The sequence below is a fragment of the Microtus pennsylvanicus genome, chromosome 7 (genome assembly GCF_037038515.1).
Source record: "Microtus pennsylvanicus isolate mMicPen1 chromosome 7, mMicPen1.hap1, whole genome shotgun sequence".
Taxonomy (NCBI): Eukaryota; Metazoa; Chordata; class Mammalia; order Rodentia; family Cricetidae; genus Microtus; species Microtus pennsylvanicus.
Window position 1 is genome coordinate 6098761 of NC_134585.1, and position 141572 is coordinate 6240332.

A 141572-nucleotide genomic window follows, 5' to 3' on the forward strand; every position below is an offset into this window, starting at 1 on the left:
ACACACAAACAGAAGGAAACTCCTACACCAAACCAGGACCTCCTGCTAAGAAGCAGGTAAGAGAATGAACCAGGACTTCCAGCTAAGAAGCACATGTCATAAGGAGGTGAGAGAATGAACTGGGACTTCCTGTTGGAGAAGGTGTTGGGAGTACCAGGTTGAGTTTGCATGAGTGCTTTTTTTTTCTTCTTTTTTTATCCCTGACTGTCCTGGAACTGACTTTGTAGACCAGGCTGGTCTCGAACTTGCAGAGACCTATCTGTCTCTGCCTCTGTAGTGCTGGGATTAAAGGTGTGCTCCATTGTTTACAGCCATACTCTTTTTCTTTCCTTCCCTCCGTCCCCCTTCCCCTGCCTCAATTTCCTCTCTTCTTTTCTTTTCTCTATCCCCCCACCTCAGTACTTGAAGGTGTAAGTCATAAACAATGCCACACCAGTTTGGAATTATGATTAATAGGGTGGTATTTATTTAAAGGGGAAAAAACTTACAGATCACCGTCAGCCCTCTGAGCAACCAGGAAGGGAATCTAGTCGCCAGCGGAGCAGGAAGTGAAGAGAGAGAGAGAGAGAGAGAAGAGGGAAGTGGCCGCTTTTTTAAAGAGAGAGAGACCACGCCCCAATGGGCTGGTATCTCAGCAGCTATAGGCTGGAGGAACAGGAGGACCTCCCGCAACAAGTACTGGGGATCAAACCCAAGATTTTGTACGTGCTTCATAAACACCCTACCAAGTGGTTTCTGTAGTCCCCAGACAGCCCACTCAGGGTGATCTAGCACAGTTATAAAGCTTCCCAGGCCTACTTTTGACATTGGTAACTCTATCACTTGCAAAGTCAACAACCAGGAACTCACACTGAAGAAGAGGAAAACAAGAAGGTATTCCTGATTTGGGATTCCCACAGCCCCCATTCCTTAATAAAATCAGATGTGCAATAAATACTTGAGCTTGAAGCTGATCCTCGGCACGCTGACGGATGTGTCAGCAGGCTCCAGAAGGAAAAGGAATGGGGTCATCTACTGAGCTGATTCTGAGCACTTCCAAAATACCCACCTTAGTCGGATACCTCCAGAATGGAGGATACTTGATGACTCATTCTAAACACTTAAACTTGATTAAAGGAGTCAGAAACATCATACAGCTCTGTTTACATAAAACAGCATTTAGTACACACGTTCGAAGTAGAAGCACACACCCCCACCTACAATCTATCTCTGGTTTCCTAAGACATCTTCCTCTCGGGACTCAGTTGGTAGACGAATGCCTACCCACCATGTGCAAAGTCCTGGGTGTTGAGCCCCAGCCCTGTATAAACTAGATGTGGTGCGCACCTGTAATCCTAGCACCCAGGAAGGAGGAGGCTGGAGGGTCAGAAGTTCAAGGTTCACTGTGGTGGAGATTGTGGAGTTCGAGGCTATCCTTAGCTAAGATTGGAGGCAAGCTTGAGTTACAAGAGACTCCAATCTCAATCTTAAGTAAGTAATAAATAAATAAAACAGTGTCCTCTTGAAACCAAGGCGTCCTTTCTGTAGGACCCAGCTCCCACAAGCTCAATAGAGGCCCCAAGTCTCAGCAGTTTACCCTAAGGCAATATACCTGGTTCCAAGAAAGACCACAAACTGAGACTACCCAGGCACCACCCAGGAACAGACCATCCTAAGGAAATTCCTACCGTTCCAATCATTGAAGATAGGATCACCTGCCAGCACACACCCTTTGCTTTTAACCAGGATACCCCTAGACAAATGAGAAATCCCTCACCCCAACCTCCACTATTATAAAAACCCCATCCCAACTGAGTCCGGGGCTATCCAATTATGCCAATACCTTGGGCACATGGAGAGTCCCAGTTTGCGAACCTGTGTAAGAATAAAGGCTCTTTGCTTTTTACATACAGGACTTGGTCTGCTAGTTGGTTTTGTGGGACACACACACACACACACACACACACACACACACACACAACACTCCGTAATCTGGGCATAAGGCTTTCCTGATTCCTTTTCTCTGGGAAGCTCTGATCCTCACTTCATAGGAAGAGTACCAAGACTGAGTGTTGACAGCGCAAGGCAGTGTAGTTCGTGACTTTGCAGGGTGTCCCTCGCTCCCTCTCCTCATACCTGAGGAGTCAGGAGGGACAAGACAGTCTTTTGTGTGTCTAGGTCCTAGCTTGGCTTTTGTCACAGTTGTCTTTGTCTCAGTGGTATTGTGAGTGGGTTCATTCTCATGTTTTGCCTCCTGTTCATTTTCAAACTTATTGGAAGCGTGACCTTGTAGGCAGGTTTGGCTGTTAGTAGTTTTCCATGCTACGTGTACTATGATCCTGTAGCGCCTGGCCTGTACTGTGGTACTACTACGTCTGTAGCGTACCCTGCCTACACTACCGGACAGACGGTTCCACAAGCCAGGCAAGGGGCTGGAGATTGAAACACACACACACAGACACAGACACAGGTCATCCTTGAAACAAGAATGCCATGACCAATGGCCATGCCCTAACTCTCAGCTGCAAGCCCACCAGAAACCATTCCCCTGTCTCATGCTCAGAGCAGCTGCAAGCATAGGAAAACAAGTTGTTTACAGGAAATTCAGGGTCTGAGAGTACAGTCCCCAACATTCCACTCCATAATTCTGCTTCCAGTTTTGGTGGAATGGCAGGGAGGAGGGGGGATTCTGGCTCATCAGAGTTTAGGTAGAGGAATAGCCAGACCAGCAGGCATTCACTGGGGTCTAGAGTTTTCTATTTGATTGTAGCTGTTTGGGGGCATGTTTGAAAGGAGCCATCGGGTAGTATTTCTTACATTTCAGCTTGAACCTTTACGTTTGGGGGTGGGGTGCAGAAGAGTGGAGGAATAAAGAGTTGGATAAAAAGTAGAAGCCCCACAGACTGTAGAGTCCTCAGTCCTAGCCCCTGCTCCCTCCCACCAGACACTCATGGGCTGCCTCACCCTGGGGGCCTGTGGAGGACCTCACCGGAGTTGCCCTGCAGCCTCCACAAACCTTTCGCTCTAGGATAGGTAAATGCAGGCTTGCCTTTTAAAGCCTGCCTGTGAGAGATGAGAGAACCGGGAGGACGTCGGTGACACGCTACATCAAAACACCTTCCTGCCTGGCTCAGTCTTTCAAGACTAAAAATGCCAATGCCTCACCTCCCCTGAACCTTACGCAGGGAAACCACAGTTCACATCATTAGCGGAGCTACAGCCCAACATGGATCCGCTCCTGCCCACAAAGGGAGATGTTTGCTTTAGGGTTTTCTTTCTTTTTTTTTTTTTTCGAGACAGGGTTTCTCTATGGTTTGGAGCCTGTCCTGGAACTAGCTCTTGTAGACCAGGCTGGTGCTTTAGGGTTTTCTTTTCTTTTTTTTTTTTTTCAAAAGATTTATTTATTATGTATACAACATTCTGCCTCCATGTATGCCCACACGCCAGAAGAGGGCGCCAAATCTCATTACACCATATGGTTGCTGGGAATTGAACTCAGGACCTTTTGGAAGAGCAGCCAGTGCTCTTAACCGCTGAGCCATCTCTCCAGCCCTGCTTTAGGGTTTTCAAAGCCGTGTCTTTTTTGGACATCTAAAGCTGAAGGAATCGCTCCTTTATAGCAGTACCAACTTAGAGGAAAACACCTTATTTTATATCTCTTGGATAGCGCAGGGTAGAAATAGCATAGGTGAGGGTTTGGGCTGTGGCTCAGTGGTCAAGACTTGTCTAGACAACAATAATAATATAGAATAAATAAAATAAAAGTGAAGATACAGCACAGGGGTTAGGAGGTGGCCACTGCAGAAGCTGGGACTCCAGTCTCCCTCAACAGTAGCCAGCAATGATCAGGTATTTACCAAGGACCGGGAACATCTCTCTGATAAGAATTAGTCTTTCAAAGAGCTCCATAAGCGAGTGCTCTTGTTAGTAGAGACATGTAGGTCCTCTTTGTTGTCTAGCTTCTCTGGGGTTGTGGATTGTAGGCTGGTTTTCCTTTGCTTTATGTCTAAAAGCCACTTATGAGTGAGAACATATTATATTTGTCTTTCTGGGTCTGGATTACCTTACTCCATATGTTTTTTTCTAGATTCATCCATTTTCAAGCAAGCATGTCTTTTCCATCCTCCCCAGGTTTACATTCTGGCTACAGAGGAGTCCACTGAGCTGTGCAAAGGGTACAAGCAGGACGTAGTTGGGGTTTGGGGGATGGCGCAAGGTACAATTGTCTGAAAAGAACAGTATCGGATCAGGGCACGGAAGGCCAAGTTCTCAGCACAAATTAGATTTATTTGTCCCTGAGGGACAGAGGGCAGGGAATAAGAGACAAACACAAGAGACAGAGGATGAGGGAGAAAGGGAAGGAACAAGGGTAGGGGGCAGGAGAATTTGTCCTGAAGGGACAAGGGATGCCTCTGGATAGAGGGGAGATAGACATGGCCCATGGGAGAATGGCAGCTTATAAAAGGACCAGAGGGAAACCCTGTGATAGGATGAGGTGTTTAATTTGAATTGGACATGGCAATACTTTGGTAGCTGGACTTTGGTAGTCAACCTCAGGAAGAGGAGGAGGAAGTGGCCATATAAGGGAACAGATCTTGGTGGCTTCTAGCAAGGCTGAAGGAAGAGGGAGAAGGCAAGGCCTGCCAAGCCATATGCTCGACTTCCCACCTTTTTTGTTTATTGTTGGGTCACTGGGTGTTGGGTCTGCCTGCTTTCTGCAGATTTGGGGGCATTGTTGTTAGGGGACCCAAGGAGGCTGAGTTGTTGGTCAAGGCTGGGAAAAACAGGCTGTGTCAGCCAGTGTCCAGGTTCTGAGGGAACATCTGAGGCTAGGGAAGCCTTGTCTGTGAGCTGGACCAAGATGTAGATCCCAAGGGGACAGCTGAGGCTGGCGCCCGAGTTGCTGGAGAAGTCTGTAGTTGATTTGTAATTCCTTCAGACAGATCAGACAGATGTGCAGTAAAGCAGTTAAAAAAAATATTTTATCTTGGATGACATCTGATACTGTTAGGTTTGGAACATTTAGGCCAGCTGTATCAGGTTAACTGGGGAAAAACTGGTTGTGTGGGGAGAATATAATTTGAGAAGCTTCCATTATATCAGAATAGGTTTCCTGGGGTGTTTAGGTGGGTTCTGAAATTGAGATATTTTAGGAACATGGATGATTGGGGAAGCTCTTGGCAAGCAGTGAGGGGTTGTTCTGTTGTTTCAGGTTTTGGGGGTTGCTGTGGAAAGGCTGAGGAAATTTAACTATGGTTACCAAAGGGGCACTTGAATGGTTAAAGGGACAAGCAGTCATGGGTGCCGCAGCCAGTGCAGCCTGGATGCCTAGACTGGCGTGTGTGTGTATGTGTGGTGTGTGTGCCGGGATTGAGACACTGAGGCTTCTTTTCAGGTGGAAGAAGAACACCTTTAGTTTGCCCAGCAACCTTTTATATCTCTACTCCTTCTGTGGAGACCCACCAGCCAGAAAGAACACAAACATCCTTGTCAATTACAGACCACAAGGAAGTTCTGCTGTCAGTCACACAACAATGGGGAGATGGGGTAAGGCAACTCGGGTATCAGCAGCTAGACACAGACTGCAGTGGTGATGCACCCCTTTTGAACCCAGCACTTGGGAGACAGGGGCAGGCAGATTTCTGTGAGTTTGAGGCCAGCCTGGTCTACAGAGCGACTTCCAGGACAGCCAGGGCTGTTACACAGAGAAACCCTATTTCAAAACAAAACAAAACAAAAAGCAAAAAACCCACACACATATACATATAATTTAAATGATATCTTTAAAATCTCATTGATTTTTTTAAAAGAATTTATTTATTATGTATACAATATTCTGCCTGCATATGCCTGCAGACCAGAAGAGGACATCAGATCTCATTTTATATGGTTGTGAGCCACCATGTGGTTGCTGGGAATTGAACTCAGGACCTCTGGAAGAGCAGCCAGTGCTCTTAACCTCTGGGCCATCTCTCCAACCCCTCATTGATTTTTTTTAAAGCAGTGATTAATGTCAGTGTATGTCTCATGGTCTTCAGGGGCATGTGGTCGTGGGGCAGGGACTGTGAACCATTTGACTAGTTGTGATCTTGGTATCTGTGAAGGCTGGCTCCGGATGTCCTCTGACAGATACCCAGCTCCGCGTGTGCGGAAGGGTCCTAGGTGAAGCTTCAGGACTGGTGCTGGGGATCCAGCTCAGTGGGTAAGGCGTGTGCCACAGAAGCGTGAGGTCCTGAGTTTGACTCCCCAGACCCATGTGAAAGCCTTGTTCCTGTGGCAAGATGAGAGGTGGAGGAGAGGCCCTGGCAGCCTGAAGGGGGCAACGACAGCGAAAAGTCTCAAGGTGGACAGGTGAGGTGTGACACCTGAGGTTGTCCTCAGATACACACATACACACAAATAAATTTAACAGCAGAGTCAGGAAGGGTGGCTGTAATACCAGTATTTGGGAAGCGGAGGCAGCTTGGGTTGCAAAGCAATTCTTTCTCAAATAAATAAATTAGAAATCAATGAAACCTATCAGATGGCTCAGCAGGTGGAGGTGCTTGCCACAGCCTGATGACCTAAGTTTCACCCCCCAGGACCCACAAAAGGGAGAACTATAAACTGTCCTCTGGCAGTCACACTCAAGACCCTATGTCTATACATAACAGATAAATAAATGTAAAGTGTTTAATGAATAAAATGAAATGTATATTTATATACACTGCACCTTATGCATATTCTCATATACACCAATTGCATGTATTTATTACTTCTTTGTGTGTAGGGACCCATGTGGGCTCCAGAGGACAGCTGACAGTTCTCCCTTCGCAGCAGGTGTGTTCCAGGGGCTGAACCCTCATCTGCGCTAGACCAGTGGCTCTCAACCTTCCTAATGCTGCAGCCCTTTAATACAGTTCCTCATGTTGTGGTGACCAAGACCATAAAATTATTTTCATTGCTACTTTATAACCGTATTTTGCTACTGCTATGGTTCTCATGCAGACATCTGTATTTTCAGTGGCCGTGGGCAGCCCCTGTAAAAAGGTTGAGAGCTGCTCTAAATCATCACCTCATACAACATATATGCTGTGTGAGCAGTGGTTTAATAACAAAGTTGAGGGAAAAATGACTAGAAAAAAGTGTACATATTCAGCCGGGCAGTGGTGGCGCACGCCTTTAATCCCAGCAACAGGAGGCAGAGGCAGGCGGATCTCTGTGAGTTCGAGCCCAGCCTGGTCTACAAGAGCTAGTTCCAGGACAGGCTCCAAAGCCACAGAGAAACCCTGTCTCAAAAGAAAAAAAGAAAGAAAGCAAAGCCCTTTAGAAGTCTTTCTTTATTAGGACCATCAGGTGTTTTAGACAGGCACAGTAACACAGCTTCACAGAGTTAAACAAACCCTTGTCATTCTCTTGACCCTGGGTTCAATCTTCAGCACCTCCCACCCCAAACCCAAAGCAGGCCATAGTTTTAAATAACAAAGCATTTTTTTGTGTTTGTTTTGTAGATAGGGTCTCCTATCCCAGGCTGGCATTGAACTCACTGAGTAGCCCAGGACGGCCTGGGATTTTTCATCTTTCTGTTTCTACTTCCATCACATCCTGACAAAGAAAAAAGGGGCGAGATGGAAATAAGAGGTTCCAGTTGGTAGCTGCTAGACCTGGGCTGGTAACTTTGGAGGGGAAGGTATTGGCTGTGGGAGATATTCACGTTAGACTCACGAACCCGAAGAAAGCGGTAGTGTTTCTTATTTTTATATTTATTATAGTTTTTTATTTAAGTATTTGTGTGTACACATAAACCCGCCATGGGCCGCAAGTGGAGGTTAGAGGCCAATCTGAAGGGTCGGATTTCTTCAGCCACCACGCAGGGGAAGCTTGAGGATGGAACTCTGGTCGCCAGGCTTGGCAGCAGGCGACTTTACTTGCTGAGCCATCCTCCAAGCCCTATTGTTTATTTTGTAAGGCTTTAGATTTTGGAGACAAAGTCTCCCGGGGTAGCCAAGCCCGGCCTGTAACTTTCCATCACCGACCTCCCTCCGCAAAGGTGCGTTAGGCCCACCCTCCCGGTTAGCACCTCCTCCCTTCCCGCCCGCGCCCGTCCCTCCTTCCGCGGCGCAAGCGCACTGCTCGCCTTCCCAGCCCAGAGGCGGGCTCGCGTTCCCATCGATTCGTCTCCCTGGGCGATTGCTTCTGTCTGTTGTTTAGTTATGGTGCGGGCCAGGACTCGGGAAGGCGGCTGGAGTTTGGCTGGTTGCTGAGCGCTGCCCCAGTCCAGTGCCGAGCGGGCTATGGGCGAGCCCGACACTTTGGGCTCGGGGCAGCTCGCGGCCGGCCGGAGCTGGTGCTTGCGGCGACTGGGGATGGACCGCGAGTGGTTGCAGCTGGAGGCTGCTAGTGAGGTGAGGGCGAGAGGCCCGGCTGGGGGGGGGCGCCCGCTGAGGGAGCGGGGAGGCTGAGGAGCGGCGCCCCGCCGCGGAGATCCGGTTTGCGAGGAGGCACCGAGGTGGCAGCTGGGATCGAGCCGCCATAGGGACTGGCGGGACCGCGCCGCGAGGCCAGGCGAGGCCGTGGCTTGAGAGGCCCGGGCTGGTGGATGGCTGTGCGGGAGCGAGCCCGTGCCGTAACGGACACGGGACCCTCCAGTGAGCCGAAAGAGCCTTGCCGTGACTCAACTCAGGGAAACTGAGGCTGAGGCGTCCCCACTGACCCCGACAATGGCGAACCTGCCCGGATGGTTGCGGAGGGCGTGTACTCTCTAGAGTTGATTTTGAGTGTGCTCGCGAGTTTTTAAGGGTGACTTGCCTAAAATCCTCCAACATGAATCTAAAAATAAAGTCTTCTTTTACCTCCGAGGAGAATTAGCGCGTTGGGGTGGACCACGGTTGCACCCTCGAAGTGGGTCAGGGACAGTCAGCAATTCTCTCTAGAAACAGCTTACAGTGTTGGATAATGCAGGCTTGTAGGGCTGGTGCTGGGGATCGAACCTCATACTTGGAAGGCAAGCTCTCTGCCAGCTGAACAGTGTCTTTAGCTCCATTGATGCAAAACTAAAACACAAAAAGGGGAGGCACAGTTATGAACGGAAGGGAGGTACGAGATTTGGTACCCGAAAAACTAAGCGTGGGCCGCATCCTTGTGGTCAGCTCTGGAAGGAGAACTGGGTCAGGTCAGGTCCGAGCTTGTCATTCAGAGCCCTTTGGGCTTTGGAAAGTGTGCAGTACTGAGTGTCGGTCGTCCTGTGTGCTGGCTGAGGTCTTATGTCAACTTGACACACACACTGGAGTTATGTGAAGAAGGGAGTCTTAATTGAGAAAATGCCTCCATAAGGACCGGCTGGTCTTTTAGTGATTGGAGGGGAGGCCCCAGCCCACTGTGGGTGGTGCCGTCCCTGGGCTGGTGGTCTTGGTTCTATAAGAAAGCAGGCTGAGCAAGCCTCGAGGAGCAAGCCAGTAATCAGCTCCCCTCCATGGTCTCTGCATCAGCTCCTGCCTCCAGGTGCCTGTCCTGTTTGAGTTCTTGTCCTGACCTCCTTCCTTTCCTCCCCAAGTTGCTTTCTGTTTGTCATGTGTCATCGCAGCAATAGTAATCCCAGCTGAGACATCCATGTAAGCTAAACTCATTGTCTTGGCAGTTTTAGTTTTTTGTTGTTGTTTTTGAGAGGCTGTATGTTCTCAAATGTAGTTTCTGCCCTTGGAGTTTATGGTTTGAACCAGAAAAAGAGGATTTATACAGTGAAGGAGTCCCGTGAACATCTGTGTTGGTCAAGGTGTGGCTTGTTTAACATTATTCTAGAGCAGGCCCGGCTTTAAATTAGCAGGCATTAGAGAGCCACTTATTTTTAATTTAAGGTCCTTTTTGTCTACAGAGCTCTCCTCGAGATGTTCGGTACCGTTCCGTAGATTTGTGTGGAATCACCTAGAAGGGAAGAGGGACCCTAACAAACCAAGAGATTGCTGAAGGCGGTGTCAGGAGTGACCCCTGTGGGGATGGTCACTATGTGTAAGAGAAGCCCGCCTGGTGATGTCCAAGTCAGGTTGTCAGCAGCATTTGGAGCGTGGCCTGCCGAGTGTAGGGTTTGCACAGAGGTCAGGTTGAGTCAGAGGTCGGGTTGAGACCTTGCGGGTATGCGCAAGGTCTCAGGAGGTGTGCTGGCGGCCAAGAGCTGAGGTGGGTTACTTCCCTCAGTTTCAGTTTTCTCAGATAAAATTATAAAACACGGCGGGCTCCTCATATTGTATCGAAGGAGTCCTTTGGTAGGTTATCTGTCTGAATGGGTGTCTTTAAACTTTGTGAACTAGTCTAGAGATGTGTGTAAGCACAGACCAGCAGAGGTTTATTGCAGGCGAGCTACTTCAGTCCTGCAAAGAAAAGCTGTGTCTTTTGCTTGCTTGTGTTCTTCTCTTGTATTTGGTTTTCATGAATCTGTGGGTTGGAAAACGGGAAGGAATGGTTAGAGTACTTACTGGTTATTTCAGAAACAGCTGTTGTCTGAGGTTTCTGTCCCACCTAGTCCTGCGGTTGTTCAGGTCCAAAGAAACACACAGAGGTCTACATTATTATAAACTGATTGGCCAACAGACAAGTATTATGGGTTAAAATAAGTTATGAGTTAATAAGAAGACCAGCCAGTGCTCTTAACCTCTGAGCCATCCCTCCAGACCCTATTTTATTTTCTTATGTCTTGGCCGAAGGTACAGCATCAACTGCCATATCAGGTTTGTGGAAACTAATGCTAGAGGAACATGGTGTATGTCTATCTGATGGCAGATCAAAGAGTTACGTCTTAGAAGGCAGCGTGCTAGGCTGAACTAATAGATGAAGATGAACGGCAGCAGTGTCAGGTCCTGCCATTGAATCCGCAGTTGCCAGCTAGTCAGGTAGAGAAAGACAGCATGGTAGTCTTGCAGGAGGGGAGGATGGAGAATGGAGTCATTTCTCAGGCCTAGGATGCCTTGGCAGTGTGCTGGAGCGCTGTGAAGGCCGGTGCTGCCCATCAGCAGCCATGCCTAGAACTGGGGAAACCATACATGACTTGACTTTATAGAAGAACTTAAATTTCTTTTTCTTTCTTTTTTTTTTTTTGGTTTTTCGAGACAGGGTTTCTCTGTGGCTTTGGAGCCTGTCCTGGAACTAGCTAAATTTCTTTTTCTTAAATAACATCTGTAACACTAAACCAGGGGTTCTTTCATAGATGGGTTGAGATGTCAAACTCAGGCTGTGGGAGTTCAGGACAATGTCTGGGACTAGAGGGCCAGGAACCGTGACTCGGGTACTTCACTGTGTAAAGAAGGAGATGGGAGATTCTCTGATGAACCCAGGGCAGAACCAGGGCCAGCTGGAAGAATTGCAGAGAAAAGGATGCCAAGTTAGACATTTAAAAGTCCTTATGTATTTTAACGGCTGTGCTGAAGATGAATTGATGGGGATGTGAGAGAAGAAACTGTAGGCAGCAGCTTGCCGTTCAGTCCCAAAGAAACACACAGAGGCTTTTACTAACTATAAACTGTTTGGCCTGTTAGCTCACGATTATTATTAGGTAGCTCTGACAAATTAACTCATAATTCTTGTCTGTGTTTAGCCATGTGGCTCGGTACCTTTTTTCAGTGAGGCATTCTCATCTTGCTTCCTCAGCGTCTGGCTGGTGACTGCCTCATTGCCTTCCCTCTTCCCAGAATTCTCCTACTTTGGTTGCCCTGCCTATACTTCCTGCTTGGCTACTGGCGGCCAATCAGTGTTTTATTAAACCATTATAAGAGACAAATCTTTACAGTGTACAAGAGCGTTGTCCCACGTCAAGAAATCCTTGTCTTACTGGTTCAGGGTTGTGCTAGCCTGAGAGTTCATGGTAACTCTTCTTTATTTTTTACTATGGTATGATTGTTTTGACTACATGTATGTCTGTGCAGCACATACATTTCTGGTGCCTGGTTACGGGGCAGGTGCTAATATACCGGAAGAGGGCATCAGATCTCCTGCAACTGGGGTTATGGATGGTTTTGAGCCTCCATGCCGCTGTTGGGAACACAAGTCTGGGTCTTTCGGAAGAGCAGCCAGTGCTCTCAGCTATTCTCTTAGCACAGTTTCTTGCCTTTTCCTCTGTGGTGGCTCCCTTTGGCAGCTGAGGAGGGGGCACAGCAGCAGATGAACCGGTCAGGACCCGCGTGTGCTGCTGGTCGGTAAGATTGCAAAGAACCTCCCTTCTAGCGGAGTGACCGACTGTGTCTTACATTACCCCTGTCTTTCAGGTGACGATAGGACGAGGATTTGGCGTTACCTACCAGCTGATATCCAAGATCTGCCCCCTGATGATCTCTCGGAACCACTGTGTTTTGAAACAGAATCCCGAGGGACAGTGGACAATTATGGACAATGAGGTACAGGAGCTCACGTGAGCCTAATGATTCATATTGAGTTTTATGGATTTTGTTTGATTGGTTTTTCGAGACAGGGTTTCTCTGTGTAGCCGTGAGTGTCCCGGAACTCACTCTGTAGACCAGGCTGACCTCAAACTCACAGAGATCACCTGCCTCTACCTCCCTAGTGCTGGGGTTAAAGGTGTGTGTCACCACTGCCTGGCTGAGTTTTACTCCCATGTGCTTTGTGTGCGTGCATGCGTGTGTGTGTTTGAACGTGAGTGCAGGAGCCAGCAGAGGCTAGCCAGGTCCCCGTGGCCCTGGAGTTACAGGCTGCTAGGAGCCACTCAGTGTGGGTGCTGGGAACTGAACCGGGTATGTGATGCTCTTGACCCCGAGCCTTCTCTCCAGCCCTCTGAGCTATTTCAGTTTTTCCTTTTCTTTCCTTATTTTGGATTTTCGAGACAGGGGTTTCTCTTTATGGCTCTGAATGTTCTAGAACTTGCTCTGTAGACCAAGCTGGCCTTGAATTCATGGAGATCCGCCTGCCTCTGCATCCCCAGTGCTGGGTTTAAACATGGCACATATCTGTAATCCCAGATTTCCTTTTCTTAACCCCTGATAGTTGTCCTCGTAAAATATTAAAAACTAGCCATGCCCACCTGTTCTCTTTCGAAGGCGCAGCACTTTTGTGTGCTGCAGGAAGTTAGGCTGCGCAAGGTGATGGATGCCCTGAATGAGCACTACCTCAAAGGGAGTACAGCTGTGGCTCCTCTTCCAGATGGTAGACCATAGTTCTGCGGAAACAGGCCCCTTGAAAGGGACCCAGGTTCAATTCCCAGTACTCACATGGCAGCTCATAACTATTTGTAACTCAAGTTCCAGGGGATCTGACATCCTCACACAGGCTCATAAAAATAAATCAAGAAAAAAACCCTTGCTTAAAGCCTGTTGGTATTCTCAGAAACATTTGACTTTGATTAATGTATTTTCCTGCTTTAAATATTATTTCTTTAGATTTATTTTATTATTGTATTACTTACATGTATGTGCGTCTGTGTGTATTGTATGCACATTTGTGCACAGGTGCTTGAGGCCAGAAGAGAGGTTTGGGTTCTCCAGAGCTGGAGTTGCAGGCAATGGTGAGGTGCCCCATGTGGGTGCTGGGAATTGCGTTAGGGTTCTCTGGAAAAGGCGCAAGCGCTCTGAACCGCTGAGCTGTCCCTTCAACTAACTCCCTTTAAACAAACTGTAAATTGATCAGCCTAGCAGGAAGTGTACAGAGTCCAGCAACTAGGAAGCAATTGATCAGTCTAGCAGGAAGTAGAGCCCAGCAGTTAGGAAGCACCTCAAGTGCAAACATGCAAACTCCTGGAACATGGAAACAGACCATGAATAGGGGACTTCCTTTTTAAGGTGGGGGTGTTGTTATGTAATGCAGGCTAGCCTTAAGCACATCTGCTCCTTGGTGATTTCTCGTTTGTGCCGTAGACTCTGGCATCTCAAGTCCTAGGAACATGCTTTTTGTGGTGGAGTCTCACTACTTGGAGTAATTCCCCTTCAGGCCTGCTAGGATCACAACAACCAGAGTGGCCCTGGCTTCTGTTTGCCACTCTAGCCCTCATCTGGCACACTTGGGATTTGGTCTCTGTGTACAGGTACTGTGTCCTTGTGTGCCTGGGCAAAGCCAGAGGGAATCAGATTCTCTGGAACTTGAGCTATGGGCAGTTGTGAACCTCCTTATAGGTGCTGGGAATTGAACCTGGGTCCTCAGCCAGAACAGCCAGTGCTCTTAACCCCTGAGCCATCTCTCCAGCTCTGGCATACTTTTTAAGAATTCTGCCAGGTGGTGGTGGCATACACCTTTAATCCCAGCACTGGGGAGGCAGAAGCAGAGGCAGGTGGATCTCTGAGTTTGAGGCCAGCCTGGTCTACAGAGCTCTAATTCCAGAATTGCTAGGCTGTTACACAAAGAAACTATCTTGAAAAGCCAGAAGGGAAAAGGAGAAAAAAAAAATTGTGATGTAGGTAAAGCACTTGCCACACAAGCAGGTAGACTTGAACTTGGCTCCCCAGGACCTGTGTAAAGCCATAGGAACTATCCAGTGTCTATGATCCCTGTGTTCTTACAGCATGTTGGCAGGCAGAGACGGGGATCTCAGAACAGTAGCAATGAAACCCTTCTCACATCAGAGGGGTGGGGGGCTAAAAGTATTTGATGCACGTGTTTAATCCCAGCACTTGGGAGGCAGAAGCAAGTGGATCTCTGTGGGTTTGAGGCCAGTCTGATCTACAAGAGCTAGTTCCAGGACAGGCTCGATAGCTACAGTAAAATCCTTTCTCTAAAAACAAAACAAGGGGGCTGGAGAGGTGGCTCAGAGGTTAAGAGCATTGCTTGCTCTTCCAAAGGTTCTGAGTTCAATTCCCAGCAACCACATGGTGGTTCACAACCATCTGTAAGGAGGTCTGGTGCCCTCTTCTGGCCTGCAGACATACACACAGACAGAACATTGTATACATAATAAATAAATTAATTAATTAAAAAAAAACAAAAGACACAACAACGACAACAAAAAAATTAATGGTAGTATAATAAAGTTAAGGGTTTCTATTCTTCAAATTATATCGTTAAAGAAAAGATAAGCCCTGAGTGGCAGTGTTTGCTGTGCACGTCATGTGAAGTGTGCTCATGTATGTACAGAGCTGCTAGTCAGCTTTTCAAAAGACAGGTGCATCCTAGAAAGAGTGGAACACAAGAAGTTGTTGGAACTCAAGTGATTAGGGAAATGCAAATCAAAACCACAAGGGAATACTCTGGCAAAGATAAGGAACAAGTACAGCTGTCTTTTCTTTTAGAGGGAAGGTGGCTTGACACAAGGACTTTGAAAATACATAACTCATTCAATTGAACATCTGATCTGTGCAGCTCAGGGCACAATTGCTGTCTCTAGGTGACATTTGTAATGTCCACCCACAGTAGAATGTACGAAGGATGAGTTCCACAGTGAACACTGCTGTATTGAACATGGGGACGTCTTACTGAGTGAGAAGGCGCCACGGCAAGTTGCTGGACATGCCGATATAGGCCTGTAGTCCCGGAACTAGGAGGGTAGAGCAGATCCCACGCTGACCTGGGCTATGTAGCCAGACTGTCCCAAAGAAACGAAGCAGGGACTAGGGAGATTGCCAGGCAGACGTGAGGACCCGACTTCAAATCCCCATGTGAAAAGCTGTGTATGGCGGTGGGTGTCTGTAACCACAGGGCTGGGGAGGTGGGGAGAAGTGGAGTTCCTCAAGCTCACTGCCCGGGCAGCCTGATTGCTGAGTTCCAAGAAGTAAGAGACCTTGGTCTTGGAGGGAACCTGAGATCAGTTCCCAGCACCCACCTCAGCTCTTCACAGCCACCTGTAAGTACAGCCGTAGGGGTCCTCTGGCCTCTCTGGGCACTTGCCACTCAAATGCACACACATAATTTAAAACAATAAATCTGTTTTTAAAAAATGAGGAGGCCAGGTGTGGTGGTGCGTACTTTTAATTCTATCATTGAAGAGGCAGAAACAGGCAGATTTCTGAATTGCAGCCCAGCCTGGTCTACAAAGCAAGTTTCAGGCCAGCCAGAACTACACAGTGAGACCATAAACAAAATAACAATAAGGTCTGTTTGCTACACTGTAACACGCATAGACAGCTGCTGCTGGTGTTACTCGGCCAGGTCCCACCTAGAGTTTGACTCCCCCAGTACAAAGTATTGGTTTTGTATACTGGGAAGTGCTGTGCTTGCTCAGTGTGTGGAGGGCCCACGTGCAGAACATGGGTGACTCCTGCCTTGTGGTTTGCATTTTTTTTTTTTTTTTTTGGTTTTTCGAGACAGGGTTTCTCTGTGGCTTTGGAGCCTGTCCTGGAACTAGCTCTTGTAGACCAGGCTGGTCTCGAACTCACAGAGATCCGCCTACCTCTGCCTCCCGAGTGCTGGGATTAAAGGCGTGCGCCACCATCACCTGGCTTGTGGTTTGCATTCTTTCCGCTCTTGAATCATTGCCTGGAGTTTAGGTCAATAGGAGTGATTGAGTTTCAGTGTTCTTTAGTGCCTTGCGTGTTTTGAGTAAGGTGATTCTTGCCCCTTACACAAGCGGTTCTCTGCGGAGGCATGAATGTGAAATATAGGCAGGAAGCCAAAGCACTGCGTGCACAGGGCTCTTTCCAGGGATGGTGGTTTATGAACCTTTCGCTTCCATTTGTTCTCCAGGGTTTTCCTTGTGAAAAGGCAGAAGGTTTCGTAGCAGCAAGAGAGAAATTCCATTAAGAGGAGGAAAAGCATGAGCTTATTTTGTTTTGTTTTCATTTCCCCTAGAGTCTGAATGGAGTTTGGCTGAACAGGGAGCGGCTGGCGCCATTACAGGTTTATTGCATCCAAAAGGGAGACCACATCCAGCTTGGAGTGCCGCTGGACAGTAAGGGGAGCGCAGAGTATGAATACGAAGTCATTGAAGAAGACTGGGGGACGCTGTCTCCCTGCCTCGCCCCGAAGAATGCCCGGACAGGGGGAAAAAATGAAGACTTGAGAACTAAAAGGAAATTCAGTTTGGATGGATTAGAGAGTCCTGCGGCTGAAGGCCCCTCAGCTCTCAAATGCGAAGTACCTGCAGTCTCTTGTAAAACTGTTGAGCCAGTGACCGCAGGCGGAAAAGGTGAAGCGGCAAGTCAGCCCTTGGGATATTTGTGTCCTAAGTTGCCTTCTCTTGGGGCAAGTGACAAGACCACTGGGACTCACGCATGCTCTACTCTCTCAAAGGTCATCGAACTTTATCCGAAGAAGCAGAAGGCCTCCAGCCCGTCAGCATCTCAGAGCAGCTTAGAGCTGTTTAAGGTGACCATGTCCAGGATTCTGAGGCTGAAAACACAGGTGCACGAGAAACAGACAGCCGTCTTGAATGTGAAGAGGCAGACCCGAAAGGGGAGCTCCAAGAAGCTTGTAAGGATGGAGAAGGAACTGCAAGACTTACAGTCTCAGCTGTATGCAGAGCAGGCTCAGCAGCAAGCAAGAGTGGAGCAGCTGGAGAAGACTTTCCAGGAAGAGGAGCATCACCTCCAGGTACCACAGAGCTAGCAAGCTGTAGCATGAATAATAGAAACCCAGAGACAGAAATTGGGGCTCAACTCAAAAACCAGAAAAGCAAAGCAGCCAAGCCACTAGGAAGTCTTAACCTCTACCAAGGCTGGGCGACCACAGGCTAAGCAACCAGAGCCTCTCCTCCCATTTTGTATTCCCTCTAGTGCTGGGATTAAAGGCGTGTGACTCCCTAAGACTGGGATTAAAGGTGTGAGCCACCACCACCTGGATCTCTTTCTACATTGATCTTGTGTAGCTCAGGGTGGCTTTGAACTCACAGAAATCCATCTGACTCTGTCTCCCAAACCCTGGGATTTAAGGTGTGTGTCACCATTGTCTGACCTTAGTGGCTTTAGCTTTGCCTCTGGTCTTCAAGCCAGACTTATTTATTAAAATACAAATAATATACCACTATAGCAGGCAGAGGTACCTTCAGCTGGGCAGGCATTTTGTGAACTTCTGGCTAGAGTTGTCTTTGAAGCAGACATCAGATGCTAAGCCTTGGAGACAGAATGGGAGCAGAAAACCAAGATGAAGTTTTGGAAAGGGGGCTGGAGAGATGGCTCAGTGGTTAAGAGCACTGGCTGCTCTTCCACCTGAGTTCAATTCCCAGCAACCACATGGTGGCTCACAATCATCTGTAATGAGGTCTGGTGCCCTCTTCTGGCGTGTGGGCATATATGGAGGCAGAATGTTGTATACATAATAAATAAATAAATCTTTTTAAAAAAAGTTTTGGAAAGATTAAGATTTCAGCACACTGATGAGATCAGGAGCCAGTTAGGGTACCAAGATGAGCAAGGTAACACAAAAAACAGCTGGGATATAACTGATTTCTGATCGAAAACTGAGGGGTTTCAGGTCCAAAATAAATTTAGAGAGAAGCTGGGTAGAGATGAGGGCACCACAGAACTGTGATTTCCCTAGGACTCCTTTCTTTGCTCTCTGTGTAGACAAAACCAAGTCGGAGCCCAGAGCAAGTGCAGATCAGCTCCTGTACTGTCCTGTATGTGACAGCTTGTTGGCTGTGAGGTCAGCTCTAGCCACCGTGGGTGGGCGGTTTTGTTTCTCCATGGACAGGCACACAACTGGCTGGATGATAAGCCACCATCCTTTACTAGAAGATAAAAGTGTCTGAGTGGTACGGGGGTCTCATCTCCAAACGGTTTACTTAGATGACAGGCTTGCGCAAAAAGCTGGCTGGAGCTGATCCTGTTCCTGCTTAAAATGTCAGTTCCCATATGGCAGGGCCCTTGTTGTTCCCACCCCCGCTGTCCAGGTGATGGTGAATGTCAAGAATTCCCTGTGGTTGGCTTGGAACCAAGAAGGGCCGTCACAGCTGCAGTGAAAGGTGTTTTTATCTTGCTTGAGCCTCACAGGGCAAGGAACAGCCTGTAGTAGTGTTGGCTCGTTTCTGAAGAATTTATAGCTTTCTTTCTGATCTCTGCTCTCCTTGAGCTGGTAGGATTAGCAAAAGCTGCGGATTATGCGGGTGCCTTCAGGACATGCGTGGTGGGTGGGCATACCTTCTTTCCCTGTCCAGCCCAGACAGCTGTCAGTTCCAGAGGGTGGGAGTCTGAAGCTCAGCATGTCGCACCTTCGCTGAGTGGAGTTCTCTAGGGGATAGCGCCTTCAGAAGCCATTGCGCCTGGGACTAGCATTCGTGGCCGTGCTGTGCCCCAAAGGTGCAGCTAAAAGTCTTTTCTCTGGGGCAGAAGGTTAAAGACAGAAGAGGCTAGGTTAGCAATTTTTTGAGGTCATGTTAGCATGACTTCGAGAAGCACATCTAGTTCTTTGGGTTAGCCGCGTCTCCCTCTGCCCTTGGTGTAGTCTGGCCTGCCCCCGCTCCAGAAGCTGTTGCCCCTGCTCCGTGCTCGGTGTTTGGAGCACCTCATTGCCTGACACTGTCTTTGGGATTCTGCGTGGCATTAAAATGGCAAATGTTGTTTGTAATCACTGAGTTCTTGTTTTGACGAGATATGCTGCCCGTAAACATTTTGGAAAAATAATTTTCAGGGTGATGCATTACGTCATGAATGATTCAAAATGCCCACCCTATAGGTAATTCCTAAGGCAGCAAGCTCTCAGAGACTGCGGGAGAAACCGCCACAGATGAGGGGGCAGTTTGAATGGCTGGCATAGGAAAGGCGACAGAGGCTCAGGCAAGGGCAGAAAGTGGCTTGTAGAGGGTGGTCACTGTGGAGGGACAAATCGTGGAAATGCTGTGGGTGCTGACCTGGGTGGGGGTTGTATTTGTGGCTCATTTCTCAGTTTCAGCCATTTGGGTATCATGGCATTAGATAATAGAAGAAGCTCAGTCTGTCACCCTGTTGTTTGCAGAGCCACTCAGCTGGTGGCTTGCCACTGACAGTCCGAAGTATGCAATGGTTGAGCAAGTAAGACTGTTCAAATCCTTTGCTGACAACAACTTGCCATAAAATGGGGGTTTTCCGCCTGCTCCCTGCCCCGTGCTGTTCCTCGTCACACCTGCTTGTTGCGGGATTTTGTTCCCTTTCCTGCTTGACTGCAGTGAGACCTTCCATTTTGTTTGTCTTTTCAGGGTTTGGAGAAGGAGCCAGGAGAAGAGCACCTGAAGCAGCAGCTGGTCCAGGCTCTGCAGGAGGTAACCTACTCTCCCGCTTCCAGAGGCTGTGGTGGTTGGTGAGTGGGGAACAGCCAGGCATCACATGGCCACTAGCTGCCTCTGCCTCTTAGCTCACTGCTCTGTGGTCTCCAGTCTGCAAACAGAGCAGGTGGCAGATGCTCACACCATCAGGCTGGAGATTTGCAGCCTCAGATACACACCAGATCTCAGCATGGAAACGTAGGTCTTCGTCTAGCAGAAGCTGCCCTGGTGACGATGGAACCAACAGCCTGTAGAAATTTGGAAGCTCTCTGGAATAGTGAGGGCAACCGAGGTGGAAGACATTAGCTAAGGCTTGGGCCTTAGGGCCTCTGCGGGCCTTTGTACCTCACCATCCCTGCACTGCGGCATCCAGAAACTATTCAAGAATGTTGCAGTCATTTTAGGTCAGTTTGAGGATATACAGTCAGACGTAAAAACATCCTCTTAACAAAATAGGCACACTTACAGCATCAGGTCGCCTAAGACTGCTTCTAACTTATGTCGTTGGACCCTGTGATTGCCTCTTATGTGCTTTTTTTTTTTTTTTTGGTTTTTCGAGACAGGGTTTTTCTGTGGCTTTGGAGCCTGTCCTGGAACTAGCTCTTGTAGACCAGGCTGGTCTCGAACTCACAGAGATCCGCCTGCCTCTGCCTCCCAAGTGCTGGGATTAAAGGCGTGCGCCACCACCGCCCGGCTTCTTATGTGCTCTTGTATGTCTTTAAAGCTTGCTTCAGCTGGACATAGTGGTACACACTAATCCCAGCACTTGGGATGCAGAGGCAGGTAAATCTCTGCGAGTTCAAGGCCAGCCTGGTCTACATAGCAAGACTCTATTTCAAAAACAAACAACTAAAACCCTTGCTTTGTCTTTGAGCGTTGATTATGGTCAGTAGTTTGGTACAAGTTTAGTTAAAAGGTTAATAAGTTGGTTCGCCCTCCTCGGGCACAGCAGCAGCTTTGCATACGAACTTGCTCAGGGGTCATCTTATCTGCTCTTGCGGACCTGTGCCTCAGCCTTGTGCTGCTAGCAGTCAGTGAGAAGAGGCTGCCTTGGTTTCCTTGTAGGGAGGGGCACAAATAGCTTTGGAAATAGTTAGGCAAAAATTATATCTTTGGAATTTTATTTTTTGAGCTTATCTATTGTATAGGGTGAAGGGGCAGGCATCGTTCCCACTTGAGTATTTGTGTTTTTTGCTTAGTGTGTGAGGGTTTAAGCACTCACCTGTGGCGCTGGAAACGTGACCTGAGTTTGGTCACCAGCACGCACATTAGAAATCTCTCAACCCCTTGTAACTCTAGCTCCAGAGACTGGAGGTCTCTTTTGGCCTCCTACGGTACCCTACATATGTGACTTAAACTCATACAAACACACTAAATAAAATTAAAAACAGATCTTTAGAAATAAATCAGCACATTTTAAAAAATGTGTCTGTGTACACTCGTGCCAGTGTGTGTGAAGGACGGCTTTCGGGAGTTGGTTCCTCCTCCTTGTGAGTTCCAGGAATCACACTCGTCTTCAGGTCTTCAGGCTTGCACTGAGCCGTCTCCCCGGCCCCCTGGAGAGGTTTTAAACTAGCGCTTAGAGGTCTGAAACCAGCTAGAGTCAGGTTTTGCTCCGCAGAAGGTCTGTGTCAGTCACAGAGCTCCCTGTGGCCCCAGCACCTCCTGCTCTAACACTGGAGAACACGTGTGTCATGGCCAGTCTGACAGGTGCTTGAGGGCCATGCTACGCTCAGCTGGCGTGTTCTATCCTGTGAAGGTGCTCTCTTTTCCAGACTCACAGGCTTTAAACCCTTTTCCGAATGTTTTTCAGGTTTGTTATTTTCTTGCCAACTCTGGCGGTAGGGTCACTTGTTTTCCCATTTTATAGATGAGACAGTTCTGGAACATAGACGTATTAGTGGCTAAGATGAAGACCATGGCTTTTAGGGAACCACACACTGACACGTTTGTTTCTTTCTTCAACTTCTTAAAAAAGACTTGTTTTGATTTTTTTATATGCATTTGTATGTGGAGGTATGGCATGTGAGTTCAGTGCCCTTGGAGACCATGGGCATCTATTCCCCTGAAGCTAGAGCTACGGGAGATTGTGAGCTGCCCGACATGGGGGCTGGGGACCAAACTTGGGCCCACATATTTAGCAGCATGCTGCTTTTAAGTAAATGCTAGCTGCCTCTTCAGCCCTGAGATTGTTTCTTGAAATTATCTGCAGAGAGACACCTCTATTCTACCTCCTTTTAAAGAGTATTCAAGGTGAGAGTCTTAAGTCTGTGCTGTACTTATGCATGAAGGGACTTAGCTTTCTCTTCTCCCCTCTCCTTCCTTCCTCGTATCTTCCTGTGTCCTCTCCCTTGCTCGCTCGGTGTCAAGCCTCGGCCTTCACGCACACGAGTATGTGCTCTATGACTGGGTCACATCCCAACCCGTAAATTACATTCATAGCTGCAGAACCTGCTGATATTTGGTATAAGGAGTTAGTCACAGGTGTCAGCTGTTGGCACTGGGCATGCCAGACCTTAGCCAGGTTAGTTCCAGAGGACTAGCTGTCCTCTCCGCCCCATCCTGATTCATCTGTCCTGAAGGAAAGCAAGCTGTTTTTGAAGTTGTCATCACTGGTCCCCAAAGCAAAGTCACTGACAGAGGGAGGATGCACAGGTGTGTGGCTAACAAGAGGGTGTTACCCCGCTCGTCCTGACGGCTTGCCTGCTGTTTCTGCAGCATCGGGCTCTAATGGAAGAGCTAAACCGCAGCAAGAAGGACTTTGAGAAGATCATTCAAGCCAAGAACAAAGAATTGGAGCAGACCAAGGTACTGGACAGAGGAGGGCAGCTTAGCATTGGCACATGCAGCTGGGCATCCTGAGGGCACAGTTGCCGTGGAGAATAAATTCCTTACCTGGGGAGAGGACCTGTGAAGTTCTCAGTCCATACTGCAGCACCTGCTTCCTTCCATGTTCAGAAGCCACGTGCCGGGAGGAGGCCTGCACCCTGTATCCTGCCCTCTGTGGGGCTCCCTTTCAGGATGTGTCTTCCCCCATCAAATCCATCGAACTCTTTGTTTTTTTTTTTTTTTTTTTTTTTTTTTTTTAAGACTGTTGCCTTCATGACGCTCTGGTTGTCCCAAAACTCGCTCTGTAGACCAGGCTGGCTTTGAACTCAGATCCTCCTGCCTCTGCCTCCTAAACGCGAGGATTAAAGGCATGCACCACCACTGCCCAGCAGAACTTTTAAATTATAAATTACAAGCAAATGCCTACCAGGGCCAGACCATAATAAGAGTTAGTGAAGAGGCCTGAGGGTGAGAACTGGAGGAGCTGTGAGGCCATGCTGCTTCCGGACCCCTCCCAGAAAACAGTGCTTTTCCACCCAGTCAGTCACAGCGAGAAACCCAAGCCCGGGCTTGTCAGAGCTCACTTCTGCATAGTAAGCAGAAATCCAGATGTTTAAGTGATGAAATACCCAATTTTCAAATATTGTCAAGTTTTTTTAAGCTTGTGTAATCCTAAAATACGTATTTATGAGTAGTCATTTGATGTTTCAATCTCTGTACAAATTCAGATTTTGTGTGTGTTTTTAAATGACATAAAGGCCAAGCTGAGCAGACCTGTGGGCGGCCAGTCCACACATTAGTTTCTAGTCAGAAATGAGCATATGAGGCAAACTGTATCCTCCCCTACTCCAGGTTCAGAACCGAAGCTGAGGAAAAGAAGGAAGAGACTCTCTACCTAACAGATTTGGTGTCCCTGTCTTTTGTTCAGATCAGAACCTTTTTTTTGGTGGTGGCGGTGGGTGCTAGGGATGGACCAGGTGCTAGGCTTTCTGGGCGGCTCTGTCCTGGGCTGCAGCCTCTTTAAGTCCATTGAGTGTGTTTTCTGAGACAGGACTTTCCTGTGTATCCCAGGCTGGCCAGTAATCTACCTAGCAGGATTGTTGTCGCGCACCACCCCACTTGCCTCTCACGCCTGTTTATTTATTTTTGGAGGCTGGCCTCATAGTGCAGGCTGTCCTCAAACTAAAACTTACTGTGTAGCCAAAAATGACCTTGAACTTATTTTAAACTATTTTTTTTATTATTTTATATATACAAGTAATTTGCCTGCATGTCTTTGCATCACATGTGTGTGCACCTGAAGAGGCCAGAAGAGGGTGCTTGATTACCTGGAACTGGAGTTATAGACAGTTGTAAACTTACTTGTGGGTACTAAGAATCGAACCCGGGTCCTCTGGAAGAGCCGCCAGTGCTGTTCACCATTGAGCCCTCTCTCCAGCCCCACCTCCGCGCAATCTCTTGATCCTCCCGTTTCCAATCCCACTTGCTGTCACTTTGCTTTACCACATATTTTAAAACCCGGGGCTTAAAAGTCCTCCGAGCTGGCTGACGAGGTGCTCAGTGGTTAAGGACACTTGTTGCTTTCTGGAGGACTCAGGTTCCGATCCTAGTAAGGAGGTGCTGGCCGGAGTTGGTTCACAGATGGTACCGGCTTGCAATGTCTTCACATGGGACAGGAACAGGGCCAGCTCCTGTAGGCTTTGTCCAAGGCCACTGTCCTGTCCTCCAGTCCCCCTAGCCACCTAAGGGCTTCCCCCTTCCTGATGTCGTCATGCTGCAGGCTAGTTTTCAACGGGACTGGGGAGAGGAAGGCGGAGCTAGCATTCTGTTGTAATAGACAGCTCTTGGTGACCCAGTATCATTTTTGCCTGCTCGCCCGTCCCCCCCCTCCCCCCCAGGCAGTCCCATTGGATCCTGCTCTGCTAGACTAACCTTGCTCCTGTCCTGTCCTGCATTCTGGTTTCCCTAGGTGACTGGGTAGCGTTGTGTCTTTGCAGGAAGAAAAGGAGAAGGTGCAAGCCCAGAAGGAGGAGGTTCTGAGCCACGTGAATGACGTGCTGGAGAATGAGCTCCAGTGCATCATCTGCTCCGAGTACTTCATCGAGGTGAGTGTGAGCAGTGTTCTTCCTCCGTGCCCCCCCCCCCCCCCCGCCCCGCCCCGCCCAGCCCACCCCGTGCGGGGTGCACTGGCCTTCCGGGCTGCTTCTGCTGCCCCTCCTCCTCCGTCCCTGCCCCGCCCGCCCCAGGCTGCTTCTGCTGGGGCGGGGGGTGGGGGGGGACCTCTCAGAGAGAACTTGGTTCAGAAACCTGGAGCTGTTTGATTTCCCGGTGATGTCTGAAGGTAGCCACTTGTCATTACATCATGCAGTCTTCACCATGCTTTTGTTCCTCTTGGATCACCATTTTAATTGCAATGCAAGCCTGTATTGGAGTAAAACTGCCCACTGATGCTGTCCTTTCTTAACTCTGGACGGGCGCAGTGCTGTGTGGGCTTGTAGCGTGCCTTTTTGATGAGGAAGTGGATGTCATTATGTGTGGTTGCTATGGGTATTCAGGGGCCAGAGTGAGCATGTTTCAGGGTTTTGAGGGTCCTTTTGAAAGTGGAACCCTCCCCCTCCAAGTTGCCACTTGCTGCTTTGTCACCAGCTCTTAGTTTTCATTCATTTCTAGCATTTGGGTTTTTTAAACTACTTTTTAAATTTGATCTTTATTAGGCTAGGTGGTGTGGTGCACGCTTTAATCATTAGAGGTAGAGGCAGGCGGATCTCAGTGAGTTCGAGGCCCCAGCCTGGTCTACAAAGCAAGTTCCAGAACAGCTAGAGCTGTTACACAGAGAAACTCTGTCTTGAAAAACCAAAAAATAAAAGTTTAATCTTTATTATTATTTTATATGCATTGGTGTTTTTGCCTGCATGTATGTCGATATGAGGGTGTCAGAGCCTCTGGAACTGGAGTTACAGGCAGTTGTGAGCTGCTGTGTGGGTGCTGGGAAGTGAACTCAGGACCTCAAGGAGAGCATCCAGTGCTATTGACTTCTGAGCCACCTCTCCAGTCCCAGTTTCTAGCATTTGTAACCAGTTCATTTTATCCTAAAAGTGTTAAGGCGATGATGTCAAACAGCAGGCTTTTAGACTTTGGAAAGGAAAGTACGTGTCCAGAGGGATTCCTGTTTGAGGCAAGCTCCAGGAGGTTGCGTGTGTTAGCCTTCTGAGGAATGTCTCAGGAGGATCAGTGTCTGACTACAGGCCATTGGTTTCTGCAGTTTCTAGTCTGATGGTTCCTTGCTGTGGAAATTCTCAGCATTGCTCAGGACTGTGGAAGCTAGCAGAAAACAGGTCAGAGTAGAAATGGGTAGGGAGTGAACATCTTTTTGTTTTTTGAGACAGGGTTTCTCTGTGTAACAGTCCTGGCTGTCCTGGAACTTGCTTTGTAGACCAGGCTGGCATTGAACTCGTAGAGATCCGCCTGCCTCTGCCTCCCAAGTGCTGGGATTAAAGGCCTGCGCCACCACCACCCGGCACCCCAGAGCATCTTTGTAAGGTGGGACTGGTGGGCTTTCTTTTTGGAGATTTGTTCCTGGTCCAGCTGTGAGAAAGTAAGAGTGGCAAGTGTCATTCGTGTGTTCCCTTTCACGTTGTAGGCTGTCACCCTGAACTGTGCCCACAGTTTCTGCTCCTTCTGTATCAGTGAATGGATGAAGCGGAAAGCAGAGTGTCCCATTTGTCGAAAAGACATTGAGTCCCAAACCCACTCCCTGGTTCTGGACAATTGCATTAATAAGATGGTGGATAATCTGGGCTCAGAAGTGAAAGAGCGGCGAAGTCTCCTCCTCAGGGAACGGAAAGGTGAGTGAGTTTTGAGAACTGCTCCTCAACAGGAGACTTCGTTACTTGTGAACTGCATCCGGTGTTTTAGGGGAGAACTTGGGGAATAGAAATGGAAGCGTTAAGGGAGTTCAGAGCACCACAGCGGGAAGGGCTCAGTTAGGAATGCCGCTGGAGTTTGAGCATCCCAGAGTCCTGCGTCTACCTGGTCCTTGGAGGGCAGTAAAGAAAGCTGTGACGGAAAACGTCAGATGGTTTGCCATGCGGACACCAGATGGTGCTGTTGCTGAAGACAGCTTGGTTCTGCCACTTGAGTTGACACGTTGTAAATAAGATGTGTGTAAGTCTGATTCAGGACTCGGAGAGTACCTGAGGAAGCATACACAAGCCCTGCTTGTAAGAGCCGTGGCGTACGGCTGGGGGCGGCTCAGCCGTCCTTTCCTGGTGTGTGCAAGGCCCTGTTCTCCATGTTCTATTCTGTCTCCTAGTCAGAGGACTTTGGATTGGGGAAGGGATGTTCATTTACATCACTGGTTCTCAGCCTTCTTGTTGCTGTGACCCTGTAATACAGTTCCTCCTGTTGTGGTGACCCCCAATGATAAAATTATTCTCAGTGCTACTTCGTAACTGCAATTTTGCTGCTGTTATGAATCATAATGTAAATACCTGTATTTTCTAATAGTCTTTTGGGGTCGTGACCCACATGTTAAGAACCACTGATTTAAGTGGCCTTGTCAAACTTGGGGCTCATGTTAAAGCCTGCAGAGAGCCACTTCTCTTGGTGGTGGTGCTGCAGAAGACTCAGAACCAACAAGGAGGCTACTGGGTAGGGTGTATTGATTATTGAGTAGAGATCCATTTTGCAGAGTGAATATGCCTGTCATATTCCGTCACTACCTTCTGGGAATTGAAAATTAACCAGGAGCTGTTGTCTATAACCACCACCTGGCCATAGTGCGTGTGACTTGGTTGTACTCCTAAGTCCAGAGATGCTGGACAGCCTAAAAGGGCAAACACTATTAACAAGAATTGGGTGTTCTGCTTGTAGTTTAGTTCTCTCCTAGTCCTACTGTAGGTATCAACTATTTCAGGTAGGGGCAGGAATCTGTGGCTGATTCATAGGCGGCTGTGGTGTGAGACTGGGCAGGCAGTGTGGATGTTGGGCAGGAAGCATGGCCTAGCCAGTTGCTGTCCAGGAATGTTCTGAAGCTTGGAGGGAAGGGTTTCTTTGTTGCTGCCCTGATACCTGCTTGAGTACTTGGTGCCCAATGTAGAGTCCCCACACATTTTACCTCTGTCCTTGACGCTGGCAGAACCCCATTGCTTTTCATTTCCCCTTGTTCCATAGGAGCGCTCCATGGGCGCTGGGGTGGAGAGCTGTAGCCATCTCCTGTCTGCTGGAGGGACGGAAAGGCGAGGGCGCTGGCGGCTTCACACAAAGAACTGCGTAGAGGATCCTGTAAGGGAAGTGATGTTTGGGCCAAGCTTCAGGGCTTCCTGGATGCTCGTTTTCCAACCAGAAGACATGGCCCACAACAGCAAGACTTGCGGGGTCTGCTGGTGGCGAAAAGCTTGTGTCACCTTGCTTCCCTGTCTGAGAGGAGCAATGGCCTGGAGCCAGATGACCAGGATCAGGACCTTTGAGCTGGCGTATGTCCTCTGTCAGGGTGGGGACCCATGAGAGTTTAGTTGCCCAGTGCACACCCGCGTTCTTATCAGGCCACTCCCAGCTGATGTTAGAAGGGCCCAAGTCCCAAGTTCTCTTCTACTGTGAGGTGCTTGTGTAGAGTGAACACCCCAGTTGCTCTTCCCATTCTCTGCAGAGGCTGACTGGACTGGACTGGGCCTCTCTGGCCGCTGTAGTAACTGCACAGGAAACAGCTCCATGATGCACACACCGTGGACAGTGCTACTGGCAGCCAGTTCCACTATCTGCAGTGTCCACAGCAAGTGCAGCTCTGGGGTTTTCTCTAGACAGACCGAAGAATCCACGTCTTGAGTTAGGGAAAGATGTGCTGGAGCTACCAGCAGCTCTGCTGGGCTGCCGTGTGGGGCTTAGAGAGAACTCTAAATTAAAACGCCGGCTCCCTTAGAATAATTGGTGCCATTTAAAAGCTCGTTTAATCCTTAGTGCTTGGGGATTTTTTAAAAAATTTAGGATCTGGGTCTGGAGAGACGGTTGTCACAGGATAGCAAGGCTTTGGGTCTGGAGAGACGGTTGTCACAGGATGGCAAGGCTTTGGGTCTGGAGAGACGGTTGTCACAGGATAGCAAGGCTCTGGGTCTGGAGAGACGGTTGTCACAGGATAGCAAGGCTCTGGGTCTGGAGAGACGGTTGTCACAGGATAGCAAGGCTCTGGGTCTGGAGAGACGGTTGTCACAGGATAGCAAGGCTCTGCGTCTGGAGAGACGGTTGTCATAGGATGGCAAGGCTCTGGGTCTGGAGAGACGGTTGTCACAGGATGGCAATGAGTGGTCATTACTGGAAGCAATATTATCATCACTGCTCGCCCTGTTTTCCTTCTCTCTTTTGTTTTTTTTCCTCGTCATTAAAAGAGTTTCCTGTTTCCCTTTTCAGCCTGAATTGATCAGAGTGCAGTTTGAGGTGGTGAGACAGGCGGGAGGTGGCTGTTTGGTAAAGTGCTTGCGAGCGTGGGGTCTACCTGAGTTTGATTCCTGAACTACTTAGAAAGCTGGGTCTGCTGGGCAGTGGTGGGTGGCGCACGCCTTTAATCCCAGAACTCAGGAGGCAGAGGCAGGCGGATCTCTGGGAGTTCGAGGCCAGCCTGGTCTACAAGAGCTAGTTCCAGGACAGGCTCCAAAGCTATACAGAGAAACCTTGCCTTGAAAAAAATAAAAAGCTGGGTCTGGTGACATCTAAAATCCCAGTGTTGGTAGTGGGGACAGGTGTGTTCTTGGGACTGGCTGGGAGCTTCCTTGGTAGGCCTCAGGGCATAATAAGAGACTGTCTCAGAGAACCAGGTGAACAGCTGAGGAAGGGCCCTGAGGTTGGCTGGCTCACAAGCACAGTGGAGCTCCCCTGCGTGCGTCCATACAGAGAAGTGACAGTGGCATCACAGGAACTGTTGGAGAGAGGTGGCCAGCTCTGGGGTTAATTGGACTGACTTGTTACTGAGTCTATGGATTGCAGAAGCTGCCTTGCTGGGAGGTTTAAAGGTGCTCTCCAACTGTTGATGTCACTCTGTAGTGCGCTGTCTTTGCCTTGTCACCAGAAACCATGCAGTCTGTAACACCCAGGCTGAGAACAGCTTTCCCAAGCACTGTCTGTCACACCCAGGTGCACAGCTAGTTGTGTTTGAGTGAACCAGGCTGTGTTCAGGTAGAGGTCCTGGGCTGACCCCGAGTGCCTGTGCACCTCACATTTAGATATATATCTTGTGTGTCTAGCGCTGGAGAGGAGTCTGAAGACTCGCTTGCTGTCCCGAGTGGAGTCCTCTTGCTGCTGGCCATCAGCCCACAGCGCAGCTCCCCCCAGGACCAAGCTTCCAGCCTGGCTTACTTTCTCCCTTTATTCTGGTGGTTGCGGAGACAAAGCGAGGGTAGCAAAGGTGGAAGGGGATGTGGGAGGCGAAACACAGGCTCCTAATTCATGGCTCTGTCTTTCTCTCCAAAGCAAAGAGTCTGTCATGAAGGTCATGCTCCAAGGACATGTGAGAGACTGTAGGGGGCTGGCATCTTGAAGTGGTCTAGAGGATTCCCTTAGGCTGCTCTGGACCCCATCTGGGCTGCAGAGACTGAGTTAAGAAGCCTCTATTGCTGGCCTTCCGCTGTGCTGGCCCTCCTCACGCCGTGCCGTCTAGACTCCGCACTGAGTGCCTGCCTCACTACATGTTAAAGGAATTGAGTTCTGTTGTTTTTTTTTTAATGTTTGTTTTGATACCTCATGCCACCCTGCTGACATCATCTCGGACAGTTGGGTGTAATGGGTGGCTGCCCTGAACGTGGCTTGCATCTTGAGTCTGGTTTACCTTTGCGAAAACAAGATATCATTTCTCAGAAATAAATTATAAAACCCGCCAGTTGTCAGCTGGGCTTCAGTGTGTTTGTCTTCCTTTGCTTCCGGCTCCCAGACAGTCTCCCAGGTAAACACTGGCAGATCATAGACTGCAGTGGACCTGGTGAGCTGTTGATACTCTGTTTCCATTCAGAGGGCGTCCCTGCTTTCCTTGTTTGGGATTTCTTTCACTCAGCTGCTGTTCAGAGGGGTTTCCGGCTCTCTCCCTGGGTGTGGCGAACAAGCATTAATTCAGGAGAACTGGACGCACCCCTCATTTAAGAGCTGTGGGGCTAAGCCGGTGGTGGTGGCACACGCCGTTAATCCCAGCACTGGGGAGGCAGAGGCAGGCCTGGTCTACAAGGGCTAGTTCCAGGACAGACTCCAAAACTACAGAGAAACCCTGTCTCGAAAAACAAAAAGCAACAACCAAAAAAACCAAAACAACAAAAAAGCAAAAACTGTGGGTTTTTTGTGTTTCTGCCTGCCATCTTTTCCCACACATTTAAAAACCCCTTGAGGCAGTTTCATGTAGCCCAGGCTGGCCTGAACCTGTGTGTGGCCGAGGGAGACCTGGCCCTTTGTCGTCTCCTACCTCTGCCTCCTGATGCTGGGGTCACAGAAGTGTGCCAGGTGATGTGTCGCCGGTGCCACCGGAGATGAGAGCAAGGAGAGCCCTGTTCCTGGAGTTGTAGAGACTTGATCCCCTTCTGCCCAGAGAACCGTTCTTTTCAAATTTACAGAGTGCACATGTGTTGAGTGTATTCCAGAGGTCAGCCTAAGTTGTCCTTGGTTTTTGTTTTTTTTAATTTGTTTTGAGACAAAGTCTCTACATAACCTGGAACTCACTATGTAGACCATGCTGGCCGTGAACTCTTAGAGATCCCCCTGCCCCTGCCTCCCAGGTACTGGGATTAAAGGTGTTTACCACAGCACCTGGCCTCCACATTGTTTTTTGAGACAGGATCTTTTTTTAGCCTGGAGCTTGCCAAGCAGGCTTGGCTAGCCAATGAGGTACTCCTGGTGCCAGGATTATAGGTATGACCACCATACCTGGATTTGAATATGATTTCTGGGAGTCAGCCTTGGATCCTAATGCTTGCATGGCACCTGTTTTACAGACTGAGTTCTCAATCCATCTCTTTAGTTTTGTATGCCCTGTTGATAGTTGGGAAGTATGGACAGCTTTTTAGGAGAACAGCACCAGTGGACCTGCCTCTGAACCCCCCTACCCCCCAAGTGCTGGGATTGAAGGCGTGTACCACTACACTCAGCAAAATGTTCTATCTTTAAAAGACACTAAGATTAACCTGAACTTCTGCTTTTTCCCTCTGAGCCTCTGAATGTTCTTTCCCTGGGGAGATGGCTGATCCTAGACACCGCCTGCATCCTGCTGGCTCAGAAGACACGCCAGCTCTTGTGCCCTGTAGCACTAGCACGGCCTGGTAGAGTCAGCCGCTGTTCAGTCCTCTAGTTAGACAACTCGAGCAGGGTGCAGGCAACGCAGCCACCCGCAGGGAGCGAGCCGCAGGTGTCCTCTACCGTCTGGCTATGTTAGCTTAGAAAATGCTCACCCTACCCTTAGGCTTGCCTTGTGCCAGCACACAGACGGTCAAGGCAGGAGTCTTTGCCCTTTGTGGGCGGGACAGCTGGACGTCTTTCGGCTGCTTTTCTGATTGGAAGCCACTGTAGTTATTAAAGAAAGAGAACCCTCAAATTCCCTCATCATTGGAGCCTCCCTCCTCACACTTTTCTCCTCTGTGAGTGACCATCAGTCACAACTCTAGGCACCATGACCCAGGAGTCCCCAGAACTACAGGCGAGCTTAGACCAGGCAGCTGTCTCCAATTCAACTGCTTGTTCGCTTTTCATAGCCTTAATCTGCAACTAGACTGTCCACTCTCTCCCGAGGATAAGCCACAAGTGCGGGGCGCCCCAGGGCTGCTTAGATGGCCCCTGATGAATGCCGGGATTTCAAGGGGATCTCTAGCTTCTATCGTGGTCTCTCCTACGAGGAACCTAAGATGAGGACCTGGGAATCTCTCGTCTAGAGCTACAGTCTTATTAGGAGGCATGGGGCCTGAGCTGCATGGCACGCCTCCTCGGACAACAGCAGGCCAAGGCCTTGTTCTGAATACACTTAAGCTTCACTCAGAGAATAAAAACTGACTTTGGCTAGATTTTATCTTTATTTCTTTTGCCAATGGGTGGCCTCACTGACGGAGATACGGCCTCGCGGGTGAAAACTAATGAAGCTCTCCCTTTCTGTCGGTTCTCGAGTTCAGGAAAGCCTGCTGATTGTAGTGACAGTCTGGGCTCTGATAGATGCTCGGTGGACATTAGTTGCTGTAATTGGACTGTAGTGACAGTCTGGGCTCTGATAGATGCTCGGAGGACATTAGATGCTGGAGCTGGACCGTCGACAGCGCCCACAGGCCGTCCCTCCACGATGAGCTCAGGTAGCCTCTACCGAGCATCCCCTGCTTGCTGCTGCTCTAGAGCCTTAACCTCAGGCCCAGTGTTCAGCCAGTATCTCTGCTGCTCTGGACACTGTGAATGCCTGAAATTGGCCTGTTTTTTTTTTTTTCTTGTGTTCAATAGTGGTCTTCTAATTACTGTAATTCAATCATACTTTCTGAATTCTTATTTTAAATTGTATATATGTGTATGCACACGACCTTGTAAATTTTGTGTTTTTTTTTTAAAATTTTGTTTGTGTCTGTGTGTGTGTGTTTGAGACTGGGTTTCTCTGTGGGACGGTCTGGTTGTCCTGGAACTCACTCTGTAGACCAGGCTGGCCTCGAACTCACTGAGATCCGCCTGACTCTACCTCCCAAGTGCTGGGATTAAAGATGTGTGTCACCATCACCTGGCATGACCTTGTAAGTTTATGTGTACCACCTGCTTACAAGAGTCTAAGAAGGCCAGAAGAGGGAGTCAGAGCCCCTGGAATTCAAGTTACAGGCAGTTGCTAACTGCCGTGTGGATGCTGGAAACTGAACCTGGGTCCTCTGTAAAAGCAATAAGCCATTCCTCCATAGTTACTGAATTCTTTCGTTTGTTTGGTTTTTCGAGGAAGGATTTCTCTGTGTAATAACCCTGGCTGTTGTGAAACTCGCTTTGTAGACCAGGCTGGCCTCGAACTCACATAGATTCACCTGCCTCTGCCTCCCAAGTGCTGGGTACTGAAGGCATCTGTCACCACGCACAGCTTAATTACTGCAGTCCTTTTTTTTAAAATTATTTATTTATTTTTGTTTTATGTGCATTGGTGTTTTGCCTGCCTGCATGTTTGTGTGGGCATGTTGGATCCCCTAGAACTGGAACTACAGACAACTGTGAACTGCCATGTGGGTGCTGGGAATTGAACCCAGGTCCTCTGGAAGAGCAGCCAGTACTCTTAACCAGTGAGTCATCTCTTCAGCCCCCTTGCTGCTGAATTCTTAAACCACGAGTGCACACGGTCATGGTAAATTGACAGGCTGACGTCCGAGCACGGGTCCGGAGGTCAGCAGCAAATCACTGGGGCTTGCTCTCCCTCAGGCTTTTTGTGGCGTTAACTTACAATGTAGAATGTTTGGTTCACATTTCTCAGGATTTGGGCAAATGAGGCCTGCAGGCCATCCTGCACCCACCTCACAACCAGAGCTAGCATCTGGCTATCACTACCCAGCAAAGGCAGGCAGATGTCTGAGTTCGAGGCCAGCCTGGTCTGCAAAGCGTGTTCCAGGACAGTCAGAGCGATACAGAGAAACCCTGTCCTAAAAAACCGAAAGACAGTTGGGAAGCCAGTAGTGTTTATGTGTGTGTGTTTGTATGTATATGTAAATTAATTTAATTAAAGTTTTGATACCAGCAAAGCTGAAAGCTTGAAAGGGTATCTCAGTAAGCTGTCGTCCTGACAGACATCTCTTCACGCATCAGCTCTCTCCTTTCTTGTGTGCACACTGAAGCCATCAAAGGATCCCTATTTTGTGCATCCTTTTGTAAACTACAAAGGCTTTGAACAGTTTGGAAATAGTAAAAAGAATTTTTATTTCCTGCCAAATAAATTTTGGAAAGAAACCCTTGCCACCCTGCACAGAAGGGACCGCTGCCGTGCCTGGCAATGTGTCTAGCTGGGCTATTTTAATGAGGAGAGCCACTTTCACATCATAATATATATAAATATATATATAACATACACTATATATAATATTTTTTCACAGATGTACACCAACAACAAAGGTTTTTCTAACAAGCCCATAAAAGAAGTTCTGTCAACAGCCTTAAATGCCATCAGCGGAGCAGGTCTCCGAGTCAAGCAAACACATTTAAACAGATTTTGAAGAGATGCTGGAAGAAAACATGAATTGCTTTTGTACCGTGCAGAAGTCTGCAGCCCGCCATGAAAATATGTCTAGAAGCACTTTTTTGAGTTAAAGGCAGAAATCTTTAACTGAAATAAAAAAGAATGAAAGAAAAAGAAAATTCACTCCACGGACGTTATTAGAAAAGGAATTTTATTGCTGTGTTGGCTTCTCTGGAAGAAGAGAAGCCACAAGACTGAGTCTAACCTTTCAATTCAATGCTGTGAAGTCAAGATTATGGATGCTACTGAAAAATATTAAAACATTTCTGGCCAAGTGGTCGATAAGGAAGGAGCTGAAGGATATGCCTTTTTAATGTACAATTCTGGCATTTTCTTTGAAAAGTCTGGAACACCTCAGAAGTCTTTCAAAGCTGTGTCCACCCCATGGCTTCTAAGTTAAAAATCATAGTTATGCAATCCGCTTTTTCTTACATAAAGGGATTCAAAGCCCTTAAAGATATTGACTTAACTGACGGTGAATGCTTAATCTTCAGAGAAGAGAAAGACTACTGGCCTGCAAAGATCCTGGAGAATTATTGTATTTCTGGAGAGAGGATTATTATTAAAACCTAGAGGTTTTAATTCTGCTTGTGCAATGTTATTTTTGTGTTTACCAATGAAGTGTCCCCATGTATGACTACTGAAGTAAATAAAAAAGTAAATGTTGGGGTTAGAGAGATGGCCCAGTAGTTACGAGTACTTGAATCCCGACCTCTGCACCCCATACTAGGCTGTTCACAACCACCTGTGACTCCAGCTCTAGCTCCGCCTGTAGCTGACACCCCTCTGGCCTTCGTGAACACCCACACTCCATGTGCACAGACCCAGACACTCATACAGATAGAAAGAAAATGTTTCTTTAATTATGTTGCTGGGCAGTGATGGTATAAACCTCTAATCCAGCACTCAGTAGGCACAGACAGGCGGATCTCTGAGTTCCAGGCCAGCCTGGTCTACAGAGCGAGTTTCAGGACAGACAGGGCCACACAGAAACCCTGTCTTGAAAAACAAGTTAAATATAGAGGCTGGAGAAATGGCTCAGGGGTTAAGAGTAGTGGTTGCTCTCCCAGATCCAATGCACTTTTATGGCCTGCATGGATACCACACAAGCACAAGGTCCACAGACATGTGCAGTCAAAACACTCAAAAAAATCTTAAATTAGAAAAGAAAATCTATTAAACATGCATGTCAAAAGTAATCTTACAATTAAAATTTCTTCTTTTTTTTTGTTTTTTTATTTTTTGAGACAGGGTTTCTCTGTAGGTTTGGATCCTGTCCTGGAACTAGCTTTTGTAACCCAGACTGGCCTCAAACTCACAGAGATCCTCCCGCCTCTGCCTCCCAAATACTGGGATTAAAGGCGTGCACCACCACTGCCCGGCGCCAATTAAAATTTCTTATTTAAGTCAAGTAGCAGCCTCTTTTATCTTAAATTTTTAAAAATGTCATATATACATACATACATGCGCGTGCACATACATCCACATGGTTCACATGTGAAGGCCAGAGGTCAACTTGGATAAGTCGGTTCTGTCCTTCCATCTTCTTGGTTCTGGGGATGGAACCCAGGGTTGCCAGCCTCAGCCACCTCTCTGGTCCCAGCAGCATCTGCTCACTGCTTTTGAGCACATACACGTTAAGTTTGCTTCACGGAGGTCAAGTTTACAGAAGTGGAGTCGCAGGTTTTCAGAGCTCAGTAAGTTCTGATTGTGAATGTGCTTGTGGCGTCACCCTGTCAATGCATACAATGTTTCCAGTTCCCAGAAGGTCCCCTCACATGCCTAGTTCGTAATTTTCTCTGGCTCAGAGTCAGCCACTGCCCTGGCATCAACAGCAGAGTCTTTCCCACGGCTTGTGAGCTTTCTGTGAATGGAACCATACAAGCTGGCTTCTCTTACACCGCCTTACACCTCTGGAGTGACGTGAACAAAGCTAGGAGCATGCATGTGCCAGCTCTTTTGTGTGTGTGTGCATGCACATGTTCCTCAACGAACACTGTATTCGTGAGCTTGCTGGGTTCGATTTGCTGGTATTCTGTTTAGCATTATTCTTTCTATATCCATGCAGGACGTTGCTCTGCAATTTCTTCTGCTGTTTGAATCTGGTTTTGGTAGCAGGGTAATGCTGGCTTTGTGGAACATTCTGGAACGTGTTCCTTTTAAAAATCATTCTCTGGGAGCGATTTGTCAAGTTGGTGTTACTTCTTTATATGTTTGTTGTGGTCACCAACGAAGCTGTTTGTGATGCTTGGTTCCGGTTGTCAACTTGGCACAACCTAGAATGAGGTCTCCATGAGGGACTGTCAGATTGTCTCGTGGGCACGGCAATGAGGGATTGTCTTGACTGTTCATTGACGTGGGAAGACCCAGCCCACTGTGGGTGGCACCAAGTGTGAGGATTACGGGGTGTGCTCAGGATGACTAAGAATTTGTTTTGAAAATAAATTTAAAAAAAAAAAAAACAAACAGGCTGGAGAGATGGCTTAGAGGTTAAGAGCGCTGGCTGTTCTTTCAGCGGTCCTGAGTTCAATTCCCAGCAACCACATGGTGATTCACAACCATCTATAATGAGATCTGGTGTTCTCTTCTGCCATGCAGGCAAGACACTGTATATATAATAAATAAATATTTTTAAGAAAACTAAAAAACTTGGGCATTGTGATATATTGACTTTCCCCCCGAATTTAAAGCCAGTATTTGTCCTGGTCTGCTGGAATGTAGAGAGCTTACCTCCTCTTCCTTTCCCTTCCTCTTAGAATCTTCCTGAGTATTACATTTGCAGACATTGAAAACCCCTCCAGACAATGTTACATTTGCTTTCAACCATTATGTATATTTTTAAGAACTTGAAAATAGGAAAAATGATTCACTGTATGTTTACCTAGCTGGGGTAAGTATGGTTTATTATTGTTATTATTATTTACAGGGTCTCACAATGTAACTCTGGCTGACCTTGAACTCAATATATAGACCAGACTGGACTTGAATTCACAAAGATCCTTCTGCCTTCGCTTCCCAGCTGCTGGGATTAAAGGTCTGTGCCACTCCTCCCATATTTTTAGCCAGACTTCCATTCTGTAGACCAGGGTGGCTCTGAACTCAATCTGGCCTCAATTTGGCCTATGTGTGGCTCCAGGCATAGTTAATTGTAACCAATCTTGTTGCATACAGAAATATAAGGAAACCTGCCATAGCAACCTAGGAACTGATCTCAGCAAGTCAGAGCAGCTGAATCCTCAGCCAATCACAGCTGGCGGCTTTGAAACAAGCCTGTGTAAAGTGAATTTGGATAATCGCCAACCGAAAAATTTTGTGTGTAGTTTCTCCATTTTCAGGTGACTGACACAGCTGTTTCTGCTGTTAGTGGAAGCTTCCAGACCCCTCTTCAGCCTGGAATGCCTATCTATCTATCTATCTATCTATCTATCTATCTATCTATCTATCTATCTATCTATCTATCTATCTATCTATCCATCTATCTTCGACAGGGTTTCTCTATGTAACAGTCCAGGCTGGCCTCAAGCTCACAGAGCTCTGGTTGCCTCTGCCTCCCTAAAGCTGGTATTAGAGGTGTGCGCCACCACCACCTGGAGTGGTGAGCCCATCTTGTGGAACAGTCTTTATTGTTTCCTTTCTCTCTTTTTCTTCTGTTTTTGAGATAGCTTCTCACTGATTGGCCAGGAACTCACTCTGTAAATCAGGCTGGACTAGAATTTAGATCTGCTTGCCTCTGCCTCCCAAAGCTGGGATTAAAGGCGTGCACCACCACACACAGCAGCTGCCTCTGCCTCCCAAACGCTGGGATTAAAGGCGTGCAGCACCACACACAGCAGCTGCTATGCTTTCCAATGATTCATTTCTCGACCCACTTACTTTTCTATCTTTTGTTTCTCTGCTGATCGTGACTGTTCATTCTGAGGTTTTCCAGGATCTGTGTGATGGCTCTGAGGGACTGGCCTTGCTGTCGAGCCTAATGGCTTGAGTCTTTTGAGATCCACATGGTGGATGGAGGATGGAGTGCCTGCTAGCTTTTCTAGGTGAAGGTGGTGCTAATGACTCTGTGATGTCAGGAAAGGGCTCCAGAGAGGAGAGGGCTACGCCCAGATCCAAGGGGTTAGTGGACATTAGCACTGAGAGAAAGACAGAGAGAGGAACCCTTAGAGATACACTGTATTTGAGAAAGACAGGACTAGGGCAATGACAGGACCTAGTAGAACAAGGCTGAGGGGCTTTCGGGCCACCCAGAGAATGTTAGTGTCACCTTAATAGCAGTGGGACATCAGGTTTTAATCACTGATGGGTTGCGATAGGATCACATAATAATGCAAAAAAAAAAAAACCCCAATAACAACAACAGCAAAAACCCACTTTAGTTTCAAGGAGAATGTACTAGAAACAACTTGACTGGACACAAACATCACAATTTGTTGGGGACTGTGAATTCCCAGACCCTGAGTTTCCTCTGACCCCTGCCTGCTGGAGTAAACAACTTGTTTTCTTATGCGTGCAGCTGCTCTGAGCAAACAACTTGTTTTGCAGCTGCTCTGAGCACGAGACCCTCAGGAGTTCCTGATGGCAGAGGAGTGGTTTCTGGTGGGCTTGCAGCTGAGAGTTAAGACTTTGCCATTAGTCAAGGAGATCTGAACACAATAAAGGAGCATTCTTGGCTGCCTGTGTGTTTCAAACTCCAGTCCCTTCCCCAAGGGACTTTGGGAGATGGTTGAAGGGGAGGGGAGAGGAGAAGAAAGTAGAGCACAACAAAAATCAATAAAAGAAAAAAGGAAAAAATCCTTTACAAAAAAAAGCAGCATTCTGGAAGAACATACGGTGACGTTTGAATTCATGGAATTTGAGACGAACCTAGTAGTCTGAAAATGGGAAGGAGGGGATTAGAAATGAGTCTCTCTCTGTCCAAGTGGTCAGATGACAGATGACATTCCTTCTTCTGGCTGAGTTATTGGGAACTGAACCTAGGACCTGTGTGTACCAGGCAAACACTCTCGGCACTGAGCTACTCCTAGTTCGCTGTCCTTTCTAAGTGGGTCCTGTGTAATGAGAACCGTGGCCTAAGACCTCGGCCAGTTTCCGACTTGTCTTTGTTCTTAATCTATATAATGAAGATGAGTCTGTAGTGAACTACTGAACTATATGTTATCTGGTGAAGCCATTCCTAAGAATACTTTCTTCTGGGTACATAATGAGATAGGATTGGCCTCACTATGTACTTATTTTTTTTAATATTTATTTATTATGTATACAATATTCTGTCTGTGTGTATGCCTGCAGGCCAGAAGAGGGCACCAGACCCCATTACAGATGGTTGTGAGCCACCATGTGGTTGCTGGGAATTGAACTCAGGACCTTTAGGAAGAGCAGGCAATGCTCTTAACCTCTGAGCCATCTCTCCAGCCCCCACTATGTACTTGCTGTCCTGAAACTAGCTTAGTAGACCAGGCTGGGTCCCAACTCCTAGAGATTCGCCTGCTTCTACTTCCCAGTTCTGGAGTTAAAGGTGCTGGCCTGTCTACTTCTGTAACCAGTGCTTACTTGTTACAGGTGACCAGAGCTGTTTTTCTGTATACGTCACGATTGCGGTCCTTGTCTTTAAAATTTCGGACAAACTTGAGGTCGAGGTGGCTTCTCGCTACTCGTTTGGGATAGCCCAGCTAGCGGTAAAAAAAAAAAAAAAAAAAGGTAAAACGTCACATGATTTATTCAGGCATCTCGGGAGTTTATCTCTTCAAGTACCCAACAAAATGAAGTAAACTGAGGTGAAGGATTGATTTCTCTTCCCTAGAGAGTTTCTTATGCAAGGCCACCCTTCCGCGCAGGCGCCTCGTGCGCTCAGCGCCGCCTGACTCGGGCTTTTCCCAGGGCCCAAGTCTGAAGCCGGCGGGGGCGGGGCTGACGGGCTCGTGACGTTATCAAGCGGCGCCGCCCGCAGGGCGGGTTCTTAGCGCGACGGCGCAGCTGGCCCCGGGTGAGGAAACGAAAGTGAGGGAGGAGGAGGAGGTTGCAGGGCCAGGCTCGGCGGCGATAGTGGCGGCCTGACCCCTCGTCTCCGCTCGCCGGCAGCTCGCCCCATCCCCTCAGCGTGAGTGCCGGCGCGCGGCCCGGGGGGAGCGAGTGGGCGGGCGCGCGGGCGCAGCATCCTTCCCTTGTGGCGGCGACTATGCCCGCCTTCTAGTAGCTTCTCTCCGCTCCTGCCCCCTTCTCGCCAGCAACCTCTGAGCCCGGGCTGCCGCTGCTGCTGCTCGCCGCGCACACAGTCTCACACCTGACGTTCCCAAACGAGAAGCTCGCCCCCCCCCCCCCCCCCCGCGTTCCCTTCCCGCCCCGGTGCGACGCCCGACCCCGGGCGCGGAGGCTCAGAGGGCGTCTGAACCCCGCGGAGGGGAGGAAGCAGGCCTCGGTGCCGTGCACCCAAAAGTGCCCTGTCCGAGCGCGCCTGCCTTTGTGGGTGGCTCGCTAGCCCCGTGGCCTTCCCCTGGCGGGGAGAAGGAGAGGTTGGATTGGTTGCCCCGCGAGGTCCCCACTCGAAGGCGCTGTGGTGGAGGAGACGTTCGTATCTGCCGCCTTGCCTTCCACACCGAGCTCTCCGCGCGCCCAGGCTCCCCACTTTTGCGTGCTGTGGCCCGAGGAAGGCTCTGCCGAGCTCCCCGAAGGCTTCCCTGTGGGCCCTTTCTGGCGGCCTAAGATGCCAAGTGAAACGCGGCTCCCGGAGGCCTTGCTTTCTGTTTGTTGAGTCTCCTGGTCTTCCTGCTTCCCTCTGATAGGCGCTGCCTGGGTCACTTAAGAAGTTGCCTCCCGGGATAGGGATGACTGTCTGTTGGGTCCACCGGTTCGTCCTTGGGCACGGAAACGGGGATCCAGTGTTTTGCTAGGTTTGGGGTGGCGGGGAGGATCACTAATCCTCCAGTTTCATGACTTTCTTGCTTCGGCTGCTGTTGCTAGAAACCCATTCCTTTTTTTTTTATGCCCCCCAGCAAATGTTTTGAAATAAGTTGGACTTGGTCTGACTTTTGTATGGTTTTACTGAGTAGTCAGTTTACGGTGAAAATTCGCTCTTCAAACAACCGTGTGTCTGACGACACGCCGCAGACGCCTTTTCCCCCAAGATGTCAATTTACCTCTGACTTTGTCTTTTTCTCCTCTCTGAGCCCTGTTTGTGGATACACTCCTGAGGATCTCGTGATCATTTCATTCCATCCATTTTTGTAAAAAATAGTTTTACTATTTTAAGTTGTGGGCGTGTGCGAGCGTGTGTGCTTGCCTGAAGAGGTCAGAGGAGTCTGCTTCCCTGGAGCTAGAGTTTGACTAGCATTTGTGAGCTGTCCAGAGTGAGGGTGGGGAACTGAATTCAGGACCTGTACACACTCGGACCTGTTGAGCCACGCCTCCAGCTCCTCAGCAGTTTGTTTTTATTTTAAACTTTGTGCTTTCTTCTCGCTTACACCTGCTCATGGCCATCATGGCACTGACTGCTTGCAGCTTCATGTTCTTTTATTTTCACCCTTGCATTGCTGGACTGAAATCCACAGCCTTGCACATGCAGGGCAGGGCTCTCTCTCTGAGGTACATCCTCACGTCCTTGGTGTTTTGCTGCAAGTTCTCTCAGACTCAGACTCTGAGTTTGAGTGCTGAGACACAGGCATACACTAGCCACACCCAGCACTCTGCTTTTTATCATGGGAGATGTAGTCCTAGTCTTAAAATTAATGTCAAAATATCAAAATTTTTAAAAAGGAAAAAATTAGAGTCTTTGTATTCCAGGACTCTGACAGCTAGCTACCTGTTGTCCCAGGGTTTTCCACTTGTGGTCTAACCAGCTGATGCATCCATGCCTTACACTAGCACTTTCATATTCCAGACATGAAATAAACTAAATTCCAGCATTTTTGTCACATTTTCTAATATCTTAGTTTTTCTGGCAAAAATGATTGAAAAAAATCATTGTATGGTGGTACTTGCAAATACTGGTGGCTGTTATTTAGTAGGTTCTGTAGTTTGTTTCCAGTGCACACTGGCATGAATAGCCACTATTGCCTTAAAAGAACAGAGTAACAAGTACTCAAAGGCCTTTTTTCCTCCCTTGTTGAATTCATCTAACTTTTTGGTATCTGACACCAGTGGTCCCTGGGTTTTCAAGTCTGAGATCACCTTGTTTCCTGGTAAAAATGACCAATGTTCCTGAAACCCAGAGGTTGGCCATCCTTTCCTAGACCTTACCTGGAGGAAGAGGCCCTAAGATATGCACCTAGCTGATGGCTGTTGACACTTGGGGATCCTTACTTAATTCCCTGTAGTTCCAACCCAAGAGCTGACTGATGGAATTTGTGGTTGTAGTAACAATGAAGAGGAGAACTGATCCAGAATGTACTGCCCCCCTCAAGAAACAGAAGCGAATTGGAGAATTTGCCCGGCACCTTAGCTCTACATCTGATGATGAACCTCTCTCCTCTGTCAATCATGCAGCAAAAGGTATGCTGGGCTATGTGATCTGAGGCCACTGGCCATCTGGTGGTTTGAAGCCTTAGTGCTTGAATTGAGCAGACTATAGTTTACTGCCTCTTGGGCAAAATTAGAAATTTGACAGAAATAGACTTCTATTCTGCTATTATTCTCCTACTAAGAGCAGGGAAACTTGTTTTAAATTTAAAAAAGGGATGTATGGTCGTGTCCAGAAGTGCCTTAATTCTGTTACTGGTCCTTCAACAGGTGACATCCTCACTGCTTTAAGTCAGGTAGAAGAAGTGGTAACTTTGAGTGCCGTGGTTTTAATAGCTATAAATAATTTTGGGGCATAGATGTGGGGTGCAGCTGCCTGTCTGACTCTGGTTCTTGCATACAGTCTTCTCAGTTCCTGCAGCTGGAATTAGAAATGCCCAGCTGTGGTGGAGCAACACTCTGATTGCTGTTTATATTCAGCATAAAGAAACTTTGCTTTGCCTGCAGGTTAACATTGTGAACATGCACAGTGCCTGAATTCATTTCATAGTCAGGCAGTTAGACATCCTCTATTAGATAGCTCTATTCATTTATTTTTCGTTTTTCCTCTTTCATTTACTTATTGTTATTTTTTGAGATAATTTTCTGATTGTCCTGGAACTCATTATGTAGACAAGACTGGCCTTAAACTCACAGAGATCCTCCTGTTTCTGCCTCTAAGTGCTGGGATTAAATGTGTGTGGTACTATGCTTCCATTCATTTCTGAGTACTGTACTGCTTACAACAGAACTTCGTCCTCTCACTTCTGGAGAGTAGCAGTCTCAACCAGATTCTCAGTAGGGCTGCATGCTCCCTGTGATGGCTCTTGGGAAACACTTACCCTCCTTACTTCTGTAACGTCTGGTGGCTCACTGGCAGTCCTTGGTAGCATATGGCTCTAGTGGTAGTTGTGTCTCCAGTTTCTGCCTCTGCTTCCTGTGTCTGTGTCTACATTTCCCTACTAGGAGGATGGCAGGCGTTGGGTTAGGACTTATGCCACTTTAGAGTTACTTTATTTTAACATGATTATATCTGCAAAGACCCTATTTCCAAATAAAATTACTTCTCAGTTTGTATGTGACAGGAATTTTGAAGGAACACACTATATCCAACCTAGTACACTAGCAGGCTTGCTTTTTGCTTGCTTTGTGTGATCACTGGTAAACTGGAATGAAACTTTGTAACAGATTGGTGACTAAAAGGGTGTGATGCTTCCTTTGTGGGTGTTGGTTTATTTACTAGTGTAGGCTCACAGAAGGACAGTTACATATTCCCTGTACCAGTAAAATTGCCCAGAGAAAAACTTGGTAGGTGGTGAGCCTAATGTATCTTTTTTCCCTTTTTTTATATCTAACTTTATTTTATATGCATTAGTGTGAAGGTGTCTGATCCATTGGAACTGGAGTTACAGTTGTGAGCTGCCATATGGGTGCCGGGAATTGAACCCAGGTCCTCTTGAAGAGCTGTCAGTGCTCTTAACCGCTGAGCCACTTCTCCAGCTCTGAGACTAATGTATCTTTGACGCAGGTGTGATATAGTCTGGTCAGAGACTCTCATGACCTTGCATACAGGTAGGGCTGCCTTCAAAAACTCAGTAGCGTTGCACATGGTCACATATGCCTGGTTCCTGTTTGTCTGGGGTGTTGACACCAGAGAGATCATTTGAGGTGAAGAGATTGAGACCAGCCTGAGCAATGTTGTGGGACCTGTCCACAAAACAATTGTAAAAAGGCGTAAGGGGTAGCCGAGCGGGCAGTGGTAACAGGCAGAGGCAAATGGATCTCTGATTGTGAGGGCAGCCTGATCTGCAGAGCGAGTTCCAGGACAGCCAGGGCTATACAGAAACCCTGTTTTGAAAAACAAAACAAAAAAGTCTTGAGTGATTTCAGGATAGAAGAGGAAGTCTATATGTGACCAGGGTCAGTAAATGGAAAGAAACAAGAACATCTATAGGTCCCCTTGGGTATGAAGCGGTCTATGAGGGACAAGGGAGCGTATGCTTGGGTCGTAAGTGTCTAGTGCTCAGTGGATCTTTGGATGTCTTTGGAAAAGTGAGAGGACAGCTCCCTGGTGAGGACGGTGAGTATATAACGTTGAGGAAACTAGTCTGATTGACAGTTTTGGGTTTTTTGTTTTTTTGAGATGGGGTTTCTCTCTGTGGAAATCTGTTGGAGCCTGTCCTGGAACTTGCTCTGTAGCCAGGCTGACCTCTAACTCACAGAGATTTGCCTGCCTCTGCTCCCCCCTGAGTGCTGGATAAATGGCCTGTGCTACCACTGTCTGGCCTATGATTGACATTTTAAACTTTTTTTTTTAAAGATTTATTTTTTATGTATACAGTTTTTTGCCTGCATGTATGCTTGCACCCCAGAAGAGGGCACCAGATCTTATTATAGATGGTTGTGAGCCACCATGTGGTTTCTGGGAATTGAACTCAGGACCTGAAAGAGTGTCTTAACCATCTCTCCAGCCCAGACATTTTAAACTTTTAAAAATGTGTTTGTGAAGTGTGATTACCTGTTGGGGAATATTATTCTCAGGTGTATGACTTTATTTACATAGCATTTGTTTAACTCTGTGAAGCTGTGTTACTGTGCTTGTCTACCACACCTGATGGTCTAATAAAGAGATGAACGGCCAATAGCAAGGATAGGCTGGGCTGGCAGGCAGAGAGAATAAATATAGAAGGAGAAATCTGGTGGGAGAGAGAACGAGGAGGACATCAGGGGCCAGCCACCCAGTCTCCCAGGCAGCCACTGAGTAAGAAAGAAAGTAAGGTATACAGAATACCAGAGGGAAAAGGTAGATGGGTTAATTTAAGAAAAGCTAGCAAGCCAAGCGGTGGTGACGCATACCTTTAATCCCAGCACTCAAGAGGCAGAGGTGGGCAGATCTCTGTGAGTTCGAGGCCAGCCTGGACTACAAGAGCTAGTTCTAGGACAAGCTCCAAAGCTACAGAGAAACCCTGTCTCGAACCCCCCCCCCCAAAAAAAAAAGCTAGCAAGAAACAAGGCCAGGCATTCATGTGAATAAGCCTTCATGTGAGATTTATTTGGGAACTGGGTGGCAGGCCCCCCGCCAAAGGGAACCCAAAAGAGTTAAAAAAAAATCATATAACAATTACTGGCCTGGCATATGCCCTTAATTCTACAAAATAGCTTTAACCTTTTCTGGAAGTAGCTTCATGACTCAGGACTGACTATTGCTGCCGTGTGTAGAGAGTGGAGATTGGGACTGGCCAGCTTCATGTGTGTCTGACAGTAGACCACATGTCAGTTGTAGAAAACAAGGCAAAAGGCAGAGGCAAACCAACATAGCTACATATTTCCAGGTTAGTTTACTGTAAGGAGAGAGCAGCCTCCCAGTGACACAGTGACAGGACAAGATCAGCCTGACTGTTCCGTGGTTCCTGCTCTCTTGCATGCCTGGCAATGGAGCAAACTACTTAGTCCATAGTTTCTAGAGAGGACTGAGAAAAGGTCATGGTGTCATCTTTCTAAGAATATGAAACTCCTGGCGTCTTTCCTTTGCCCATCCCTCTTCTCCTCGGTCTTTCGGACTATGTTCTGTATCAGCTCCTCTTAGGCGTCTCTGGGACAGTGCTCTGCCAAGCTTGCTGTTTCCTGAGTTGCATGTGAGGCTCTCCTCTTCAGGCTGTTGAGTTACAGCAGGGATGTTTCCATCTACTCTTGAACAGTTCAGCTAGATTTGAGAAATCCCCTTTGGGGACAATCAGAAAATGGAAAAATAGTACTGACTATTCCTGTCTGGACCTAGTGTTTTTTTTCCTTTGCTGGATCAATGTGATGATTCATTAGCAGATCTACTTAATCAGTTTGTTTGACATTTTTTTCAGGTAGATCATTGCCAACTCAACAGCTTGACATTTAGCTGAGGAAAAGAAGAAAGGGATATTATCATGGGCATCTTGGCATCAGTCTCTTCCAGGTGTTCTAGAGGAGTTTGAAAGCATTTTCAAGTGTAAATAAACTCTTAGAAGTTCAGTCAGATAACCTTCTTGCAGTAAGAGAGGTACTTGGCAGCATCTTGTTCTTTTTAGCTGTTTCTAACAGGAAAATTGGTCTAGATCCCAGGAAAATGTCTTTTTTTTTTTTTTTAACAGTGTGCATATGTGTGGGCTCAGGATCCTCTTGTAGCTGGTTGGTTTGGAAGTGGCAAACCAACCAGCAGCACATTAAAAGCAGCTTTCCCTCCACCAGGTTTAATTCTTCCCTCAATAGGCTTTTGCCCTGAAACACGATTGCTTTCCTGTCAGTCCAGATTCATGGCCTTAAATAAAAAACTCTCTTTATCTGTGTCTGTTTAAATTGCTCTAATGAGTTACTATTTGTTTGGCATGAAGGAGAAATGGTATCTTTAAGCAAGAATGAGTGTATTCCCTAGTACTTGTTAGGTGCTCATTAAAATTCATATTTTATTCTGTATTTGTGTGCTTCTCACCTTGGCTAGGATTGGTTGGAGCTGCCTCTCTTGGGTTATCACTTTCATTTTTAACCTTGGCATACTCGTCTTACTGTTCTAAAGGTGGTGAGAACCTGAACATCTGGCTGTGGGATATGTGCCACACCACTCTCATTACTGGATACTGAAGGATCCTCCTGGCTCCTTAGAGCTGGAGCACGCACAACCCCCTTTCAAAAGATGCTCTCAGGGTAGGCCTGTGCATGTCTACAAGGCTAGTAAAAGGAACAAGACTGCCACAGCACTGCAGCTAACTAAGCCTGAATCAACAGATTTCCCAGAAGAGCCATCAGGGCACATTCTCTGCCCTGCCTTTTACTACTGAGCAGTTCTGGTTAAAGGAATGGAGGCACCTTAGAAAGAGAATCTGCACTTTGGAGCACCATTCCTTAGTGTGTGGGCTCTGCTGCAGAGCTCTCTCTTCTCCACATGGGAGATGACAGATTGCAGCCTGGGAAGCGTCTTGAGCCGTCAGGAGGCCTTGCCTCTCAGAGCTGCTGCCGGTTTCTCTGGAAAGAAACCAATCTCTTCTCAGAGCTTGGAATGGTGATTCTTTATAGCGGCATGGTGTGTGTCCCTCCCGCCCCCAGTTTTCGCAGCAAAGTACAAAACAGAAAATAAATACTGCCTCACCTCTCCGTTTCCATGGTTACTTATTGTTAATGTTCTGTCCTTTCCTTTTGAGTAGCACTCTCTGCCACTGTGACGTGTGCTGCAATGATGGATATAAGTGAGATACTTATTAAGAAAATTGGGCAGCCATCTTAATAGGAAGGGACAGATTTCATGCTCTTAAACTAAAATTCCTTCTGGTTTAGAAAACACCACTTTGAGTATATTTCGAATGCTGTTTTTTTTTTTTCAGAATGTTTTATTCTTTAAAAATGCACATTTATCTGTTAAATTTCAAAGTTCTCTGACAGTTATTTTTTTCATGGAAAGTGTCCTATTTTACTTAGTATTGGACCTATCAAGAACAGGTTCTGAACCAAAGGAGTTGTCTGACCTAGATAAGTAATGGGCCTTTTGTTGTTGTTTTTTGTTTGTTTTGTTTTGTGTTCTTTTTCAAGACAAGGTTTCTCTTTGTAACAGCCCTGACTTTCCTGGAACTCACATTGTAGACCAGGCTGGCCTCAAACTCACAGAGATCCGCCTGCCTCTGCTTCCCAAGTGCTGTAATTAGAGGCATTTGCCATCACTGCCCAACTTTTTTCTTTTTCTTTTTTTTCTTTTTTTTTTTTTTTTGGTTTTTCGAGACAGGGTTTCTCTGTGGTTTTGGAGCCTGTCCTGGAACTAGCTCTTGTAGACCAGGCTGGTCTCGAACTCACAGAGATCCGCCTGCCTCTGCCTCCCGAGTGCTGGGATTAAAGGCGTGCGCCACCACCGCCCGGCTTCTTTTTCTTTTTTTAATTGAGATTTTTTGAGCTCTTCATTTTTCTCTGCTCCCCTCAATGCCTCTCCCCTCCCCTTCAACCCTTTCCCAAGGTCCCCGTGCTTCCAATTTACTCATGAGATCTTGTCTTTTTCTACTTTCTACTTCCCATGTAGATTAGATCTATGTAAGTCTCTGTTCGTGTCCTCATTGTTGTCTAAGCTCTCTGGGAACTGAACTCAGGACCTTTGGAAGAGTAGGCAATGCTCTTAACCTCTGAGCCATCTCTCTAGCCCTGAGGGTTCTTTTGAAAGTGGAACCCTCCCCCTCCAAGTTGCCACTTGCTGCTTTGTCACCAGCTCTTAGTTTTCATTCATTTCTAGCATTTGGGTTTTTTTTAACTACTTTTTATCTTTTTGATCTTTATTAGGCTAGGTGGTATGGTGCACGCTTTAATCATTAGAGGCAGAGGCAGGCGGATCTCAGTGAGTTAGAGGCCCCATCCTGGTCTACAAAGCAAGTTCCAGAACAGCTAGAGCTGTTACACAGAGAAACTCTGTCTTGAAAAACCAAAAAATAAAAGTTTAATCTTTATTATTATTTTATATACATGTGGTTCGTAGGCTGGCTTTCTTTGCTTTATGTTTAAAAACCACCTATGAGTGAGTACATGTGATAATTGTCTTTCTGTATCTGGGTTACCTCACTCAAAATAATATTTTCTAGCTCCATCCATTTTCCTGTGAAATTCAAGTTGTCTCGTTATTTTTTTCTGCTGTGTAGTACTCCATTGTGTAAATGTACCACATTTTCTTTATCCATTCTTGAGTCGAGGGGCATTTAGGTTGTCTCCAGGTTCTGGCTATGACAAACAAAGCTGCTGTGAAGATAGTTGAGCACATGTCCTTGTGGCACAATTGAGCATCCTTTGGATATATACCCAAAAAGTGGTATTATAGGGTCTTGAGGAAGGTTGTTTCCTAATTTCTGAGCAATTGTCACACTGACATCCAAAGGGGTTGTACCAGCTTGCGTTCCCACCAGCATGCCACCATACAACCCCCACTAAAACCATCATCACACAACAAATAATTTAATTTAGCCGGGTGGTGGTGGCACAAGTCTTTAATCCCAGCACTTGGGAGGCAGAGGCAGGTGGATCTCTGTGAGTTCAAGGCCAGTTTGGTCTACAAGAGCTTGTTCCATGATAGGCTACAAACCTACAGAGAAACCCTGTCTCGAAAAAAAAAAAAAGCGTAAGAAAAGGACTGCAGAGATTGTTGAGTGCCCTATACCTGTCAGATGGCTCACAAAGGCCTATGCCTGTTGTTCCTTGGAATCTGACACCTCTTCTGGACTCTGAGAGCACCTGTCTGTCCTCACATGTGCACATGCGCACACACACCTGTCCTCACGTGCACATGCGCGCACACACCTGTCCTCACATGCGTGCACACACCTGTCCTCACATGTGCATATGCACTCACACACCTGTCCTCACGTGCACATGCGCGCACACACCTGTCCTCATATGTGCACATGTGCACACACACCTGTCCTCACACGTGCACATGCATGCACACACCTGTCCTCACACGTGCACATGCATGCACACACCTGTCCTTACATGTGCACATGCATGCACACACCTGTCCTCACATGTGCACATGCACCCACACCTGTCCTCACATGTGCGCACACACCTGTCCTCATATGTGCATATGCGCACACCTGTCCTCACATGTGCATATGCGCGTGCACACCTGTCCTCACGTGTGCTATGCACTCACATACACATGATTTAAATATTTATTTATTATGTATACAATATTCTTTCTACGTGTATGCCTGCAGGCCAGAAGAGGGCACCAGACCTCATTACAGATGGTTGTGAGCCACCATGTGGTTGCCAGAAATTGAACTCAGGACCTTTGGAAGAGCAGGCAATGCTCTTAACCACTGAGCCATCTCTCCAGCCCCCATACACATGATTTAAAGATAGAAATCTTGAAACAAAACCCGAGCTGTTTCATTCTGCTCTTTGTGGTAGAAAACTAGATCAGGTTTGTCCCACACTGTCATTTTCCATTCTGTTTCCAGGCCCCAGTCCCTGTGTGTGTGTGCATCGGCACTTTCAGGGTCATCGGTTTCATTGTTTTTATGTATCTTAGCTTTCAAATCTCAATTACAATGCAAGTACAAGAAATTAAAATGCATAATTATATTTTCTATCCGAGTAGACATCATGTATGCTGGCTAAGCACTCTACATAGAGTTATATACCCCAGTGGTTATTATTATTTAAATTTTAAAAAGATTTGATTTGCCGGGCAGTGGTGGCGCACGCCTTTAATCCCAGCACTTGGGAGGCAGAGGCAGGTGGATCTCTGTGAGTTCAAGGCTAGTCTGGTCTACAAGAGCTAGTTCCAGGATAGGCTACAAACCTACAGAGAAATTCTGTCTCGAAAAACCGAAAAAAAAAAAGTTTTTATGTATATGAGTTTTGCCTACATATATGTATATATACCGTATCTGTGCCTGGTGCACATGGTGGTCAGAAGAGGGTGCCAAATCTCCTGGAACTGGAATTAGAGATGGGTAAGCTGCCATGTGGGTGTCTGGATCTGCTTCAAGAGCTGCAAGAGTTCTTAACCACTGAGCCCTCTCTCCAGTGCCCTTTAAGTGCTTATCTTTTTTTAAAGCATGTATTTATAATAAATTTTGTTATGGTAGTTTCATACATGTATATAATGCGTTTTGATCATATTCACACATTCACCCCCATGACGCTCTTCCCTCTTTGCCTGATCCCGACTAGCCAGCCCCCTTCTACTTTTATGGAGAGACTCAGTGACAAAAACAGAAGACACCCCCAGTGTGTCTCCTTAGAATTGATTTCATGCTTACGGGTGAGGGTTTCTTCACAGGAGTTGTGGGTACCTTACCAGTGGCCACACCACTGAAGAAGTGTCTCTCCCTCCCCCATGTGTATACATCCTCAGGGAGGGGCCCATGAACAACCCACCTCCTATGACAGATGCTGATGGACCCCGTCTTGTGCAGGAAATCACTGCTGTAGTTCAGGAGTACAGCAACCGTCTCAGCCTGAAGTGAGAGCTCCACACCTCTCCCCTCCTGACTCCACATCCTTTCTGCCCTTCTTTCAGGATATGCTCTGAACCTTGGAAGAATGACAGAGCTTTCCTATTTTTAGTTGGACATTTAAATTATTTTAAAAGATTAAAAAATGATTCTCTGTGTGGGTATGTGCATGTGAGTGCAGGTTCCTTCTGAATCTAGAAGGAGGTGTTGGGTCTCTTAGAGTTACAGGAAATCGTGGGCTGCTCTTTGTGGGTGCTGGGAACCTAATTCTGGTTCTCTGGAAGAGCAGTGTATTCTCTTAACTACTGGGCCATCTCTCTAGCCCCATGGCTAAAGAGTCACTTATTTTCACTTTGACCAGTTCTGGGCCTCTGCCATTACCACTACTCACTGCAGAGAGAAGCTCGTTTGCCTGGAGCTGACAGCAGTGTTGCTCTATGGGCATAAACAGTTACTCAGAAGCCATCTTGTTTCTTTAGCAGACCAGCCGCAGCTTCCCCACTAGGGCTTGTGACCGCCGCAGCTGTGGAATTTGGTTGGGTTTACAGCACCAGATGTGAATTCCTCTTGTGGAATGGGCCTCAACTCCACCTTCTATTATTTTTTTGACAGTCTTGGTGATCTGTTTCAACACATACAGCAAGTGTTCTTAGTTCTTGGATCCTTGCAAGAAACTCTTGGTGTGTGTGTGCGCATGCCAGAAAGCTAGACTGGGTGATTTCTTCCTCGGTTACTTTCCTCCTTGTTTTGAGACTGAATCTCTCACTGAACCTAGAGTGCTCATTGATTCAGTTAGAATAGCTGCTAGTTGACTAATAAACTCCAGGAATCCTCCTGTCCCTGCTCTCCCCATGTCCTTAGGTAACAAGTTACTACTAAGACGTGTGCACTGCTGAGCACTGTCCAACTTCTTTTATTTAGTGTTTGAGACAGTCTTACTGTGTATCTCCGGCTGTCCTGGAAAACTATATGTAGACCAAGCTGACCTTGAACTCAGAGATCCGTGTGCCTCTGCCTCTTGAGTGCTGGGATTGCCCAACTTCTTAAACCTTGGGATCAAAGGTGAGCATCATTATGGGTGGCTCACTGTCTGACCTCTTTATTGTTGTTTTTTTTTCCCCCCATAACAAGGTTTCTCTGTGTGGCTCTGACTGTCCTGGAACTTGCTCTGTAGACCAGGCTCACCTTGAACACAGAGATCCACCTGCTGTCTCCTGAGTGCTGGGATTGCCCAACTTCTTTTTTTCCTTTTTTTTTTTTTTATTTTTTTTTATTTTTATTTTTTTAAATATTTATTTATTATGCATACAATATTCTGTCTGTGTGTGTGTCTGCAAGAAGAGACCAAACCTCATTACAGATGGTTGTGAGCCACCATGTGGTTGCTGGGAATTGAACTCAGGACCTTAGGAAGAGCAGGCAATGCTCTTAACCGCTGAGCCATCTCTCCAGCCCCGATTGCCCAACTTCTTAAGCCTTGGGATCAGATTGGACATCACTGTCTTTATTTCCTGTTCTGCATTCCTCTTAGTTTACTGCTGTTTGTACCATTTTTAGTGGAAATGTATAGAAATTCTTGCCCAAACTTTTGAGAGTGTTTTCATATTCAGGTGGATTTGTCTCAGAAATCTCTTGTGCTGGCTGCCTTCTCAGTTTAACACAAGCTAGAGCCATCTGAAAAGAAGGAACCTCAGTTGAAAAAATGCCTCCATCACATTGGCCTGTAGGCAAGCCTGTGTTTCATTTTCTTGATTAATGATTGATGTGGTATGGGCCCAGGCCACTGTGGGCTTTGCTGTCCTGGCAGGTCATCTTGGATTATATAAAAAAACAAGCTGAGCAAGTCAGTAAGTCGGCTTTAAGTCTTGGCTCTTCTGTCGTGCTCTTTGGTGGTCTCTGCTCTGGTTCCTGCCCTGACTCCTTCCCTTCATGAAAAGCAGTAAGCTCTGAGATGACATAAACCTATTCTCCCCAAGTTGCTTTTGATCATGGTGTTTCCTCACAGTTAGAAACCCTAAAGCAGAGCTTGATACCATGTTCATGGGATATTGCTGTAATTGAACTGACCATGGTGTTTTGGGGGAAGATTGTAGAAGGAATTTGGAAATTTGAACTGGAAAAGCGGTTGAGTGTTGAAAGCTTACTGAGCGGTTGTGAGAACTTGGAAAATAATGCTCATAGTAGTGCAGATGATGGAGGCCTGGTTTCAGAGGAAACTCTGAGAGCCCTTAAAGACTATGAAGTCATTGGTTTTTCATGTAAATTCAAATCAAGAATCTGGAGTGCTGGTTAGATGGGACTGATTAAGAAGCGGTCAACACCACTAAGGTGAAACTTTTGCTTTACTTGGGACAGTTACTGCTGATTAGCTGGAGCTGGGAAATCAGTTAGGACTAACAAAGGACCAGCATCGCTGATGTGAAGACTTCTGGGAGTTTTTTCTTCAGGGTTAGCACATAGAAGTTATGGTCAAGAGGCGACTGAGGCTACAGCTCATTCTGGCTTTGATAATGTGTGAGATTATCTCACTTAGTACTAGTTTTAAGGGCATATAGGGTCACAGAAAGCAGCTTGGCATTTTCGAGAGGCCAGGAGAGGCCATTGGAGACAGCAGTAAATGTGAGTGACCACTGAGGACAGCAGCAGCTGCGGAGTGCAGCGGCCCTGAGCCTGTGAAACACGCTGGACAAACAGAGCTGCATAGGCCCTGTGGAACCTAGAGGATTGTCAGTGAGTCCCAGACATCAAGCTGAACTTTTTCTTTTAAGGATACAACATTCTGCCTCCATGTGTGCCTGCACGCCAGAAGAAGGCTCCAGATCTCTTTGTAGGTGGCTGTGAGCCACCATGTGGTTGCTGGGAATTGAACTCAGGACCTCTGAAAGAGCAGCCAGGGCTCTTAACCTCTGAGCCCCAAGTTGAACTTTTTTACATTGTTGAATTTTGGTTTTGCTTGTGATTGGGCCTTGGTTCTTCCCACTTGGAATAAAAAGTACATAGTTTATTTTGATTTTACAGGAGCCTACAGGTACACTCCTCCCAGTCCATCTCCCTTTTTCTCCCCCATTTCCCTTCAGAAAAGAGTAGGCTTCCCAGTGATACCAAATGGACACGAGACTTGGGTATTTTTAAGAGACTGAACTTTTAAAGTGTAAGAATTTTTTTTAAATTATGAGACTTTTAAAGTTATGTTTTATATTGTGATACTAAAATTAACATGAGATTTTAGGGACAAATGAGAAAAGAAAGATTGTAGTTGAATAGTGATGTGTTTGTGTGTCAAGTTGACACGTAGTCAGTTGTGCTAGCTAGGTTTTCGTCAGCTTGATGTAAGCTAGGGTCATATGGAAAGAAGGACTCTCAACTGAGGAAATGCTCCGTCACATTCACCTGTAGGACACTGTCTTCATAAATGATTGATGAAGAGGGTCCGACCTACTGATGGGGCACTCCTGGGCAGGTGACCTTTGGTTGTATAAGAAAGCAAGCTGAGCAATCCGTGGAGAGAAAGTTAGCAAGTAGCTCTCTTCCCTGGTCTCTGCTTCATTCAGTTCCTGCCATGACTTCTGTGAAGAACAGTAAGCTTTAAGATGAAATAAACCTTTTCCCCCTAAGTTGTTTTTGGTTATGGTGTTTATCACAGTAGAACACGTCCTGAATAAAATTACTTTGGAAGAAGTAGCCTTCAAAGTCAATAGATTCATAAAGCACAGAACAGTAAATTGAATGCCCAGACTGAAAAGCATCCCAGCCTGATGAAGGGACAGGTAGCCCATCCTTTCTGACTGCTGCTGAGTTAGATCTTATATGGAGTCCTTTGACAAGGTTGGTGTACAGTGGAGAGGATGACTTGGCCTGCTCAGGCTTCAGCCCCTCCTGTAGAATTTACTCTCTCTTTTACTGTCTGCTCAGTTGGTGGTCCTGCTGGAGTTTTTGTTTTCATCCCTAGCCTTCCTTTCCTCTTTTTCTTTTCTCCCTTTTCCTGTCTCTCCCCTTCCCTGCAGTGGGCTACCAATCAGCTCCCAATTCATGACTAGATACTTATTATTAGTTATGAATGCTCGGCTTTAGGCTCGTTTCTTGCTAGCTCTTATAATTAATTTAACCTATTTCTCTTTATTCACACTTTGCCTCAGGGCTTTTTACCTTTCCTTCCTTCTGTGTGTCTTGTTTCACTGCTTCTCATGTCTGTCTGGTGGCTGCCTGGCTTCTGGTCCCAGGTGTGTCCCTCTCATTCTCCCTTGTTCTCTCCTTCTTTTCTCCCCCCCTCCCCCTCTCTCTCTCTTTGGTTTTTCGAGACAGGGTTTCTCTGTGGCTTTGGAGCCTGTCCTGGAACTAGCTCTTGTAGACCAGGCTGGCCTCGAACTCACAGAGATCCTCCTTCCTCTGCCTCTTGTGTGCTGAGATTAAAAGTGTGCTTTTTATTAGACCAATCAGGTGCCTTAGGCAGGCAAGGTGAAACAAATGCAACACATCTTTACATAATTAAACAGATGCAGCACAAGTAAATGTAACACATCTTTTCATTGTTAACAAAGGCAGCAGAAACAAATATAACACTTCTTTACACAAGTAAATATTCCGCACATAAACAAAAGTAGCATCTTTACATAGTTAAATATTCCACAACTTCCCACTTTCTCTTTCCTCTTTTTCTCTTCCTCTAGCCAGCTTCAGTGAAGACCTCCTCTCTTACCTGCAAGTATAAAGGACTGTAAATGCAAAGAGAACTAACTAGGAGGTTAAGCAATCAGTATTTAGAAATTTGGGCTGGAGGGGGCTGGAGAGATGGCTCGGTGGTTGGGAGCGTTGCCTGCTCTTCCCAAGGTTCTGAGTTCGGTTCCCGGCTACCACATGGTGGCTCACAACCATCTGTAATGAGGTCTGGTGCCCTCTTCTGGCCTTCAGACATACAGACAGAATATTGTATACATAATAAATAAATAAATAAATAAATAAATAAATTTGGGCTGGAAAGACGGCTCAACAGGGAAAGGTGCTTGCTACTGAGTCTGAGGACTTGAATTCAGTCTCCAGAACCCACTTGGTAGAAGGAAAAAACCAACTCCTTCAGGTTGTTCTCTGATCTCCACTCAGATCTACTCCCCAGTAACTTACACAAACAGATGTGATACAAATGAAAAGATAATTTTTTAAAAAGAAATAGTTGTTAGATACTGAACAGTAGCAGAAAAAAATAACATCTTACATTTGATAGTGTGCTTTCTCATAGGTTATTTTAGTTTTTAAACATCCCTGTGAGGCACTGCTGTCTCAGTTTGATAGTGGGTAAAACTGAAAAGGTGAGGTAGGAAAATGATTGTGGTTGAGTTCCTGCTGTGTTACATACCAGGTGCTGAACTCAAACTCCCGTGGGGTTAAGGTCCCAAAGGAGAAGAACACAGTCGGAGAGTGAATCGAGATGGCTGCCCGATTATTGAAAAAGGCGACACCTTTTATATACTCTATAATTGTACAACGGATTAAATGAGAAAATGGATGAATGTGAGCTGGAGTGTGGCTTTTGATCTGAGGTTGAGGAAGCTAGCATTGACCTCGATAAGCTAATAGGCACCAGTCATTGTTAATGGAGGGGTCACAAGTTCCTCTTGCTAGAGAGAGAATGACTCCCTTTTGACAAGCAGGAATTTTCTTCAAGCCCCAGAGGCACTTTTGGGAAAAGGATTTTCTTGGGGAACCAGATACCTCATTATAGAATGTTGCAGTTTTTTATATGACTTAGTTTTCCAAATATCTAATCCTTAAAGTGAGCAAAGACAAAGCTAGACAAATATTACTGTGAACCTGAGTAGACCTTAGAAATTTAAATCTTTTTTTTTTTTTGAGTCAGTTTCTCTGTGTAACAGCCCTAGCTGTCCTGGAACTAGCTCTTATAGATTATGCAGACCTTGAACTCACAAAGATCCGCCTGCCTCTGCCTCCCAGGGTGCTGGGATTAAAGGTGTGTGTCACCACTGCCCAGCAGAATTTATAAATTTTAATTATCAAAATGTACCTTACTTATCAAGCTTATGTTACTTATCTAAATTTTCTAGCCGCCTGGTGTTAGCTTGTGTGGGAGTAGGCAGAGTTATGCTATATGATTCCATGGTAGGGGGGGATTTTTTTTCCAAAGAATTACTTTGTTTTCCAAAGAATTTAAGAGGCTACCATTGTATACATCCTCATCTTCCATTGAAGCCCACAGCTTAATACTGAGAATCATTAACAATGAGACTTGTCATCCAAAAAGTTGAAATGCTGCGACTTTGTCAAGCAGTAATAATCTCCATGCAGTCTGTGACAAATAGGAACTTTGGTGATTTATCCAAGATTATACAGCTGGAAAGAATAGAGATTTGACCCTGGGTCATTGCATGAGTGCCATTCAATGCGGGACACATATTAGACGTAAGCAGACTAAGTGGATTGTGGATATATGCGGGCCGTTTTGTGATAGGGACTCACCTAAACATTTCTCCCTCTCTCTTCCAGCATCTACCACAAGCTTTAGTGGATCTGACAGTGAGACTGAGGGGAAGCAACCCTGCGCGGAGAGTTTTAAGGATGACTTCAAAGCAGATTCCCTTGTGGAGGGAACATCTTCTCGCTATTCCATGTATAATAGTGTTTCCCAGAAGCTTATGGTATGTTACTGTTTAGAATGGATTTCTACAGCTGCCCAGGAGCGTGAGAGAAAGAGGGCAAGTGTGTGTTGGATTTGGGGTGGGGCACAATTGGCACAGGCTAGGTTGTGAGTATTTCTCCTCCACTTTCTGGCTGTTGGAATTTAGTAGAGAAAGTGTAGCCTTCTCTCAGTACATGTGTCTGTCATGTTGGAATCATCCGTGAGAAGTGTCAGTGTCTCCTGTCTTGCCCAGAACTGGATCACGGTTTAGTACCCACATTAATTCATGCCCGTCATACGCATGTGTGGGTATGCTTCCCTAGACATGGGCGTGTCACAGTTGAGGTTCCTGCTGTTTTGCTCTAGTGAATACTCTGAAAAGAAAGGACTCACTTCCTGTTGGTGCTGAAAATAAATGCAAATAGCGTGGGCTCTTTCCATGGAAGGCCCTGCTGTCCTCCCTAGCTTTCACATACACTGACAGGTAGCAAAGGAAAGGGGAAACCTACTCAATTTCCTTGTTAAAATGTAGTGGCCGTGCAAAGTTTGTCTTTTGTTCAGCCTCACCAGTGTCATGATTGGCTCCAGAATTTTGTTGGATTAGTTTAAGATTGAGATGTGCTCCTGCTGAAGTTAGAGGTCAGGATGCCGTTGAAGCCTGTGAGCTTTGGTCATTGGAGATGGAGACGCTCATAACTTAGCCCCTGACCCAGGGAACGGACCTTTGGCTGCTATACAGGATCTGCCCAGTCTGTAAGCGGCAGTGCCAGCTTTCAAACAATGTGACCCTCCAGGAGGAATTAGACCTCTGTATTGAAGCTCTTTGAGTAAGAATCTGTAGGATTTGGGACCCTGCTCTTTGAGGTCTTACCTTTGTCTAGTAACTCTGGGGGTTATAGACAGGGAGGGCATTCAAAAAGGTGTTTCTGTGCCAGGACATTAATGTGTCCTCCTCTGTTCTATATGAAGCAAACTTTCAAGTTACTCTAACTGAATAGGCTCCTGCAAGCCCACAATCCTGGGTAGAAGCTGCTGCTTGAAGCTGCTGTAACCTAAATTAGGTTCTCTTCATTAGCTCTATCTGGGATCTCATTTCCCCTTAATATGACAAAGTAGCTGAAAGGGAGAGCTGTGCAAATGTCCAGTGAGAGTCATTAAGTATTCTCAGTGCTAATCACGCTCTACAGTCCCCTTTCATGTATCTAGTGTCAGGTTGTCCTAGACGGCACCTGCAGAATCGATAGCTGCCAACCCACAGTGAGTTATTTATGCTTCTTTTCATCATCAGGCTAAAAGGCAAACTTTTACTCATGTATTTCTCAGGGTTTATCACAGTGTATGATCTGTGATAGGGACTAAGTAAATGTCTGTTGACTGAATTAATTGTGCTTTGTTCCTTTTTCAGGCCAAGATGGGCTTCAGGGAAGGGGAAGGATTAGGTAAATACAGCCAGGGTCGGAAGGACATTGTGGAGACCTCCAATCAGAAAGGCCGTCGTGGTTTGGGTCTGACACTGCAGGGTTTTGATCAAGAGCTGAATGTGGATTGGCGGGATGAGCCAGAGGTAAGCTGGTGAAGGTGCAGGAAACAGGAAAGCTGTTGGTGTTTTTGAATGGGTGGCTCTCTAAAACCCTGGGGAAGCAGTTTGAGCAGGGTGGTTAGAGGGGTTCAATGTTAGCATCTTAGATGGAAGTGTGCTGACTAGATTGATGTCAGCTTGACACAAGCTACATTCATTTTAGAAGAGAGAACCTCAATTGAGAAACTGCCCCCACCAGATTGGGCAAGCCTGTGATACATTTTCTTGATAGATAATTGATGTGGGAGGGTCCAGCTCACTGTGGGCAGTACCAGCCCCAGGTTGGTAGTCCTGGGTGTTATAAGAATGCATACCTTTACTTCCAGCATCTAGGAGGCAGAAGCAGGAGGACTCACAGTTTGAGGACAGCTTGGTGCTATTAAGTGCTATTAAGTACAGAGTGAGTTCTAAGACAGCTAGGACTACACAGAGAAAAAAACAAAAAAAGAAAGCAGGCTGAGCAAGTCATAATGAACAAGCCAGTAAGCAGCACCCCTCCAATGACCTCTGCTTTAGCTCCTGCCTCCAGGTTCCTGCCCTGACTTCCTTCAGTGGTGGACTGTGATGTGTAAGTGTAGGGAAATAAATCCTTTTTTTTTTGGTCATGGTGTTTGATGACAGCACTAGAGAAACCCTGACTAAGACAGAAAGGAGAACACTGAGGCTGTATTCAGAGAGAAGACTTTGTTTCTGTTGTTTTCTAGAACTAAGATGGTTCTTTGGCTACACAAAGAACTTTTTTAAAAAAAGATTTATTTATTTGTTATGTATACAGTGTTCTGCCTGCATGTATTCCCTGCAGGCCAGAAGAGGGCACCATATCTCATTATAGATGATAATGCTGGGAATTGAACTTAGGACCTTTGGAAGAACAGGCAAAGCTCTTAACCACTGCACCATCTCTCCAGCCCCACAAAGAACTTTTAATAGCTAAGTGGAATATTCCTAGTAGATTGTTAGACTTCACAGGCTAGGGAGTTCTCTCTCTGCTAGGAGGGTCCAGCAGGTGAATGGGCCCCCATTACTCCTCCAGTGCAGGATGGATTTACGAGCCTCTGATATTCTTCCATCTTCACAGGTTTTGTTATCCAGGTTGTACATGTGTTTGCTTGTGTACACTTCTCCTGTTGTACTTTTTACTTGATTGCATTTGTTGTAAGATAAACTTTTTTTGCAACAGTTCTATAAGAATGTAGGCTGTGAGCTGGCTGTGGTGGCGCATGCCTTTAATCCCAACACTCAGGAGGCAGAGGCAGGTGGATCTCTGTGAGTCTGAGGCCAGCCTGGTCTACAGAGCAAGTTCTAGTTCCTTTGCAAACCAATTCTTACACATACCAGGAAAGTGCTATATCTCCAGGCAGAAAAGAGGCTTTTAAAATTTGTTACCATGCATAGTGTTGAAGTTTTATTTATTTTATTTTTACCTTATTCTTCAAACGATCTGAAGTAGGTATAATAAAAGTGCCCAAAATAGTGATAATAATAATCTGAGATAATAGCATTACAGAGTTGAGGTTAAGGGAAGCAGCACCATTGTCTGACCATCTCATAGTGGCAGTAGATAGGCAGGTGTGGCTGTGAGCGCTGGGAACCTGTTGTAATTGTTACTGTGTGCATGCGTTCGCTGTAGAGATGCCGAGTGCTTTCCTCGTCCTCATTTGTGTGGAAGCAAGTGGATAGAGGTTCTGGTCCTGTCACTGTCAATCTGAAGTATGAAAGTTGATGTAAAAATCTCTCTTAAGGAGATAGGCTATTTTAAAAACCCTTTTTTCTGGTGAAGCCATTGCCGTTACCAGTGGCCATAATTAATTTTTCTCAGATAGAAGCTGCCTGGTAAGGAGGGTTGGCTGCACAGCCAGTTGGTAGCCACTTCTTTAAAGTGGATGAGGCTGGGTGGGCCACAGCGGGAAAGTGCTCAGAGGCTCCTGGAGCGCACGGGTGTAAAGTTCAAGGTTGTACATCTCGGACAAATCTATCCCTTGGGTAGTCTTGATGTCCAGGCTTCCATGGGGAGATTAATTCTGCTTTTATTCAACAAATGATTGTCCACTGTGTATATAAGTTTTTTGTTGTTGTATACGGCTTATAGTTTACATTTGTGCTTAAAGTCGGGATTTGAATGGGAGAAGAAACCATAACTCACTGCCAGATTCATGCACAAAGGCTTCTGTGATTTTTCTTTTTACTTTGCTATCTTAATGGTGGTAGGCTTGCCCTTGAGACCTTGCATTGTGATCCCATTTTACACCTCTCAGAGCATGTAACATTACCCTTTAATCACATTGCTTCAGTTTGCTATGGTGAATCCTTGCTTGGGAAGCAGTCTGTTCAGCTGACACTCGGGTTGACCACATAGATAGGTTTTAGAATCCACATTTTTCTAGCCCAATGGCACTTAGTCCTGGATTCACTGCACAACTATTGCAGACTTAATATGTCCAGTCCCCACATCAGATCAACCTCAACTGTCTGCTCTAAAACGTATTACTCTTTGAAAGCTCTGTAAGTGGTGCTAGTGTATGATTGGTAAGAACCCTGGTTCAGTCTGTTCAGAAAAGTACTTGAGCTGGGCAGGCACGCCTTTAATCCCAGCACTTGGGAGGCAGAGGCAAATGGTTTTCTGTGAGTTCAAGGTCAGCCTAGTCTGCAGAATGAGTTCCAGGACAGGTTCCAAAACTACAGAGAAACCCTGTCTGGGGAGGGGGGCATTTGACAAGTTAAGAGGAAGCAGACGTTAGAGATGAACCTCTGCTCTCCTAGAGTCAGTGCTAGGAGAGACTGTTTACTGGTTTCTGGTTTATTTTGTGAACAACATTTTGGGGGCATTAGCATTAGGAGGTGAGGCTAAGTGCTATTAAATCGTACCTCAGAGAACTGTATTTATGTGACACTGCCTCGGTATTTCTCTGTCCTCATTCTCTCTCTCTTTCAATATTCAATGACTTAAGTTTATTTTTCATTCATGCAAAGTCTAAAGATATGGAAACTATGTGCCAGACTGATTATAGCACTTTTTTTTTTAAAGTTTATTATGTATACAGTGTTCTGCCTACATGCCAGAAGAGGGCACCAGATCTCAATACAGATGGTTGTGAACCACCATGTGGTTGCTGTGAGTTGAACTCACGACCTCTGGAAGAACAGCCTGTGCTCTTAACCTCTGAGCCATCTCTCCAGCCTCTGTCCTCGTTCTCTTACTAAATGCCTTAGGTCAAAGACATGTTTTATTTCATTCTGGTGTTTGAGTGCCTACAATAGGTATTCATCAGATAATACTGGAACAAATGAAAGAAACATTGGAGATCCAGAAATTTTTTGAAGTATTCAGAGAATTGGAGTTGTCCTTCAGAAACTGAACTTTTATTCATGTCTGACTGCCTGCATTTAGCATCACCCATTTAGATCCTTCTTAGCCTGTCTGAGACCCTCTCAATTGTTTTGGGGAAGGACTGGTGAGTTGGGGCAGAATCCTAAAGGCCTATCTCATCTGACTTTACCCTTTTTTGTTTGTAGCCCAGTGCCTGTGAGCAGGTGTCGTGGTTTCCAGAATGTACCACCGAAATTCCTGACTCTCGGGAAATGAGTGACTGGATGGTTGTGGGAAAGGTAGGATTTCATGGGAGTATACCCAGCCTTTTCTTTCCTTTGAATCTAGTGTGTGCTTATTGCAGTTTTAGAAAAATGTGGAAGCCATGTCACAGGAGATGTAGAATAAAACTTGAATCATAGAAAAAGCAGTCATTTCTACCCTCTTTGGGGCTGGCTGCCTTTGGAGTAGCCTGTGATGTGTCAGTGAATTGTCTGGCCAGTGCTGGGCTCCGTTCAGGTAGGTGAAAGGATACCATAGCTGTCTTCAGAGTGACAAGGGCATTGTCAGCAAAGGTGTTTGTTTACTCTTATTCTGGGACACTGAAAATGAGGTGATTGATTACCACTCCAGTGTGTTCTCTAGAAGTAGGGTGTCTTTAGGAGCTCCACAAAGTCAAAGCTGCCTTCATGACACCGAGGTCTTATTCTTTTTCACTCTGATTTTCCCCATATGTCTGTGGGTTTTTCTGAAGCCAGTATCTGCACTGAGCAGCTGACTTCAATGCCAAAGCGAGGCAGGGACCACACCCCCTTCTTACTAAGCCATACACTAGAGAAATTTCCAGAAGTGGAAACTACAATACTTAGTAAACTTTGTTATGAAAATAAGGCTGTTTTAAATAAAACAATTTAGCATGTTATTCTTTTGAAGTAAGTAAAGAAATATTTAAGAATCTCAGTTTTGACTTCTTTTAATAAACTCAAACAATAACTGTTGGAGGTTTTGTTGTGTTTTTTTTTTTTTTTGAGAGTTAGGGATTCAGTTAAAACATGCTAGACAAGCATTCTTTACTGGATAAATACCCACAGCTCTCTTAGTGACTTTGTTTTTTTTTTTTTTTAATGTTTATTTATTTATTATGTATACAATATTCTGTGTGTATGTCTACAGGCCAGAAGAGGGCACCAGACCTCATTACAGATGGTTGTGAGCCACCATGTGGTTGCTGGGAATTGAACTCAGGACCTTTGGAAGAGCAGGCGATGCTCTTAACCACTGAGCCATCTCTCCAGCCCCTCTCTTAGTGACTTTGAGAAGTATAAAATTTGACACTAGGCAGCGAGATGGCTCAGTGAGTAGAGGCGTCTGTATGCAGACGACTGCCTGCAGAGAACCAGTTCCTGAGATTGTCTTCAGAACGCTACATGCATGCCATAGCATAGATGGGCCTGTATATACATGACACACACATACACACCGTGAGAAAAGCTGTTTTTGAGGTGGTAACACTTGGCTGGGCTGGACATGACATTCTGCAAGGGCTGTGTAAAGTTACCAAGTCAATGTCCAGTATCAGGCATTCCTGCCCATCTCAGAGTGGAGGCTTCCTGGATGAAGGACAGGTTTGTCAGATGGGGGAGCCCTGTCCTTCTGCTCTGGGGGCAGACAGCTTGTGTGTCTCCTTCCTGTGTGCTCTTTCCAGCCTCAGCATTTGTGCGTGCTGTGACCATATGGTCTTCTACCCAGAGCTCCCAGCACACTGCTTCATCTCAGAGCCATCTGGAACACTGCCAGAGGGATTTGGAATTGTCTCTCTGTGCTCCTCAGGGATTGATGTTTCTTGGCAGAGACTTAAGCCCCTTCTTGCTCTGAGCACTCAGAACCCTAATCTCCCCACTCTCCCAGTAAATAGTCACACTTGGTCAATGTTTATGACTTTCTTCTCCCTGTAGAGAAAGATGGTTATTGAAGATGAAACAGAGTTCTGTGGGGAAGAGCTGCTTCACAGTGTGCTGAAATGTAAGGTAAGGCTGGGTTGGGACAGGTGAGGCCTGTGGGTAAGGTGAATGGGGCTTTGCTAGTTGTTGTTGGTGGGAGTGTGCCATTTAGGCTTTTCCTAGAGATGGGAAGTACATGTGATGCATATGTTCAAGATGGTATTTTTCTGTTGTGTTGTCTATGTGGTCACTGAGGCACTCATTTAACCTGTGAGTGAGTATGTCAGATCCTGCTAATACCCAATGGGCCTGGTGAAGTTTACAGTCACCTTTTAGCATCAAACAAATCAGTATTTGAACCTCATTTCTACAATGTTCTTCTGTGTGACCATGGGCTAGTAGCTTGGGTGCCTCTGAGTTTGTCTTCTGTAAAGTTGTAGAAGGTACTTCTCTGGGTGGTTGTGAGTGTTAATGAAGTTAGAGTGTCGCAACACATGGGCGGGCACATGTTAGCTTCCCCTTACACCTTCTGGCCTGATTGTAGGCCAGGAAGCACACACCTGGGTTCTCTGAGGAGGATGTCGGCTTGAAAAGAATGATGGCTACCTCACAAAGCTCTTAGTTTTGACAGACAAGGTTGGGAATATATCCATAAGGTGACTGTGTCTCAGGTGTAATGAGGGGAGTTAGAAGGAAGGCAGGATTCTCCCCATCCCCACCCCATACCATGTGTGGGTAGATATCCTTAGGAGACCCTGGTCTTGATTTATTTTTGAGCTTTTTTTTTTTTTTTTTTTTTGAGACAGGGTTTCTCTGTGTATCCCTGGCTGTCCTGGAACTTACTCTGTAGACTTTGAATTCTGAGATCTGCCTGCCTCTGCCTCCCAAGTGCTGGGATTAAAGGTGTGTGTCACCACTGCCCAGCTTGTTTTTAAATTTGGAGTCCCAATCAAGGGATCCTGAGTACCAGACTTAAATCTCTGGAAGGTCATGGTGATACGGGGCAACATTTGCTATGAGAAACATTTTTTTACTTTTTGTGTAGCAGAAGTGCTTTTAACCCCTTAACCACAGCTAGGCACCTGATTCATTGGGGGTTTTACCACTTTACTGGCAAGGTAGTTGAGGGTCAGAGTGATTGAGTAACTTGTCGGGTTTATACAACTGGATAGTTCAGAGCTGAGATGCAGCAGGAACCCAGTTCCTCAGAGGACAGTGAGTCTTCAGACCTTGGTCCTGCCCAAGAGGACCTGATGGGATGTTTGCTGTAGAGTCTCCTTCTCTTTTGGCAGAGTGTGTTTGACATCCTGGATGGGGAGGAGATGAGGCGAGCTCGTACCAGAGCCAATCCCTATGAGATGATCCGAGGAGTCTTCTTCCTTAACAGGTGTGCTGGACACCCTTCCTTCCTCTTGTACCTCTCCACCTTTCATCTGAGCCTCAGCTTTCTGTACTCCTGGGACTGACCCATGCTTTTTCATCTTGCTTTGTTACAGGGCAGCGATGAAGATGGCTAACATGGATTTTGTGTTTGATCGTATGTTCACAAATCCCCTGGACTCTCAAGGGGTGAGATTGGTGTGCTGAGTGGACTTAAGCTTCAGTAGCTCACAGATTGCCATTTGTTGAGTGCGAGTGTGTTTTGCTCTGTATTCCCAAGATGGAGTCCTTCAGTGCTCCCTGGTCCCAGGACTGCCCAGTATGCAGGCTCTAAAGATCTGTGATTTCAGCAGGGTTATTTTCTCTTTCTGTGTGGGATCATAATTATGAGACTTTGGCCTTTCTCTAGAAATGGTAGAGCAAAATGATTTTCTGCTCTGCTACATCTCATTTCTCTGAACATTGGCCCTCCATAATGATAGAGAAAGCATAAAAGGAAATTTCATTCTAGCATTCCCTTTGGGATCGAAGCATTTTTACCCACTCCTAGAAGGTTGGTTTTCTTCACAGTGACAGGGCCAGGAGCCAGCTGTCCTCAGACCTGTTCCTACTTCACACACCCTCATTCTACTAGACCCCCACCCCATTACCCACTGGCTAGAGGAACTTATTTCTAAGGTCTTTGATGTTTCAGTTCCACCTGCCTAACTACTTGTTCCATGCTGGTAAAGCTGACATGTAGACCCTCCAGCCTTCACTCATCTCCTCTCCTTGGGCCCATCCCCATGTTCCAGGGCCAGCCAGCAGCAGAAAAGGCTCTTGGAATTAGCATCTTGAGAAAATTAGGTTGATACAATGTTGATTTAATTTTCTGAGCTCCCAGTGATTTCCTCTAAAAGCAGTTTCTAGCAGAGGAGCTCTGTTAAACTGAGGGGAAGTCATAGCATCATCTGGGCTGTTGAATTTGTCTGCCCTCAGCAGCTGCTATCTGCTTATTGTCTTTTGTTGTCATGAGAATGAAGTAGGCACCAGAATTGTACCATTCAGATCAAGGGTGGATGTTTGTTAAACCATAGGGAAATGCAGTGTGTTTGGAAAGCTTCAGGGAGTTTCTTGACCTAAATTGTTAGTGGCCAGAAAGAATGGCCCTGTCAGAGATGTGTCTTTGCACTCCACGATAAAAAGTAGTTTCTCTTTAGCCCTAGTATGTACTTCTTTTTATCTCCATTTTCCCTGAGGACCTGAGTGAAAGCCAAGCCTAGCAGGCCTGGTGTGTTTTCAGGGGCCAGCTGTCTCCAGAGGTGGGAGTGGCTAGAAGCGTAGGCATGCTGTAGTCTTAGAGATGTTTGGGTTAGGCCTGTGCCTCCAGAAAAATGGAAGCTTGGTGTGGAGAAGGAGAGAAGAGATATTCTGAGGTTTCATAATTGGTCTTTGGTGCTATAGATTATGGGAGAAGGAAAAAAGGGACTAGGAGAAGAAAAAGAAATTGGGAGCTAGATTTAGATCCTTGAGGTATTACATCATATGAGGGGGTTTTGTGCTTGAGGATGCTATTTATTAGGTAAGAAAAGCTTGTCTGTAAAGTGTGATAGAAGAAAAAGTCAATGTGGATATTTACCTTTTGTCCTTGATAATGGAAATGAGGCAGCATCAACAGTGCCCAGTTTGTGTGCAGTACTGCACTTGAGAGAAAAATACCAAAAAACCAAGAGTTTTGACTCCAAGAAAGTTGGTCTAGTTGAATATAATGCCATCTTGTATTTGTGATGACTATAGTTTTAGAAAGACCTTGGCCACAGGTTGCATTTTTTAATTCTACAGCAGCCTTAAGAAATACCTACATTCATCCCAATTACAGTTGAGCAATTGAGCTTAATAGCTTCAGATGTGCTTGTCCTTGACTGCAGTGAAGAAATGGCAGAGCTAAGAATCAGCTGTTCTTCTAGGAGCAGAATTCTGGACAGGGCTTATAAAGGTCCCTTGTTCTTATTTTGGGACACGGTCTTGTTAGGTAACCCGGACTAGCCTTGAACTCACTCCTGTATCAGCCTCCCAAGTGCTGGATGGTATATGAGCACTACTGTGCCCCAGCAAGCCACTGGTTTTGAAATCGCAAGATGAGATCATAGGTAGGCACCTTATGGAGGCCAGATACTCTTGAGTCTTTTGAGTTTCCTGCTTCCCTTTGGCTAGAGGGGCTAGAGCTTCAGGCTAAGGCCTCAGTCAGTGCTGAGAAACATTGTTTTCTTTTTGTGCAGCGTTTACAGTACTTAAACTTAAGACTGCCACATACCCACTGTGTTGGCTGTATTATATTGGTAACTTTTATCTAACTCTAAACTTATTCCAAAGTAAAGATAATTGAAGGACAAAATGGGAGAAGCACCCAGGGAGAGAAGATCATGTAGGAGGGCAGGTCCTTGAAGCTGGGAGGTGGGCAGTGTTTTTCCTCAGGAGAACAGTCTAATGATCAGGCTTCTGGACTCTGACCTAGCTTTGTTCCAACTGGTGTGGGCAGGTTGCTTTGTGTCTTTGTGTTTCTGTTGGCAATGTTCTGCTTACTAGGACACAAGAAAGGCAGAGTGTGGTGAGGAAACAACCTGAGACATGCAAATGCCTCTATGATAGATGATAGACAGAGATGCTTTCATTGGGAGTCTGAGTTGGCCTGGTTAGGAGAAAAGTGTTCAGGATATTTTGGGTGAGGGGGCTCCAGAGGATACTGGTGACTGAGGAAAAAAAAATACTGGGTGTGGAGGGCCTGGTGGGAGCTCTGGATCATACTTGCCAATAGGCTGGGTTTTTTGCCTCCTCTTCCCTGAGTTCTCCTTTCTTTTCCTTTCTGAGCCATCTGTTATCCCTGTGTCCTTGTCTTCCACTTCTCTTTCAGAAGCCACTGGTGAAGGACCGGGACATTGACCTTCTGTACTTTGCGGATGTCTGCGCAGGCCCAGGTGGCTTCTCAGAGTACGTGCTGTGGAGGAAGAAGTGGCATGCAAAAGGCTTTGGGATGACTCTGAAGGGCCCTAATGACTTCAAACTAGAGGACTTCTACTCAGCCTCCAGTGAGCTCTTCGAGCCGTACTATGGTAGGGACATTGACCAGGGCAGAGACTAGGAGAGTGGCTGCTGTGTGGGGACTTGAGGCCAAAGCTGTTGCTACCTGTGTTCTTCCTAGTTTATTAGCTGGGGTTCACTGTTGCTGGCATGAGGGTCTTGGAGCCCTTTGAAGTATCTTTTTTAAAAGAACAAACAAAACATAGGCCTGTATTAATTCCTCCTTGCAGGATTGTGGTTTTTGTGTGGTGTTGGGGGATAATGAAAGTGCCTAATTCCTAGATGAAAAGCAGCAAGGTTATTAACAAACACACATCAGCCCCTCTGGGTTGTGTGAACTACATTTGCTAGCAGACAGCTCGGTAGCTGCAGCAGTCTCCCTGCCCTGACAAGTAGACTAGGATCTGTGAGCAGATCTAAACTCTTTACTGACAGTCCTTACTGGAGGTTGATGTTGAGTGTTTTTGTCTTGATTTTGTTTTCTGTTTTTGTTTGTGTTGTTGTTGTTGTTGTTTGTTTTGGAGACAGGGTCTTCCTATATAGCCCTGGCTGGCCTGGAACTAACTATGTAGATCAGGCTAGCGTTAACTCACAGAGATCTGCATGCTTCAGCTTCCCAAGTGCTAGGATTAAATGCTCAGCTTGAATTTTTTGATGTTTAGAGAAAGGGTCTTACTTTGTGTTCCAGGCCAACCTAAAACTTCCTGTGTATCCCAGATTAGCTTTAAATTCATGGGTTGTCCTGCTTCAGCCTCCTGAATACCTGTAGGCACGAGCCTTTATGCCTGGCAAATACTGTTTTTTAGCATAAATGCTTTAAAAAGGAAGATCCTCTGCTTCAATTGATGTCTCTTGGCTGGTCAGTTCCCTTTGAACCCTGGCTTTGAGAGCAGGGCTTCAATTCTTGCCAGTCTGTGTCCATAGGTGGGATGGGTCCTGGGTTTTGGAGCTTACTTGGTATCTGTGCTCACTCTCTCTGAGGGCTCCTGGCTCAGCTCCCAGCAGTAGGCAGACTCACCAGGGTTCCTGTGTTTTGTTAGGTGAGGGCGGGGTTCTCCGGAGCTCCAGACAGCAGGCAAACTGACAGGGTTCTTGTGTCCCATCAGGTGAGGGCGGGGTCGATGGGGATGGAGATATTACCCGTCCGGAAAACATCAATGCATTTCGGAATTTTGTCCTGGAAAACACAGATCGCAAGGGTGTCCACTTTCTCATGGCAGATGGGGTAGGTGACTGTCCCTGTAAAGATGCTTTAAGGCTGTGTTGTGAATTTAGAGGGTTGTTTCTTGTTTGCTGTTCAGGGGTCCTGGTCTTGGGCATACTAAATAAGTGTGCTGCATCTGAGCCCCCCTCCCCCCCCCGAGAAATACTTTGGTTTTGTTCTTTAGCTGCCACCATAAATGGTAACTCACTGTTCATATAGTAGAGATGCACATTTTTACTTACTTTATACATTTCCCTACAATTTTTGTAAAGACTATACTATCATAGACACATTTGCTTGAGCTTACTTTGCTGACAAAAAGGCCTTAGTTGCTAAGGAGCCGATGAGGCATGGACTCCAGTTGAAATCAACTAGGCAAAAACTGAATGGGAGGCACACTGCCATTACTTGTCATCGTGGTAGTTGTTGAGGTCGTCTACAGGTGGTCTCCTAGCCTCTCATACACTGACAGATAGGTACTTAAACAGTAGCAACAGCAGCACAGACTCCTTGGAGGCCCTTGACTGGCTGAAGTGAATTTTCAAGGGCCCACCTAAGCAGCCAGAGAACCAACCGACCACCACACTGTTCAGCAGAGGCTCTCACCTAGTATCTCATGTCATGGGTGACTCCTGATGGGAGCCACCAGCTACAGGATCACATAGCTGGGGTTCAGAAGAGCCTTGTGAGCTGTGTGGAAGGAAGGGAGAATGTCAGAGGGGCCTGAGGATGCCCTGGCTCCCTGAAGCCCTGTACACAGTAAGACAGCAGATGAACAGGGTTGAGGCTGGCTAAGAGGAAGGGGCTGCTGCTATTGAGCAGATGTGTAGTCTGCCAGTTCTGCCTTTTCTTCCTTTAATGTAGTGGACAGCAAGCAGAGCTGTAAAGCTCACAGATTTTCTTTTTTTTTTTTTTTTTTGGTTTTTTCGAGACAGGGTTTCTCTGTGGTTTTGGAGCCTGTCCTGGAACTAGCTCTTGTAGACCAGGCTGGTCTCGAACTCACAGAGATCCGCCTGCCTCTGCCTACCAAGTGCTGGGATTAAAGGCATGCACCACCACCGCCCGGCGCTCACAGATTTTCTGCTTTGGTAGCAGGAGGGCTGGCCTGGCCTTTTGATTTATTTCTATTGCTTACTAATTTTAAATGTTTGTTGTATATGGTAATGTGTTACACAGAGATTTTTTTTCATACAAGTATATATATTGTACATTGAACATTCCTACCCCCATCTCTTTATCTTTTTCCCTTCTGTTATTTTTCAGTTTTCTTTTTTTTAGTCAGTATCTCAAATAGCTCAGGCTGGCCTCAGACTTATAAGATGAAGCTGGCCTTGACTTCTCATCCTCTAGCCTCTACCTCCCAAGTGCTGGAATTATAGGCATGTGCCACCATCCCTGACTTTGTTACAGAGCTAATTAAGAATTCAAAAAGAAATAAGCATTTTGAGAATCATCTTTAAGTCTGGGAGACAATGGCAAACATTACTTACTTTTATAGGCCTGCATCAGTGAGATCTGGCCTATGGGGGCAGCTTACTAGAAGCTAGTGCTCTCGCTGGCTCTCCTGTATAAAATTATAGCATGCAACACAGTGTACGGTTTAGAAGTGTTTGTCTAGTCACTCTCTGCCGTGCAGCTGGTTTCCGGAACTTTTTCATTTTGTAAAACTACCCATTAGAGCACAGTCCTTCTCCCCCCTCCCCCTGCCCCATTGCCTGCCTCTTTTATGTGAGTGTAAGCATGGTTTGTGACTGGCACCTCCTTGCTGATAGGAGATGCTCTAGGAATCACAGCATTCTTTGAGCAAACCTTGGCCTGTGAGTGTGCCAGCTAGAGGGGACGGGCTCCACAGCTAAGGACAGAGTAGTGGGTGTTGTAAGTAAATCCTTACTCTGTAATTCTTTCTGTCAGACGGGGGCCTTCGGAGGTCAGTGTAGTGGCACAGCCCCATCAGATTATTCTCCTGACATTTACTTCCTGTCTTCTTAGGACTTAAATATTTGTTTTCTATGTCGCAGTTGACCAGTGATAAGTCAGTACTTTGCGTCTCTTCTGCCTTATTTATCTCTGGGTTCCCATGTGAATTTCAAGGTTTTTTGGACCATTTCTTTGGAAAAGCAGACTTGGTCCTGTGGTTTAGGAGTGATAAAGTGGGAAGGTAGCTCAAGTTCAGCAGTTAGGCCAGGGTCCTTTGTCTGTAATTGACCACATTACTTAGATAAAGAAATTGAAATGCTGATCAGTCAGATTGTGGCTCCTGATGAGATGAGGTAAGGATGTGATTCTCAGTCCTTCCCATTTCTCTCCATCCATGTGCTCTCCTTCCAGGGTTTCTCTGTGGAGGGGCAGGAGAACCTGCAGGAGATCCTCAGCAAGCAGCTGCTGCTGTGTCAGTTCCTCATGGCGCTGTCTGTTGTCCGGACAGGTGACACCTCCTCAGTTCTCCCTCACTAAGGACTTACTGGGGCCCTTTTGACAAGAGCATGTATGGGGGTTGGTTAAGAAATTTTTAAAAAATGGACAAAGAAAAAGTAAAGAGAAAGAAACCCTTGGGGGCTGGAGAGATGGCTCAGAGGTTAAGAGCACTGGCTGCTCTTCCAGAGGTCCTGAGTTCAATTCCCAGCAACCACATGGTGGCTTACAACCATCTATAATGAGATCTGGCGCCTGGGCATACATCGAGGCAGAATGTTGTATACATAATAAATAAATAAATCTTTAAAAAAAAAAAAGAAAGAAAAGAAACCCTTGTATTGGGTGGCGGGTGGCTGGTGGCTGGGTGAAGGATACAGGGAAGAAAAGGCAAGAGTCTCCAAAGTGCTCCCTGCAGCTGATTATCTCATAAATTGCCTTGGATTTGTAATGGACCAGTCCCAGTCATCTTTACTGGCTAAGGTGACCTCCCTCACATCCTGGAGTAGCCACTGATTGCCTGGGCGTTTTCTTCTCACTCCAGGGGGGCACTTCATCTGCAAAACCTTTGACCTCTTCACACCCTTCAGTGTGGGGCTCATCTACCTGCTATACTGCTGCTTTGAACGTGTGTGTCTCTTCAAGCCCATCACCAGCCGGCCTGCCAACTCAGAGCGGTAAGGTCTTCCTCTCTGTTAGCCAGCTAGTTGGTCAGAAGTCAGCAGTAAACTCTGTGCTTCTGTCTAGCATTGACTCTCAAACTGTTAGAAACCTTGACTTTGGAGATGTGATTCTCCAATCAGAGCTAGGGTCCTTGGTTTGAGTGATCATCTTGAGGTTGCTCAGACTGCCACTTCTACAGCTATGTTTATAACACTTGTGTCTGGAATTCTCAGCTTAGCCCAGGAAGAGTGTGACCACTAATAGAGATATTCAGAAGGGATATAAGCTAGGAACAGGCAAGGGGGCGGCTATACAGAGGCACCACAGGCTTCCAAGTGCCCATATGTAAGGTAAGAGAAAACAAGCCAATCAGAATTGTCAGGTAGTTGTTATAGTGTAGTAATAAGAGCGGCGGGGCTGCATCCCCAGCACCCCGGCCGCCTGGCTAGCTTATGCCCCGAAATAATTACACGGACACTGTATTCTTTTAATCACTGCTTGGCCCATTTCTATCTAGCCTCTTCTCAGCTAACTCTCGCACCTGGACTAGCCCATTTCTGATCATCTGTGTAGCCCATGAGGTGGCTTACCAAGGAGGTTCTAGCCTACGTCCATCCTGGGTCGGAGCTTCATTGCGTGTGCCTGGGAGAGCAGAGCATGGCATCTCTCTGAGGCATCTGCTCCCGAGAGGAGAGCTGTGGAGTCTGAGCTCACTTCCTCTTCCTCCCAGCATTCTGTTCTGTTTACTCCTCCCACCTATGTTTTAACCTATGAGGGCCAGCCAAGCAGTTTCTTTATTTTTTTAACCAATGACCTTCCTCCATCATTACAGTACAGATTTTTTTCTTTTGAGACAGGGTTTCTCTGTAGCTTTGGAGCCTGTCCTAGAACTAGCTCTTATAGACCAGGCTGACCTCAAACTCACAGAGATCCTCCTGCCTCTGTCTTCTGAGTGCTGGGATTAAAGGCCAACAGTACAGATTTCTGTGGAGAGTTTGATTCCTTACATCTGTAATTAAAAGCCTTCCCAAGTTACATCTTTTGGTGCAGGGCAGTTGGGAACACCCCCATAGAGAGATAGAAACAGTCTCATGTATAAGAGAAGTATTTTATATATTTTATTTCAACACACAGTTTTATAGTATAGCACTGGCTAGCCCAGAAATTACTACTTAGACCAGGCTGGCCTTGAACTCAAGATCTGACTGCCTATGCCTCCCAAGTAGGACTAAAGGTGAATGTCACCAATTTCTATTAAAGAGAAGGACTTGAGGTGCATTTGTGCATTTTTAAAAGCATGGTATGTGTTGCCCGTTGAGCTCAGGCTTAAGGCTGAACAAAAGCTGTTTAGCTTTGTGACTCTACTGGGTTGGCGTGGAGGAATGTGCAGGAGAAGGCTCTGAGCTCCTTGGAGTGACAGGATGTCTCCTACAGGTATGTGGTGTGCAAAGGTCTGAAGGTGGGCATAGACGATGTGCGGGAGTACCTCTTCTCTGTGAATATTAAACTCAACCAGCTGCGAAACACCGAGTCTGATGTCAACCTGGTAGTTCCCTTGATGGTGATCAAAGGAGACCATGAATTCAATGACTACATGATACGGTCTAATGAGAGGTAAGCCTGCTGGCCGTGTCTGCTGGAACTGTTGGGGCAGTAAGGAAGCCTAGAAGTCATGTTTGTTTGCTCTGCTGATTCCAGGACATTGTAAGACTTTGGGCTACTTTTTGGTTACTGTTACTCAGGACATTAGCATATGCAGTCCCAAGGCTGGCAGGTGAGTCCCTGGCTCTGAAGGTGAGAAGAAAGCCTGTGGTCTGTAGACAGGTCACTATAGTCTCAGTCACTATAGTCTGGAAAAGTTTGTGCTTGCTGTCTTGTGAAGACCCTTGACTGGAGGCAGAGATGAATGGGACACAAGTGACGAGCATGTCTGCTAAGAGCCCAAACTTTGTCAGTTCAGGATTCTTTAGGTGGGAGACAGAAAGCTATTTCCCCCTTTTTAATTGCCTCCCCTCAAGCTGGAGTTAGAAGCAGTTGTGAGCTACTCCACATGGGTACTGGGAATTGAACCTCAGTCCTCTGTAAGAGCACTTTGCTTCTCTCCCCAACCCCACTCCCTCCCCCCCACACACACACACTAAAGACAGGGTTCCTCTGTGTAGCCCTGGCCTGTCTGTCCTAGAATTTACTCTGTAGACCAGGCTGGCCTCTAACTCAGAGACTGACCTGCCTCTGCCTCCCCCGTGCTATGATGTGCTCCACTACACCCAGCCAGTGCACTGCACATTCTTGATTGCTGAGCCATCTTAGAGCTCTGCTTACCTCTCCTTTTCAGATTTTTTTTTTTAATTGAGCTCTAAATTTTTTCTCTGCTCCCTTCCCTGCCTCTCCCCTCCCCCTTCATCCCTCCCCCGAGGTCCCCATGCTCCCAATTTACTCAAGAAATCTTGTCTTTTTCTACTTTCCATGTAGATTAGATCTATGTAAGTCTCTTAGTGTTCTCATTGTTGTCTAAATTCTCTGGGATTGTGATTTGTAGGCAGGCTTTCTTTGCTTTATGTTTAAGAACCACCTATGAGTGAGTACATGTGATAATTGTCTGTGTTCAGACATTTTTTAAACATTAGTTTAATATTGAATTAAAGAGCTATCTGTGTATTTTGGACATAAATCCCTTACTAGGCTTGGATATGAAATACTGTCTCCTGCCCTGTATTTTTTTCACTGTATTAATGTCCTTCGCACAAAAGTTTTTAACATTAGTATGACCTGGTGGGTTTTTTTTTTTTTTTTTTGACCTGGTTGTTGAGGACTGGCCTCAGCAAAAATACTTCTTACCAGGGTAGGGGCATGGACATTTTAGAAATATAAGTAAAGAATATGAAGACACATAAAAAATAAAAGGATAACATAAACCACAGAAAGTGTTGGGAGGGCATTCCAGTGACTGAAATCCCCCTCCACACACACTTATTTTTTCCACAGCTTTTATACCCAACATAAATGGGGGGGGGGGAAGAGAAGGTAACAAAAAAATGATACAAAGGAAACTCACATAGTCAATTGTTTTATCACTCTGAGACATCAAATCATTAGCATTCTGTTGTCTAGGTAGCTAAAGTGCTCTAGATCAGGTATGCTGAAGACCACCCTTCCCCAGGTGGCCTCATAGTTACAAAAGAAGGAGCAGAAGCACATTTACATGTCCTGACCACTTGTCAGGATGGCATGGCATATCTTAATTTCAAGAGAACCAAGCATCACATCCTGAGTTAGGATGTGCAAGGTGGAACTGGGCCTGCAGTTCTTGGCCTCCACACTGACTTCTTCATTTCTTCTGTTATTACACTCTGTTGTGGGGCTTCTCCCTGTTCATTTGTAAGATCTGCAAGTTTAGCCTCTGTGTTGAGGCATTTTATTTTAAATTATTTTTGGATATGGCATTAACAGTCTCACTTCATTTTTTCCAGATTTTCCAGACTGTCCTTTCTCTATGAAATGATCTGGGCACACTTTCCAAAATCTTCTGCTATTTCATTAGCAATGCTAATAAGTAGTAGTAAATGAGCATTTACTTCTAGGCTTTCTGTGTTGTTCTAGTGACATGTCATCTGTGAAGTGAGGTAATTTTATTTCCTTTTCATGTTTGACATCTCAAATTTTAAAATACTGAAAATGAAATCCATTTAGGCCTTCTTTCTTTTTCTGGTGAATGATTTGTTTTCTTTCCAGAAAGTCTTAGTTTGCATGTTCTGTGTAGCTTTGCTGGTTGGAACTTGGTATCCTCCTGCCTCAGTGATCCTCTGAGTATTAGGATCAGTGTTCTTGTCTTGTGTTTCCTGACACACTTCTGCATCCTTCCTGGAGAGCCTTACAGGTTCCTGTCTGCAATCATTCCACTTCAGTCATTTTGTATACCTGAGACAATCCCTTCAGTTTTTGTCTATTTAAAAATGCATTTCTGGCATGGAGAGATGGCTGACTCTTCCAAAGGTTTTGAGTTCAATTCCCAGCAACCACATGGTGGCTCACAACCATCTTAACGAGATCTGATGCCCTCTTCTGGCTGGCAGGTGTACATGCATGCAGAACACTGTACACATAATAAATAAGAAAACATTTTAAAAAATAAATAAAAATGCATTTCTTAGTTGGGCATGGTGGTGCATACCTTTAATCCCACCATTCATTTGGCAGAGGCAAAGGATCACTGATTTCCAGGATAGGCTGAGCTACATAGTGAGGCTTTATTTCAATAGAACAACCTATAGCATAAACATCCAGAAAAAAAAAAAGCATGTCTTTTTTTTTTTTGAGAACATTTTAATTGGGAATGAATTTTTTTTTCTTTTACTACTTTAAAGGTATTCCCTTTCCTCTGATAGGAAGCTATTATAAAATATTTTCTTTTTTTTATTTATTTATTCATTATGTATACAATATTCTGTGTGTATGCCTGCAGGCCAGAAGAGGGCACCAGACCTCATTACAGATGGTTGTGAGCCACCATGTGGTTGCCAGAAATTGAACTCAGGACCTTTGGAAGAGCAGGCAATGCTCTTAACCTCTGAATCATCTCTCCAGCCCCCTATAAAATATTTTCTAACTTTGTGTCTGTGTATGTGACTGATGTTGCCTGCAGAGGCCAGAGGCATTGGATCTCCTGAGGCTGAAGTTCCAGGTGGTTGTAAGCCATTTGATGTGGGTGCTTCTAACCACTGGGCCACCTCCAGCTCCCTCTATTAGCTTTGTCATTATTATCATGTGCCTTTTCCTCTGGTGGTTTTCAAGAGGCTAGAGGCTGATGTCAGGTGTCTTCCTCAGTTGCGCTCTACCTTACATATTGAGGTAGGGTCTCTTACTTGAACCTAGAGCTCACCAACTCACCTAGTCTAGCTGGCCAGTTTGTGCCAAGGATCCTGTCTCTACTTCCCCATTGCTGGGATTACAGGTGAGCTGCCAGCACTTGCCCAGCGTTTATTCAGGTACTGGGGATCTGAACTCCGCTGACTCATCTCTCCAGCCCCTTTGAAAGTTTTTGTTTGTTTCCTGTGGAAGTACAGCCAGTGAGTGAGTGCTCTTAACCTTTGAGTCATCTCTCCAGCCCAAGTAGTTTTTTTTGTTTGTTTTTTTGAGTCAGGGTTTCTCTGTAGCTTTGAAGCCTATCCTGGAACTAGCTCTTGTAGACCAGGTTGGCCTCAAACTCACAGAGATCCGCCTGCTTCTGCCTTCTGTGTGCTGGGATTAAAGGCATGCGCCACCACCACCCGGCTAGTTTTTTTTTATTAAGTGCCAGACACTGTGTGTACAAGGCTAAGGGACAGACAGTTGTTAGGGTAGCATGTTTGTCAGTGCTGTCTGCAGTTGAACTGGGTATGAGCTCTGCTGTTGCTTAGAGTCAGTTCACCACTGTGTTTGAATTCTTTACGGCTGGGATGAAAACCTTTCAGCGCACTTGTGATGAGGGCTCAGCTCTGCTCTGCTGTCTTTGGGCCCCATGTAACTCACCAGTACCTTCCTCACATACAGATGGCTGCTGCTGTGACCACACTTCTATGCTGATCCTGTTTATCTGTTTTCTCTTAGCCACTGCAGCCTGCAGATCAAAGCTCTGGCCAAAATCCATGCTTTTGTACAAGACACGTGAGTGCCACCCATCTCTCACCAGCCTCAGAGTGGCCCTTGCTTTGTTTTTCCCACCAACCCTATCTCTTTAGCAGTGTTAAAGCTACTCTTCGGGTTCATTTTGTCTTGTGGGATATCAGCATAGTGATGTCTTTGAGAGCAGACGAGAAATCACAGTGGTTGGTGGTGGAGGGAAGGAGTGTATAGGGATGACAGCACCCAGGTGGTGGGAGGGGAAGTGATTTCAGTCCATAAATTCTGAGCTGTCTTTGGACAGCCAGCCCGTATGTGCACTCAGATGTTCACTGCTGCAGTGTACCTCTAAGCAGCTGAGAAGGTCATAGAGGGCTCCTTAGAGTCTTAATCTTGTTCTGGTTTTGTTTCCCTAGCACGCTGAGTGAGCCTAGGCAGGCAGAGATCCGGAAAGAATGCCTCCGACTGTGGGAGGTAAGCAGCCCATTGTCACCCCAGGCCAGGAAGCTGTAGATGAAAACAGGATTGTCAGATTAACCCCCCACCTGAAAGGGAGCCCAGCTCCTTGGCATGTTACAAGTTACCTTCTTGACCCTCTGACAGCTTGGCCTGCTGCTGGGTCAAAAGAACACAGAGGTTTGGGGCAGCCTGTATTTTGCCCTGATGGCCCCATCTATATCTAACAGGTGTAGAGAAAAGGACTTTGGGTTGTGTTGATACAGGGTCTAGATAGGGAATGAACTTTGTACTTCCAGCTCCCTTGCCAGGCCTTTTTGCTTGTATGCCATTTATTCTTCCTCAGCCCGAACCCATCTCCTCATACAGCGTGTCCACAGGGTACTTAGAAACCAAAGCCAGGGCTAGAGATGGCTCAGAGATAAGAGCACTAGCTGCTCTCCCAGAGGACCCAAATTAGATTTGCAATACCCACATGGTAGCTCACAACTGCCTTTAACTCCAGTTCCAGGAGAGCTGATGCCATCTTTTGGTCTCTGCAGGCACACATGTGGTAGACAGACATACAGGCAACACACCCACACACATAAAGCAATTTTTAAGCCCTTTGATCTGTCTCTTTTCAGATCCCAGACCGGGCTCGAGTTGCTCCTTCTTCTTCAGACCCAAAATTCAAGTTTTTTGAGCTAATCAAGGTAAATCTGGCTTCTGTGGCATCATATTAGGGGCCTTTTTCTAGGGGCAGAAGGTGTCACTCAGGCAGCCCTGGCTTTCAATTAAAGATTGAGAGGGTATCAACCTGGGAACTAAAGGAATGGACTAAGGTCTCCACTTAGAACCTTGTTATATTATATAGGGTTTCCCAAGAACACTTCTGGCCAGTACAGTCTTGTCTTTGTTGTTTGTTTTTTTTTTTGTTTGTTTGTTTTTTCTTTTTCAAGATAGGGTTTCTCTGTAGCTTTGGAGCTTGTCCTGGAACTAGCTCTTGTAGACCAGGTTGGCCTCAAACTCACAGAGATCCGCCTGCCTCTGCCTCCCAAGTGCTGGGATTAAAGGCGTGTGCCACCCACCACCCAGCTGAGTCTTGTCTTAGATGGGCTTGGGCCAGCATTCTGCCACCCAAAGGGTATGCTGGCCAAAAGTTTCTGAAAATTCAGGATCATGGAAGAGATGGAATGATGGATGATCTTATGCAGGGGAACTGCAGAGGAGCCACAGTGCGTCTGGTCCAGCTTCTCCATCCTGTTTTTAGTGAGCTGGTCTTAAGAATTCTGCCATCGACCTCCAGCTTTCCCCAGGGCATCACTTCAGTTGTGCTCATTGTGCTGGTTTCATGAGGGTCACAGACTAAAGAATGAGGTTCAAGATGTTTACATTTTTCTGAATGGCATAGAGAGATCATTTCTCTGCTCTCAGGCCAACTGTTGGGGAATCCTTGCTTTCAGTGTCATTGAATGCATGGCTGCTCTATTCTGCTGATATTCCCCATAGCTCTGGTAAATCCATCCGTACTTGGGACTCAGTGTTTTTTCACTTTCTAGTTTCTCCTAGGAAAACTGTAGGCAGATGGAAATAGATCCTATTTAATAATTGGTTAGGTGGAGAGGAGGGTGAGAGCAGATGCTTCCTGTCCCCTCACCTCTGTCAGCCTGCCCCAGCATAACAGTGTTTTCTCTGATCTGTGCCACAGGACACTGACATCAACATCTTCAGCTACAAGCCCACACTGCTCACTGCCAAAACCCTAGAGAAGATCCGTCCTGTGCTGGACTATCGTTGTATGGTGTCTGGCAGCGAGCAGAAATTCCTCCTGGGCCTGGGGGTAAGTCAGCTTCTGGCCTCCCATTGGCATGGGATGGTGGCAGTGTCCTCTCTCTGGAGATGTGGACAGCTTCTGGCCACTCTTGTGTTGTTCATTCTGTTGGCATCACAGAGGCATTCTGTCGTTTTTCTTGAAATGCAGAGCCAGTAGCTTATCAGGCTGATCCTGGGTGGCCAACTGTCTCCAATCCTACCCCCTGCCATTTCCTGTCTGGAAGACACCCTTCTCCCTTCTCAAGGCCATTGGTAGCTAACAGAGGGAGGGCCTGTTAGCTTTACATCTTGCTTCCTCCCGTGCAAAGGACTCTTCTCCAGTCACTTCTTTTGTGTCCTTACTTTGTATTTTTCTCCTTTTGCTTCCTTCTCTTCCTGTAATACCAACCTCCACGTATACATCTCAAGGACCTTCACGTGCACATCACACTAGATGAAGGTCTTTTGTACAGTTTCCTGCCAGCAAGATGGAGCCCATCTCTACTCTCCTGTGGAGGCTGAGGAGGAAGTGTCACAAACTCCTTCCCTCCTAGATATTTTCTACTGTCACTGGCCAGCCCTTGTCTGCTTGAGTGCCAAGTTAATGCTCTTTTGAGACTAGAACCTCCCATTTCTTAAGTCTTCGTGCCTGCTCTTCTCCCTGCCTACAGAAGTCCCAGATCTACACGTGGGATGGACGCCAGTCAGACCGATGGGTGAAGCTGGACCTGAAGACAGAGCTGCCCCGGGATACACTGCTCTGTGTGGAAATTGTGCATGAGCTGAAAGGGGAGGTCAGAAGGGTTTTGTTTATAGATGGCCCTAAGGCAGGGGAGTTGGGGGACTGTGGAGCCTGGCCTTCCACCTCAGTGTGGTTTCATGGTGTGATGAAGTAATTTCCTCTAAAACAATTGCCATGTACTATGGGAGAGACTGGGAAGGGACAGACAGAAAGCCTTTATCCACAGTTCTGACATGCTGCCAGGTGTTGTTAGTAGCCAATTTAGTTCATAACTAGCAATCCCTTAGGAAGGAAGAGATCTGGCATTTCCTGTGAGCTCTGCATTATTTCAGCATAGGGATGACTTTTAGAGCACTCCATGTGAACAGGCAACACAGTGGAAAGCCAGCTGACTAGAGTAAGCATGGCCACAGTCTTACTGGGGCATGCCACAGTGGGCCAGAGGCTGGTACCTGTACAGTGGAGAGCATGCTTGTCCCTTGTAGGGGAAGGCCCAACGGAAGATCAGTGCAATCCACATCCTCGATGTCCTCGTGCTGAATGGCAGCGACGTCAGAGAGCAGCACTTCAACCAGCGGTGCGCCTGGGCCCTGGGGGGAGGGGGGGACTTCCCATGTCCACCAAAGGCAGGGGGAAAGGTGGGTCTACATTACACTTTGCTGAGGTGTGGGCTTTGGTTGCCCAATTCCAGCACATTTTATCATGCTACAGTTGCTCACATCGGTCATTTTTTGTGTAAAGACTGAATAAAGGTGGCTTTGTTTGAAGAGGGAGGGTTTCTTTTAAAAATCGTGGCCAGAACATGGGCAGTCTCAACTTGGTGCATTTGAGCTAGGGTGAAAGAGCAGACATGTACAATAATGGTTCTTGATGTCCTGGTGGAGATGACTGAACACAGCAAAAGACACACTTTAGGAAAAGCAGCTCACAGAGGTCAGAATCCACGGGACATGAATGCTGCCACTTGGAAGTTTTGTATAGGTTCAGGCTCCTACTGATGCTGTGAAAATGCCTTGGGGCACAGGTGCTGCTGAGGTTCCCTGGCTTTCCTCTAAGGATTCTGTTTGAATTGTAGAATTCAGCTTGCTGAGAAATTTGTGAAAGCGGTCTCTAAGCCCAGTCGGCCTGACATGAATCCTATCAGGTGAGCATGACCCCCTTCCTCCCAGACCCTCTCTGGTGGTGGCTTTGTTGCTTATTTTTCCTATCCTCAGTGGGAAGAGGGTTGTAGAAGGGGCTGGGGCTAAACTGCCCTGTCAGTAGTTTGCCTGGCAGGATGGGTTAAGGTTTCCTAATTGAGATGCACATGTGCCCTTTCATGCTTGAGTATCCTTTACTGACTGCATGGCTCTGGGTAAGGGAATGGAGATTTGATTATGAAAAGATGATTAGGGGAGTGAAACCCAGTGCTTGAGGAGAATGTGGGGCTTGTCAGCTGTGGGTAGGATAAAGTACCAGGCTCAGGGCAAGAGGAGGGAGGGGATAGATAGAGAGTAGACTACCTTCTCCAGGTCAGAGGCTATTACAGACAGCACTCAAGGGTTCATCTAAGTAAACTTAGAAATAACTCCAGCACTGAGGATGCAAGACAGCTTCAGCGTGAGTTCAGCTTGTGCTAATATGATGTCCTGCCTGCTAGTTAAAACAGGCACCTTATCCAGGTGCAGTTCCCAAGGCAGGCTTGGGGTCCCTCCTTACATGTAGAGGGCTGGGCCTCAAACTAGAGCCTACACCCTCAAAATAACAGAAGTACCAAGACTATTGAGAATAACTCAGCTATAGGAAGATCTAAAGTCTATGTAGACAGACCCAGGCAAAAGCCTGGCCTTTGGATTTCTGTCCTGTATTGTCAGTGAAGGTTACTTGAGGAGAAGGGTAGTGTTAGAAAAGTTTGCCTGCCGTACCTTCCTTTGCCCTCTCCTGTCTTCAGGACTCACTGCTGAATCCCAGCTGCTGGTACAGGCCCAAGGGGCTATGTGGCAGCTCGGAAGCCTAGGCAATCAGTAGGGTAGCAGTGCTGCAGGCCCGGCAACCTCATTTGTGGGCTGCTGGTCTCAGAGAACCTGAGGATAAGGGCAGGTCTAGGGCCTCTGTCGTACTCTTCACAAACATCCCAGGAAACTGTCCTCACCTGCTCTACTCAACAGGGTGAAGGAGGTATACAGGCTGGAAGAGATGGAGAAGATTTTTGTCAGGTGAGTAACTCACCCAGTGTGGTTTAGATTGGTGGAGGTGGTGCATAGCTGAGTGGAGGAGATTGATTCTATTTGCAGGGGTGACTTACAGAGCTGGGTCCTGGCACTGCCTCACTCCCAACTTTCCCTGCCTTGCTGCAGTTGAGTCCCAGCTGTGAGCTAGTTCAGCACCTGTCAGGAGGGGTACAGGGTGCTTTACGTCAGGCAGCAATACAGGCTCATTGATGCTGGAATAGGTTAGGACTGGCCTTTCAAGGGGCAGAGAAGCAAGCTGTTTCAAACACTAAACCCCAGCTCACAGTGCTGAGAGTGAGCAGAGGGCATAGATGTATCTTACATACTTTCAGTGTGCCTTGCTCAGCAGATGACTGTGAGCGAGCTCTGTGGTCATCTGAAGACCCACTAGCATCCCTGGTTTGTGATTCCCCTTGTTGTTGCCACTATGAGGCCTCGCAAAGAGCAGCACCCTGGACCCGCTGCCCGTCTGGGAGTGCAGAGCTGTGCCCTAAACTCAGAACTGCTGTGACTCTGGCCTGGGTGGCTTGGAGCAATATGCATAAGGATCTGTGCTTTGGTTTCTTCTGCCAAACCAGGTTAGGATACTGGAACTGGTGTCATTGTGAATTACCTAGAGACTAATGTTAGCATGCCCTACTCTGTTCACCATGCGTGTGCTTCCTGAATGTCCATCTATTTGGGGAAACCAGGTTAGAAATGAAGCTCATCAAGGGCTCCGGTGGCACGCCAAAGCTCAGCTACACGGGACGGGATGACCGGCACTTTGTACCCACAGGCCTCTACATCGTCAGGACCATGAATGGTAGGTTCCCCCTCTTCCTTAGCAAGGGTGACTGGCCCAGACTTCCTTGTTGAGGTGGACAGTTGGCAACTTCTGAGGTACCTCTTGGGAGGGGGACTGGGAAAGAAGAAATTATAGATGCCCACTTGGTGTTCTCAGCAGGTAAGCATGGCCTCTCCACAGGCCTTAGAGAATAACTTGTCACACTCCTGAGCCATTTGGGCTTGGCCATGGAGGCTGGAAGGGACAAACAAGAGAATGGAAAACATCCTTATTGGTCAGACTTGTCCCCAGGGGTACTGTTCTGAGTGCCTGCCCTCTTCTCCCTCAGAGCCATGGACCATGGCATTCAGTAAGAGCTTCAAGAGGAAGTTCTTCTACAACAAGAAAACCCAGAGTTCTACCTTTCACCTCCCTGCAGATTCCATTGCTCCATTTCAGTAAGTAGTCCTCACTGACCTGAAAACCCATCACTGCCATGCAGAAGCCGCCCCAAGTATAGGCCAGAGAGCTCGCTGGCTAGGTGGCTGGGGGACCTAGAAGAGGGTTTGAGGAACATGTTACAGGCTCCCAGCCTTGCCCCTTATGACTCAAGGTCCCAGGTGTTTTTCCTCAGGACATAAGCTTTGGCTGTGGCCCATGGGGCCTAAAATTAGCTACCAACACTTTTTGTAGTCAGCTAACACTGGTCTCTTAGTGAAGCAGGTGAGCTAGAACACCAGTAAAAAATCCAGTTGGATGCAGGGTATAGCAGTAGTAGTTCTTGGAGGCATGAAAGGTGCTGGGGATCTAGGTGGGTACCTTTTGGATGCCAGAGGGGGAACTCTAAACTTGAGTCAGTGCAGAGCCTCATTTAAAAGCATCCATCCTTGAAGTTACAGTTGCCAGGGGTGGGTTAGTCTGTTGGTCCTGTGCCACCAAGGCACAGCACTGACTGCCCCCTCCCCTTCCCAGTACCTGCTACTACAGCCGGCTCTTCTGGGAGTGGGGAGATGGCTTCCATATGCGTGACTCCCAGAAGCCCCAGGATCCAGACAAGCTGTCCAAGGAGGACGTCCTTTCTTTTATCCAGAGTCACAATCCTGGAGGATCTTAGGATCGCCACCTGATGAATGTGCTGTCATTCCCAAGGCAATGCCCTGTGTCTGGCTCCTGCCTTGTGGAAAGGAACTGGGAATGTTCTCCCTGGTCATGAGGGAGATGGGCTCATCTCCATTCCCATAGCTCAGTCAGGGTCTTTAGAGGACACATGCTTGTGGAACTCCGCTGCCTGAGAACTGACACCACTAGGAGTCAGCCTGAGAACAGCTGCTTGGGGCAGGTTGTGCTTAGGACTTACCAGAGCGGCAGGCCATTCCCTCTGGAATTTGCAGACTCTGTTTTCTGAGTTCCATTTACACCCCCACCCCTAAGGCAGTCAGACCCTGTTTTTCCCAACTTTTTACCAGGCCAGCCAAGCAAGGAGGCCCACCAGTGTGTGCTGGCCAGGAGCAGCTGTTGTATAAATCAGAGTTTTATTTCTTGTGGTCTTTTTTCCCCACTCCCATCCTGGAGTTCATCCTGGCAGGCCGGGAAGGTATGAGGGCCCAGCATTCCTGACACACCAGAGCCTTGGGTGTGACTGTGACTGCTGTAGGTGTTTTAAACACTGGGCAGCTTCGAAGACTTGCCCTTGTTGCTCCCCTCCAGGGTAGGAGTAGCACTAGCCCTCAGGCAGTTCAGGCCACCTGAAGCTCTTAATAGAGCTTTGAGCTAGTGGCAGCTCTGGTGCCCCCTCCTCTCTGCTAGGAAGCACACACAATGTGGTCACTCCATTTCTTCTGTCTCTTTAAGGATGAAGAGCTGTAGGTTTGGGTTGGGGAGGGCACCTGTGGTTGTTTTTAATAGGAAGTACCTCTCAAGATGTTCATTCAGGTCCCTAGGGCCCCATGCTAGCACAAGGCTGGTTTCCATGGAGATAGGGCACCGAGGCACCTGTGAGGTTGGAATTGACTCCACTGTGGAGTCACTTCCCTTCCACCAGCCCCTACCCCAAAGCCAGCAGCAACAGTGCTAGGATGCCATACTTCCACCCAGTTCTGGGCCTATCAGTGTCTGGCAGAATCTTGGATCATTAAACTTATTTTTACTGCTTGTGTGGCTCTGGGCTATGTGGTTGGGGTTTGATATAAAGGAAGGGAGGAGGGTTGTGGAACCCAAGCTTCCTGGGCTGTTGCCTGGTAGACAGCTTAGAGCAGAGCCATCCAGGTATAGTTCTGTTTGAAGCTGGGATTGGGGAATGAACGAATCCACAGCCCCAGGAGGGTGGGGAAGTACCTTTTCTCTCTTACATAAATCACACAGCTCACTCCATGGTGGCACTGTGATAATCCAGGATCAGTCTGTGTGACTAAAATAACAGAGGCATCAGACCAATTAGTATCACTTAGACAAGGGACAGGAGAGAGAAAGGAAGGGTGTTTGGCTGACCCTGACCAGTCTCCCTCCACAAGAGGCCAGTGTTCTGTCCTGAGCCTCCTTCACCTGACCATCAGGCTTGAGTGGGCTGCCTGCATCTGATCCCATCTTCACACTGTACAGCATTCCTTTGTTCCTCTCCATGGGACCTTCTACTGTGAGTAGAGTGGGGGTGACTTGTATTAGCTGCTTTTGCTTGGCTTCCTTCTGATCAAGTCCACCTTATTTACTGGCTGTTGTCACTACCAGTCAGTCTGGTCACTACCATAGCTCTTACTACCCGGGCACTCCTGGAAGCCTCCTTGACCCTGCTTGTCTCTAGAAGATGAGTTCATTCAGTGTGCCCCTGGGATCTCCACTTCAAGTCCAAGTCTCCTTTTCCCATGCATGCTGCATTTTTTTCAGTGGTGGTCACAGGCCAGGGCACAGAGTTTAGAGAAACGGGTGGCACAATGCTGCCTTCCCTTCTCCCCTTCCTTCTGCACAAGAACTTGGGAACTCCCTTCATCTTTGAGACAGAAGTACATCCCTTGCTTTTCCTCAGATAGTCAGCCAGAGATATTTACTCACCAGACAGCACAGCGTGGGGCTCTTTATTGCCCCTCTACTACCATGCCCTTCTGCTACAGCCGCTGGGCAACCAGAGGGGGAAAGGCCCCCACCTCCGTCTTCTGCTTGAAAGGTTGCTTGGTCCCTGGTAGAGTGGAAGGGAAACTGCATGGCTGAGGATGGCTGACTCACATAGTCCAGTGGGCATAGAGTAGGGCGAGGAGGATGAAGATGGCCACCGAGAGTAACATGTTCTTCCGATTCTCTTGCCGAAGCAGCTTTAGCTCCTTCTCTGGGAGGAAAAAGATGGGAACAAGAGAGAACACTGAGGCCCACCTAATTGCTTCTCCCATCCAGAATGGACACTCTGATAAAAACAAAAATGTCTCCTTCCAGCTACTCATACCCAAAACCTGGCCATGTCCTTGGCGTGCCCACACCCTATACTGAGACCCAAGATTAGGCCTGACTTGCTCAACCTTTTCTCTGAGTGCAGTAGGGTAATCAAGGAGCTCATCCTTCAGGAGTCTCCAGCCAGCTGTTTATAGTTCACTCTGAGGCCAGCTGCAGCCTCCTTGGGCTCACAGAGTTCCTGAATTCCTGCTGTCCGAAGGTACACTAGAAAGAGCCCCAATACTCTTCATTCCCAGTCACCACTCGTGCAAAGGCGAAACTGATGTCCTGGCCATCCACCCCACCTATTCAATGGACTGGGAGAACTGCCAGCCAGCTCTGGGTGGCCAGATTGATCCTCTGAGTAGAGAAGGGATGGGACACAGCTGAAGGGTCTGCAGACCACACAGTCCTAGCCTCAGGGATCTAATGCTCGGCTCCCAGCACCAGAAGGTGGCAGCATTGCTCTACCCACAGAAGCCCTTTCCTGCCCAAGTAGGGACTCCCAATGTAGACGGTTCTGGTTGAGTGGGGCATGGGATGCAGAGTCCAGTATCTGTGGATGAGAACCTTGCCTCTGGACATGCACAGACACACCCCAGGGAATAGAGAGCCCTTGCTACTGTTTCCTCCTTTGGGGAAAAAAACAAAACCTTTTCCTCCTAGGTGCCAGGTATCAGGCTGGCTATAGGAGGGAACTTTCTTACCATACTTGGAGGCTTTGCTCATGAGGGTGGTTTTCTCCTTCTCCAGAGACCTCCTGTGGGGAAGGAGTTTGCAGGTCAGACCTTTTCTCTCCTGTCTTAACCAGAGGGGCAGTAGTTCTTGACTGTTTGAATAAAGGGACCAAAAACTAGGGCCTTAGAGGACAGGAGTTAAAGCTCAAAGTTAGGGATCCTTTTGCCTAGGCTTAGTTTATTTAGAAGACCAGGCTAGAGGGGCATAACTAGACAGGGGCATTACCTGTCCTCAGGACTCAGTTCTGCCCTGTACAGCCGGGAGGTCACAGCATCCAGGTCCTTCCGACACTGAGACAGCTTCTCTTCTAGGCCATCAATCTGAAAGAGACAGAGGTGCAGAGCTCGAAGCTCTCCCAGCAGTGGTGCCCTGGAGAGACTCACCTCTAGGTCCACCCTACCTTTCCACCTATGTTTGTACTGGGCAGGACCCAGCTTTGCTGTTGACAGCTTCAAACTTTGAACTGGCTGGCTGAGTCCCGAGAAACAATAAGTGGGTGAGCCAGGCACAGGGTGGGCATGAAGCAGCAGATCCCCACCAGATCCCTGGCACCCAGCAGAACCTGCCCCATGGCTGGTTCAAGAAGGAAATGAACACTGCAGAAGCAGCACAAGATCCCAAGTCTCCATGTGGGAGGAGAAGGGTTAAATGTCGGGGGGTTAAAAAGTAGGGGCATTTTTCTCATGACCATGATTCATCCTAATAGTACAGTCTGTGTTGTCACTATAGGCGTTTTTCTGAAAATCAATAAAAATTGGTGAAACAATGCAACTTAACCACTCCTCTCTCTTTCTGATGTGGCTCTTACGCAGAGATGTCGCCTATCATCAAGGTCAGCGTACCTCAATGGCAAAGTAGCTAAGCTCTTAAAAGAGGGCTGCCAGCCGTATCTTCTTCCATTTGCTCTGTCATTTCAGATATGTGATCTTAAAGAAAATACCTGAATTGTGGGAAAATGGTCTGTAAATGCTGGGCCAGGCTATCCAGACCTGGGTGTCAGTGTTATGCATTTGGCACCGAACACTATAATTCTGCCTTGACTTGGTCTCCAGGTATCTAAGTAGCTATTTCTCTGGGTCTAGACTGGCTTGCTAGTGCCTCACTTTTGGTCATGGGTATGTTGAGGGCTCCTTGGAACCTTAAACAGTCCTCTTCCAGCTCTGACTTTACCCACCCTTACCATGTCCCCAAGAGGGACAGCAAACAAGGCCAAATCAAAGGATAGCATTCCCTAGATGGAATAGTTTTCCTGAGGCGTTACAGGAACACCCTTCTGTCGCCTCAGCTCAGTTCCTTACTGGAGTTATCCAAAAGAAACTTGCCTTCTAAGCAGGCTGGGCAGAGTCTGGGTGTCCCAGGCCACTAGCCTGGGGTCAGGGATCAGCAAAGTTGCACTTGAAGTCCCTGCCATCTCCCTGGACAACAGCCACCTCAGACATCCCTGGGTCAGCCACTTTGGTGGGTTCAGGTGAAAGGTATGTCCCCTTTCCTGCAGCCCAGAAAGGAGGGCTCCACGTGAAGGAATAATCTGCAAAGCTGCAAGGTAAACTGCATGGCACCAGCCTCTCAGCCAGCAGACTAAGCAGTCCCCAGAGAAGCCAGAAGCCTTCCTGGAACTGTACTGTAGAGAGGGGAACACCGGAGAGGAGGCTTGGGGACAAGCAGTCTGATATGGGTACTTCTGGCCACCCTGCAGTGTGCCCAACACAGGTTACTCCTGAGACTGTGACCTCGTGGCACTGCAGTGATCAGTCAGAGGCTATGCTGAGACCTAAATCTTTTTTTTTTTTCTTCTGGTTTTTCAAGACAGGTTTCTTTGTAGTTTTGGAACCTGTCCTGGCACTAGCTCTTGTAGACCAGGCTGGACTCAAACTCACAGAGATCCGCCTGTCTCTGCCTCCCAAGTGCTGGGATTAAAGGTGCCCGGCCGAGACCTAAATCTTACTTATGCAGCTGGACCTTCCGCCCTGGCTGGAAGATACCTCTTTTACCTGGCAAAGTCAGCCTTTTCTATACTGCCCCTCCTGTTCAAGCTTTTATCTTCCCAGGCTGGAACCCTGGCCAATTCTACTTGTGACTGTGACCTGCCTGACCTCTAAGAATGTTCAAGTCTGCAGCTCCTTAGGCATCCTGCCCCCTTTTTTGCCCACAAGGCCTGGTCTCCTGCAGTCTTCCTATTTGTGACTAGAGTGAGCAGCAGCTCGAGTACGGGTAGACTGAGGGGCTGGGAACAAATAGTTCAGAGTTTGTACAAGTGGTTTCTGAAACCCTTGGGTTCACTAAAACAAGAAAACAGCTGTGCTTGCACATAGCTGACACAGCTTGCCCCAGATGTCCAGTCCAGGTTCAGTTCTTTCTGCTGTTCTCTGGGCAGGACCCTGGTTTGCAGGCCATTCTGGGGTAGCGATCAGGTTAAGGGTTTCCATCCCTGAATGCCTCTGAAAGGCGACCAGGTGCCCAAACAAGTGGTAATTGCCCTAGAGCCAGGCCAGGCGCTCTTGCTGAGCAATGTCTTACAGCTGAAGCTGTGGCCAAGTCACTGCCATCACGCTCTGGACAGGGCCCGAGGGGCTGGCAGTCGGGGGCCTTTATCTGAACAAGCCCAATTTATTTGCAGTTACACTGAATATCCCCACTTTCATTTGCCACTTTTTAATGAGGCTTAAATGGGCGAACACAAATCAAGGTTTTAGGGACTCAGTTCTAACCTCCCTCTATGAATATTTATGTCCTGCTGACAATTCTGATTCCCTTCTAAATAGCAAGTTCTCTTTACAACTGCCTGGTGTGGACTGGGGTGGGGGAGGCTGAGCCTGAAGGAGGCTCTTCAGCAAGTCACAGATTCACCCTTGGGAAGGGACTAGACACCAGCAGCACTTGAAGCAGAGACCACTGTCAGAAACCAGAATAATGGGGCAGAAACTCTAAGAATTTCTATGGAGGAGGCAGGGAGGGATGGTCATAATGCTTTTAGATGTGACGTGGGGCAGCAGAACAGAGCTGTCCCAACAACATAGGTCAAAAGAAAAGACTTGAAAACGGGCCTTATAAAAGCCCCCAGCTGGAGTTTCCAGTCGACTCTCATGCACAGGGTTATGAGCACTACAGGCTACAGGTTCAAATTCAAGTCCTCTGTTCATTTTCTCCCTGCCTTCCAGCCAAAGAAAACACAGGGCAGAAAGACAGGCCCCAGAAGCTATAAGCTTTAGGGTCAGAATAAAGAATAAAATAGCTCGCTGTGTCAGTTGCTCCTAAGACCTGCCTGTGCCTCATGTGCCTCAGGTGACATCTCAGAGATGTGACTGTAATGATGTGCTCAGAACGGCACTTCACACAGCTGGAGTGTAGGAACGGCTGCTGTTAGAGAATGGTGCTCACTGGGGTCAAGAGTGGTAGGGAAGCCCTAGCCCCGCTATCAGCAGACAGCAGTGGGAAAGCACACAAGGTCTTCCTCCATGGCTCAGCTTACCACTTTGCAATCTGTGTGGGATGGCGCTGGGGTGGGATCAAAAGGCAGGGCCAGATATGGGGGAACCCAAGGGTGCAACTGTGAGACCAACAGAGAGAGCACTGAACAGAAAACTCAGCAGAGGCCCAGAGAAGCAGTGGCAGTGGTCCTCTGAGGACCTGAGGTAGGGGAAGCCTGGCAATCAGATTTGGGTGTTTGAAGCACAGCTCTAGGGGGCCTGGCAGCTAGTGAGGCTGAGTCGGCTAGTAATCTCTGTGGCAGACAGAGATTCAATCAAAGAGATGGGAACTACTGCAGTGGACAGGAAGGTTCCATTGTGGAAGGTCATGGAGCTACCAGAGCCTCTGCCTAGCAGAAGACTGGCCTGACGCTAAAGGGGGCAGCATGGCCCTGGCAGAATGGGTGTGCCCTGGTAGATTAAGAAACATCCATGCACTATGCTTATACCCAGGAACAAGGTGATACCAGGGCTGAGCAGGCTCACCGTCTTAGAGGAACTGGCACCTTGCATTGAGAAGCAAGGTACAACAAAAGGAGTTGGTACTCAGAGAAGCCTGCACGTGAGGCCTGTATTGCAGTCTGGGTAATAACTGAGGCCTTGGCTATCTTTCTGCATTTGAGTAGGACTCAAGTCAGGTGGGTGGCTTAGAGTGTGCTAGGGAGGGCAGGAGAACAGCTGGAGGTGGCAGTCAGGGACTCAGTTTCCCTCCCCAGCCTACAGCTCTGAACACCTCTGTCTGCTCCTGGTTAGGGCTGTAGATCCCCAGCCCCAGCCCAGACTTGGATATAGCCTCACTCCCAGAGCTTTGGGCAAATGTCCCTGGGGTCCTATGCACCATAAAACCACTGTGTTAAGAGAAACTGTAAAATTCCCCTGAAATCCCCAGGAGGCATCTTTTCAGAGGATGGTGCCTCCAGGAATCAAAGCCCTGAAGAGGCTCCTCAGAGGCAAGGAACTTGTGCCACTTGCATAGACAGCTGCCCCTGCACAGGTCAGGTCAGGCCCCACAGGGTGCCAGCTCTAGGGCTGCTAAAGGAGCATGGGTAGCTTTTATTCCTCTGACAAGCGAGAGTCAGCAGGCGCCACAGCTCTTGTGGGGAGTGAAGTAACTGAACACAGCACTCAGAGCACCAGGACAGCTGGGAGGCAGCTCCTGGTCCACAGTCTCAGCCACTGCAGCTGCCTTGAGGGCCAGGCTCTCTCCTGGGAAAGGACAGAGGACCCCTGGGGCTTGGTTTAAGGCCACGAGGCCCACTCTGTTCTCTAGGTTGGCAAGACATTCTTGTCTCTCTCCTCTGGGAGCTTCTGGCCAGCAAGTGACAGGATGCTGGCCACAAAAGGGCTTGGGGGGGTGTGTGGTGTCAGGCAGTGGTCATGGGGCATGCCCTGCACCCGTCTGGCCAGGAGCTGACTGGGTACCAAAGACTTATAACAAAGAAGATAGTATCATGTGTCTGAATGAAGGCATGAGTCAGGAGTGGCACTGGGAACCAAAAGCCCACAAAGTAGATGCAACAGCTCGGACACATCTGCAGCAATGCCCAGGTGCCAGGCTCTGTTCTAGTCTCCACACAGAGGAGGAGGGCAGACAGCCAGGGGTCCACATTTTATCAGCAGACTTACAGCAAGGAAGCAGCTTTCCAGGTGTGTCCTAACCCTGTCACCCCACAGTCTGTCTTAGCCTAGGAGGCAACTCCATCCCTGTACCCTAGGATGGGCAGCATATGCAGCTGCAGGCATCCAATCTGACTCTGCAAAGGGCTGTCACCACTGTGCGGAGAGCTACTCTTGGCAGAGGCTGCATGGCTAGGAGATGGCGGGACTGGGTCCGGGACCATGTGCTTTTCTCCAGCACCCTTCGTGAAAATATCCACAAACAACAAGAACTACTGACATTCAGAAACAAAGTCAAGCACCACCCAGCTGAGCCCGTGGCAGTCTGTTGGTCTGGCTTCAACAGACCCTCTAATCTGAGTGACCTTGTGCCTGGCTCTGCTTGGTCTCTTCTCACACAACAGATGCGCTGCCTGGAAGGGTCTGCCTGGAATCCGTGTGCCGGAGACACAGGCGCCAAGAGCCTGGCGTCTGTCTTCATACTAAGCCGACTCCCCCTTCACAAACTCTCTCCCCCACATTGCCACACTGTCAAAGTACCTTCCCAAATGCACACAAAATACATCCAGTTTGGAGAAGAAAGTGTGTGGGCTAGCTGTGCCTGTAAACCCTCTTCCTCTCCCCTCCCCAAAGGGCATCAGCGCTTTCTCCTCTTCTAATTCACAGCCTGGGAAGCTGGTCCAGGAAATCCACTCATATTCACACATCAGGAGCCCTGGGATGTTTACTGTAATGGGTAAAGGAGCTAGACCGCCTGCCCAGATGGTCCCTGGCAAGAGCGCTGGGACTTTCCATCTGGAGCCTCTAGGCCACACGGCCAAGTCATGGGGGATCATGGACATCATCTCCCAGGTAACCAGCCTCAAACCTAAATGGGTAACCCCATTACACTGTGTAAGTGACATCTTTATGTGGAGGCTCACAGGACTCTGTATGTGCAGAAAAACAAAACACCATGGTTTCCAAAACAATAGGCTGGGTGCAAAGTTTCTCTTCCAGGCAGAGCAGGTGAAGACAGCAAGCCTTCCAGTGTCTAGCAACAGCCAAGAGGACCACCCAGCTGAACATGAACCCCACCCCAGCTAGCTAGGAAGAGGTCTGCAGCAGTCCTGGAGAGCCGCCAAGGTCGGCACAGAGGAACTGTGCAGCTTTGGAAGTCACCTTGCAGGCCAGACCTTGCCCTAAGCCTCCAGCTGCTTCAGGACAAAATGCTGCCTGGGTTTGGTTTCTCTTCTTTCTCCTAGATCTGGTTTTTGATAAACTGGCAAAGCTTCTCCATCGCTGAGAGGCTCAAAGCACTTTTCGAGAGCTGGCATCCGCCCCGTGCCTTATGAATTCATTAATTAAGACGCTGGCAAACAGCCACTCCACACATGCTGACATCCAGCAGCGTTAGGTAATGAGGTTTTAGTCTCCTGACCCCCGTTAAGTGGAGCAGAGCCAGATGCAGGCTGCCGAAAGACTCACCTGCCCGATGGCGACCTGTCGCTTCCACCTGTGCAGGTGAGGCTCATTTAATGGTCAGCAGGCCCGGAACAGCCCACATCTGCCAGACTCTCCCCAGCAAGGAAGCTCCATGTTAGTGCCCAACCTCAGCCCCAACCACACACCTACCTGGAATCAACAGTGCCTCCTGCCACTGAGGCCAATTGGGTAAGACTTCTTCCAGCCAAGACATTGCTCTAGCCCTGTTGCAGCAAACGGGGCTTCCCCACAGCTTGTGCAGAGCTCACTTGAGGACTCCTGGACTGATTAACAGTGGTCACAGTTCACACTAGCCAAACCATTTCTTTCCCGAAGCCTCCACCTGTCCTGAGTCGCTGTCAGTCTGTCTGAGAACCAGGGGATAACAACTGCTTCCCACACTCTCAACCCCTGATTAGCAGTCCGGCAGTGACTCTCAGCCCTTCCCCTCAGCTTGCCTCCACTGCAGAAAAGTTGGCTGACAGCCAGGGTCACACACAGCTTTGGGTAATGAGATGTCCCAGATGTCATCTGGAAGACGACTGGAGCTGTGGCAGCTATCTTGTGACTATGGACCCAGTTAAGGCTATGCAGGAACACTAGCCCTGCTACTCAACAGAGCTGAGCTCCTGCACCAACGCAGGAGCCACTTGGCCATCCTCTCCTATGGGGAGAATAACATTCCCATGCGTCTAAGTCACGGAGGCCGTTCTGAAAAGAAACCTGTACACAAAAACTTTCCCAACAGACAAGATTTGTGTACTAGGGACCAAACCTGACCAAGTTACCTCCTTCAGCAGGAACATGGCTCATTAGCAGGGCACCTTCCAATCATACAGGTGGCTGTAGTGCCATAAAAGGGTGGGGGTGGCTAAGACTCATGCTTAGTAAGGGCCCAAGGCTTGCAGACCAGCCACCAAAGAAACAAGTCCAGTTACTGTCTTGGTTTAAACTGCACATGAACTACTATCAGCCCCAACTCCCCCTGTCCATTTGGGCAGCAATTTCTCATGGGATAGGGCTTTGCTCATTGCTTAGAACAAACTCAGAACCAACAGTCAGTTGTTTCCAGCTGACTCCCATGGGCCTCTGAAGGGGGCCTGGCTGCTAGGTGACCACCTGGCACAGTTGGCCCATGACCACCCTCAGGGCCAGGGCCACCTGCTTGGTAATTGTTTCATTAAGACAAGCAAGGGCTGTTTGCAGGTGCTGAGATCTCTCACTTGTGGGCTTTTATTGCACTCGTCAGATTAACAAACATTTTTGATTAAATCACCACTTCACTAGCTCTGAGCGAACGACTTTTAATAAGAGGACAATATCTACCGCCACTGAGCATCAGTGCACATTCAATACTCAGACCCGCTGGGGGCAACAGAGAAGGAAGCAGAGACGCAGCCAGATGCCAGGCTGAGGCCCAGGAATACAGGTCTCAAATCCTCCAATACCCCAACGAAAAGTAACAGTAGGGACTAAGGCTGCAGATACCTACACGCTCATACAGTTTTATAATGTCTATTTGCCAGTATTTTAAATCTCCATGCAAACATCTATAAAAGTGCAGTTACTGAAGGGGTGGAAATAGGCTAGGAACATGGCTCGGGCTTGCCTACTGTGCTGGTCTCTCCTTAAATCACAGCTGCTTCTCAGTCCCAGCAGAGCACAGAAAACAGCACACCACTATCGGCCCTGGTCAGGTCTTGTCTTGGCTCTGAACCTGCACAAGCCAGGCCTCCGTCATCTGCATTGCTCTTGGTGATTTTCCAAGCTCCCACAAGAGTTCACTATGCTTGGGTCACTAGTGCTATTTCCAGCCCAAGGTTCCAAACACCCCGCAATCCTCCCAGACAGCATGCTCAGGACCACAGCAACACCCCAGGAACCCGACACCAAGCTCCATTCTAGTTTGCTTTTCTGTTGCTGTGATAAACGACACGACCAAAAGCAACTCGAGAAGGAAAGGGTTAATTTCAGCTTCCCAGTTTACTGTCCATCATGAAGGGAACTCAAGGCAGAGGCCATGGAAGGGCTGCTCCCCATGGTTTGTTTGCTCTGCCTGCCCTCTCACACAACCCTGGACCACCTGCCCAGAGGCACCACTTCGGTGGGTGGGCTCTCCCACACCGAGGCATTCATCAGGAAAATGCCCCGCAGACTCGCCCACAGACCACTGGGATGGAGGCAATCTCTTGAAGTCCTTTCTTCCTAAATGACTCTAGTTTGTGTCAACTTGACAAGAAACTAACTAGCGCCACACCATGCACAATGCTGCAAAATGGGTAGATCTGTTCCCATATAAAGCACTAAGAGAATCCATGGCATGTCGAACACTTAAAATTCTGTGCTGGAAGCTGAGGGTGTAGCTCAACAGCAGAACACTGGGCTCCAGCCCCACCATAGATAGATGGATGGGCGGATGGATGATAGATTGATAGATAGACCCGTCAATTGATCTGAGTCAGCTTGATGAAAGACAGGAGCTACTCTTCTATGTTACTGATGTGGACACGGAAGCAGGAAGAGAGGATGAACTCAGATCTGCACAGGTTGGGCAGGGCAGGGGGGCTGGCTGTCCTTGGCCACCTTATGCCAGCAACACTGTGAGGGGACGTGTGACCTGAGGGAGACCTGGTTCCTACCACATGCCAGCCCCTTCCCCCATGATTATCAGGCTACAGCTGAGCTGAGCATGTGGCCTCCTGGCTGATGAGCCCATTTCCCAGCTGCCCTGGCAGGTAGTGAGGCCATGCACCTTGGTTCTTAAAAATAGAAAGTGGGCACTCTAGGGCCAGGGTCCTTACTGCACTGGCCACTTCCTTAACAAAAAATATACCAGAGAGGTGTCCCCCGATCTTGTTAAGATGGCAGAGCCCCAGTCCAGTGGACCAGAGGCTGGCAATCAAAGGCCTGTGGACAGAGTACTCTGCTTACTCTTCTTAGAAAGAAAGGGCGTTTTGGTTTTTGAGATGTTTCTCACTACTGTACTCTATGTCGGCCATGAACTCATAAGCTTCCTATCTCAGCCTCCTAAGCACACCGTTAGCTTTAAATAAGAGCTGCTTTTCTTTTAAGACAGACTGATTCAAGGCAGCTACATTTTTTGTGTATCTGAGTCAGGATCACATGTATTGTGGGTTGGGCTATGTAGCAAGGATGGTCTTGAACTCCTGATCTCTTTGCCAAGTGCTGAGATTATAGGCATACACCACCATAACTGGCTATGGTAGATACATTTTTTTCTTTCAAGATTTATTTATATTTTATGTTTGCTTATGTTTGTGTACCACATGTGTGCCTGGTGTCCAAAGAGGCCAAAAAAAGGCATCAGGTCCCCCGGAACTGGAGGTAGAGAGATTGTGAACTGTCGTGTGGATGGTGGGAAGCAACCTGGTCCTCTGCCAGAACAGCCAGTGCTCTTAGCACTGAGCCATCTCTCTAGCCCCAGTACTTATAGCCTTTAAAATTGGCCCAACATCAAGTTAGCAAATACTGAAGAGGATTGGGCTTCCACAAAGCTCTGGTCAACGTCTTCATCAACTAATACATACACAGTGCTCTCTGATGTGTGTTTTGTTAGAGATCTTATTTAATAAATGGACAGTTCGTTAGCACTGAACTCACTGCCCAAAGCATCATGTAGTACCGAGCTGCTTCATGCCTGGAAAACGGTTAATCTAACAAACCGATTGTCCCTGTAAGCCACATCACAGCCCTGGAACGCTCGACAGCACTTTAGCGCTGTGCTTAGGGATCCCTTCAAGTAGCGAAATCACCAATAAAGAGCACAAAAATGCAAAAACCGTGGCCCTAGAAAGCCCATAAAAGGACATTTGTTATGGCATGACGGCTCAAACAGGGCAGCGCTGCTCAGTCTCAGCTGCAACGGCGGCTCTCAGGTGAATCCCATGCACAGCCACTTTTGCAAACACGCTGACCTGAGGACAACAGACCCCAGCCAGGAGGCAGATTTGGAGTCTGTGACTACCACTGACCAGAGCTGCCACAGAGGCATCCGACTCACAAAGTCTAAACGGGAAACGTTTGACTTTTCTACACATGACCTCTCCAGGCCGTTAGCTAGCGACAGCTTTTTCACTCTCGAGGCTTCGGAGTTTTGGGGTTTCTGGTACAGAAGGTTACTTATGGTAGTATGGGTGCTCCTCCCCAACAACCCACACTTGGAAGGCCTTTCTTACCCAACAGGGATGAGAGCTTTCTCACAGCGGCAGAGATGGCGCCCCCTCACCTAGCTTTCCCTAGCTTAAATACTGTAGCCCAGCTGAGACCACGTGCAAACAACAGGCCGAGTTGCATTCAACAGGTGATACAGGAGAGGCTGGACTCTCAGGTGAGGGTTATGACCCTCCCCAACCCTTCACGAGGCGAACAAGGAACCAGCAAGCACAGCTGGGACGCTCCATTTGCAAGCAGACACAGCTGAGCTTCCCGCAGTGGCTTAGCTCCAAGGACAGCCAAACAGCACCTGCATCAGCTTGGATATGGGAGGCTTACTTCAACCACACTCAGGTCCTACCGAGTTACCTGGGATAAAGAAGCGGTCCTGTCGGTCTAGCTGAACATAGTGGACAATGAGGAATACTGAGAACTCAAGAACAATCACAGTGGGTTTTTGATCATACTGCACGTACTGGCTTTGGGGGAGCCTAGGCAGTTTGGATGCTCACCTTAGGAGACCTGGATAGAGGTGGGCGGTCCTTGGGCTTCCCACAGGTCAGGGAACCCTGATTGCTCTTCGAGCAGATGAGGGAGGGAGACTTGATCGGGGGAGGGGGAGGGAAATGGGAGGCGGTTGCGGGGAGGAGGCAGAAATCCTTAATAAATAAATAAATTAAAAAAAAAAAGAAGCGGTCCTGTCGGTCTCCACTTCCGCAAGCTCTACAAAGAGTCGTTTAGACTCACCCAGTAGGCAGGAAGCCTCTGGGAGGCTTTGAACAGTGATACCTGACACCGTCATCTACACACTGTTGAGTTATGTTCCTGTGTGTGCCGGACACCTGGGGCCTAAGGGCCACAGGCCGACATCCTCCGGTAGCTGAGATGAAATGAGTCCCCGCTTCTGGGAAGCCCACCTGAGCGCCATTCTCTGCGCGTCACCTTTACCATTTTCAGCTGGCTTCACCTTTTTCTTTCCCCTTTTGGGACGTGGTCTTGCTCTGTATCCCAGGCTGGTTTTGAACTCTCTGAGTCCTAGGACTACAAGCATGCACTTCCATACCTCTGGATTCTACTTCGAACCTTGGTCCCCTCATCTATACCAACATGACAGACATGCATGGATCCGCAGAACGCAGGGAAAGTCGCATATGGTACTCAACGTGCCTCAGAAGTCTTCCTCCGCATGTGCGAGAAACTATTTCAAAGGCCTCCCTAACACCAGCTCTAGAATTCTTTCCAGATTCCCAAAGATCCTCAGAGCTAATTTGCACAGGAAAAACTCCCCATCTCTGGAGGCGTCTGAGTGATACCAGAAGCGCACTCATCCCTGGGTCCCAGCTCCACGACAGTCCCTCCAGGTCCCTAACATCGACAGTACCCACTGGTCCTTTTCAGCGACTTCTGAATCACAGGTCTCCCCTCCATGTCCGAGTCCCTCCCCTTAGAATACCGTCTATGCTTTGTCTTCTGTGGGGCTCTGCTTCCGGGCATCCCCGGGCCTGGCTTCCCTCCCCTCAGGGCCCTCAAGCCTCGCCACCTCTCCCAAAGCCATGTCGCCCGCTTCCTCCTTCTGGTCCCCCTCGCAGCCGCCGGGCCGAACACGGCGAACAACCACATGGCTCAAACCTGACTTGTCCCCTCACCTCCTGAGCGACGCCCAGATTCTCCCGCTTCTTTTTAGTCATGTTGCTCGCCGTGTCCCCCGTACTGGACCGGCCCACTAAGTCGCACCACGCACGCGCAAATTTTCGTGCTTTTCTTCCATTGGCTGGCGCGGCAGAAGGAGGCGGGGCCGCTGCCGTCGCCATCTTGTTGAGGGGCACGTCCCCCTTGCCGCGGCCATATTTGTGAGGGGCGGACGCAAAGGGGAGGTCTCGGGATGAGATCCGCGGACCAGCCTGGTGGAGACGGCTTTACCTACTAAGAACGAACCTTCTATTCCTTCCTTCCTTCCTTCCTTCCTTCCTTCCTTCCTTCCTTCCTTCCTTCCTTCCTTCCTTCCTTCCTTCCTTCTTTCCTTCCTTTCTTCCTTCTCTCCCTCTCTCCCTCCCTCCTTCTTTCCTTCCTCTCTTTCTCTCCCTCCCTTACTTTTTCCTTCCTTTCTTCTCATTCTTTCCTTTATTTCTTTCTTCCTTCCTCCCTCCCTCCCTCCCTCCTCTCTCTCTCTCTCTCTCTCTCTCTCTCTCTCTCTCTCTCTCTCTCTCTCTCTCTCTCTCTCTCTCTCCTTCCTTCTTGCATCTGTCCGTGGCACCCCTCCCTGCACAGTTTTAGGCTAACCTCATTCAAATTCAGTCGGCCCCACGAGGCTCAGCTTACAAACCCTGCTCCTTTACTCCCAATTCGAGCCATTCTGCCCGTTGGAATCCAATTATGGCCTTGTACTGTTAATCCTTATCGTCTTGTATTCTTCGACAGTACTCCTGTGTTCTGGCGAGACCGGAGCAGCCTGCAAACATTACAGAAGGCAGGCAGCTGCAATGTTCGGCCTGAGCTTTCCTAGCTCCTACTTTTTTCTGCCTATTTCTTTACAGTCTTGCTCATGCTTAGTATTTTAAAGTGTTTAGACCTGTGAACTTTACAATGTTTTAACTATAACCCTACCGTATAGACTGTGACCTACGGAACTGCAACCAGAGTTTTACAACTCAGTACGTTTGGCATCTGTGAAGTGCCGTGTTTTTTTTTTTAAAACTATCTATTTGAGTTAAAAAAAAAAAAAGATAGCTGAGCATGATGTGGCACTCCGGTGGTCTCAGTTACTTAGGAGGGGGAGGGAGCAGTATGTAGAGCCCACAAATTTGAAATCAGCCCAGGCAACAGCGAAACTTGAACAATAAAAAAGTAATAATTATTTTTTTAAATAGGGGGACTAGCAAGTAGATGGACGTGGTTTAAAAGAGTGGGGTGTGGTTCAAAAAACTACCATAGACCTTCTTTACATTTCTTTGAGATGCCGGTTATTGATTATGGCTCCAGGTAATACATTCCCTTCTTGTGCTGGACACTAGTTTGTCGGGCGGAACCTCTCTGTGCACGGGAACAAAGCAGCCTCCTCTGCATGCACAGCCCTGCCCTTCTGTGCACCTTTCTAAAGATAAATTTGCCCAAGCGGAATTACTAGGTCACAGATGATGAGACCAGGATCGAAGCTCCTTGTTTCCCGGTGGTTATCTCTGCACCAGAGCCTGTTTCTCCGTGTGAATAATAGCCCCACCTCAGTGTTCGGAAGAAAACCGTTTTCAGATCTGTGTTTTCTTCTTGATAGAGTCCTTGAGTGATGGAGCTGGAAGGGACCCGAGATACCATCTCGCTTGGCCGCCTCCCTGCGACCCACAGAGAGAACGTGTTGTAAATTCTACCTGAACAGGACGCAGGCTGTTGAAGTTGTTTAGTGCAGTCGTCAGCTTAACACCCGGCGCAGAGAAATCTTACTCGAGAACATTGTCTATCAACTGTCAATCAACAGCACGCATTGTCGGAACACTCTCCCAGCATTGGTTCCGGTCCCAGAAAAACCAGACTCTGCTTCCCAATTATCACAGGCATTGGCCCAGGAGAGGTGAGAAGAGGAGGAAAAACACTGTGTTCTTTTAGAAGTGGCTCCTTCTGTGTTTCTCTGGCACCAAGAAAAAGACACAGAGCTCCGGGTGCGCCTCATGCCGGTCTCGTCTCCTCCCGGTCCCTGGCACTCTCAACTTTCTCCCTGAGTGGCCTCAGGTTTTCCCAACCCGGCCTTATCTCCTGAGTCACATGATGGAAGAAAATGCTCAAGATGAGGGACTCGGGAGAGAGCATCACAGTTAAGAGCATTGTAGCTCTTGTACAGGCCCCGGGTTGCGGTTCTAGCATCCACAAGGTGTCTAATCTCAGTATGTAACTCCAATTTCATAGGACCTGACGCCCTCTTCTGGCCACCTCAGGTGCTGCAAGCATATGGTGCACAGATAAAACAGTCAAAATGATCAAAAACATAAATAAAAACAAATAAATAGTTTAAAACTTAGGCATGGTGGCACACCTTTAATCCCAGCACTCAGGAGACAGAGACAGGCAGATCTCAGTGAGTTCGAGGCCAGCCTGGTCTACAGAGTGAGTTCTAAGACAGCCAGGGACACACAGAGAAACCCTGACTTAAAGTGGGGGAGAACCAAAATAAACAAACATCAATCTCAAAACGGGCCGGGATCAAAGTCTCTGAGCTGTAGTGAAGGAGGGGAGACTTTTACGGTGCAGCTGTCCTGGATTCCAATCTCTCCTCTGTCGTTGAGCAGCCGCACAAAGGGGCAACGCGGGGCAAATGCTTCCGTTCTCAGTTTCCCTATCTGTCAATGAGTGCATCGTGCCAGATGTGGAAGGTCCTTATGAGAATTGCTCATTGCAGCTGCAGAGTGAGCGACCGGGAGAGGCTTCAAGACTGAGGAGCCCCCAGCCTGTGACTGGCTTTGAGCACCGGTTTCTGCCATTTGTTTTGAGCCTGGTTTCTGTCAGCCTTCATGTTTTTTTTAAAGATTTATTTATTTATTATATATACAATATTTTGCCTGCATGTATCCCTGTGGGCCAGAGGAGGGCACCAGATCTCATTACAGATGGTTGTGAGCCACCATGTGGATGCTGGGAATTGAACTCAGGACCTCTGGAAGAACAGCCAGTGCTCTTATCCTCTGAGCCATCTCTCCAGCCCCAGCCTTCATGTTTTTTTTTTTTGTTTGTTTGTTTTTTGGTTTTTCGAGACAGGGTTTCTCTGTGGTTTTTGGAGCCTGTCCTGGAACTAGCTCTGTAGACCAGGCTGGTCTCGAACTCACCGAGATCCGCCTGCCTCTGCCTCCTGAGTGCTGGGATTAAAGGCGTGCGCCACCACCGCCCGGCCAGCCTTCATGTTTTTATAGAGCATTTGTGGTTTGGAGTTTGAGGCAAATACCTGGGGCGTGGAGTTAGCTGCAGACAGCAGCCCCAGCAGGCACCGGTGTCTCTGCTGAGGCCCCCCTCCTCTTGCCACTTGTCAGTCACAGTCTGGTGAGTGATGTGAGGGGAGGCCGCAGACACCCAGGGCATCCATGCAGGTCCTTACACACTCTGCCCCACACAGCAAGTACAGAGACCTGGCCTTGGATTCCCAGCAGGGCTGTTCACTGAGCTTTTCTCCAGCCTGGCCTGCAATCCTGCCCAGGAACAGATGGAGGCCTGGGGGATGGCAGCCTGTATGTGTCTCTGTTCCCCTGGGGAGCCGTGGGCTGGAAATGTCTTTTTGAGGGTTTTGGAGTGGTTAAAGCAAATAGAGCATGTGCATTGGCGGTCGGGAGACATGGGTCACTTCTGGAAGGTTCTCATGGTGCCACCTTGGCCCAATCAAGCCTCCCCTTTGGCTTTCTTTCTTTCTCTACAAAATGGACAGAGCAGAGAGAACCTGCCAACTTAGACACCCCGCCATTTCCAAAACACCCCGGGACCTTCCTATTTGGAAGATGCCCAGACATAAGGCACCGTGGTCAGCAGTGAGGCAGACATATACCGTAAGATGAACTTATTATTACCCTTGTGATATCTTTAATCTCGTTAGAGAGATAGACTGACAGCATGGAATAGCGAGTGCCACGCCAGGCGCGGTATAATTAATGCCAGCGGCGTGGTTCTTGCTGTTGCTGCATTCGCGGCTCTGTTAGAAGACCATGCTGTGGGCATCTGGGGTGACTTGGCAGGGGCTCTAGGTCAGAGGGCATAGATGAGGCTGTAGTGACCAGTGGTAGGAGAGGGCATCCCGGCTGGCAGGGAATGCCAGGAGGAAGAGCCCTCTCCAACTATGGGTAACAGCTCTTCAGAGGCTGGCTCCAGCCCGAGCCCCAGATGGTTCCTTCTGTCCTTCCCCTCTTTCTGGACTCGCCTGAACTGAGAGACCCAGGCTCTGGTCCTCGGCAGTGCCCCGAGGGAGCCTTTTTCAGAGCAGGGGTGAGGGAGAGCGGCACCGCTCACTGTCAGAAGCACTTCAGGCAGGAAATGAAGAGCTTCGGAGGTGGTTTAAACATACAGTGGGAGCTGATTTATGTTGGGATTTTGTTCCAGGGCAGCAGATCATAGCCCAAGTTTCGAGGCAAAGGCAGCGGTGTCTTTATGGCCTGCTCGGAAGGGTTTCACATCTTTGTGCTTTTTATGTTTCGCCTAAGCCGAGGAGCTAGAACTTTTTTTGCCCACCGTGCTTCACTGGGGAAGAACTCGTATATATCATGGCTTAGGTCCAGGTGCACTTTGACTACATTAAAAAATAGACGATCATTATTTGCTCGTTTCTTACTTGGTGTCCAGTTTCTAGTCAATGTAAATCAAATAATAAGTAGATAATTTGGGGGAGAGTGCAAACAAAAGAATGGGGAGTGTCGAAGGCACAGAAATCCAGATTATTTCATCCCACGGTATCCTTTTCTGTTTTTTCTAAGACACCGTCTCACTTAGCACAGGAGGGCATCCAGTTTACTAGGTAGCTAGAGATGACCTTGAACTCCCGACCCCGGTGCCTCCAACTCCAAGTGCTGAGACTGCAGTCCTGCACCACCGTGCCTGGTTTTATGCTTCATGCATGCTAGGCAAGCACTCTACCTACTGAGCTAAACAACCCCGCCCCAGGCTCTCCCTGGCCTCCCGAGAATGCCATCAAGACATCTGTGACAAGATGAGCCCTGTGGTTGCGTCTTGGGGCTACTGCATCTTTTGTGATTGACCCCGTGCCCCACTTTCCTCAGACCCAAACTTCCTTGGGTATCTTGAGCATGAGTTTCCATATTGTAGGTTTTCCCTGGGTCTGCCTGCCCTTTCCTTGACTCTCTTAGCTCTGTCATGGTCTCTATTTCTTTTAGCTTTAAATGTGTGTTTTTATTTTATGTGTACGGTGTGTTTTGCCTGCATGCATGGCTGTGCACCCTGTAAGTGCCTGGAGCCCTGGAAGAGGGCATTGGATCTTTTAGAACTGGAGTTACAGAGCGTTGTGAGAGGCAGTGTAGGTGCTGGAACTGAACCCCACCCAGTACTCGGAAAGAGCAGCCAGTGCTCTTAACTGCTGACCCATCTCTCCAGCTCCACAGTATCTATTTTTAGCCCATGGTATGATGAGCATTTCACTAAGATAACCAGAATCCTCTTTGGGGAACATAAAGGAACATGAAGAAACTAATAAATATATCCTGTGTTTGTAACTATGACAAGTTGTTCTTCCTAAAGCAGTTTCTGTGTCCATTAGTTCTGGGGATAAGGATGGTAGAGCTAGCTTAGTCACCCCATTTTGCAGAAAAGGAAATGGGGTGCTTCCATAAGTAATGTGGCCCACAGAGAAAGGCAGACCCATTCCTCCTGCACAGAGGACCAGATGGAACCTTCTGAAGATAAGAAGATGAAGCTAAAAGCCAATTAGGTGATTTTAAAAACATCTTTTTATGTAGTGTGTGCTCATATATGTGTGTGGGCATGCATGTGGAGGTCAGAAGACAACTTGCAGGAGTCAGAGTTCTCCTTTGGGTGCTGGAGAGATGGCTTAGAGGTTAGGAGCACTGGCTGCTTTTCCAGAGGTCCTGAGTTCAATTCCCAGCACCCACATGGTGGCTCACAACCATCCATAATGAGATCTGGTGCCTCCTTCTGGCCTGCAGGCACACACACAGACGGAACACTGTATACATAATAAATATATAAATCTTTTAAAAATTTTCTCCTTTCACCACATGGGGACTGGAGGTTGAACCCAGGTCATCAGACTTGGCGGCAGGTGCCTTTACCCACTAAGCCACCTCTAACAGTGGGCAGACTCTTAGCGGATGTGGAGATGTGGGGTGGAGGTAGTAACTTTGCTGCCCCTTTCAGAGCATATACAAGCTGGGGTGACCTGGCGTTAGAGACTCCCTGCATTGACAGCTCCTCCTGTGACTTTCTCAGAACAGAGCATTCCCCACTGTCACATGGGTGGTGTCTGACCAATCTGTCAATCATAGAGCCACATTTTCCTGGTCATGGTGATTGGTGCAGAGGGATAGTGTATAACCTTAGCCGGGCCAATCAGAGACCTTCCTTGTGGTTTTTCATCCATCTGTAGCTAGGTGAAATTCCTTCCCTGAAATGAGATCCTGGAACCACTCCGACAGCTCTGGTCATTGGAAGGAGACTAGGTTCTGAGGAGGCAGGTGGTATGTTCGGCACAGCAGTGAGGCAGGGGATGGAGAGAGTCCTGGCAATGGTCACAACTCGGGGTCCACTGTCTGTGCCTTGCCCTTGCCTCCTCAAGAATGCACAAGAAGATACATCTCTTATTTTCTAAGATGGGCCTCTCTCCAGGCTGGCCTTGCACTCAGCTGTGTAGCTGAAGATTATCGTGAACCTCTGACCCTCACCCTGTCTTTACTGAGTGTTGGATTAGGATTACAGGAGTGTGCACCACACCGGGTTACATGATGCTGGGTATGGAAGCCAGGATGTCGGGCATGCTGGGCACACATGTTCCCAATGAAACTATATTCCAAAACCAAAACTCTCTCTCTCTCTCTCTCTCTCTCTCTCTCTCTCTCTCTCTCTCTCTCTCTCTCTCTCTTTCTTCAGAAGACAACTTGCTGGAGTGGTCCTTTCCTCCCATGTGGGTCCGGGAGACTGACCTCAGGTCATCAGACTTAGTGGCAAGCACCTTGACTGCTGAGCCACCTCACAAGCTCCATCTCCCTCTTATGAGCTCAAATTAGTCTAACCCAGAGATTTCTTTTCTTTCTTCCTTTTTTACAAAAACTAATTAAAATTTTATCTTGAGTACAATAGGTTTTTTTTGGTTGCTTGGTTAAAATTTTATCTTGAGATATACTTATTTTTATTTTATATGTGTATTTTGCTTCCATGTACATATATGTACCACAAGTGCGCCTGGTGCCTGAAGAGACCAGAAGAGGGTGTTGGATCCCCTAGAATTGGAGCTGTGGATGACTGTCAGTCATACAGGTTCTGGGAATGGAACTCGGGTCCTCTGCAAGAGCAGCAAATGCTCCCAACTGCTGAGCCGTCTTGTGTGGTTTTTGTTTGTTGTTGGTTTGTGTGTTTGTTTTAGACTGAGGCTTTGTCCCCTGCACGAATGATGCCCAAGATCACTTCCTGAGGGTCTGGGCCATCCCAGCATCCACTGCAGGTCACTTGCAATTGTCTGTGGTCCAGGTCCGGGGGATCTGATGTCTCTGGACTCCCAGGGCACCTGCTGTCATGTGCACACACCCACGTGCAGGTTTCGACACCTACACATAATTGAAAAATAAATTTTTTCAAGTAGAAATGATGCTTTTCTTGGGCCCAGGCTTTGGTCTTCTCCACCCACAAGTCAGACCCTCTGTGTTCAGTTTTTCCAGTAGCTTGGACTTAGGGAAGTAATAATAACACTGACAGTCACAGTTGGGGGTCGAGGCGGAGACATCCAACCATGCTGTTCATTAACTGTGTGATGTCGGGCCATTTAACCCTTGAACCTCAGTTCCTTCATCCGTGAAATGGGGACATCAATAGGAGCTACTTAATAAGGTACATTTGTGCCACTGGGGATAAAACCCAGAATGTCACACATTGGACAAATGCTTTGACACTGAACTACATCCTATTTGGTACACCGAGATGGGGGTCTCACTCTGTAACTTAGGCTACCCTCAGACTTGCAGTAATCCTTCTGCCTCAGCCTCTCTAGTGTTGAGATTATTGCCTGGCCTTAATAAGGTTCTTATTAGTGTTCAGGAGTGTCCAACCTGTGACCTGTGGTCCATGAGCCCCTGGACCGGAAACAGCTGAGAATACAAACCAACATGAGATTTCAAAGCATTATGAGACTAGAGAAGAAAAAAAAGACAGGTTGTAAGGGTGCACGCCTTTAATCCCAGCACTCAGGGAAGAGGCAGGTGGATTTATGTGAGTTCGAGGCCAGCCTGGATTACAGAGTGAGTACCAGGACAGCCAGGGCTACACAGAGAAACCCTATCTCGAAAAACAAAACAAAAGAAGGAACAAATGAACAGGCAAACAAACCCTCAGCTGCATGGTTGTGGAGGAAGAGCTCTGTCAATAGCACCGCATCATGATAGCGTGATTGCCGGTAATCATCGCATCACAGATACAGCTCGGTCACTGTGCGTAGCTTTATTGTTCACTCTCAACACCCCACAAATGAGACAGAATATACGCTTCCGGGAAAGCAAAGCTGGTGTTCCGCAGGGGCGATGGCCCCACCCAGGCGACGCTGTAAACAGAGCCTGGATTGGGGATGTTGGAATCGAACCCAGGCCTGTCTCTTTTGGACTGCGCTTCCCGAATGACACCACTGCTGGCTACTGTCAGGAAGCCAGTTCAGCAGCTTATAAAGGGCGCTGTCCCTGGAGGCGCAGAGTCCATTAGAGAAGCCAAATCCTATCCGAAGGCTGCTCGGTGAAGACAGAGATGGGCTCTGGAAAGATGCCCAGAGCAAAGCCTGCTTAAGCTGGCATGCCTGGGCACCTCAAGCCAGTGTCTACCCATTCTTCGCTCTTCTCTCCTGCCGGTTCCCATGAGTTCCTGGAACCCAGACTACCAGACCCGTCACTCATCCACTGAACACACCCACTGTATGCCGGGCACCAATCAAATTCACATTGTACAGATGAGAAAGGTGGCCCCCACGGTGGATGATGGATGCGTCTCTAGCAACTACAGAGAATTGGTCACTTTCTTAAGGAATCTTCTAGAAAGGTCTCTATCCCTCACACTGCTCTCTTAAGGCTGACATGAGCTCGACTTCCTGGCCACAGTTGATTGGACCAGACTATAAGAGCTGTTATATATAACAGCTGGACCAATCAGATTTTGCCTTTCAGGACTTTGACTCAGGAAGGAGGGAGGGAGGGTCAAATTTCCTGGAGTGGAGCTGGAGTTAGACCTGCTGGGTGCTGTGAACCAAACTCAAGTCCTCTGGAAGAGCAGGGTGCACTCTTAACTGCGGAGCCATCTCTTCAGCCCCTATTCATTAGTCTTTGACAGAGTATCTTGATACAGCCAGGCCGTCCTACAACCCCCAAGCCTCCTGCTTGAGCCTCCCTAGTACTGGGATTACAGGTGCAATCCATAGGCTGGTACGATGGCTCAGTAGGCAAAGACACTCACTGAGAACCAGAGTTCAATTCCTGGGACTCATGTAATGGAAGGAGAGAACTAACTCTAGAAGATATCCTCTGACCTCACAAACACTAAACACGTAAATAAATAAGTAAATAAAAGCACAATTAAAGAAAAAGATTTAAGCCCAACTTGGATTCCCCACAGGATCCCAGGATGAACCCGATACTATCCCGACAATGTTAACTGGCAGGGAAGATGGCCGTCACAGTGACCTCTCAAACCCTGTCCCTCGCATATGACTTTGAGATGCCAAACATATTTCCATGATCCAAAGGGACACTCAGCACAACAAGGATGGGATCTCTGGGACGTGCCACGTTTCTTAACCTCTGAAGCCCTGGCCAGAGGGTGTACGTCATCGACCGCAGGAAGGGGCAGGGTGGAGTGGAGGAAGCGGCAGGCCCTTGTGCCACCTTGACGAAATCGGTCATTCCAGGGCCTCTCGCCAGTGGTGTATCCTGGTGGGGCACCACCATGAGACCCCTCCTCTGTTTCTGGCCCCTGCCTCTGATCATCTCTGGTTTTCACAGCCTCCCCTATGCATAAAACGCTCAGAAAAGCGTGAGACAGGTGCTTTCTTCTGTGTGGGATAACATCTTTTCTTTTTAGTTAGGGTTTTCAAGCAGCTCTTTGCCAGGGCCTCAGAGGTGAGCTTTCCTCACATCTCTCTAGCCACTAACATTCCCCTGAGTTCTACCTTGGACTGATCACATTTTTTTTTCACATAAAAACAAGTTGTATTCAAAGCCCATGCATGCCAGCCACATAAAAAGCCATCTCTGCCTTTGGACGAGCCTTGATGTGTGTGTTGTAGCTTTGATGCCGTGTCATGTCTGCTCCCACGCTCCTCCAGGGCAGGGGCTGGTCAGCTGACTGAAGTTCTCATCATCTGCTCCTTCCTAGTTGTCACCCAAGTGCCTACTGTGTGCTGAGCTTTGTAGTGGGGCAGGGATAAAGGGACGGTGTGCAGACCGTCAGACAGGCACTCGAGGACACACCGCCTGCGCATGCACGGAATCCTGTGGTGTGGCTGAGGCAGGCATCAAGGACGGAGGCCCAGAAACAGAAGAAGAGGAAGTTGGACAGGCAATGTAATTTCACACCCATCAGCTCACAGACATCTGACAAATTCAAGTGTTGACAAGGATGTGGGGCCATGGAAACCCTGTGACATGGCTGGTGGAGTGCAAATTGGTATAAAACTTTGAAAAACAAATCAACTCTGAAAAGTTGAAGGTGCCAGGGCCTGGGGACTTGGCTCGGTTGGTACAGCGCTGGCTGTGGAAACACAGGATCTAAGTTTGACTCCCAGCATCTGCATACAAAGCTGGACATGTTGGGGCATACCTGAAATCCTGTACTGAGGAGGCTGAGACAGGCAGATCCCTGAGGCTTGCTGGCCAGCCAGTCACACACACACACCCATTAACCATCATCCCACAGGAACACACACACACACACACAAACACACACATGTAAAGCAAACTTGAAGATGGCACTTTGTATATTATTCATGGTTGACATGTGGAAACATATTCCCAATTCTTTGTTGCTACAACAAAATACATTTAATATGTCCCTTATATTAGTCAGTACCCACTGTGATACTGCTGTGTAACAAACAGTCCTGGAGGCCTCAGTGGTTTACAACAAACGTTCGCTTGCCCACTGCATTGCAAATGAGCTGAGGTGCCTGTGCTCAAGGAAGTAAGAGGAGAAGAGGAGGGCTGCCTAAGGTGCCCTCTGCCCTCTGCCAGTGCTTCCTATGAATGTCATCCTCCTAGATCTCTGGGGCCCCTGCTGAGCTGATCTGGGTGCAGCAGGCTGAGAAGATGGAAGGCTGTAGGCATGGGTGGAGCTGCTCATCACGGACACGTTAGTCCACACCTTCTAGACATGTACCGTGGTGGTCTGAGGATGTCCCTCACAGGAGCTGAACACTTTGGTGGCACTTTTTGGGAAGGCCTAGGGGACGTAGCCTTGCCTGAGGGAGCACCTCACGGAGGGTGTGTTTGAGGACCCAACGCCTCTCGTCATTCCTCTTCCACGTTCTCTGCTTTGCGCAGTTCAAAATGTGAGCCCCAGCTTCCTGCTCCTGGCACTGTGCCTTTGCCCCACCATGGCGGGCTCTTATCCCCCTGGAACCCTGAGTCCAGATGAACTCTTTCTTCTGTAAGTTGTCTTGGTCATCACAGCATTGTCTTGTGTTTCATCATGGCCACAGAAAAGTAGCTGAGACACACACGGGAGCCAGTGTGTTCCACACATTATGCCAATTGTCATAGTTTCATTCTGGATGGATAGACAGAATTCCACGTGGCAGCTCTCCACTGCCCCAGGAGAATCTTCCATGCACATTTGGAAAAAAAGGATGCAGCATGTTGGGCACAGCGTACCCACCTGTCTGTCTGGGGAGACAGAGACGGGACGATCACCCCAAACAATACCAGCCCAGGCTATATACTGAGATCTTACATCAAAAAAAAAAAAACAAAGCAAAAGCAATGATCCAGCTTTGTTCTTTCTGTTAGTGCTGTGGGGGCTGGAGAGATGGCTCAAAGGTTGAGGGTGCTTGCTGTGAAGTCATGGGGACTGGGGTTCTCCCAAGCCGGGCATCTCACATGTATCTGTAACCCCAGCTCCATGGGGGAGTGGAGACAGGAGGATTGCTAGGACTTCTAACCTAGCTCAGAAAATATGAGCCATAGGTTTAAGGAGGGACCCTGCTTCAAAGAAGTAGGCAGAAATAACGGAGACCACCTGCTGCCCCCTACTGGACTTCACACACAAGCACAGCATACACTAGCAGACATAAATACACAAGTAAACAAAAAATACACAAGGAACAGAGAGGTGACTCAGGGGTTAAGAGAGAATGCTGCTCTTTCAGAGGATGCAGATTTGGTTCCTAGAACCAAGGATTTGAAGCCTTCCTCTGGTCCCCACAGCCACCTGCACACACACACACACACACACACACACACACACACACACACACACGAGCAGATAAATACAGGCATCTACGCATAAATCGTTGTTAAAAATTAGATTTATATCTGGGGCTGGAGTCATATCCCTGTAATTTCACCACATAGGAGAGAATGGACAAGAGAATCACTTGAGGCCAGAAGGTCAAATCAGCACCACCTGCCCTGAATAGATTAGGAGGAAGTACACCCGATGATGGACAGTTCCCAGGCAAGTATCTGACACACTTAGGCATTTGAAAGCTGTTTTGGTTGGTTTTTCTAAGGCCATTACAAAACACTATAACCAAGGCAACTTATAAAAGAAAGCATTTAATGTATGGGCTGTGGTGGAATATTACTTTAACTATGTAAAAGATATGTTACATTGTTTATGTTGTGAAATACTGCTTTAACTGTATAAAGGTGTGTTCCATTTGTTTAACTGTATAAAGGTGTGTTACATTTGTTTAACTATATAAAGATGTGTTACATTTGTTTAATTCTGTAAAAAAAATTAGATTTATGTTATGCTGTGTGCCTGCTTGTCTGTCTGCACACCGCATGTGTGCACACGCCCTGGAAGTGTCAGAGTCCCTAGAACTGGGGCTGTAAACCGTTGAGAGCCACCTGGGTGCTGGGAACTCAACCCAGGTCCTCTGAAAGAGCAGCACGTACTCTTAACCACTGAGCCATCTTCCTAGCACCACCCCCAATAAAATTTTTAAAGAGAATAAATACCGAAAATAATGCTGCTTGGGACATCTTTCCAAAAATACTTTGGGGCACAGCCACATCACTGGGGGAACTGAACTGACCACGGATTTTTTTGTGTCCCTTGTCCTGGGGACCCAGGGAATGCCGGAGATGCCCTTTGACAAAACATCCCCCCTCACTGCGGTCCCCCACTGGTCACAGAGGAAGGGGTGGGCTCGGCTCATTAGTTACTGGGGACTTGGGCCACCAGCTGGGCCAGCATGCCACACACACGGCTCCACTAGCTGCCAGGCCTCATTAGTGACCACCAGGTGGGGGTGAGCCTGTGGGCAGACAGCCCCGTGTGGGTGAACTGCTGTCGCTGCACAAGACAGGTCACATCCCCACACACTTGTGAGCCTTTCTGGGAGAGCTGTTTTCTTGTCTTCTCGCTTGCTGGTATTGAAGTCTGGGCTGCCTGACAGCCCTGGCAGGCAGCCCAGAGGCCAGCGCCCCAGGCAATCCCTCTCTGCCTTCTCCTTCTGGCTTTGGTGGCCTTGTGCGATTGGGTGGCATTTGAGAGCACAAAAGGGAAGATAGTGCCATTCAGGAAAGGGCGCCTCGGGCCTCCCCGCTGGAAAGCCTCTCCGCTGGTCTATTTTCAGCAATCAGGCATTTCTGCCGTGGTCCTCATTCTGGCCTTTTGGGCTGTGCAGGGTGGAGTTCTGCCTGCCTGCAGACGGAGCTGGCTGCTGAACAGGCAGGAGAGGGTAGGGTAGAGTGAGGGACAGGGGCAGGGTCTGCTAGGCCTTCCTGCATGGTACTGGCAGCTGGGTGACTTTCACAGAACTCAGCAGGCTACCACTCCAGGCACCTGGTGCCCCTGGTCTCCCTCTCTGCTTTGGCAGCCGCTCTGAGAAATACGTAGGAGCTGCTGCCCTGGGGCTGGGTGCCTGCAACAAAGGCCCAGGTCCCTTGGGACTTCTTTGTTACGAGCCATCCACATCTGTGGGGTGATGATCAAAGCCCCCCCCCCTCCCCAACTGTTGGAGAGCTAGGGTTTGGGCAGGAGGCAGCAGACCAGAGATAGCTCAGCATGGGGTTCTTTGTTCCTGGTCACTTCCAGCTTCAATGCCCGGAGACTTCCACCTCTAGCCCTGCCAACCTGGTCTCTGGTCTTAGAAGCCACAGGTTTTGGAAATCCTGCCCAGAAACAGTGTCCTGGCTGCCAGCATGCCTAGTGGTCAGTTGTCATTGGTTTTAAATCTGTGTGTCTGCATCTGGAGGCTGGGGCCTAGCTCAGTCCTGCTGCAGGCAGTGGGGTCTGCCTATCAATCTGCTTATGGGTTTACTGGTACATTTGGGAACGAACTTGGGAGCGAGGCCCTAGCATCCAGCCCTCAGGAACACTCCAGCATGGCCCAGAGATGTCACTGGCTGGATCCGATAGGCTCAGGTCCAGCAATGCGAGGCTCCAGAAAGACAGCGCTGGACCTCGGAGCTTTCTGGCACTGGAGGGCTGAGTTTATAGGCACAGGAAAAGCCTCCTTCAGGAGACACATGAGACACGGCCCACCAAGGTTTCTGCTGTTCAAAATCATCTATTTGGAGATGGTTTTCCAATGTGCTGGGATTAAATAAACTGAGAGATACTTCCAGAAGCGGACTCAGCCCTTACGGAATACTATTACATATTTTAAAGCCTCAGAGGAAGGCTGCTCTGTTGCCTTTTGGAGACATATGTTGGCTACAGATTGTGGTAGCAGGCTGGGATGGAGAAGCAAGGGAGGGAGGGAAGGGGGAGGCAGCCACAGCTGAACAGAATTCTGTCATCTTGTCACAGGTCTGGGAAGATCCCCAGAGGAGTAACTGTAGGACTGAGGTAGCTGTAAGTGGCTTAGGTTGGTGGGGACCTCGGTGGATTAAAAACTCCAAAGTTTACGTTCTGGGCAGCCCCAGGAGAGTGACTTGCCTTCTCTGGGCCTTGTCTGCGACAGGGGGATAACGGGGGCTACAGTGGTCGTGTAAAACCACACTCATGTCCTGGGTGGAGTATGACCCTACTCAGGGGCTGCTTTTTATCATTTTTCTGGTTTCTGCCTCCTTGGGGCGCCCCACCCCCCTCAGGGCAAAGGTGAAATCCCAGGGTTGGTTAAGCCCGAGGAGCAGTTCTCGGTGTCCTTAGAGTGTTCCGGTGGGAACATGGGAGGCCAGGTCAGGTGAGAAAAAGGAGCTGAGGATGCTCCTCTGACACCTGTAGCCCTGAGAGACTAGGTCGGGTCTCAGGGAAAACCATCCACGGGATAGCATGGCCGGGTAGTAAAGCTCCACTGTGGGGCCAGAGCTGGGTTAGGCATCATGGGGCGTCTTCGGCTTGTGTGCTAGAGGCCTGGCATCTTATATGGCACACTATAACCTCAGCGTCGACTCCATGGGCTGAGCAGAGGTCTCCTTTCCAAGGGCAGAGACGAGCCATTTGCTCAAGGCAAATGGATTTGTGGTTTTGGTTTTTCTTTTCTTTCTTTCTTTCTTTCTTTCTTTCTTTCTTTCTTTCTTTCTTTCTTTCTTTCTTTCTTTCTTTTTTCTTTTTTTGAGACAGCTGCTCTTTATGTATATAGACCAGGCTGGCCCTCGAACGCACAGAGATCTGCCTGCCTCTGCCTCCCATGCGCCAAGTGCTAGGATTAAAGGTGTGTGCCACTACTCCAGGCCTACACCTCAGCGTCTTTGTATCTGCTGACCCCAGCAAGGCTCTGCTCCACGCAGTCCTCTGAGAAATAGTCTCCCCTGTAATGCCTTCTAAGACAAGGTCCCCTCATAGACCAACATGGCGGCTCTGAGTCCAGCTATTTCACCCACCTTCTAACCTTCCTGGGGAAAAATCACAGAGGTTTTTATCTGGCATTTTCCTTAAACCTCATTGCTCAGAATTTAATAATACAGATGTTTAGCTGCAAGGGAAGCCAGGAAATATGGCTTTGATTCTGTGTGGCCACATCCTATATGTGACTAGAGAGGACAGTGGGAAGACCTAAGGCCTCTGTAACCCCACCGGATATGACTGGCCGCCCAGCAAATGCTGGTGCTGAGTGTGTCTGCCTTCCTGACCAGAGTGGGCGAGACCGTATTTGTTCCTTCTGTCTCTTTTACCATTAGATGTCTGTGCTTCCTACACCACTGCTGTCCTTCATACAGGACACAGTGGTCCTCGCAGAGAGGGGAGGCTGGACCTCGGGGGCACTCCCCATGGGCTTCCATCACAGTCAGATGCTGTGCTCCCCTCCTCTCCAGCTATCCACCTGCTTGAGCTGGTCCAAACTCCCAGAGCCTCCGGCTCTGTTTTGCAAATGAGAATGGGCCTGGTGTTTGGGTCACACAGCTTCTGAGTGACAGCTCTGAGCCTAAAACCTAGGCAGGATGGCTCCAGAGCCATGACTCACGACCTGCACCATGTGCCCGGGGTTCTTACCATGACATGACTAGTAAGAGCCACCTCCCACTCTCCTAAGTGCCCCAAGCTTCACCAGCAATCACCGCTGTGATTGCTGTTTGTGATGGGGTAGTGGGCAGGACACCGATAGAGGCAGGTGGGGTCCAGGAGGACCTGTGGGGTGGCTGTGATCCTTGCTGGCTTAGGTTCTGCCGTCTCTCTGCTGTCCAGTTTCCCAGCTGGGTTCTGTCTTCTGGGTCCTGTCTCCTTGATCATGCCCAGATCAGCCACTGGGTCTTCTTACCTCTTTTAGGCAAATCTTAGGATTTTAGACCCCTGGAACTAGCGTAGTCTGAAGATGTCCTGTGGACTCTGTGGAACTCTCTGTCCTTCTGATCCTCCTTAGCCCAGAAAGGGAGGAGGAGAGACTTAAGTCCCACAGAGGAGGCCTCGGGCCACACCTCTGCCCCCTCCCTTGCTGCACAGAGAGTTCCACAGGCCTTCACCTCACAGGTGTGCAGTGGGGATGGACTTAGCTCTCTTCTTTCTAGGAAGTCGGCACAGATAGAGGGGGGCTGGGATCACACCTCCCAGGGGAGACAGAATATCCCACAGGCCCCTCTGCAGGAGGTGAGGGGAGACAAAGGCAAGCCAAGCCAGTACTGACAATCCCCAAACCAGCTCTAATTCAGCAAATGTATTCTAATTTATTACATATTTAAATTATTTACCCAGTGTGTGTGCACCGTGACATTTGAGTGGGGGCCAGGGGACAACTTCAGGAGCCTTTTCTTTTCTTCTCACACGTGGGAACCGATGCTTGCACCTGGGTCATCGGGCTTGGCGGCAAGTAGTGCCTTTACCCGCTGAGTCCTAATTCAGTGGCCCCAATTCAGCAGATTTAAACACACCTTTTAAATCAATCGAGGTTTTCAGGGTGGGAAGGACCTGGTGAAAGGGATCCTCCATTTCTCTTTGTGTGTTTGTCTGTGTGTGTCCAAGTGTGTCTGTATGTGTGTGTCCGTGTGTGTGTGTGTGTGTGTCTGTATGTGTGTGTTATAACTGACTGAGAGGGTGGCGGGTCAGACCAGAACTCTCCAGCCACCTGGGAGCGGTAGAAGACGCTGTGTGGCCTTGTGTGGGTCTTGCTGGCTGGTGGGGGGGGGGGGAGCTGCAGTCAGGAGCCTCCCCCCCACCCCCGCTGTGACTTTGTCCCCAGCCCGGGAGGCTTGTTGCCGGCCCAGCTCCCTGGCGAGTGCTGGCTCCGTGAGCAACTGAGAGATATGTTTATTTCCTTTTAATATTGTTCAGGGTTCAATTTACCCAGTGGCACGCTAGTAAATAAATAAGAAAACCAAACCTTTGACAGGTGGAAATATGGAGTTTCCCCTCCTCTATTCCCGTGTAATATCACAAAGCTTTTGTGGCTCACGAGGGTCTGCAGTGTTTGTGGACAGAAAGAAAAGAAAGGGAAAAGGAAAGAAAACCATCTCACGTCATATATATTCACAGTGAATGAAGAAGCGTTCATGGAATTCCTCCCCCACCCCCAGACACCTGCTTGCCAGGGTCTATGGCTGTGTCTGGACCCATGGAAGTGTAACCTACATAATCACATCCCAGCCGAGGGCTCGTGTCCCACTGCCCAGAACCCATTACCCAGCAAATCTCCTGACACTAATCCCCCAGCCGTGATCCGGGCTGATGGGGGTGGGTGGTAATTGTGCAAAGCTTGTTCCAATGCTCCTGCTCAGAACGCAGCAGCCCTTCAGAAAGGGAGCAGAGGGGGAGGCTGTAGTCAGCTAATGAAACAGGGGCTGGCGAGCCCGAGGAGGTGAGGTGACGCCTGTGCACACTGTCACCCGTGTGCCTAGGTGACTCTGCAGAGACCCTGATCTATGCCCGGTGAGGATGTCACAGTGATGTCTGAGTTATCAGTAAGCCTAGCAACTGTGGATCAGACTGGACCGGACCTGGTTGATATTCACTTAGTACCTGACCCGAGCTGTGTGCTGGGCCAAGTGGAGTACCCTGTCCACAGCAGCTGGGGTGCTCACCTGGTGGAAGAGGGGGTTCAGGCTCATGGGGAGTCTGGTCTGGAGGGATAGTTGGGAAGACCAGAGAATTTATTTGTTCATTCTTCATTTTGTTGCCATTTATTTATTTATTTACGTTTGCATTTTTCGAGACAGTCCTGGCTGGCTTGGAAGTTGACTCAAAGAGATGTACCTGCCTCAGCCTCCTGAGCCCTGTGATTACAGGCGGGTGCCCCCACGGCTTATTTATCATTTTGAGACAGCCGTCTCAAGTAGCGCAGGATGACCTTGAACTCCTTATCCTCCCCTCTACCTTCTGAGTGCTGAGATTCCAGGCAGGCTCCAGCACACCCAGCTCCACCTCATGAGCCTTTATTTTTTTTTAAGATTTATTTATTTATTATGTATACAGTGTTCTGTCTGCATGTATGTCTACAGGCCAGAAGAGGGCACCAGATCTCATTACAGACGGTTGTGAGCCACCATGTGGTTGCTGGGAATTGAACTCAGGACCTCTGGAAGCACAGTCAGTGCTCTTAACCGCTGAGCCATCTCTCCACCCCTCATGAGCCTTTAAACATGAATCCTGAAGTCCTGGCTGATGCTGGAGATCACAGACTTGCCTCCATGCCTGTAGGGAGGAGAGCCGCCCAGCCAGGGCCCTCACTCTGCAGCCCTTCCTCAGAGAGACCGATGATCAATGTTACCAAGAAACTTAATAACTTAGGTTTTCAAGAGGAAGATTACAAAGCTTAGTCTTCTCGGGATGGGTAAAAGTGTGTGTGGGGGAACGGGGAATATGGTGGAGGGAAGAGGACTCTTAGGGCTCATTATGACGGGGGAGGGTGCATGCAGGCAGAGAAGTCGGGGTCAGAATGGGGAGACATCTGGTCACTTCATCGTGATGCATTGGACTTGTGGCATGTAGATCAGGGCTAGAGACTCCATGTCTGTCCCTCCAGGCTGTGGCACAATTCTGGGGAAGGGATAGGTGGGTGGAAGTCATAGAAGACTGCATTCTGACAATTAACACTAGGGGCAGCTGGGGGTGGGCAGCGCTTACCCAGGGTCCTCTGAGCACCCATCTGAACACTGCTATTTCCCACCAGCCACATGTTGGAAGTAGGGGTTCAAGGGCATATGGGGGAGTGCTCTCCATAATTCAAAGACACCGAGGCAGAGGCCAGACTCCATCACGTCTATCTCCAAACCCAGAGGGGTGCACGTGGGGCTTAGCTATAACAGTAGATACCCTGAACTGGTATCTAGAACGGTTTGTTTTATAAATGTTTAGTAATGTGTATGCATACACACGCCACAGTGTGTGTATGGGGGGCCAGAGGACAACATGAAGGGGTCGGTTATCTTCTACCATGTGAGTCCCAGAGCTCAGATTCTATCATCACGCTTGGCAGAAAGAGCTTTTACCTGTTGAGACATTTGCCAGTCCTTAACAATTCCAGTTACATTTATCTATGTGTGTGTGGTGGGGGTGGTGGCAGCTAAGCCACAGAGAAGTACAGTACCTCTCCCAGGTCCCCAGCTAGCTCCAAGTCAGGATGGACATCCAGGAACTCTGGTTTGCTTCTCGGGTATTAACCTCTACTGTTCTGCCTTCCTGTGGGGTCTGTCCCACTTCCTAAGCCGCTGTCCAGATTCTAGGGGGCTCTGGGTACCCGTGGAATGACAGGCAAGCCCCATGTCTGTTTTGTGAGGGAGGGTGTCAGAGTCCACCAGTGAGGTGCAGTACCTGTGGCTCTGTCAAGAAAAAGAAGCAGAAAAGTCAGGCTCAGAGTAGTCCTGTCACCAAATGCGGCAAAGCTAACCTTGAGGGTCCAGCAAGAGGGTTTAGTGGGTAAATGCTTGCTGCCAAGCTTACCAGCCTGAATTCAATATCTGGGCCCCACAATGGTGGAAGGAAAGAATGGACTTTCTCAATTTGTTCAGTCACTTAATGCACACACGCACACACACACACGCACACACACACACACAATGTTAAAAATAAAATGGCCTTCAGGGTCTCCGTTCTCCATCCACAGCCATCAAGGCCTGGTGCAGGCTCACAGAGGGCACTTGGGAAACGACAGTGAGAAGCCAGAGGCAGTGAGTGTCTCTGGGCCCTCCCAGCCCACTTTCCCAGCCGTGATATATATATCTTCCAGCCAAGAGCTGAAGCGAGTTTGTCTGCAGCCTTTTCTGCAGATCCATCACACAGCAGAGCTTGGTGCAGATTTGCAAACAGCTTGAGATTACTGAATTAATTAGAATAAAATTAATCAAAACACCCACCACAAAGGAACCTGAGCATGTGGAGTGTGACTCGGGTGAGGGGCGGAGGCACAGCAGAGAGAGGGCCTTGCAGGCTGCAGCTGGCTTCCTGCCCAGAGTCCACTCAACTGGGATAGGCCAGGAGCCGAGGGGTGAAGTCTACAGTGGGCCTGCACTTCTGCGTGTCTCCAGGAGAGGACGCTGTCCCTCCATCCAGCTGGTATACTCTGTGTGGGCTGAGGCAGGTGGTGGTGATTCTGGGGTGAGCTGTCTGGGGATGAGTGGGAGGTGAGTAGGCCTGGCTAAAGCAAGACTGGTGGTCAGCGGACAGGAGCTCCAGCCTCTACCATTTTCCAGTATGAGGGGCTTGGACTTTATCTTCAGCTTGAGTCCTTAGGTCATATACAATGGACACAATGACAGAGTTAGACTATCTAGGTTCAAGGCTTGGTTCTGCCATTCAACAGCTGTGGGATGTGGAGAACTAACTACAGACAGTGTCTCTCTGAGCCTTAGTTTCCTTGTCTGTAAATGGGGTCAATTGTAGCACTTCCTCATGGAGTCACATCCAGGGAGCTAAGCAGGCCTGTCCTCATGTCCTCTTTCCCTCGGCTCGCTCTCACTCCTCTTTCCCTCCTACTGCCACTGCTCAGACAGACCTTAATTAGTCTGTCTCTCCATCTATCGATTCATCAACCCACTCCATCCTTCCGTCTGTTTACCCAGCCCATGCACCCACCCACCCACCCACCCACTCATCAATTTATCCCATCCCATCCATTCACCTACCTGTTTATCATCTATCTATCTATCTATCTATCTATCTATCTATCTATCTATCTATCTATCTATCTACCCATTATTTCATTTCATTCTATTATCCATCTGTGGTAGTTTGAATATCATTTGCCTCTCTAAGCTCATAGAAAGTAGCATTATTTGGAGGTGACGCTTTGTTGGAGAAAGTGTGTCACTGTGGGGGCAGGCTTTGAGGTCTCCTGTGCTAAAGCTTCTCTCAGTGTGGCACTCAGACTACTTCCTGTTGCCTGTGGGTCAAGGAGTTGGACTTTCAGCTCCTTCTCCTGGCCTGTGTCAGCCTGCATGCCACCATGTTGCACCATGACAATAATGGACTAATCCTTTGAAAATATAGGCCAGCCTCAATTGTATGTTTTTCTTTATAAGAGTTGCCATGGTCACGGTGCCTCTTCATAGCCATAGAAACCCTAAGGCACCATCCCTCTTGACCCTAAAGTAGTAGAACTTTGGGGATGCAAAGATATGACCTAGCTTCTGCTCTAAGGGTATAATCCCAAGTTGGGGGAGCCTCACAGGGAGCTGGGAGTGCAGTACTTGGGGTTTCCATGGTCTTAGAAAGGTACTGTGGGCAGGGAACAGCTGGGTAAAGTATTGTGAACAGAACCAGCTTCCTAAACACACAAGTGATCAGTCACACAAACCCTGTCCTGAGAACCTGTAGCCGGCCTGGTAGCTCCCTGGAGTGGAGTCAGTGCTGCAACGGACAGGAAGCCCTCTGCTGGGTGTCCGTTCTCCCTGATCTGCTCCACTTAACCCCTTATTCTCCAACTTGCACTTGTGCTCCCTGTCTCCTCTATGGCAGAATTACATTATTACGGAACCCAAAAGATCATGAGAATACAGCAGGCGCTTCACAAACAGTCCTGTCTTTTCCACCAGCGCACATAAGGTGGTCTGGTTCCCTCTGTTTCACACCCGCGCAAGAGGTAGCAGCAGGCAGAGTTCAGCCTCTGGCCCAGTCAGTGCCTTCAGGCCATGTTACTTCTGTTTTGGCCCAGATCACCCTCAGCAGGTTCCTTCTGCAAGGCTCTTCCTGCGGGGTACTAATAACAGGGAGATGGTTCTGGAGTTGCCTGATAGGGGGCACTGTGGGCCTTTGGGGAAGAATAGTTCTTTATTGTATGAGACCTTCCCATGAGAGGTAAGACAGTTGAATACCCACCTCCTGCCCTGGAGCAAGCACAGGGCAGCCAGAACAACTGCCCTCATCACCTTCCCACCCATCTCTGTTTGCCCCAGGGTAGGATATTTCTCCTTTAAAAAGTTTTTTAAAATAACATTTGTATTTGTATGTGTATGTGTGTTTGAGAGAGAGAGATGCACACGTGTGCCACGGTGTGCATGTGAAAGTGAGGGGACAACTTCCTTCAGGAGTCAGTTCTTCCCTTCCACCATGTGGGTCCCAGGGATTAAACTCAGATCGTCAGGCTTAGCTGCAAGCGCTGTTACCCCCTGAGCCACCTTACCAGCTTCAGACAATACCTCTGAAAACCCTTTCGTGGTCCTCTCCAATTCTGACTTTCCGCTGATCTCTACCGCTCAGTGGTGAGCCTAGTGCACACAGGGGACTTGGTGTCTTTCCCAGAGGAGTCTCGTGCACACAAGGGGCAAAGCCGAAGTCCCCCAGAGGCAGGAATAACCTGGGTTCTACAGCCACCCTGAGGAATGCACACTTGTTGGCTGTGTGACCCTAGGAGAGCTGCACGGCCTCTCGGGACTCCACACCTGGCTCAGCTGGGAAGTGAAGCTGTCAGCAGACACGGCCCTCGCAGTGTGGAGGGTGAATCTGGATGAACGCAGGGCAGGTGGCACCGGCCTGACTCCGGATGAGGTCTTCAGTGGGAGGGCTAGCTGGGCAAAAGAGAATCTCGTGTTCTCATTGGTTAAGGACAATAATTCTAACCTTTGACGGTGGCGGGGGTCGGGGTAGGGTGGAGAGCAGGGAGGGGTTGTGAGACTGAAGTCAGCTGCATTCCTTCCTACACGAAACTGGGTTGGCCCTCAGAGTGATATACACCTCGAGTGAGTATAATTGATCCGGGTCTTTCAGAGTCACGACTGTGAATATTCTTTGTCTCAGCAGTTCTAACTATAGACACGTAGTCTAGAGAATTTTTCTTCTTATAGATACATTTCCAAGGGTGCACATTTTGTAGATGCAAAGAGTGGGAACAGCTTAAATTCCCTGCCCACCATGGATACTTGCATCACACACGGGACTGAGACATGGTGGAATACTATACAGCTACAAAGAGGAACGAGTTCCCATATAAATTCTCATAGAAAAATAGATTATCCCGGAAAACAGAAGAAGAGAGAGTCTGCATGGCAGCATCTCTGCTCACGGGTGTGCAGAATACCTCTAGAAGGATCCGCAGCTGGCAGCACTCTACCCCTGAGCGGTACCCCATGCAGTAGGATTCATTCAATCAGCACCAGCGGCAGCTGTCTTCAGGGAGTGTGGAAAGCTTGCGTAGGTTTGGAACTGTGCACATATAAAAGCTATCGGCAGGCATCAAGCCACCAGGGACTGTACTCAGCCTCAGTCTGAAGTGAGGTCTCGGTGCTGGGGGGATGGCAGGAAGCGTGGCTCCCCCAGGCTTAGGCAGATGGTCCTTCACTCTTGCCATCAGCACACACTTCCAGGAGCCAAGGGGAGGCTCGGCTGGGGCCCAGGAAGGCGCTGTACCCTTGAGGGGTCAGGCAGAGGCTCGGTTCATCCCTGGCACCTTGGGAGGCCTCTTTTCCCCAGTGGTCCCCACATATTGGCACTTAAACTGAGTTATACTGTTAAATGTCTGATTGCTCTGGCCAGGGGTGTACCCAACAAGGGCTCAGGAAGGTTCCGAGTGACTGGAAAAGAAACTATTTCCCATATGGCCCAGCTCCACGTTCCTTGTCCCTGCCTGGAGTTAAGTAGCTGCTCCAGAGAGCAGGAAGGCACCCAGCATAGCAGCTTCCCCCAGGCAAGGAGGCAGTGGCGGCAGAGGCAGAGGGAGACAAGACTTGCTGTCTGGGTCACCCCAGAGCTCCGTGGCATTTAGCCTCCACAGTCCTGTGACTTGGGGATACACGTGGACGTGGAAGGTTGTTATAATAGTGAAGGCAGTGTTTATGAGCACCCTGTGACAAGGCCCGAGGGGTGGGGCGCAGTGGTAGGGTGTGTACCTCGTAAGAAGTTGGCCCTGGGTTTGACCCTGATGCTGGGAAATACCAACTATGGCAGGGGCTTGGGGAAAGTGTTTGGAGGGGGATCTTGAAGTGCAGAGGCGGGGTGGGGAGGGAGGCTGTGGAGGGTATACCGACAATCAATTACCTTCCTGAGTCTCAGGCTCAATTCTGCTACATCTCACCCATCCAGCAACCATGCAGAAGAAGCCTCAAGGTCATCCAATGGAGGGACAGCTGGGGCATTATACGCCACCTCCCTTCAGTAACAAGCATCGTTTGCCTTCCTCCCCAACTCTGTTCCCAGCCTGGGTGACGCTGGAGTGAGGGAGCCTGGGGTGACTGGGAACCAGAGAACCCCAGGAGATAGTCAATTGACCATGGGTATCTCCCTAGTGAGTATCTCCTGCCTCCACCTCCCAAGTGCTGGGATTACTGCCATGTGCCACCATGCCTAGGAGACTCTGTCACTTTATGGTTGGGTAAGCCCATGATGAGAGAGGGAAAGAAAGTGGCTTCAAGTCACACAGCTCTAGAGGAGCAGGGCTAGGAGCTGACCTGAACAATGCTGGCCCTTCCCCACCCGAGGCCCAGTGCGTCTCCCAGTCTCCCAAGGGTGGCCAGGCTCAGGTGGGACTGGATGCAGAAGGCGGCTGGCTGCAGAGCACCGGGTGCTGCAGTGCAGAAGTCAGGGGGCCGGAGGGGGGGGCACTCATCGGCATGGAAGACGGCACGGAGCGCCCTGATTATCATCTTTAAGACGCATGCTCTGAATCTCAACATCGGTGAAGGAATCAGGACCCGGAGGAGGCAAGTGGTGCCCGTCCCTGCTTTTTAACCCCAGGCTGGCATCAAAGAGAACGATGAGCTGGGTTCAGTAGGGTGTGAAATTTCCTTTTTGTCTCCTGGGGTGGGGAGGGAGAGATGAGAGATTGCCATGCACCCTGTGTGTAATTAAAGGCTTTGGAATTTCTTGAGGATTATGTCGCCTAAAAGAGACAGTGGGCTCTGGATGGGAAAGACGGGTCCCGGCCAATGTGCCTCTCAGTGGACTGAGAAATGCTGGAGGCTGTGTGTGTGTATGTGCGTGTATGTGTGTGTGTATGTGTGTATGTGTGTGTATCTGTGTGTATGTGTGTGTGTGTATGTGTGTGTGTGTATGTGTGTGTGTGTGTGTACAGAGGGGAGAAAGCAAGCAACAGACAAGCCATGAATTAACAAATTAGCCTGTGCTGTCTCATCCTCCTCAGAAGAGCAGAGCAGAGCTGGCTGGCTCACTAAGTGTCTCCCTCCTAGAAGCTTCAACCTTTAGTTACTGGGAGCTGTCTTTGCCAAGCCTTTCAGTGTGTTCTGGCAAGACAAAGCAAGGCCCCGACTTGTCTCTACTTGCCTCCCATTGTCCAGTTTTAGCATTAGATCCCCCATCGTGGGAACCCTCTCGCTCCTTGACAGATCAAGATGGCTAGTCTCCTTGGCATGGCCTTCAGTGGCCCGCTGGGCACGCTCAACCATGGAGAAGCCAGTTGTTCAGGGCCAGCTGAGATCAAGGCTATAGGTGAGTGCAGGCCATTCAGCTGGGCTTCCAAAACTGTCACCCACTCTTTTTTTAAAATCTTTTACTTTTTGAAGTTTCATACATGACTGCAATGTATCTTGATCATGCCAACCCCAGCTGCCCCTTCCTCTTCCCCTCAACACATCCTGTCCTCACCTCCATGCTTTCTCCCCTCCATAATCCACTGAATCCAACCAGTGCTGCCTGCTTGGAATTTGACTAATCTTGTTGGCTCTGTGTCCTGCAGGTGACCACAGAAGCTGTGAGCCCATGCGTGTGGTCAACGGCCACCTCAGGTCCACAGGACACCATTCATGGCTCTCCACCCTATCCTCTGGCTCTTACATTATATATATATCTTACATATTATATATGTGTTATTATATAATTATATATGTTATTATATAATTATATATTATATATCTTACATATTATATATATATATATAATGGTCAATTTAACTTTATTTTATATGCATTGGTGTGAAGGTGTCAGATCCCCTGCAACTGGATCATCAGACAGTTGTGAGCCATCATGTGGGTGCTGGGAGTTGAACCCGGGTCCTCTGGAAAAGCAGTCAGTGTTCTTAACCACTGAGCCATCTCTCCAGCCCCCGGCTCTTACATTCTTTCTGCACCCTCTTCCTCCTTGTTCCCTGAGCCTTGTAGGTGTTGCCATAGCTGTCCCTTTCATGACTGTGGCCTCTCATTCTTGTCTTTGGACCCCTGTTTTTATCTGGCCGCTCCCCCAGAAGCCAGATCACACCTCTGTGAGGGGTCTTGCTGTTCAGGCTGACAGGGCTGTAGGCCTGGCAGGAGAGTCTGAGACAGGGGCTCAGGACTCCTCTGAGCGCTGTGTAACCTGGAAAAACTCTCTCCCTCCTTGGACCTTCATTGCGTATGAAGGGACTGGGCCATATTTCCTTTTCTTTTTATTTGAAAGATATTTATATTTGCGTTATGGAACTAAAGTGATTATTTGTCAGAAAATAATTAACGGTTAAAAAAAATCAGCCACGAGAGGTTAAAACCCCCTCCTCCCCCCTAGGGACAATCTTGTCGGCAGTCTCTGCTTTTCCCTCCAGACACTGGCTGTGCACAGGCGAGTGTGTGAATATGTACAGCCTTTATTTAAAACATAACACAAATGAGATTGTACTCCACATGCTAGTCTGCAACTTGCCTTTTCTGCTTAACAATATATCCTGGACATCTCCCGTGACCACAGGCACGTAAATCTCCCTTATTCCTGTCACCGTGGAATGTTCTGTCATAAGGATGCCCTGCGACTTGTTTAATCAGGGCTTCATCTAAGGTTGCTGCTGGCACTCAAACCCACACCCAGGCCACATCAGAACAGCCAGGCTGGCGGGGAGTGGGGAGTGCAGGGCCGGGGGAGGGTGCCTCCCAGCAGATTGCCAACCCAGGTGAGCTTAGAACCTGGGTATCTCTTTATTGCAAAACATAAAATGATTTAGAGACAGGTGAGGAGGGAATAGGAGCCTCTGGGCCCTCATAATGAATGGATGAGGGCACCTCTAAGAATTCACATACACACTCCCCCTCAGCCCCCCAGCACCAAGGTGGGGTGGCAGAGGCGAGAATGGCCGCTAATGCAACCTGACAGGGCTGTGGAGTCTGATAAGTTTTTCTATTTCTTTGTCTTTCCTCCAGAGAAACTCATGAATATCACCCTCTAGGTCACCAGGAGCTGAGTAGGGGGACAAGGCTTCCAGCTGGCTCCCATCAAGAAGGTTCCCCGGGAGCCTGCAAACACACTATCCTTCATCAGTTCAGCAACACTGAACGCTGCCTGCCGTCCCCTGGAGGGGCTGGGGAAGGGGTGCTCTGCAGAGGTCCCTGGGGAGGGTCTGGGCAAGAATATAAAATGCCCCCATGTCCCAGTGCGGGTGGGAAGCGGGCTGGCCACCAAGGACCTGGAATCCCTACAGGGACCACCTGAGCTCTAATGAAAACATCGCTAGACGGCAGGGCACCTGGGTCACATCTATGGGACTCCTCAGATGCCCGGAAGAGGCGGCTTTGGCTCCGCATCTCTCTCCCTGCTGGCCGCTGACCGAGAGCATCCATCCTGTCCGGGTCTAGATGGATAGGACAATCTCTCTACCCACACCCCATTTGCTGGGAGACAGCCTGGGCTTCTGAATTTTTTATGGCCTCACTTAGCTTGGAAGAAATCCAGAGGTCAAAGCTGGTGCAGGCGCTCCAGTCACCTTGGCCCACCCGGGTGTGCAGCTTTTCCGAAACGGCCTCACCCACGGGGCCCTAAATTATGGCGATTACACTGCAATCCGTCTCACGGTATTACTTTGATACGCTACCTGCGGCAACCGGGCCTGGGAGGCGTGCATTATTTACCAGAGATGCTCTGTGGGGTCCCTCTTGTCCCGGCAGCCCCTCCTCTGCCCGCCCTGCAGGGTCTCCAGGAAGGAGGATCAGTCAGGCAGCAGCCTCTCTCTTGGAGTGACCCTTTCCTGACCACCGTCCAGTCTCTGAGAGGAGCCAGCGACCACAGTGGCAACTGGCCAAGGGGGTGGATATGGGTGGGTGGGAGGAGGCCTGACCCCGTTCTTCTCCCTCACTTTAAGGACACCCGTGGTTCTTTAAGTCAGGTCTCTGGCAGCCTCGCTAGTGTGGGCCACTGGTCACATCTGGTTAACCAACCTTCCCTCACAAGTTCGGGATTGGGTCTGTGGCAGAGCTGGGTGGTGACGGGAGGGAAAGCAGGCCAGCTCCTAGCGGCCCCCGTGGTACCTGGAGGCTGAGCCGGTTTGTGCCCTCTCTGTCCCAGCCCTTCTCAGCTCCCCCGTTAGGCTCAGCATCAGCATCTAGATTGCAGGTTACTTCCGCTTTTATCTGAAGCTGTCCTTAAGGGAGATGGATTTCTGATTGAAATCTAGTCAATTGCCTCAGAGGCTTCAGCGCCCAGCGTGAACACACACTTCAGGGGAAATTGCCCTGGGTCTAGGAGGAGGGGCAGCCAGGGAGAAGCCCCAAGGGTGGGAGGAGGAGCCAGTGACTTAGCAGGCTCCCATTGTGGCTGCCTCTGAGTCAGTCCTTCCGGGGGAATCCTCTCCCTGCTCTTCCCAACCCCTAGCTGCTTGGGATCAAGAGAGCCACAAAAGAAGGCAGGAGACCTCCAAGGCCTCTGCCTCCAAACTGTGGGGTTAGTCAGGCCAGAGGAAGGGGCCCTAGTGGTGTGGTGGGCCGTTTGTCTCGGTAGGTGGAGGGTGTGGTGGTCTCAGGTGGCCCGATTAAAACTGACTTGGTTTTACAGGTTTCTATTCCCCAGGGTCTTCTGACAAGGTTCCAGGCTCCCCCCCTGCTGGCAGAGGGCAGGTACCACCCTGTCTGCTTACATCCTCATCCCACCCCATCCCCAACCTTCTCTATGGAGCAGTCTCCTCCAGGGTCCTACCATTTCCAGAGACCTCCATGTGGGGGACCTGGACTCCCTAGGAAGCCTTTCTAGCAGAGGTTCACCCCAAAGTCAAATTCCTGAAACAGCACCAAGTCTGCTGGCTTCGGGAGTAGCTGGAGGGCTAGGGCCTGGGTTCAAGGTGCCTAGAGGCCCTGGCAGGAAACCACAGGCAGAGGAGATTGCTTGGGAGGTAACCCAGACACCAGAAGGGAGGCCTGTCCCTACCATCCCAGAAGTTGCCAGGGGCTCGCTCTCCCTACCCTTCCCAGGCCAGCAAAGCACTGTACATCATCCCCCTGCCCACTTCGGGCCTCACCTGAGACAAATATTTTTTAAAAGAAACCCCAGTTGCTGCAGGAGCAGATGGTGCTGTGGGGAGAGGGGGGCTCAGCCAAGGGCAGAGAGGAAGGGCAGTGGCTTGCCAGTTGGTGACGGTGGACACATCCTTCCCTCTCCTCTGCCGTGCTCCAGTTTCCCTCGTGAAGGATGAGCAAGTCCCCATCCTGCCCCGGGTAGCGAGTTGGGTTCCCCTGGCCTGAGGTCAGTTATTACCATGAGCAGTAAGGAAGAGTTTCTCTCCAGTTTGTCCCCTTCCTGGAGGAGATGGGGGGGGGGGCTTGTTCCTGCCCGAGGCAGTACACCTGATTGATCTGTGTTGAGGCTCCCTGGCTGATCCCTTCCTGTGGTTGTTAGGTGTGGGGGTGGATAAGCTGGAGCGTCCATCCATCATTGGCTGGCAGGAGCTTAGTGACCACCTGGTTCTCTGTCACCTGGCCCTTCCTTGTCCTCAGAAGCTCCACTCCTTGATGTAGGAGGCACACTACCTCTTACTGACCTGCCCTTCAGGAAGCTAGCCCAGATCTCAAAACAAAGCCAAGAGTTCTCTGTGTCACTTCTAGTTCATCCTAGGACACAGGAGTGGGTCCCTCAGAGGACAGCTCCCCTGAATTTCAGGGCATCCACTTTGCCCATACCCCAGTGTCCTGGGGCTAATCCTGCCTAATACCCTCATATTGCCACTTGTGTCTTACTGCGGCAGCAGCCATCTTGTCCCTGTCCCACCATCTTAGGCTAAGCCTTATAGTGTCCTCACACCACCCCCTCGTGATGGTGGTCATCTCAGCTGTATCCCGCCATCTTGTCTGTATTGTGGCATCCTGGGAACCAATCTTGTCCAGTGTCCTCACACTGCAGCCTGTCTCTCGGTGATTATCACTTGGTAGGAATTGACTGAGTTTCCAGGCTGACAGCCGAGTCCCTGGTCTTCAGGAGCTCCGAGTCTGGGAGGGATAGCAGAATCTCAAGAGTGTTGAGATTGCTGACTTCCACCTGGTGTGGCTGCTGTGGTCTTCCTGGGAAGTGAATGGGTTTGGTGGAATCTTCCAGAGGGAATGGGAACCTCCAGTTATTTCAGAAAAACAGCACCCCGCCCTTTCTCCAGAAGTGGGGATCCAGGGTGTGCTGAAGCCTGGCCAAGGGCACCTCTGTCCCCTGAGAGGGAGGCAGAGAGGTATAAGAATGGCCCCATCTCCTCCCTCCTTGGGGGAGGGCTCCTACAGGCACCCTTCAGAGTTGTCGTGGTGTGCCCTCCTTCTCTAGACCACCTACTTCTCCTCCAGACGCCCAGAAGTGACTTCTAGAGGGGCCCCACCCACTATGATGGGTCCACCCCACTTCGTCCTCCCCCACTTCCCAGCTAATTTATTATTAACTCTGGAACTGACTCTGAAATTATGGGAGACTGCGTTGCCTCTTTTTTCTTAGCTGCGTATGGTCCCCACTGGGAGGAAAGCAGAAAGCGCCAGATACACAAATATGCTGCGAAAGCCCCGTGGGTTTTCCAGCTGTAGCAAGGGAGGGGAATTAGCTGTAATAAGCTGCTGTCGCTCAGCAGAAAGCCTCCAACGCAGACCCTAGGAGGAGCTCTGGCCCTGCCTGCAGCGACCCTTCCCTGGCCACCTGCTTTTTTTTTTTCTTCAGGTTCTGCCCTGCAGGGCGGTGGCCTCCTCCCCAGCCAGTCTATGGATGCCTTGTGTGTATGTGTGTGTGTGTGTGTGTGTGTGATCTGTATCCTACACGGTGACATACAAACAAAGAAACTGCCCCTGACCCTCTCTTTCTGTGCTATTAGCTTAAATGGTGGTAGGAGAGACAGGTAGGGGGCCATTTTCATTTTCCTAGAGTTAAGGGGAGAGAGTTATTAGGAGTTTCTGAGGGGTTAGAGGATCCACCCACCCCCACACTCCAAACAAAAGGACCAGTGGGTGTTTGGCCTTTCCTTTTTCCTCCCCTGAGGAAAACCAGGAGCTTAAAGCTTTAAGTAAGGGCTCCACAGTGACAACCACATTTAGGTAGAAAATAGCCCCTGGCCGCTAAGGAGGCTGTACAGGGAGCAGGTTCTAGCCTCAGGACTAGCTGATGAATTAGCCTGTGGGCTTCTCTTTGGCTTCTAGTCTCTTGGCTGCCGTAAAGTCCTGGCAGATGTCCTATTGAACAGCCACGGAACTGAGTTTCTTGAGAACATGTGTGACCCTGGGAAGTCCCCCAACCTCTCTGGGCTCACACATTGTTTGTGTAAAAGGAGAAAGGAGAAGATTGGCCCGGAGGACTTTTGCAGGGACATCGGATCTCAGTGTCATGACATCCTTCTCTTCACGTCCTCCAGCCACAGGGATGAGCTGTCTCCTGCCAGCTCCATCACTGAGAATTCTGTCAAAAGGCAGGTGTCGTGACACTTGACAGGTCGGTTCCGATCTTTCACTCCTCATAATAGTCCCTGTGACTTAAAAACCTCAACAGTGAAGTGAATTCCAGTCTCCTCGCAGAGTCTTTTACTTCAGACTACACCGAGGTGCTCTTTCTCCTGAAGAGACAGCGGAAAGGAGGGGTCTGACCCTTGCACTGTCATCCGGCCTCTGCCACTCCACAGCTGTGCACTGTGGGCCCTTTTCTTCATCTCTCCATGCCTCAGTTTCCCCGTCCATAAAGTGGGGGCATTAATACCATATCTTGAGTAGATCATAAACCACAGGGCCTAGGGTAGTGTCTGGCACATGCTGTGTGAGTATTTCTGCCTTTCTGCCGTCACCACAGCCGCAGCAGCAATGCTCCCAAACCTGCTCCAGTCACCGGAAAGGACGGCCGCGGTGTGTGCTTGCAATCCCCGTGCTAAGAAGGCAGAGCCTTGGCATCCGCTGGCTAGTCAGCCTAGCTTACTCGACACGTTTCAAGTCTCAAAAATCAAAGTGGACGCCCCCAAGGATCAATGTCCGAGACTGACCTCTGGATGTCCTCGTGTGTGCGAGCATACACACACGCGACACACACATACACACATGCAAACTATCCCAGTGCCAGACATAACAGTCGCAGCTAGAAGGCTGTATGGTTCCATTCTCTCCCTGGTGACCGTGAAAAATCTAATCCTCAGAGCGCCCCAGGAGAAGGGCATCGTCACCCTACTTTACAGGCCTGGAGAAGCTGTAAGGGTCCAGCCTGACACTGGAGTGGTATTCCTCACGTAGCCTGATCCACCTTTCAAAATTCCCTTGGTGATCTGGAGCCTTTACTTCATTTTAACGAGGAGAGCTGCCTCGGGGAGCTGAGAGATGGGGGCTCCTGGCTCTCAGGGTGGAAAGGGAAGAGAAAGCACAAAGCCATGGAATGGGAGAGCTGCAGACGCTGTGAGTTTCACTAGCCTGGGTCTCTAGCCATGGAGACAGAGAAGGAAGTCCAGAGGGGGCGAGTGCCTCCTCGGGCCACACAGTCCCACACTCTGCCCCCTCCCCCAGCCTGTTGCATAGTTTGAAAAGTATGTCAGATTCTTTGTGTGTGAGGGTGTGTTTGTATATGTATGTACATGTGTGCCTGTGTCTACATGTGTTTATGCTTGTATGTGTGTGTGCATGTGTATGAGTGCACACGTGTGTTCATGTGTGATTGTGTGTGTGTAGGCTGGAGGTCAAAGTCATTTATATAATGATATAATGTCTATTATTGCTCCGCCTTATTTTTTCTGATACAATCCCTCATGAACCCGCAGCTAACTGATTCACAAGGTTATCAGTCAGGAGACCCCAAGGACGTACCTGTCTTTGCCCTCCCCGGAACTGGGGTTACAGATGCAAGCCTACACCTGGTTTTTACATAGGATTTGGGGATCAAAGTCAGGTCCTTGTGCTTGTGTGACAAGCCCTTTGCTGACCGAGCCATCTCCTTAGCCGGGGTATTAGAGTCTGTTACAGGTAACCAAGTGTGGTGTGCGGCCTGTGGTATCTGTCCAGGATACCACAGCTTGGAGGCAAGAGGCCCTTTGTCTCTGTTTGTAGAGATGGCATACACCAAGCAACGGCTTTCTATAAACATATTACAAGGCAATAAAGTGGCCCCATCTGCATACGAGAATGATGTGCTCCTGTTTTAATGAAGATTGCCACAGCAAAGTCATTTTGATGGCTTGTCAAATGCACTTGTCATTTGAAGGCACCGCCTTTCCTTCGTCCGGCCACGGGAAGACAGAGAGGCCGAGGGCCTGGTCCTAGCTCTGGGCCATCTGCCTTGTATGCCAACGATACAGTTAAATATCAAATCAGACATCACAAGATGACCCACACGGCCAAATGGACAGTGATAATGGTGGTATTATTGATTCAGCCCGTACCATATGTCAGGGCACTGGGAATCTTCTGTTTGTTTCATTAAACCCACTCACTCTCTGCCATCATCCGCACTACGCTGGGCTCTAGGGAGGCTAGCGCCCAGGATCTGAGGCCTTCTGCAGGTCACACTGCCCAAAGCCAGGCATCAGTAAGAGAGGGGAGAAAAGGAGGTAGATGGATTGGGGTCTCAGTCTTTGGTGTTCACATGGCTCTGTCCCTGTGGCTGTCCCCTCTAGGCTGGGGGTAGAAGCTCACCAGAGTGGCCATCTTCTAGCCTGCCCACAGTTAGCTCTCCTTGGCAGATCACTGGACCGCCCACATCTGACAGGAACCCGCGGAGTGAAAACAGAGAAAGCCAAGTCCCTGCAGCCGAGCCTTCCTTCCTCAGGCAACTGAGACAGAGCCGTTTACAGACCAGGAAACTGAGGCCCAGCTGTATCAAGGCCCTAGAAGAGGTGGAGTCTGAGCCCAGCTTGCCCTCAGCACCTAATCTAGGCTCCTTTACCTGCTGGAGAGGAAGACTGGCCCAGCCTGTTCACTCCAGGCACCTTATAAGTGCAGGCAAGGCGGGGAGGGAGGCAGAGGCCCACATGATACCTACTGTGAGCCAGGCAGTGGGACTCAGAGAAATAGCTGGTCTCCCCTCCCCCGCTCCCCGAGGAAGCCACAGTCTGGATGCTCAACTTGGCTACAGATTCAGATTGGCATCCTCGAAGAAATCTGGAACATCAATGCCCTTTTGCTTTGGTCAATTCAACCAGGGTCCTTGGGAAAAACCTGCCCTGAAGCATCTAAGTCTGTCAAGGATCTAGGCTAGGGCTGAGGCCTTTGCCTGAAGTCAGTGTGTGTGTGTGGGGGGGGTGGGCAGAGAAAGTTGAAGGGACTCAACTGCTCTGGGGGATCCGGAAAGAGGGATGCTGCAGGAGGAGGGGTCCAGGCTGGGGAATAATTAGCTTGTGTCTGTGAAAATCCATTTAATGAACTGCAGACTCAGAGCTCTGCCAGTTCCAGCAGCCCTGTAGCTCTTATAAGGAAGGCAGGGCCGGGGAGTGTGTGTGCGCGTGTATTGATGTGTGTCTGCAGTGAGCCTGTCTCTGTGTGTCTTTGTGTGCCCTCGCCTTTCCAGGTGGTTGTCTGTATGCATCTACCGTGTCCTCGGCGTCTGTTCCCTTCTCCAGCTCACTTCTGTCTCCAGCCAGGGACCCTACTTCCCAGAGGCCTGCAGGCCATGTTCCTGGCTGCCATACCCTCTGGATCCCAAGGCTGCTTTTTGTTCATTGTCCCTGGCCCAAGCCTGGAGAAGCATCCAGAGGCCGGCACAGTGCACAGGCTGAAGCAGTGCTACCATGGGCCCCAGAGGTCATCAGAAGCAGTGCAGACGAGTCAGAGTCACCTGTGAGGGCTGCCTCCTATCTGGTGCCAGCTGGCGCCGGGGAGTGCCACCTTATCGTGAGGACAATAGTAACTATTGCCTCTGGTATTCTTGTACCTCAGCCTTCCTCAGTGGCACCCTGGGGGACAACACACTCTGCCAGCCTTCTGCCTCCCCACACCATGGGGTGGCTTTTCTTATGAAGCCCATAACACAGACCCAGAAAGTAGGGGACTGGCTCACCCAAGGTCTCACTGGGCTTTGACCCTCAGCAGTCAGGGAGACACGGGTGGGAACAGCTTGGCCTGGTCCCGCAAACATGGAGGACATCACTGTCCTATGCCACCGAGGTAAGGGAGATGTGTCCTCAGCCGGGTCCCAGATGGGTGGGGAGCCAAGGCCTGCTGGGCGCCATTCCTCCTGCCATCTGAGCCCTGAGGCTCTGTGAGGTGACAGTCTCCTTGCACAGAGGTTAGCCATGGCGTGCGCATCCTTTTTTGTGGAGGGTGATTAACTGGCTCCTTGTCCCCTCCAAAGAGGTCATTTTGTTATTCTTGGCTGTTGTCCCTCCAATACGTCCCGTCTTTATGGCCGACAGCAGACACATTGAGCTGGTCATGGATGCTCCCTTGCCTGGTGTTTGGCCAGCATCTAAGAGGAGGCCTGGGCCCCATTCTCCCTGCTCTGTCACTAGGCTTCATTCTTCCTTAATAGTTCCACTACGGGAGCCCGGTCCCCTAATCTCTTTTCCAATCTTTGCTTACAGCATGTTATTAATTCTGCAGCCATATGGTATGTAAAAGGTCTCCTGGTGCCCGGGAGTGCTGCTGGCTGCCACACAATCCTAGAAGGGACAGATTCTATTTGGGGTGGCGTTGGGGTGAGGATTCTGGAATGTGCCGCTGGTTATGTCTCATTCTGTGTTGGGCCACAGACACTGAATCCTCCCAGCAAAGTTCAAGAAGGTCGGGGACCTTGGCAAGTCAGGCCACCCCTGAAGACCTTGGCTATCTTAAGTGGAGGGATGATAAAAGCCTTCTGAACATGCAACAGCCAAAGAGACATTCATAACCAAACATGCCATAAATCTGGGTGTTTCCGGGCACTGTGCATCCATGTTGCAGTGTGTGATTTCATTACAGTCTTGGGTCTGAACCCAACCTATGCATTTCTTGCTGCATGTACACTGTACCAAATGTTGCTTGCTATGCCTTGGCTCACATTCCAGGCTCCTGTCTGCTATGAACTGTAGTGGTTTTTGCTGGGGTTTTTTGTTTTGTTTTTGTTTTTATTTTTATCATAGAGAGTTTTCTGTTCTTATAGACACATGTTTTAATTATGGAAAACAAAGACTTGGTATTTTCTTACTGTCATTCCTCAGCAGGTAAATACTAAATTAGTTTGTGTTACGCTAGAATGTTGGGCTTAAATTTTTCTGTTAGACTTGCTAACTTGAATTTTCATTTTTTAAAAAGATTTTGTCCTGGGACTAGAACAGAACTTCCAACCATCTCTGTGATGGCTTTGAACATACGCCTGTCATTTTATCCTATGTATTAATACAAAGGGGTATTGACGATCATGAGATCAAGATCCTGATCAACCCTGAAAAACAATGAAGATGTGTTGTGTCCTGGTTAGTTTTATTGTCAGTTTCTCACAACCTAGAGTTACCTGGGAAGAGGGGACCTCAACTGAAGAACTGTCTCTATCAGACTGATACACAGCCACCTCTGGGAGAGATTGACATGTGAGGACCCGCCCACTGTGGGCGGCACTATCCCTAGGTAGAAGGTCCTGGGTTGTATAAGAAGGCTGGCTGAGCTTGAGCCTCTGAACAAGCCAGCACGCAGCATTCTTCCATGGCTTCTGCTTCAAGATCCTGCTTTGAGTTCCTACCCTGACTTTCCTTAATGATGAACTGTGACCTGGAAGTGCAAGCCAAATAAACCCTTTCCTCCCCTAAGCTGCTTTTGGTCACAGTGTTTTTTGGTTTTTGTTTGTTTGTTGTTGTTGTTGTTTTGAGACAGGGTTTCTCTGTGTAGATTTGGAATCTGTCCTGGAATTTGCTCCGTAGACCAGGCTGGCCTTGAACTCACAGAGACCACCTGTCTCTGCTTCCCAAGTGCTGCCAAGTGCTGGGATTAAAGACGCGCCATGGTATTTTTTTTTTTTTTTGTGACAGGAAACTGGGACACTCTGTGTCCTTTAATCTCAAATATTCAGCCAAGAATTAATTCTTCATGTAAAAATAAACAAAAACCTCTATCTCATTAGTGTGCAAATTGGTTTTCATCTTTAATAAATGATAAACTAATGCATATATCAAAGAATTGTTTTCAAGTCATCTTTATGCTTTAGCATCAATAAGGGTTTGGTTTTTAGATCTGTTTTATTTACCTATATTTCTGGGGTTATGCAAAAATTTTTCTGTTGTCAAGGGGTTGCCAGAGTAGCAATGACTTTTTTCTTTTTCCATTTTCCTTGTGTGTGTGGACAGCTATGTGCGTGTGTGTGAGCACGTGTGTGTGAGCACGTGTGTGTGAGCATATGTGTGTGCCCCAGGAGAGGCTTGTGTGTGTGTGCGTGTGTGTGAGCATATGTGTGTGCCCCAGGAGAGGCTTGTGTGTGTGTGCGTGTGTGTGAGCATATGTGTGTACCCCAGGAGAGGCTTGTGTGTGTGTGCGTGTGTGTGAGCATATGTGTGTGCCCCAGGAGAGGCTTGTGTGTGTGTGCGTGTGTGTGAGCATATGTGTGTACCCCAGGAGAGGCTTGTGTGTGTGTGCGTGTGTGTGAGCATATGTGTGTGCCCCAGGAGAGGCTTGTGTGTGTGTGCGTGTGTGTGAGCATATGTGTGTACCCCAGGAGAGGCTTGTGTGTGTGT

At 48.4% G+C, this 141572-nt stretch overlaps 2 protein-coding genes across 7 annotated transcripts; one reads left to right on the forward strand and one right to left on the reverse strand.

Moving 5' to 3' along the window:
• The first annotated feature begins 8111 nt into the window (after window positions 1-8111).
• On the forward strand, window positions 8112-88403 carry Cmtr1 (cap methyltransferase 1). Of its 6 annotated transcripts, XM_075979745.1 has the most exons (30): window positions 8112-8363; window positions 12210-12338; window positions 16669-17409; window positions 19988-20050; window positions 22772-22861; window positions 24880-24987; window positions 26523-26727; window positions 43419-43553; window positions 59012-59163; window positions 60550-60708; window positions 64237-64329; window positions 65986-66057; window positions 67263-67357; window positions 67467-67539; window positions 70241-70439; window positions 71514-71632; window positions 73940-74036; window positions 74568-74700; window positions 76121-76300; window positions 80273-80329; window positions 80701-80758; window positions 81367-81435; window positions 82431-82562; window positions 83206-83328; window positions 83762-83853; window positions 84352-84420; window positions 85424-85471; window positions 86179-86291; window positions 86602-86710; window positions 87225-88403. In XM_075979745.1, the coding sequence occupies exons 1-30, from the start codon at window positions 8253-8255 to the stop codon at window positions 87364-87366; spliced, it is 3966 nt and encodes a 1321-aa protein (XP_075835860.1). In that variant the 5' UTR covers window positions 8112-8252; the 3' UTR covers window positions 87367-88403. The 6 variants fall into 6 exon arrangements, with proteins under 6 accessions (XP_075835860.1, XP_075835861.1, XP_075835865.1 ...); XM_075979746.1 differs by lacking the exon at window positions 43419-43553; XM_075979748.1 differs by lacking the exons at window positions 8112-8363; window positions 12210-12338; window positions 16669-17409; ... (2 more) ...; window positions 24880-24987; window positions 26523-26727 and adding an exon at window positions 40990-41166.
• Ccdc167 (coiled-coil domain containing 167) lies at window positions 86176-102856 on the reverse strand. Its single transcript, XM_075979752.1, has 4 exons — window positions 102775-102856; window positions 90633-90727; window positions 90377-90429; window positions 86176-89568 (listed from the first exon to the last, which is right to left on the reverse strand). The coding sequence occupies exons 1-4, from the start codon at window positions 102814-102816 to the stop codon at window positions 89465-89467; spliced, it is 294 nt and encodes a 97-aa protein (XP_075835867.1). The 5' UTR covers window positions 102817-102856; the 3' UTR covers window positions 86176-89464.
• Between the last annotated feature and the right edge of the window lie 38716 nt (window positions 102857-141572).

Bases quoted from the DNA above. Each gene is read 5' to 3' on its own strand.
- Cmtr1 (XM_075979745.1), top strand. From the start codon at position 8,253: ATGGGCGAGCCCGACACTTTGGGCTCGGGGCAGCTCGCGGCCGGCCGG. The intron at 60,709-64,236 runs GTAAGCTGGTGA...TTTTGTTTGTAG, and splicing joins ATTGGCGGGATGAGCCAGAG to CCCAGTGCCTGTGAGCAGGT. The intron at 64,330-65,985 runs GTAGGATTTCAT...TTCTCCCTGTAG, and splicing joins ACTGGATGGTTGTGGGAAAG to AGAAAGATGGTTATTGAAGA.
- Ccdc167 (XM_075979752.1), bottom strand. From the start codon at position 102,816: ATGACTAAAAAGAAGCGGGAGAATCTGGGCGTCGCTCAGGAG. The intron at 90,728-102,774 runs GTGAGGGGACAA...TGTCTCTTTCAG, and splicing joins ATCTGGGCGTCGCTCAGGAG to ATTGATGGCCTAGAAGAGAA. The intron at 90,430-90,632 runs GTAATGCCCCTG...CCTTCCCCACAG, and splicing joins GAACTGAGTCCTGAGGACAG to GAGGTCTCTGGAGAAGGAGA.